The sequence below is a fragment of the Bos mutus genome, chromosome 13, assembly GCF_027580195.1.
Source record: "Bos mutus isolate GX-2022 chromosome 13, NWIPB_WYAK_1.1, whole genome shotgun sequence".
NCBI classification, from domain to species: domain Eukaryota; kingdom Metazoa; phylum Chordata; class Mammalia; order Artiodactyla; family Bovidae; genus Bos; species Bos mutus.
Window position 1 is genome coordinate 11,937,686 of NC_091629.1, and position 144,179 is coordinate 12,081,864.

Here is a 144,179-nt window from a genome sequence, read left to right on the forward strand (position 1 = left end):
TCAGTTATCAGGAAGCAAGTCTGTTTTAAATGGTCCGGTCACTGCGGAGTGCGGTGTCAGTATGGATGGAGGCATATTTAAAGATAGATCGCTTTTAAATTATTTTCTTAATTATAAATATCTCAACAATTCAAATTTTTGTGTTTTTTTCCCCTATAGTTTCACGAGCTAAACATGTGTACCAAAAGCATGAAAGTGGAAGTTCTTTAAACGAAAATAGTAACCACCACCTGGGTTAATCTCCAAAAAAAAAAAAAGACTGTCGAAACTTGAAAATATTTTGAACCCTTTCCTTCTCCTCCACCTCCATGTATTAAAGTCCGTGGAGCCAGTTACCTACCCTAAAATTAATCTTTAGAAGGAAAGTTTATTCATTCTTAAATTGACACCATGTAAAATATTTATCTTATTTTCCTCTCAACTTACTCCATCCAGCTTTAGAATGACCACTGTATATTTTACAATAGGACATTTTTTTTTAAGTATTAAGGTAAAATAAAATGAAGGTAATTTGACCAAGTAACAGCAGGATTATTGATGTGTGCTCTTCATTGTTCTGCCATTGACCATATTGCTCATCTTAAAATTTCTAGTGCTTATAGTTGAATTCTTCTTATCTTGTTAGAGTTCTTCACCAAATGGAAATACCTTTTTAGAAACAGGACTATAAAGAATTTATTATCACAGACATCATTGGCAATTACTTTTATTATAGATCACCCAGACTTGAAACATATCGACCCAGTGGTTTTAAAACATTGTCATGCAGCAGCTGCAACTTACATACTGGAGGCTGGAAAGCAAAGAGCTGACAGATCAACTCTAAGGTACAGGATTTATTTAAATATCCATTTGTTTTAAAATAGTGCCTTTATGATTCAAATTTCAGTTTTTAAAATGGAGACTAAACTTTGGCTTTTTTTTTTTTTTTTTAGCACTTATCTAGAAGACTGTAAATTTGACAGCGAGAGAATAGAATTGTTTTGGACGGAATATCAGGTTACTTAAATTTTAAAAACTTAACAATTACTATTTTTCTTCTACTCTGTTTGCAAAGACATGTTTTCTTTTTCTTTTTTTCCTACCAGAATAATAGGAATTCCCTAGAAATCCTACTGGGAAGGTAGGTACTGTATAAGGTGTCAAGCTGAGCCACTTTTCACTTGCAGGTATGAATGGAGAGTGCTGGTGTGAAACAAAACAGGACAAAAAACGGGGATCTAGACCAAAAGAAAAGGGGCCAAAGGGCAAGTGAAACAATTGAAGTTAAGCTAATGTTTTTAAAGATAAAGTTTATTGAGGTAATTTTTTAAATGCTCTTTTACTATTCAGGACTTGAAATAAAGTTTAACAGTGTTTTAATTTCAGAATGGATTAAAATTGTGTGTGTGTGGTGTAGAAGGTGGTAAAGAACAAATACTGAAAGTTTTTCTGTAGCTATTATGTACAAAATTATCATTATATCTTTCAGTATAGGCAGATCTCTCCCACATATAACTGATGTTTCTTGGCGTTTGGAATATCAGATAAAGGTAAAGTTTAACAAATGTTCTGTAGGGCAATTTAGGGAACTTTAAAAAAAAAAAGAGCTAAAGAATGAAATCTCTGTGTTGTGTTATTTTAGACCAATCAACTTGATAAGATGTACAGACCTGCATATTTGGTGACCTTAAATGTAGAGGTATTTATACAGAAGCCCTGTCTAAAAATTTATGTATAATAAAATTTTCAATTTCCTTGATTTAAATAAACAGCACTTTTTTCTTCCCTAGAACACTGACTCCCGATCCCACCCAGAGATTAGTTTTAGTTGCAACATGGAACAATTACAGGTACAGTATTAGGATCTGTGAATATGCCTATCTTCTTACAGATTTTTAATTGCGAATTATGCCCATGGAAAGTTCAAAAGAAAATTAACCATCTGTCAGTAGATAATGAAGGTTGGTTAAGGAATTATTGGGAAGGGGGCTTCAAAAGCAATATTTTAAAATAGGCTTTTGAAATTAAGATGTTAATAGAGAACTGGTCTGATTTGCTGTTCCCTTCAATTAAAACAAACTTGTAGTGTTGAGTGTAAATTCTATTTGTGATGTGTTTGAGCCAGTAAGACAAAGGAAAAGAAAGCTTGGCTTTGAAAAATGTTCTCTTTGCTTTCAGAAATTTAGTTAAACTTTCAAAACATGATTTTTAAACAGTGGTTTTAAATGACTTTTTATAAAGGGGCAAGTTACAAAAATTCTGAAACTGTTTATATTGCCTGTGTAAGTCACTGGGGAAATTCAAAATTACATTGATTAATGGAGATGACAACGAATTTATTTCTTAACACTTAAAAAAAGTGAAGAACATCTCTTGAAATTTTGATGAAATTGATTTTTTCCAAAGGAATCTCCTGCAGACTCGTTTTAATATAACCATTAATTGAACTTTAAACTTTCAAAAGATGTGAATATAGCATTATCCTTGTTAGGTAACTTGAGAAATTTAATTTTGGTAAACCCTGCATGTTCAGAAGATTTAGTTGGAAACTGTATTTCACATCTGAGGGCAAGCATTTTGAAGATGAGATATTTTAGAGGAAGACTTTACTTTGATAGTGGTTTGTCAAAGGTTTAAAATCTTGAATTTTAAATTGTTTAGAAAGTGTCTCCCGACTTTTTTCTTGCATCTTTCTCAAGCTTGGATACTTCTTTCTTGCGTTTTATCCTAAAAACGAGCTATGATATACATCTTTCAGGACTTAGTAGGAAAACTTAAAGATGCTTCGAAAAGCCTGGAAAGAGCAACTCAGTTGTAACTTGGGAAAGTTAACGATCTGCCCGGATCTAGAGGAAGACCAGGAACGTCTTGCCGTCCGCTGAACCATTTCTGCGAGCTGGGTGTCTTCCTTTTCAGAGCAGATTTTTTTCTTTTGGATTTCTGTCACTCATAAGTTTTGACACTTTTTTACACCTGTGGAAGAGTTAAGAGGGAATTTCTGCCTAAGTATTTGAATCTTTAGTATTATCCGTACATTTGATCCCATTTGATCTTTTCCACGTCTTCCAAAAGGAAGCAGACAGTATTACATTCTGAATAAATAAGTTGTTCCCACAAAAAGAGTGGTGAGAGTTTGTCTGGATTTGAGTTTGTTAATTATTACTTTGAAGACATAGACAGGATTGGCGTTAACTTTTAACGATCTCCTCTCCTCAAGATTAAAGTTAAACACACTGGAAAGGATGCCATCTCCGGGGTTGCTTGAAGACCCCAGCTTCGGGACGTGGGGAGCGGGCGCGGTCGCCCAGCGGCGGGAGCCAGTCCGTTCCGTTAACTGCGCCCGAGGGCTCGCCCGCTGCCCGACCCTCGCCCGCGGGGCTGCAGAGGCCTGGGAGGGCCGGCCCCGCGCGGAGCCCCTGCCCGGAGCGAGCGGCTGCCCGCGCGCGCCCCGCCTCGGCCACTGGCGGGCGGGAAAGGGGGCCGGCGCGGCCGCGGGAAGACTGGGGCGGGCGCTGTTGTTTCCGCGAGCCCAACTCGGGCGCAGGTTCCGCGACGCGGCGCCGGAGTCTGGGCCGCAGCCCGTGGGGCCGAGCGGGGGCTGTCGGCCGGCGGTCTCCTCGCGGACTTGTGTGCCGCGGGCGGAGACGGACCGCGGAGAGAAAGACATAACGGGGGCTGGGGTGGGCTGAGCTGCGTGCGGGGCCGGAGCGATGCCCGCGCCGAGAGCAGGGTGGCGCGTGTGGCGCTGTGGAGAAATGTCTCCGCAGCCGCGCCAGCGCCGCCGCCGCGCCGAGCGAGGAGGAGGAGGGGGCCGGGTCGCGCTGCTCCGAGGGGAGGGGGCGGCCGCGGGCCCGACTACACCGACACTAATTCCCAGGCCGCCCTTAAGGAATGAGGGGAGCACGTGACCCGGTGGGGGGGTGGCGGGGGGAGGGGGCGGGCGGACTCTGAGCCATTTTGGAGCCGGTGTCAGTTTCCACTCTGCCTTCAGCGGTGCATTTTTTTTTCCACCCTCCCCTCCCCCGTCCTCAGCCTTCCTCCCCTCCCCCCGCCTCTCCGCACGCACACACACGGCGCCCCCCACCCGCCCTCCTCCCCCCCAACGGCAACTATGAAATAATAATCGTAGTATTAAAGGCAGAGATCTGGGCGAGACAATGGGGATGTTGGCGAGGGAGCCCCGATCCGGATTAGAAACACCTCCCAGCCCCGCAGAATAATACCGATTGCGCCCCCTCCGCGCGCTCCCTCCCCCGAGTGCGGAGCGGGAGGAGGCGGCGGCGGCGGCCGAGGAGGAGGAGGAGGCCCAGGAGGAGGAGGCGTTGGAGGCCAAGGAGGAGGAGGAGGAGGCCGCGGAGGAGGAGGAGGCCGAGGCGGAGGAGGAGGAGGAGGAGGCCGGGCTCGGGAGGCAGCATGAGCCGAGCGCGGCGGCCGCCGCTCCTCTCGGCTGCGCTCGTTGCCCATTGACAGCGGCGTCTGCAGCTCGCTTCAAGATGGCCGCTTGGCTCACATTCATTTTCTGCTGAACGACTTTTAACTTTCATTGTCTTTTCCGCCCGCTTCGATCGCCTCTCGCCGGCTGCTTTTTCCGGGTACGTAGGAGGCGAGGCGCCTCCGGGACGGGGCCTGGGGGCGGCGGGGGCCGCGCGGGACTCAGGCCGGCCGCGGGTGGACGGGGAACGGCCCCCCCCCCGCGCCTCGCCCGCGCCGGCCGGGAGGGCGCTGACAGCGTGGGCGCCGAGCCCCGCGCCGCCGCCCGCCGCCGCCCGCCGGCCCCGCGCGCCGCCCGGCCCCGCGCGCCGCCCGCGCCCGCGAGCGCGCGCCCGCCGCCGCCCGCCGACTCCCGCGGCGCCGGGACCGACCCGCAGCCCGCGCCGCGCCGCCGCCGCCAGCCGGCCTCGGCGCCGCTCCAGCCGCCGCCCGCTCCAGCCCGGACGCGCCGCGCGCGGCCCCACGTTTTAGTTCCTTTCTCCCCCGAGCGCCCCTCTACACCCTCGCGACGCACATGGCCCCCGAGAAGAATACTTCTATTTGCAGCCTCTGCGGCTCTCCCGGCCACGGCGCCCTTTGTTGAGAGGTAGATTTTGATGAAACGGGGACGGGTGCCTGAAATCGGGAGCTGCTTGGGTCAAGTGGCTTCCCTCCTCTCCCGAAGAAAGGGCTTTGGAGGGGTTTAAACAGCCAGAGAACGCCCCCATTTTATAGGGACGGGTTGCTTGGGGGGCCGCGATCCCGCCAAGGTGGATGTTAGGCTGAAAGGAGCCCGAACAAAAATGTTATTAACTTAAGTTGGAGGGACACTTGGGTGAATTTAGATGGCTTGTAAGATGGCGGTTCCCAGTTGTTTCCAAGGTCTCCTGCGTTTGTGTTTAAAATGGTAAAGTTTTCAAGGTGTTATTTGTTGAGAGTCTCGGATAAGTTCTTCAAATATTACTTGGGAGGTGCTCAGTGGGAAGTGGGCATTTCAAATTTGGAGCTTTTTTTGGAGTGATGATGGTGAATGGACGTTAGTCTTGCAAGAGGTTTCCTCTCTTTTTCCTTTTTCTTTTTTTCCCCCGTCTCAGAGACTACAGTTTTTTTTTTTTCTTCTTCTTCTTTTTTCCACCTCTAGTATGGGATGCACTTAGAACCATGACTTAAGTCTACAACGTTTTATAGGTTTTACTAAATGTCAGCATAGGTCATGTGGTGAAGAGATGCTTTGGAGAAAGGAGCACTAAAAAGTTGATGGCATATGTTAATACAGTCTTTTGGGTTTGACAGCCATGTAGCACGATCTTTTTCCCAGAGATTTACAGTTAATAATTGGAAGTAAATAAGTATAGAGACTTTGATCATTCCCAATTGCAATAAAAGGATTTAGTGGGCTTAGTGGTCACGGTTCAGTATCTGAAATAGAAGCATGTATTAACCCCTTCCCAGAAAGTAGGCAAAATCCTGGGCATATTTATTCAAATCCAAATGTAGGTTGGTGATGCCTAGAATGTTATGTGTAGTTCAACTTATGTTTTATAGGAACCTTAACCCCCATGTTCTGGAAACATAAGCCACACTAAAGTCTAGAAACTTAAGGATGCCAATTATTAACAGCATATGCTAACTTAAGACTATATTAACATTTGAGTTTTATTTTAAGTAGAATTTCTTTGAGGTTGATTTTATGAGCAAATTTATAAATTTTTAAATAATTAAGTTCATTTCCATACATCTGCACCAAAGTGCAAGGGTGTTTGAAATAACCTACCTGTATAAACTTACGCCTAGTAACAGTATCTTTAAAGCCATTAAGCCACTGTGTATGCATGTGTGTGTTTGTATACACACACACACACGCTTCTGTAAGAAAATTGAGCATTTAGTTGTACTTAAGTATTAATGCTCTATCATTAAGTTCTTGGATGTGCATTCAGTGCCCCTAAAAGGTGAAATTCTCCCTAGGAGTCAAGTTAACCCCAGCTTTACCCATACTTGTATTGGGCTGGGAGCCTCAACTGGGGTTATGGAGTTCATTTGCATTTCTTAGACTGCAGTAGTCAAGCTGATTGTTAACATAAGAACTTGCTTCTGTTTTCCTTCATTTTGACATGACTGGTGTTAGGCCTCCAACTAAACTGACTGCCCCAACTAAGTATGTTATAATGACAAGTTTTAACTATTGAGTATTTTTCCATAGTATGTTTGGTGCCTTTTTGCTTGCTTAACTGGCAGTTTCTGTGGTGGAACCTAGAAGGTTTTCCTTTCTAAGGTGCAAGAGATTGTTTCTGAAACTCTTATCAAACATGTCAGATGTTTTGGAAGTCTTTATTAGGCTGCCAGTGCTTTCAAGTAGTATAAAAAGATAAAGAACTGATTCTTACACAAGTAACAAAGTGATACTTACTAGCACTATAAATGGTTATAGGATTGTGGCCAAAGTCTTCTGAATTGAAGTAAAGGAGTTGTGTGAATTAAGACTTAAGATGAATTTGAAAGGGTTTTGGTCAAGTACATGAGACTTCAATCTGATTGTTTTCTGTCTTAATATTTGTGTTTGTCTGGTGTTGGTTTTATATAGAGGAGAAATTAAGGCAGCTGTTTTTATTAATGCCCCTTCCTGAACTTCAGGATCCGGTGGTATTAGCATGATGTGCTTTCACATGGAGACAGAAGTATCACCTTGCTATCTATCTATCTAGGAAAGGTCCTGCTGTTTCACAAGGAGAGTTTTCTTTCAGAACCAAGAAGGCTTGTCTTTAATCACCAAGTACAATAGAATTAAATATTGCTACTCTTTAGGGACCCTGCTCCACCCACAACTCCTCTGTAACCCCACTTAGATTTATAGTAACAATATGTTGACAATATTCCTCTAAACAAATCTTCCAAAGATAACTGAGGAGTCACACATGACGTTTTCTGGTTGAAGTCACTGGTTGCCATTGTGGTCATTTTTCATAAAAGAGGCTTTGTTTTATTTTTACCATTCTCCTCCCCCCCCCCAGTACTCCAAAGCTTTTAGTTTCAGCCATTGAGCTGTGTTGATTAGTATTTCCCTCTTCTGCATTGAAATTCCCTGAGAATTAAAACCTCAGATGCATCTTCAAGTTTCACCAGTTCCTAGATTTCTATTCAAGGCAGCTTTGAGAATGTGCTTCAGAGAAATCTGGAAGCTTGGTCTTATTTCGGATTCTGAAATGAATGAAGTAGGAGTCAGAAATGCATTTTTCGAGCATGCTGCACGAAGTAATTGACTTCCCTTATTGTCCACTGGTGTATTGTTGCTGACAGTTCCCCCCGCCGCCCCCTCCCCCGTGACTTTTCTGTAATATATGATATCTGTTGGGAATGTCATTTCATTGTGTGGAGGTTTGCTTGGAGGTTAGGTTGAGAAAATGACATTTGTTTTTCTCCTGTGGATGCTCAGGGCTGACAAGGTGTTGATTTAGCGTTGGGAATGGGCTGGTCACACGGTTCTTTAACTTATTGTCACTATCGCCGATTCAAGTAGTTTTTCTTGTCTCCATCCAGCATAGTTCAGGTAAAACACAAGGCTTTGTACTCGCCTCCTCTGCGGTAAAACAGATTTCAGTTTTCAGCCTTTCCAAAACTTTGTATCGCTCATCTAATCTGCAGAAGAACTTCCTACTAGAGAAGAAAGCATTAAAGAGGTTCATTTCAATAAACATCTCTGCAATTTGAGCCCTTATAGTTTCGGGTTAAGTGCACAGTTGGCAATTCTCAAAAGATCCTTCGTGAAAATTTTGACCTAGTGATTGCTAACTGGAGAGACCGAGTCAAGATCTGAAAGAAGCTCTTCGCGCCGAGTCCACATGGAAACAGGCCCCCAAGAGTGTCCGAAATGGCCGAGAGTGCGGTTTGCATTTTCCTTTACGACTTCACGCTCCAGGGTCCCCCGGGCTGCCTACCGGGTCGCCCTGCTCGGGATCCTGCTCCCCACCGTCAAGGGGCCTCGTGGGGCCGCCCCACCCCCGCGCCGCGCGCCCGCACCCCACCCCGCCCCCGCGCCGGCCCCGCCCCCGCGCCGTGCCGGCCCCTCCCCCGTGCCCGCCGCCGCCGCCGCCGCCGCCCGGCAGCCCCGCACGCCCGCCGAAGCTCCGGGCTCGGCCGGGCTCCGCGCGCGGAGTTGCAGCGGTGGCCGGATGCCAAGTGTAAGTGTAAGTTGCTATGGAAACCCCGACAGAGGCAAGTTCCGAATCCGGAGCGAGACGGAGCCCCGGGCGCCGCCGGATCCGCCCCTCGCATCCCGGCCCCCGGGCGTCCGCGCGCTCAGGCCCCAGCCCGAGGCCGACTCGAGGTGCTTCTCCTGCGGCCCGAGCACCCAGCTCCGGAAATGCCAGGGATGCAGATAGAGCAGAATTTGCTTTCCCTTTGTATCACGTCAAAACGTGCCAGGTTCTGGTGGCTGGAACCGCCTAAAACAACCGGAACCCCTGGGAAGCGGGGGCATGCTCCTGGATTTTCGATCGAAGAGCCGTAAGGAAGTTTTACGATAAATTTGGAGTCCTGGAACAACCCCTCGCGGTTGGTAAATATCTGCGGGGAGTGTGTGGCGTCTGCAGCAGCCGTGGGGCTGCTGGGCTGGAGGACAAATGGAAGAAAGCGGCCCGAATACTCTCAGCTCCCAGCCCCCACCTCAGACCTTTTCTTCTCCCTCCTGGAATGACCTGAGGGACCAGATATTACTTTTTTGGGGTTCTTTTTCACCTTTTCAGTAGAATTGATCGAGGTCCGATCGGTGAATTCCTTATGTAGAAGATGTTGGGACAATCCTGCTGCAGTGTTAAAAATGCATTTTATGAACTCCTCCAACATATCAGAGCGTATGGTTCCTGGGAGTTGGAGATAATCTCAATTCTCTTTCTGTGAATTATAGCCAGTATTACTTTGTCTTGCAGGATCTTTTATCAAGCAGAAATGCATCGAACAACCAGAATCAAGATCACTGAGCTAAATCCCCACCTAATGTGTGTTCTTTGTGGAGGGTACTTCATTGATGCCACAACCATAATAGAATGTCTACATTCCTGTGAGTACCAAGTTTTAGACCTTTTTATGTTGTGCATATTTAACATCTTGTTCTGAAATTTGAAAACTCTAACAATTCTGGCTATCCTTCAGAATGTTGGTGCAAAGTGAAGAAGTTGTCTTCTTCTCTTGTATTTAGTGACTTTTTTGTTAATGCGTATAATAAAATACTATTGTGTAAGTATTCTCAGGCTATCAACTGAGTTTAATTATAAATACCTTTTGGCAATTACCATTTTGTTACTACTAGTTCCGTGTTTCTGACACTGATTTTATGGTTTAGCATCTAATTCCTGAACTGTAAAAAATTTGTGTTTTCACTTCTAGTCTGTAAAACGTGTATTGTGCGTTACCTGGAGACCAGCAAGTATTGTCCTATCTGTGATGTCCAAGTTCACAAAACCAGACCACTACTGAATATAAGGTAAGAAAATGTTTAAAAATCATTGTTTGTAATCTTTATTGGAATTGTAGTACTTAATAAATTATAAATCTATACATAAATATTCAATAAATTGTTGAATTTATTATTTCTTCACACAAAATTTACCCTTCAGTCTCCATCTGATATGAATGTTTTGTAGAGGGTAGCCCCCTTCATTTCTTGGCCATTTTAATGATGGCTAAACAGATTTTGAGTTTTTTTAACCATCTTTTAGAAATTGAATTAATTTTCCATTTTTGCATTGTTTTTGACCTTGTGACAGGCCAAGAGTGAATCTGTTTAAACTGCTTCCATTCTCTCTTCTTTGTTCTCTTTCATATTAGCTAATTTGGTCATTTGAAAAGCACACTTCTCTTGGTGAAATGTGAAGAATTTATTAGTGAATAAAATGAAATATTCTTCTAATTTAAGACAGTGCTACCACATAAAGAACTTTTATCCCCATAATTATGTTGATGTAGTTATAAACAGTGTCACAATCAAGTTAAATACTATAACACAAAGAAAACAAAGAATGTGTTGCAACGTATGAACATTATAGTTTTTGCTATATTGAAATTTTATTTTCTAATTTATTCTCTCAGGTCAGATAAAACTCTTCAAGATATTGTATACAAATTAGTTCCAGGGCTTTTCAAAAGTGAGTAACTTGCTTAAAAATAAACATTTTAAAAGTATTTACCAGTTTTACCTGCTACACCAAATATTTGTCTTTTTATTCTCTTTAGATGAAATGAAGAGAAGAAGGGATTTTTATGCCGCTCATCCTTCAGCTGATGGTAAACTCTTTGGAATGGGAAAGACATTTTATTTGGAGGGAGAACTTAATCAGTAATTTATTAAAACTAAGTTTAAAGTACAGTTCTTCTATGTATGTAATATTTCATTTAAATGTTTATTAAAAATTGAATTTTAAAATGTCTTTATAGCTGCCAATGGCTCTAATGAAGACAGAGGAGAAGTGGCTGATGAAGATAAGAGAATTATAACTGATGATGAGATAATAAGTTTATCCATTGAATTCTTTGACCAGAACAGGTAAATTCTTTAGGAAATATGTTTTATGCTAATATATTTATTAGATACATTGTTTGCTTAATAAATTATTTTGCTTTTTAGATTGGATCGGAAAATAAACAAGGACAAAGAGAAATCTAAGGAGGAGGTATGTTCAATGGACAAAAACACATTGTTTAGATTCTCGACTTTATGAGAGTGTATGTTCCCCTTTGGAATATTCTAGGATTGGATGATGCTATCAAATAGAAGAAAATCATCATATTTGATGTTTTAGAGTTGATCTATATCTGATAGTTAATAGATGGAATTTATATGATTATTCTTACAAAATATTTTCAGTAATATTTAATGTTTTGATATACTGAAGAAATCTCTTCATCTAGTGTTTATAATAATAGCACATTCAAAGTATAGTTGAGAACAGTCAAATCTCAGCTTTGGTGTTAGTACCTTTTATCATACTCAGACATCTATCTAATTGACTTAAAAAGAAAAACAAAGTTAGGAATTTAAAAAAACTAACTTTTCTTAAATATGCTTTTAGGTGAATGATAAAAGATATTTACGATGCCCAGCAGCAATGACTGTAATGCACCTAAGAAAGTTTCTCAGAAGTAAAATGGACATACCTAATACTTTCCAGGTATCTACTTTATGGTTTTCATGCATTTGATGTAAATGCTTTTTAAAAAAATTCAGTGACCTTTTTCTTTTTGCATTCTAAACCCAAAAAAGCAACATTTTTTTTTAACTTGGTACTTTATTTGAAAATAGCTCTTTAAATGTTTGGTATGGATCCTGTTTTATGCTATGAAAGCAAATCCCTTAATGATTTCAAGAAGTTTTTCCTCATTTGAGGTTCCAAGAGGGATTCTTGCTTTGCCCAAATGTTTGGAGAAAGTGTTTTTTAAAAGCATTTTTTTTTTTTTTTAATCATTTTTGGATTATATTTAGATGATCAGAAAATCTATATTCACCATAATTCTTTGTGATGCTTAATAATTGAAGTGTTGTTTATCAACAGATTGATGTCATGTATGAAGAGGAACCTTTAAAAGATTACTATACACTAATGGATATTGCCTACATTTATACCTGGAGAAGGGTAAGTAAGCATACCTCATGCTCATAGATTATTTTGGTAAGCTGTACTTAAAGATCTAAGACTGATTTGTTTCCCCCCCTCTTAACTTTGTAGAATGGCCCACTTCCTTTGAAATACAGAGTTCGACCTACTTGTAAAAGAATGAAGATCAGTCATCAGAGAGATGGACTGACTAACACTGGAGAACTGGAAAGTGACTCTGGGAGTGACAAGGCCAACAGCCCAGCAGGAGGCATCCCCTCCACCTCTTCCTGTTTGCCCAGTCCCAGCACTCCAGTCCAGTCTCCTCATCCTCAGTTTCCTCACATTTCCAGTACTATGAATGGAACCAGCAGCAGCCCCAGCGGTAACCACCAATCTTCCTTTGCCAATAGACCTCGAAAATCATCAGTAAATGGGTCGTCAGCAACTTCATCTGGTTGATACCTGAGACTGTTGAGGGAAAAAAAATTTTAAACCCTTGATTTATATAGATATCTTCATGCCATTTCAGCTTTATAGATGCTAATACATGTGACTATCGTCCAATTTGCTTTCTTTTGTAGTGAAGTTAAATTTGACTATAAAAGATGGACTAGATGTGATATTCATATGGACGTTAATGGAAAAGAAAGATCATTTCTCGAAAGAATTAGTTTCAGAGAAAGCAGGCAAGATGTTTTTCTGTGTTAGGACCGATGTGAAATGGTTTCTGTCACCATTGTTTGGATTTGAAAATCTTCTGCAGTGGATATAAACATTGGGCCGTAGTTTGTTAATCTCAACTAACGAAACCTCCATTACATCCTCCTTGATTGTTCTTGTTATTATGCTGTTTTGTGAACCTGTAGAAAACAAGTGCTTTTTATCTTGAAATTCAACAAATGGAAAGAATATGCATAGAATAATGCATTCTATGTAGCCATGTCACTGTGAATAACAATTTCTCGCATATTTAGCCATTTTGATTCCTGTTCGATTTTTTACTTCTTTGTTGCTACGCAAAACCGATCAAAGGAAAGTAACTTCAGTTTTACAATCTGTATGCCTAAAAGCGGGTACTACCGTTTATTTTACTGACTTGTTTAAATGATTCGCTTTTGTAAGAATCAGATGGCATTATGCTTGTTGTACAATGCCATATTGGTATATGACATAACAGGAAACAGTATTGTATGATATATTTATAAATACTATAAAGAAAATATTGTGTTTCATGCATTCAGAGATGGTTGTTAAAATTCTCCCAACTGGTTCGACCTTTGCAGATACCTATGTTTGAGCCTTATCAGCATAGAATATTTTTAACGTGGATATCTAACTTCTGTTCCATTGGAAGCAATTGGCATTATTGTCATATGGATTTTTCTCTAGTAATACCTTTAACTTTTAAAATTAATTGCTGCATTAAAGGAAAACTTTTCACTAAGGGATTTGGAAATGCTGTCGTCATTTCCTGTTGCTTACGATGGTAATTAATGTGTTTTTAAAATGCATATTGATCACTGTAATTCTAAGACCGATTTTGAAATAAGCCAGATTGCTGGAGAAAGAAAATTTTTATCTAAAATTATTTTAATATGTGGCATAGTGGAAATCTCAAATTTAAGAATTGCTTTTACAATTGTAAACAATGGAATTTACCCTCTCTGTAAAGTCTGGAAATAGAAGCAATTTATTGTGAGCTTCTACAGGTATTAGTTTTCAAATAGAGTGAGCATGTTGAATTTAAAATATGAATATGCGCCCCCCCAAATTTTCAGATTGTGTTTTGCTTTGGTCGGACTTGGTGTGTGTTCATCACCCATCAGTTATTTGTGAGGGTGTTTATTCTCGATGAATATTGTTTCATGTTTGTATGGGAAAATTGTAGCTAAACATTTCATTGTCCCCTGTCTGCAAAAGAAGCACAATTCTATTGCTCTGTCTTGCTTATAGTCATTAAATCATTACTTTTACATATATTGCTGTTACTTCTGCTTTCTTTAAAGATACAGTAAAGTTTTATGAAACCACAAAATACATATATTTTTATTTTGACCTAAATTTGTACAGTCCCATTGTAAGTGTTGTTTCTAATTATAGATGTAAATTTAAATTTCATTTGTAATTGGAAAAAATCCAATAAAAAAGATATTCATTTAGAAAATAGCTAAGGCTTTAATAAAAATTTGATATGAAAAGCACAATGTGCAGAAGTTTTGGAAACCCTGTTGTGGATTACACCAGGTAAAGGCTAAAGAACATCCATTGCTGTCTTAGTGATGTTGCTGAGAGTACATGCTTTGTTGTATAATTGCTTGAAAGCCCAATGGAAAGATGTATCTGTTTATTTACTTTATAATCTTTGAAGTAAAAGTTACTCATGTTTGCCAATTTTGGTGAAGTTAACTTATTTTTCTAGGCTTTTCTTCTCAAGTGTTTCATGATGTTATCTAAGACAAGAAAAAAAATTAATGAAAGTTTCAAGTGATGTTTTTACTTTGGATATGACCATGTATATAAAAAATGAAAAAATATTTTCAAAGTCTAAAAACTTCAAGTGCTAGTGGACTGTCATTTGACTTAACACAAAACCAAGTCGTAGGACCAAAACAGAACTCAAAGACTTTACGTCTCAACTTTTTATGGATTTATTTTTGAATTTACTTAGTAAAATATCAGATACTGCATTTATAGCTTACCTAACACTATTTTTCCATCCTTGAAACCATGTCCATTTATTTTGTTTAAAAGAGGAATTTTCCCCCAGTCAATGTGAAAATTGCTTGAGCTTTAAAGGCTATTTCAGCTAAAATTTGTCTTTAAATAAAACAGAAGAAAGGTTTCAATGTTTTTTATTCTTGGTAACCAGCCATTACACTTGACAATTAGGCTTTAAAACTTTTGCTAAACTACCACTTAAAATTTCAACCTTACAAAAACCCATAGCTGCTAACTTTGTAACTCTTAGTAGTCAATGCAAGAAACGGCTGTAAGTTTGGCTGAAAAGTATTCTGGGATTCTATACCACAAAGTTAGAGCTAAAAATATTCCACAGAAAACACCTAAATTGATTTCACAGATTTTAGCTTAAATGCAAAAAAAAAGAATGAGGCTGGTTCCTGTTGTGTAAATAGTGATCTATCTTGCTTTACACGTGCATACCCCTTTACAAGTACTTTTTTGCCTTTAAAATTGCCGGCCGTTAATTGCTTTGAGTTGAAAAAAAAAGTTGCCCTTCAGTTGACTTCACCTACCAACCCATAGTGCTTCGTTTCCATATTCGTATGTGCAAATGTTAGGACCTCTGGAGGTACAATGCAACCGGCAGAGTAAAACTATTAGGGCTCTTCCTTCATCCTTTCCTCTTATTCTTTTCCCAGTATTAGAGTTGCAGTTCACTTGTGGTCTTTTGGTACACTCACTGTATAGGCCTATGAAAAAGTTTTGGTATGAAAAATTAATAGGAACGTAAAAAGAACCCGTGTGAAATCCCATGAAATCTCCACTGGCCAAGGAGAAATGAAAATGTTTGGTTTTTTAAAAATAGCTTATGTTAACTAACCTTTAGAGGAGATAGGATTTTAATTTTAGAAACAATCTGCACATTGAATCTAGTCTCAGAATCCTGAGGTGAAGAAAGTGTTATTTTTGTCCATTTCTCTTTATACTTTAAAAGTTTTAAAAATACACCTTTTTCTTCTGGGTATTCCATTGCCCTGAAATGACAGTTGGAAATTCTGATTTAGTTTAGTGCTCCATGAAATGGAGGCTCCATGTTATTTTGAAATATAAGGATTGTTTCCTCCATACAATTTTACTCGCGTGTTATCCAAAACAAAAGGTCTTGATGAAATGACATTTTAAAGGGCCATTAAGAGAAAGAAAAAAAAAGTATATACCTTTAAGACTTGTAAGGTGTAAAGAGCACAGAACGCAGCTCCAAGGTAAGGCTCTTGGGTTAGATGAAGTCATTTCTTGAGGATGTTTCTTCAAGTACAAAATGAACAGTACAACAGGTGATTATTTCTAAGGTTGCTTTAAAAAAAATCCTGATTCATCCATAATAAATTAAACTGGGACCACAGAATTCAGATAGATGGGTCCTTTACAATGAAGAGAAAGTATCACATAATAGAACCTCCCAGTAGATCAGACGTGGGAAATACCCCGCGAAGCCTTTCCATCGCCTTAAAAATCTCAAGATCGCCCAGTTTTGATTATGAAAGTCTCCGAAAATGTTTACACAGTCGAGTGTTTCCTGTTTCCGCAGTTAATTTTTTTTAACGTTTTTTTCTTCTTTTGGTTCTTGAAACGGATTTCCTTTATTTGCACCAGTTTCTTTTTCTGAGTGTGCAATTTCTAGAGGTCTCACATGAAGACTTCACCACCAACTTTATGTCTTCATCAAGTCGACGACATCAAAAGTCATTTATCACTGGAAAGCCTATTCCAGGATCGTTGGGAGTTTTCTCAAGAAGTTCCAGAGCATGTGGAAAACTCAGGCGAAGTCTCATTTAACCCTCTAGAGGAATAGTAAGCACTCAATAAAACTTACAATGAACGAGTTAAATTACTTCCATTCTTCTGACTCTTGTCTTAAAATATTCTTTCCAGAGGCTATTAGAAGGGACTTCCCCAAAATAGCAACTGATGTTCCCTCAGATTCACCTACATTTCAATGTTTTAAAAAAGTTACTTCTTGCTCTGTTAGGTCGTCATAAACTCCAAACTTTAAAGTGAACCTCATTTCAAATTCGGTGCGGATTCGGCGCTCTCCAACCCTGTCCTTCTAAGTAAGCTGGAACCCAACTGACCCTCCGAAGGCTGCGGACCAGGGTATTCCCGAGACGCGTAGGGATGGGCGGAATGAGAAAATTACAGAGACGGATAAAGAGGTGACTGGAGTCGGCGATGTCGATCTAGGGGCTCCAGTCTTAGGTCTAAGTGCCCCCAAGAGTGGAAATATTCAAAGAAAGCCTAAGACAGGAGCGCACGGCGCGGCTTGGAACATAAAGCGGGGGCTAGGGTAATTAGGCTGGAAAGAGCAACTGTTTTAAAAAAGAAAGAAAAGGAAAGAAAAAAGGCTTCTTCTCTTCGGGTATCGGGTGGAAAGGGCACAGGACGCCCGCCTGGAGAAAATGACCTTCCTTCCCCGGTAAATGACCTGCCTTCCCAATTAGGGAGCATTCACCGAAAGGACGGGTTAAAGAGGAAACGACCCTTCTCCCCGCTTTATTTTTTAACTAGCAGCACTCCGAGGACTGCAAAGAGCTGCAGCCCAACCCTCCGCCTGGGATCACGCCGTGGGGTTCGGCCCGGCCCGGCTCGCGAGCCCAGGCCGCGGGGCACCGGGAGGCCATTTTGCGCGTGCGCCGCTCGCCTCGCGCCGCCCGCAGCTCGGCGGACTCCGCTCCCGCCAATTTTGAAAGCTAGATTCTCAGGCCCTAGCAGGCTGGGGAGGAGGGGAAACGAAGTCCTTTCTCCAAGTCCGGACCCCGTGGCGAGCTGCGGCGACAGCCGGGTGCGTGCGACCTCACAAAGCGGCCCCCGCCCGCCGAAGCTTTTCCACCGAGAGGGACACCGAGGCGCGGCAACTGGCCCCCTGTCCTATGTCCCCGGGAGGCGGCGGCTTCGCGTGCAAAGCCCTCAGAAGCGCATCCTTACGGGGGTCATTCCAGATCATCGTCTCGCTTTGCCCTTCTCCCTGTGGCTGCTTCAATCCCTATCCTCTTGCCCCTTCAATAACAAGATGTCCTTGGAGTTTGGGGTTTTGTTGGGGAAAAAATTGTAAGCCAAATTATTAATCAATATAAAACTGCCATCCTGGGGGTTCCTAAAGGCTGAGCTTCGTGGACTGGAAAGGCCGATGGGAGAGAGTCCTTAACCCTCTTAACAGGCTGAACTTGTCTAATAGGTGGAATGGACTCTAATACCCTGGGAAGGAAACTTGACCAGGTGATAGTGTCGAGGAAGTGAGTGGCCGCGCGACAGGAATGTCAAGATCTGGGTGAAGGACCACACTTCGGGACCCAAAGGCGACGCCTAGGTCTCCGGCCAGGGCAAAACTGGAAGGTCCGGCGGCCTGGAAACCCCGGCAGGGTAGAGGATCGAGCGGTCGGAGGTTGGGACGTCGCCTCTGACAGCCACCAGGACGCAGAGGTTTCCTGCAGAGTCCGCGCCTGCCTGATTCTCCGGGGGCAGAAACGCTTTTCTGGCCCAGGACTCCCACGTGCGCCCAAAAACCGGGAGAGAGAGGGACGGCTTGGTGAGAGGGGTACGGGTAACTGCAGAGAAGTGAAAGCGGCCTAAAATGGGCGACACCCGGCGAGTCCTCTTTATCGGCGCAGACTGCAGGGGCCGCCATTTGGTGGCGGATTTCGGTATTTCTGTAGCACGTTGTACTGAACTTCACAACTGGCTGGTCTACGTGGCACGGTGGTTTCGGAACCGCAGTTCTTAAAGATGCAAATTTCCTCTGCCCACCTCCCACCCCCCGCCAGTCTCCAGGGATCCCCTTCCCTCCCCTACCCCTGGTGGAGGGCACGGGGGCTCCGCGCTCCCTCGACCCGGGGCGGGGACCTTTCCTCCGGCTCCACTGGCCTCCACGAACGGCCAAGGGCTAGTGTGATGAGGGGTGGCGCCCAGCGTAGGACGAACGAGTGTTTTCCTCCCCGTTTTCCCGGAGATTGCGAGCCCGAGGCTTTCTCCCCCGAGGAGAATCTCATTTCCTTGGCGGGGCGGTGATGGGTATTGTCTTTTTGCAGGGACCGCATCCCAGCCCTGGGCTCTCCGCCTCACACCTCTCGGGAGCAAGGAAGAGAAAGGCGGGCCAGGCCTGGCGGGAAGAGACGCACCCGACGAGAGGCGGCTCCTCCCTAGGTGTCTGGTTAGTCTCTCGGACTCGCGATTCCAGCTCGGCCCAGCGCCCTCCGGAGACCCGGGGGAGGTAAACACCTCTCGGGAGTCTCAGGACGTCGGCGGGCGTCACCCTGGGTCACCCTTTCTTCGAGGGTCACCATGAAAAGCCCCCGAAGCGCGAGGTGCCTATCGAGTGGAGAACAAAGGGCCGAGGGGCGAGCGCGAGGCGAGTCCGCGCGCGGTTGCCCTTGGCTGGGCCCAGCTCGGAGGCGGGGGGCACCGGCTGTGCGGACTCCGAGCCCGGAAGGGAGGAGGCGGCAGCGCTGGGAAGTCCGCGGCCCCCGCCTACCCCGGCGGACTGGAAGAGCCCCCAGTCTTCGAGCCAGAGCTGCCATGTTGCATTCGCGGAGGACACCAGTGATTTGACGCTCCCGAGGCAGCGACACCCCCGACCCGAGAGCCCTTTGGGGGAGCCCTACGAGCGTCACAGCCCTAAGGGATGGCGGGGCGCGGGAGGGAACCCGATCCCGGCGGGCTGCGGAGCCGGCACGGCCGCGGCGCCGCCGCTTCCCCTCGCCACCTTCCTTCCAGGGGCTGCGGGGCTGCGCGCTCGGCAGAGGCTCGGTTGCCAGTAGCAACCACACGACGGCGATTTGCAGCCAAGGCTGCAGCCGCCGGTACAGCCGCCGCCGCCTCGTACATCTCGGTGTCTAGCATTCAGAACCCTGGGGGTTGCCCTCGCTGACATGTCTCGCCCCCGCCCCGGGGTCCTCATCCTCCAGGACCCTCAGCTCCGCTCGAAAGCAAGCTCCCCCGGCTCGGCCCTGCCCCCACGGCAGACAATAGACAAATAGGCTCGGAGCACACTGCAGCGCGGTGCTGAGCCGGCACCTGAGCCCCCGGGATCCTGGTGCTCGGCTTCGTCCCAGCCCCAGGTGCCCTTGTCTCCAACTTTAGCCGAAATTCTTTGTCAGTGGCCAGTCCATTAAGAAGCCTTTCTCGACATCAGCAGTAAGGATAGTGGTAAAGAAAGAAGTCAAGACAAGACGCCCACTCCCTTTTTAGTAACATCGACACAAAGAGCTTAGGGTTGTTTGGTCTTGGTAGCGATGGCTTCCCTCTGGGTTAGAGCCACAGTCAAACCGTACCGTCTTCCCTCTTCTTTGTCTACCACGAATATTTTGCATGAAATTCATAATATAACTTTCCAACATTACCTCCAGATACTTGTCTTTTACAGAAGTGGATGGAGCACTTTTTTTCTCCTTCATTTCATTTGATGAACCACACCAGCCTTGGTAATGAGGACTGAGTGGTCTGATGCTTAAAGAAAATAATTGACACTAACCCTAAGGAATCTTTCTGCCTTTTCTAATATCTGTGGCTCTGGGACATTGATTTAATTTTTTAAAGAACTCTTGTTAGTGTTTTAAAGACGTTTTTATTGAAGAAAAATCTTCAGAGTATCCAGCACAATCTCTTGATTAAGCTAGTAGGATAACCCAAGAAATAGGTGAGTTGCCAAAATTCATCGCTCTTACCAAATGTCCCAGTTTTAAAAAGTCATTAAGTTAGTGGAGTGTTCTTCCTAGATTGACATTTAATGTAAGTCACAGATGTGCTGAAATTAAGTTTAAAGCTCCTTGAGGAAAAGTACCTATCCTGTTTATCTTTGCATGCTCCAGGGTCCTTTTAACATAACAAATATTTACTGAATTTCCAGAGGATTCCTAAAGTTCAACAACCCTTATGAGAAATAAAACTTATTAACAGCTACTATAAAGCTTGGATATCTTTCATGGACTCAATGAAAAGGTGAACACTTTCCAATGAAAAGGTAAACATTTTCCAAGCTAGTGGTACTAATCAGATATCCTCACTCATGCATATTTTTTACTTAATTATATTTCAAATGTGGTGATTGTATTAAAAAATATCTGACAGATGTTTCCAGAATTCTAAGAGTGATAAGAACTTGTAACTTTGCTATTTTCCCACCAAAGGTGTCTGGAAATTGGTTAAATAGGCATAAGAGGATATTTTAAAGTGACTTTCATGCGGGACAGGCAAGGCATTAACTGTCTTCACAGTTCATCAGGAACTCTGAAGGGGCTAGTATTGGATACTGCAAATCTACTAAGACAATGCACACTGAAATAGCCTATTTAACTTAATCTTTAAAATGTACTGAAAATAGTTAATATGTCTTAATCATACCTAATGGTAAACTCAAATCAACATGTCTCCTAAAATGCCTCTTAGGTATGTTATCAGAGGTTCACCTTTAAGCTTCAGAAATGTCAAGTTCATGATATCAGACAGTTTACTTCAAAGAAGAAAGTTAACACTACTTGATTCCTAGAGGCAACATAATGACCTGTAGCTTGCCCAAACACCCCCACCACCACCTGAAAAATAGGAAAGCAAGGCTTTAGTGAAAAGTTCCTTTCTACGGTCTTTCAAGAAAGAAAAGCTCCAACAACTTGCTTTGGACCAAGTTAAAGAGCTTATCTCCCTTTTTCATTATGACTGTGTCTTTCAAAGAATTGAAGGATAAGATCAAAGTGCATTCATATTCATGTGAATTATTGCTATTGACTTGAATAATGATGGATTTCATTGTTTTATTTAAACTGAAACCAGAAATGCTGCTGCTTTTGAGTCTACACCCCCTAAGGCTGTAGAATTTCTTCTGAGGACTCAAAAGCCAAGCAATTAGGTCTGACAACCACGTCATTTCCATAATGTACTTCTGTACTGAGGACTTTTTATTGGAATTGGTTACATTTCTATAGAATCCTACCATGCAATTTTTGACTCCTCTTCAGCCTTCTGAATAAAACTCTTAAGTTCAATAAACACTCATCCAAAATACTTAAGTATAAATGGTACTGGGGAAATTGAGTGATGTTTAGAAAACATCTAGCTGTTCCTGAATCAGAAAATTAATGTTATCAGTAATTAACTCAGGAGAGTGCTTTCCCTTTGAACATGATTTATTACAGTTTGTTTTCTAGTGTAACTGAAGAAGTTAGAGTAAGCTTGGGAAAATGTGTTTTCCAGCTGTTTCTTTCTAAATATGCCTCATGACAGTTATCTTAAAATATTTTCATTTGGGTTCTCTTTAAACTATCCCATCATTTTCTAATGAGAAAGAGGCCACCAGATCCAAGGGACCCCACTCCCTTTTACCAAATAATCATTCTCCTTAAGTTAGTCACCAATTAAAATGATCACTTTGGAGAACACTTCTAAGGAAATTCATTAGAATAAAGTAAGTTTACAATAGAATAATACAGGCAACCTTTAAAATTGGCTTAAGGAAATGCTTTTTCATGAACTTTAATACACACAATTTGTATAGGCTCTCTAAACTTAAAGACAGACCTTAGTGCAACCAATTCTATTATATTATGATGATCTGCAATGGGTTCTGAGAATACCCTTTCCAAGAAAGAAAACTGATATCTTAATTGGTATCACTGTTAAATGTTTGCCATACAGTTAAAGCAAATGCATAAGCACCACTTTTTAAAAAATCAGTGTTTTTTTATCCAGTTGTGCTACAAGAAGTCTCCATCTTAATTTGTCTCCATTTGGTGTCCTTTGTATTGCAAAGCATTCTTTAAGGCAAAAGTGTCTTAGTAAATTTGATTCTTTGGAATTTGACCATAAATACACCGACATTACAGACTTTGTAAACTTCCAAGACCTTCACCCTTCACTTAAAATGATAGGTAATTATTATTATTTCACGGGGGTTGGGGGGGAGGGAATCACTTCTTGAATGAAAAGTGTTTCTTTACAATTCATTTCCTGTCCTACTAAGGGGAAAGGTATTAGCATTTTCTTTATATAGTCATTAATTTTTTCTTATGTTGTCTATGTAAGAACCTTTATTCTTCGCTTTAAAAATAAATATGAGGTAACACTGAACTAGGAGGTAAAGTAATTCAGCTTTAGCCATATTCAGGTGTTTCCTCTGAAATGTATATTTTTAAAAAAGACGGCAGGAGTTGCATAGCTTGCTTGGACTACGGAGGATGCAAATCATAGCGCAAGTATTTCCACTTAAAGAATGGGAAGCTGTGCCACTGAGACTTTCAAGTCTAGCCTACATTTTAGCGGAGCTACCTCTCGGCTCTGATAATCTGTGCGGGGAACCGAAGAACAGGATGGATAGACAAGCCTGTGCTATTTTTGCGAAAGCAAAAACCTTGAACACTTTCTCTTTGTACTTTTGCACTATTTCCTAGGAATCAGAGCATAGAGTTATTTTTCTGAGTAATCAATGAGCAAGAAATTTTGGCTTGGGATTTGATGTAGCGAAATGACGTCAAAAAAATTTTTAAAGGCTTGCACATGCGCAGTAAGACGCTTTTTTTTCCCCCCCCCTAAAGTAAGCTTTGAGCTCTTCACCCCGCCTTCGGGATTCGGCCCGCGCCGCGGGGTCTAGGAAGCTGGCCGATCTAAGGCGGTGTAGGATTCCCACACTCCACTCGGGGCAAAGAGAGTCGGATCCCCCCTCTCCAGCCAACCGGGCTCTCTTTCTTAAGTCCCGGCAAGAGAAAGTCAAGGGGAAGCAGGGCCGATCTGAGCGGCCGCCGGGAGCTTTTCTGGCTGCGCAGCGTTGCGGGACCTCGGCTCCGGGGTTCCAGCCTCCGCCCGCACCAGACTAGCCCCTGCGAGTTGGCCGCACCACTCCGGGGCCCACGGGTCAGCCGCGCCGTGGGGAGGCTCGAGCCGGGACCCCTCCGCGAAAGCCCGCGCAGCCTTGCGGTGCTTGCTGGATGCCTGGCCCGGGGAAGCAAAGCGAAAGGACTCGGGCCTTCATCTTGCAACCCGCCCCCAGCAGACGCCGGCGGCGGCATCTACGGCCCTTCTCTCTCTCGATCCCTCCGCAGGCCAGCGGCCTGAGGGGCCACGAGTCAGTCGGAACAGGGACCTGCCCGCTAGCTCGCCCCTGTAGGCCCCGCGGAAGGGGCGCCGCCGGTGCGGAGCCTGCGCGGCGTTTCCGCACTTGAGCCCTGGGGCCGCGCGCCCCCGCCCTTTCCACGCAACGGTTCTCCCGGCCCTGCCGCCCCCACACCCCCTTTTCGGCCCATCCCAGCAACCCACGGCAGGGGCCTCGTGGGTTTCTGATTCAGACAAACGGCCTGACCCCAACCGATTCACGCGCCTCCTCCCCGGTTTAGAATCGCGCGGAGTCCGCGGAAATGCCCGTTGTGGAGTTTGAGAAAGTTTGGCCTAAAGGAAAAGCCGAGGACATCTGTGGAGCATCGCCGTCATTTCTTCCCCTGGGCCCCCGACACCCCACTGTCCACACTGAACGCAGTCGCCTGGCAGGGCCAGCGCCGTCGAGCCGGGCACCCCGCGCCCATTGCGCGCGGACACCCGCCAGCGCCCAGCCGTGCGGCGTCGGTCCAGAACCTTCCCCGTGCGGCAGGCCTGACGGGACCGCACCTGAGGGATGCGTGAGCTGCGTCTCCTGGGTCTTGGCCCAGACGCGGGCTTGGTGAGGCTCCAGGGAGGTTTTTTTTTCCTTTGTGGCATCTTCCATCTTTTGTCTCTGGCGTCCTGTACTAATAAAAAGATGGAAAAGGAATAGTACCGACCTTGCTTGAGTGAGTCCAACACGACCAATATTTTAAAGGGGTGGGGGGTCTGGGGAATGCTGAGGAGTGGCCGACAGACATATAAGGAAAGGCGCCTAGAGGGTATCTGGTGGTGCCCGGCTTGGATACAGTCTTAAAGGAAAACCCACATAAGTCTTTAAAAAAAAGATATTCACATAACACACACGCACATCAAGCGGCAATGATTTGTCTTCTGTGCGGTGTCTCATTGCCTTTGAAAGTGTTATGCTGATTTCAGATATTAGAGTCATCAATTACATCACTGTGCTATATAGTGATTTTGGAGGTGAACTTATTCGTGTGTGGAATTTACCCCTAATGATGGTTTACTTTGGTAGTGGAAAAGCTGAGTTCAATCTCAGCATCCACTGAATTACTGGAAAAGGAAGCCATTACAGGCATATCTTTAGAACTTTGGGGCCAGCAAAATCTGTCAAAACATTTAAGCATTTTATTGGCCTTAATACAAAGAAACGTGAAAACTTTAAAGTTTAAAATATAAGGAGTTGCCTTTAAAAGGCTTGGAAAGCAAATGATAGGAAACAAGACACAAGCACAGCACCTGCATAGAAATGTTAATCTTCCCATCTTGGATGGAAGTGTCCGAGCCTCTTCTGCTTTTGCTGACCAACTTGATGGCACAACTGGTTGGTCTGCTGAAATCCAAATGTAAACTCCTAAGATTTTTTCTCAAAAGAGGAGTAGAGCAACATTTAAGATGTCATGTTTGCTTTCATCATTACAGATAATAAGAAAACTAACTTGGTTATGGGTATGTAATACCTTTATTTCTCATTCAAGTATGTATATATGGAGTTATTAATTTTAGATTTTATGTGGCAAAATGATTGTTGTGTTCTTATAACCTGAAAAATTACATGCAGTTGCCAAATGAATGCATATTAAGTACTGCCATTGTGTTTTTAATTTATGGTGTGTGGGGAAGGAGGAAAGAAGATTTCATATCTAAAAGTCAGCTAATTTTTCTTAAAAACAAGACACCTTTTATTAAAGTGATATTTTAGATATTCTCACCTCTTCCCCTATGTCACCCTAAATCCCTCTTCTTTGTTTCCAAAGCACTTACAGCACTGAGTGCAATTATAGTCCTTAAAACGGAGCAGGCTGCAGTATATGCTTGTTTAATGAATTAAACTTTCTTCAGATATCTTTATCTCCCACTAGATTTCATGTCCTAGAAGACAGGTACATTCTGTTATCTGTAGTGTGTAGCACACACTGATATTTAATGTTTTTGGCTTGGGAGAGAAATATATATATATACAGTTGATTTATCTAGAAGCAGTTTACAAAATGTGGATATTATATCAAATTAACATCTAATTAGTATATATAAAGTTTAACTTTTAAAATTCATCTAGAAACTGAAAAAAGAAAATGTTTGTTAAAATTAGTAAAATTTCTTCTAGGCATGTGTAGAATATATTCCCATGATAATGGGTTTTTCTGAATTCCCAAAGCAGATTTTTAAAGAGAAACAACAGGATTTTTAAACTGGCTTTAGAATGTTGTCTTTTTTGAATCTCATTTTCATAAAAAGAGAAACTACATGCAAAAATGATTTTGAAATTACATGTGATTAGCTTTATACAAAAGGGGTCAAAGTTTTCCACACAAATCTTTCATGGAAACATTTTTGCAAGTTAATTCAGATAATATGTTTCATTCTCAATCAAACATATAGTTTACTGTGTCAAGTACATTGTAGATCTGTATTTAAAGTCACCTGGTACTTTTAGAAGAATAATCTTAATAGCACCTTTTCTTTTTTAAAAATCGAAATATCCCTTTGAATAGTTTTCTTTCTCACTACTTAACTATTAGAGGTGTGTATGTCATCTTGGGGCATACAATTAACATTGTAAAACAATGGTATTTTAAAGTTAGTAAGTTCAAAAGTGGGTCAGAAATTATACTTCTGTCAGTAAAAGTAATCTTCCACTTTTGCCATATTTTACATTTGAATTACTAACAATTCTTTTCTGTTTTATGATTAATCTATGTTACATTTCTCCATTTAATTTTAAAGACTTCTAAAAAGAAAGCTAGAATAAAGAGCAATGTTCTACTTTAGTTTGTCCAATTTCAGATATAAAGTAAGAATTCTATATTGTGTTTTATCAGGAACAACACAGACACTGTTAAGGACAAATACTCAGAATCTATAGTTAAAAATAATTTATATTCCATTTAACTTAAGCTTTCAAACTTTGAGGTGTTCCATAAGTAGACTGTCATGTTTACAGGTTTAGACTTTTTTTTTTTTCACCATTGGGCTCTTACCTCAATGCTTTTAAAGTGGAAAATACACAGTAAAAACAATTACTAAAAATGGCAGCTGTAGTCGCTTAGGAGTTCGAATTGTTAAAGGACTGAAACCAAACATAGAACCTTTTAGTTTTAAGGATTTTTTTTTCATAATGCAACAAGGAACTGAAAATAAAATTACAATGAAGGTTTATTTGCCATTTTAATTATTTGTCCAATCTGTCCCCCTCCCATCTCTAAATTAGTACACACCAAAACTTTAATTTTAAAAGACCTGTTTCCTTAGGGAAACATGAGAATCACTGTTAGACTTGATATCTCAGGGTTAAGTAAAGGGATTGTGGGTATTACTGGCTTCTGAACTTCGAAGCAAAAGACATGCACCTGTTCTGGGGGTAGCAGGGATCCCACTGAACATACTTATTCTTCTTTCTGATTGCTGGTCCATCCCACAACTATTTGGGGCTTCAGAAAACACCAAGACTTCATCAGAGAGCTCAAGTCAGAGTGAGATTTCAAAGATTATTGTATAGGACTTATCCCAAATATGAGAACCAGCTAAATTTGCATGTTTCCTTCTATTAAAGAAGAGACATCAAGAGGTTTCCTGTCTTGGCACTACTCAGCAGCAGCTGTGACTATCCCCTTGACATCTGGCGAAATTGTAGTTTCTGATGGAGGAACATTTAAAGTTGACACCTGTCATTGAAACATTTGGTATACAGTTTTCAGACCAGCTAGAAACCGGTGATAGACTACCTAACTTTTGTTAAAAGAAACTGGGTAAGAAAGTTATGTCAGCTAAGAGAAGTCTGATTATGATAGTTTGAATCAAGACTTTCCAGGTAAAGATTCTCTCTCCTTTTCTTTTGGAAACGTCCTTCAGCAACAAATGAAGTCTACATTTAAAAGACAAAAAATGTTTTTGAAAAATCTCATAAAAATAAGGAAGCAGCAAAGTTGGTTGTAATTTGGAAAAGTCATGGAAGATAGGACGTTTATGATAGTTTTCTTGTCTGCTTTTCTCATTGAATCTTTAGGAGTGCTAATTAAATGCTTTTAATACATTATAGTTAGGTGTATGAACCGAGGTATCCTGACCCTCTAAGAATCCTCAAACCTGAAATGCCCAGTATATAAAAGCTGGACTAAAGGGGAAAATATTTGACTTGAAGACAGCACTGACAGTAATGTATTTATCAGATAATACAGTGTTATATGTGAGATTTCTCTCGACTGTCGAATCCCAGGAGACTCCATCGCGGCAGTTTGCTTGTCTCGCCGCACTAGGATCGAGTTTCCTTGGCGCGCGAGGCTCCCTCCCGCCCCGCTGCAGTCAAGTCTGGGTTCGGTTTGTGAAGTTTTCTGACCTCCTGGCGGACGCCTGTGCCCAGAAGGTGTGACCCTCGACGGCGCACGGCTCCCGCGGCGGCCGTCAGAGCTCCGCGAGTCCGGGGAGCCGCGCAGGCGGAGTACCCCACCTGAGGCCGCCGACCGCGACGGGCGCCCAGGCACCGCGCCGTGACGTCACGCTGGGGACTGCGGTTGCCGCGAGACGGCCGCGTTCCGGTTCCGGTCGGTTGCCCGGGAGACGCGGGTACACAGAGAGAGCCTCTGCCGTCGGAGGCCGAGCTGTAGCCGCGGTTGCCCGCTCCATAGACTCGCAGGCCCAGCTCTGTCGAGTCAGACACAGGAGTCGGTGACGCGCGCAGAGACGCGGGCGCCATGAGTCAGAGGCAGGTGCTGCAAGGTAGGCCCGGTCGCCCCGACGGGGGAGGAAGGACGGCGGAGCCCGCGGGCCTCGCGAGGCGCTCTCCAGCTTGTGTCTCTCCCCGCAGTGTTCGAGCAGTACCAGAAAGCCCGGACCCAGTTCGTCCAGATGGTGGCGGAACTGGCGACCAGACCCCAGAACATCGAGACGCTGCAGAACGCGGGTGAGCCCTCAGCCTGCACCCGCGTCGCTGCGCACCCCTGGCCTCGCCTCGCCCGTCGCGCGTCAACCGGGTCCTGCCTCCCTTGCAGCCCTGTCCTCTCCCCACATCTTCATTCCTGGTTGCCCCCAGGTCCTCCTCTCAGCCTCGCCCCTCGCCGCATATCCCCAGGCCCTTCGCCCAGTGTCCCCTGGCTTCGTCTCAAGTCCCCGTCTCCCCGCTCCCCTGCTGGCTGGGCTGTCAGGGAGCTGCGGGGTGGGGACGGAGGATGGCGTCCCTAAGTTCCCTCAATCCACCGCGGAGGCGGTACAAGTGTTCGGTCTCTTTCGCGGCTCTTCGCGGGTCAAGTTTCCAGATGGATATGAGAGGGGCCAGGCATTCCTATTTCCATCTTTGTCGCAACTAGGAAAGTATCAGATTGAAAGTCAAGACCGTACGAATTGCCTGGAAGTCATTTTATGTGAACGTGAACCTACCCTAATCAGCCCCATTCTTCCGGATGCCCTGCGTTTGATCACCTTAGACTTGACTTTCTCACACCAAAGGAATTCCAGAGCGGTTGATAACGTTATTTCTCGCTTTATGTTGGTGAAAGAGCAAAGATAGGCTTGAATATTTTTCCAAGAGATTCCAAGTAGGCAGAGACCTAGCTTTGAGAAATCTCTAGTGGTGCTCTTATTCCACGTCTTGATCCGAACTTATGTAGATTCTATAGGCAGAGGAAGAATGCGTGTGTTATGTGTGTGTGAAGTTCTCCTTACCTTTTCACATAATGGTGGTCCCTTCTCTCTCTCTCTCTCAATCCTCTGTGTCTGATTAAGGATGATTCCACCACCACCTGAAGGTAGCATTTTATTGCTGCTGTGTCATGAGAAACCTTCAATTTATGGGTTATGATCTTTAAAACTCATTTAAATTAACATGGAATTAGAAGAGAATTAACATATTTCCAGGGCAAGAATTTTAGACACACTGTTTACTCTGGGTTTCTTTGAGGGGAATTAGTACTATGCTAGGTGGAAATTTCTCTTGCCACTGGGAGGGATTCTGTGCTTACTCATTGCATGCTTTTATTGGGGGGTGGGAAGGAGTGTAGTTAGAATAGGGAAAGTGTATTTTATAACCACTTAAAAAAGCTATTAATTTTGAGGTAAGTGTACATTCACATGCAGTGGTAAGAAATAATACAGAGAACTCAGGTGCCTCAAAACTGTAGTGTGATCCGGGATATTGACATTGATAACAATCCATCAGGTTTGTTGTTGTTGTTGTTTAATTTTCCCTAGTTTTCCTTGTACTAGTGTGTGTATGTGTGTGTCTAGGTCTATATAATTTTATACTGTGTGTATCCATCACCATTATAGTCAGAGATTATCACCACAGAATCTCTTGTCATGCCTTTTTATAATCACACCTACCTCCCTCTTTTCCCTAACTTTGGGCAACCACTCATCCCTTCTCCATTTGAAATTTTCCCAAAGCTGATAAGCTTTTGTTCTACAGTTGTTTCACATGGATTCATTTCCTTTCTTCTGCATGTGTATATGTGTGCTTGTGTGCATGCACGTATATTCTCAAAGTATCCAGCACAGTGCTGGACATACAGTGTTTCATCTACACTGACTATGTTAACTTTATTAGAGCATGTTACATTTTTTGAATGCACTTTTTTGAGGGATTTTTTTCCTTCCAGTCCTACTCTTGCTATTTATGAATATTTGATTTTTTGGACAGTATGTATACAGCTAAACAAAAATGTGATTTCTTAAAAAGGGAAAATGACATTATTTTAGAAATTTGATAGCTGAAATATAGATTGTATAGATAACTACTGAATATCATGTTTAATGTAAGAGTGACAGATTATCTCTTCCCATAAGTATACACTATAGACTATATAATGGAATTTAATCAATACAAACAGGCTAAGTCATCATCAAAGTATAAGTGACTTAGATATGACATTCTTAAATAGCCACCTATTTCACTTACGGTCTGACTTAGAAAAGAATGGAACACAAAAGTAATATAGCTTAACAGTTTGAAATTATCTCTACTTGGTGAGAGCCTGAGATGGTTAATTTTATGTCAACTTGACTGGACCTTGAGATCTCCAGACAGTTGGCTAAACAGTATTTCTAGGAGTGACTAGGATGTCTAGGATGGAATGGTAAGATTTTTCTTTCCCCTGAGGAACTTATTTTAACATACTTCATGTTATGTAAATTCAACTTAAGCACCCCTTTAATAACTTTAAATAGAGACAGATATTGGATATTCCAATAGATTTATCCTTTGAATATTAAAAAACCCTGTAAGCTTTGTTATGAAAACTGCTTTTATTAGTCAATTAAACATTTAAGTGGTTTCCTTTTCAAAAATCACTATGGATTTAAGATGCGTCTGAATGAGCCACAGTATGTGTACATAAATTACATATTTTGATCAATTTTTTTCCAGTCAAGTGAATTCATTTTGGTAACATAAGATACTAGTACATTTTGTTCCTGACTTTGATATACTGTCTTTATATCTGGGAGAGTTTTGTTTTCTCACTTTTCTCCCTTAATAAACTGTTTAAATAAACATGTATCATGGGTCCAAAATAATGGGAAAAAAAGTTTCCATATAGACATCATGATAAATTAGTAGTTCACTTGTTAAGAATTTTTAAATCCATTGACTATGAAAGGAACCTTAAAGGTGAAAATTATCGATGAAGTTTTATTTCATTTAAAAAACTCTGATCTTTTTCATTGTATTTTTGATGTGTCAGTGAGAGAATTTGCTCTATTAATTATGTCCAAAGTAATTTTAAAACACAGTGTTGCAAGATATCTTCTTCAGAGTATTTAGACAAAAATAGGTTTGACTCACTAGAAAAACTGTGTACAGTGTGTCTATAACCTGGATTTTTTTCCTCATTGAGATTTTTCTTTCTAAATCAAAAGAACATACATGAAAACATTAAAAAACATAAAAAGGAAGAAATAGAAAACCTTAACAGACCCATCACAAGCACGGAAATTGAAACTGTAATCAAAAGTTTGTTATAAAATCTCATTATGCACCTTCAAACCCTATATGTCTGAGCCATTAAATCTTGCAGGTATTTAAAAATGAATTTGAATACTTCCCCTCTTTGAATAATTAGTAACACTTGACTGCAGTGCTAGAGATAATACATAGTAACTTGTACCAATTGTAGAATTTCAGCATTTGGAAGGGGTTGTTTAATTATAAAATATAAGAAAGATGTTTTATGGTATACTGGAGTGCCAGGCCACTCTTTGGTTGTTTAGAAGGTCTTTTAGAATAAGCTAATAAAAGCCCCAAGAACTTGATTTTTAAACTGCTTAGCTACATTAAATAAACTTTTTCTGAAACAGCTATTTATATAAGAAAAGTAGGGGTAAAGTTTAAAATAATACTTTGTAATATTTTGCTTATAACCTATACCCAGAAGGTAAACATGGCAAATCAAAAGTTATGCATATTTTCAAAAGAGTAGGAATAGAGAAGTTTGCCTAACACTTTAAATATGCACCTGTATGAAGTGAATTTACAAATTGAGGCAATTTATTTGGTTCATAATTCAAGAAAATAAATAATGCATGTTGACATAAAATGCTTTTAAATTACATGTGTTTGGCACGGGGTGAAAATCTTCAGATTAATGATCTAGCACTTCGGTTTCTATGAGAAGGAAAAGCCTGTAGCAAGCATTTATGATGTATTGAAAACACATCCTGGGAGGTACATGAAGCATGATTCTCCTACAAAAACTACTTTTCTAAAGGATTTTAGAACCAAAAAAATAATTAGTAAAGCAACTTCAAAAAACTTAATGAGTTATGCTCTTTAAATTTGATGTTTTTCCAATATAAAAGGAGTCTTATAGTTCTGAATGTATGATAATTACAGCACCTTTTTTTTAGTGACGGGGAGTGTTTTTCTTTTTTTAAGGATAGAGTTTTTTTTTTTAAGGATAGTGATAGAGGTTTTTTCTTTTTTCTTTTTACATATACGTAAGTGGAAAATATTCCAGGAAACTATAAAAATTCTGAACTTGTATGCACCTAGTATGTCCTATAAACAAGATTTTTCAGAGTTTTATTGTGTGTCCCAAATCATTGTTCCTGTGTGGACATTTCCTGTTTTGATATCTAAGCATTGGTACATAAGTAGAAAATACTACAACCAGGACTAGGATTTCACTGTTTTCCTAAGAAAAGCTGGATGATTAAAAAAAAAAAAAAATCCAAGCGGTACATGAACCTGAAAGAGTAGGTTCTTGAAATGGCAAATTGTGTGGGTTAAATTTTAATGTCACAGATTAAATGGCTTTGAAAAGTTATTTCAGTGTTTTCTAAAAACACTTTGCATTTGAATGTTTTTTCAAGGCCTTTGCTCTTCAGACTTTTCCTACACTTTTTTGCCCAGTTAATTCCTACTCATTCTTTATAGCTGTTTTTAGATGTTGATTCCTCAGGGAGATCTTCCTCGAGCCCTTCCAGTGAGTTGTCTCTTAAGTTTCCCTGATTGTAGCATTTCTCTTTCATAGTCCTTATCACAATTGTAATAGTTTAATTTCCCCTTTCTCTACTAACTGTAAGTTCTGTGCTTAACATAATGCTTAGCATAGAGCAGATATTCAACATGTTTAAAGAGGATGAAGGAAGGAGTAATTATTTTTCTAAGTGTTTTCATATCTCTTAGATTAGATTCTTATAACAGCTCAGGTGAATAGAGTAGGTATCGTCTTCACTGTGGTTAAATCTCAAAGAAGGCTGGATAATTGCCATCATCTCTAAGTGAGTTAGTTGCTGAACTGGGACTAGGACCTGTTTCTGTATTGTTAGCTGACTTTGTGCTCTTCCTGTGTTACCTGAGGTATCAGGAAACCATTCATACATGTTCTAAGAGTTTCGAATAAACCTCAGTGTTTTTTTTTGGCTGAGCCACGTGGCTTGTGGGATCTTAATTCCCAGACCAGGGACTGAATCCCGGTCGTCAGCAGTGACTGTGTGGAGGGCCGCCGGGGAATTTCCACTCAGGGTTAACTTTTAAAATACGTCATCTGTTCAGGCCTTTGGGTACCAGTGACTGTCCAGTAATTGTGTGTAATGGCTTTTGAGGTCTCCTCGAGGACCACTGTGGGACCTTGAGTGGAGGCCCACATGCCAAAGACTAACTTTAATTGATAAATACCCGGAGATTTGAGGAAATGGAAGTTGTATTTAGCACTTAAACTGGCCTCGGAGTTCTAGAAGACCTTTTGGCTTCCTCTTAACTTCTAAGGAAAGCCTTTTCAAACCAGAGGCTCTTTCAAATTACCCAGAGAAAGTGTCTAATCCCCTGGAAGTTGAGACCCAAGAGAGAGTACTTGAGAGAGTCGTTGGACTGACACCCGCTATCGTCAAGAAGAGCAGCTGGGAGACCTCGCCCAGAGAGGCCAGCTGCCCTCTGACTGACCGCCTGCCCTCCTGGACTTTTTGAGAACATGTGAAGTAAAGCTCGGTGAAGAAGGAGGCCCTTGATATTTGTTGGTTGATTGATGTGAGCAAATACTTAGCACTTTCTTTTGTTCTTTATTTAGTCATACTTTGTGTGAAGGACTTTTCTTCCACGTTCACGGGGAGCAGAACTTTGGGATTTCTGTTAAGTAGATGTACTGGTCCTAGAAGAAATCCAGGGCCGTACCTTGAGAAAAAAATTGTCCTTGCTTTGTAGTTGGCCTATCTGAACACAAGTCAGACTTACCTAATTTTCAAAGTGAAATATTGGTTTTGCCAGACACCCCAGACTAATAAGGGCGGCTCAACTTAGAATTTAGTTTTTAATCAAGTTCTGTTAAAAATCTAGGTGAAAACTAGTGGTATTTATGCTTGAGTATGTGTGCCTGTGTCTCCAAAGGAAATGATCTCTGTTCACTTTTCTATATAGTCTAAGTTCTATCTCACTGTCGATTTAGAATCACTATTTAATTGTGTACAAATGCTAGATTATATTAGCTTTCCATGGAACTGTCTTTGTAGATTTAGTCTAATAATATTCCCTCTTTTTTTTTGAGGGCTTGTTTAAAAATAGCTGCTTAGACTTTCCCATGACTTTTAAAATCTATCATTGAAGACATTGTGCATTTTGCTGTTATTTTTAAAATATAAAATTGTATTATTTTAAAAGATTTTTTTGATATGGACCATTTTTAAAGTCTTTATTGAATTTATTACAATGTTGTTTCTGTTTTATGTTTTTTGGCCCCGAGGCGGGTGGGATCTTAGCTTCCAAGCCAGGGATCGAACCTCCATGACCTGCAGTGGACAGTGAAATCTTGACAGACTAGACCACCAGGGAAGTCCCCAAGTTATACTCTTTTATTCAATCAATCTTTTACTATTTATCTAAATATTATGTTTCAAGCTAGGCCTATGATTTCAGGAAAAAAATTGTTCCTGCTTCCTTTTATTTCACAGAATGGTTCTCTTTTTACTTTTGCTGCCATAAAACTCAAGTTTTATGCCCAGAGTTCAGTTGTAGAAACTATTACCTAAACTATATTTCTGATTTAAAAAAACAAAACACCCAGCCCCCCTCTCCATTCCATCGCTGTTAATTATTATCTTTGTATCCATATCTTTTAGAGTGAACTATCTCAAAACAATGTAGGCAGAGTATGAGTAAAACCAAAAATTTCACCTGAAGATAGATTTTTAAAAATTAATTAATTTATTTTAATTACAATATTGTGGTGGTTTTTGCCATACATTGACAAGAATCAGCCGCAGGTATACATGTGAAGATAGATTTTTGAACTGATTGCCTTTCAAAAGTTTCCTTTTCAGATATTTCCAATGAAACCTCTGGGAGCAGGCAGTCCTTTTAGCAGTGTCTTCTCTTTTCTCTGTACTAGCCTCATTCCAACATTCCAGTCTTCTCCAGGCAGATGGGTGTAGTAGGTATATATGTAAAAGAGAAAACAACAGACTCATTATTCGCTCAGAAGAATTGAAAGCAGGGACTCAAAGGGATACCTGAACATCAATGTTTACAGCAGCATTATTCACAAACCCGAAAGTGGAAACAACCCAAGTGTTCATTAACACATGAATAGACAAACAAAATGCATGTACACACAATGGAATATTGTTGTTGTTTAGTCACTAAGTTGTTTCCTACTCTTTTACAACCCCATGGACTGTAGTCCACCAGGCTCCTTCTATCCATGGGATTTCCAAGGCAATAATACTGAAGTGGGTTGCCATTTCCTTCTCCAGGGGATCTTCCTGATCCAGAGATCGAACCTGCGTTGATAAGGAGGCAGGCAGATTTTTTTTTTCTCCTGTTTTTTTGTTTTTTGCTAGGCAGATTTCTTTACCACTATTATTCAATCTTAAAAAGTAATGAAATTGTGATATATGCTACAATATGGACAAACCTTAAAAACATTTTGCTAAGTGAAAGAAGCCAGACAAAAAAGGACAATATTGTATGATTCCATTTATATGAAGTATCTATAATAGGCAAAATCATGGATACAGAAAATAGAGTAGAAACTACCACAGGCTGAGTGGCGGATATGGGGAGTTATGATTTAATTGGTATACAGTGTCTGTTAGGAAGGATGAATAGGTTCTGGAAATGATAGTGGTGATTGTGGCACAACATTACAGCTGTACTTAATGCCACTGAATTGTGCACTTAAAGTGGTTAAAATTTAGGTATATTTTACTACAACTTAAAAAAAAAAAAAAAAAAAAGATAAGTCACCAAGGCAGCCAGAAATCTTTACTGTGACTTCAGTGAACCCAAAGGCCTGGTTTGCAGAGACTTGCTTTCAATAAAACAAAGTTGAGCTGTTAAATATCTTTATAAAGCACCTGAAATTGAAGTAATATGTATAGAAATTATACGCATGTAATATGAGACTGAGTTATTTCTTTTGTCTTTAGAAACATTTGACCTTTTTCCCCCTGGCTTATATATCCAATTGGCCTGCAAAATTCAAGTGATAGGCCTATGTTGTATTAAAAGGAATTAAGGGAAAGGTTGGTTGAGGCTATTCTATAATTTCTTCCAATACTTTTTTGAGAGCATGAGCTGCCTTTACTCATCTGTGAGGTCCCTATTTCTTGCCACTTGGTAAGCCTTGATCTGTTTTTTGAATGAATAATTGTGGGCAGGATTCATGGGGTTTTTATTTTTGTAAAACTAGATAACAATGTAAGTATTATTAATAGAAGCAGTGTCTCCAGTATGGCACTGGAACAAGAAACACAGAAAAGAAACTTAAAGCTATAAAGTTGGGGATGGGGAAGATTGTAAAGATTTAGCCTATAGGTTAAATTTCATAAACATTTTCACACCATTTAATGAATTTATATAGGGAAGACAAAATTGTCTTATAGATATCAGAGTATAATATATAAATTACTTTTACTATTAGATATAATATTAGGTAGTACTTGTTGGTTCCTTCAGTGGAGACCCCGGTGAGTTCATTAGCTGCTCACTGAGGACATTGTCTTATTAGATATTATAGCAGTTATTCAGACTGCTATAACCTATGGACTCTATATTTTCATGCATTCGCTCACCAAGGATCAATCACCATGGATTCCTAATGGACAGACAGGTAAGGAAATTTCTTTTTTATGTTATATATGCTCCTCTCTTTCCTCCTCCCCTCACTCCCTCCCTCCCTTCCTTCTTTCCTCAGTTCCTCTTGCAGCATTATCTGTATTTTTAGGACAAACCTGAAATTAGAATAACAAAGTATGCTTAGCCTGTGTAGGAGATAAAAACATGTTCCTGGGGATTGAAGACTATGAAGCACTAAGAGGCAATTCAAGGACTAGAAATTCGGGCAATACTTTCTTTAGTAAAAATGACCTCATTCAGATATTTTAAATGGAAACTTTAGCTTTTACAAATTTTTCAAAATTCTCATTGTCTGAACAAGGGCATATGACAGAGCATCTGCATGAAAGCCTAACTTTGATATTGAATATAAGAATAGAAACAAAAGGAATCATGTCATTTTATTGACCTGATTTTTGCTGGGCCAAATGAAGTAGAAAAAGGGAGGAGAAAATATATAAAGCAGCAAAATTCCTTTGAGTATGTGGACAAGTGAAATACATTTTTTGGGGTAGAACATCTTATTGCTAAAACGGCAAACTGAAGATATCCAACACTGGGAGACTTGTGGTATACTAGCTAAATATAGTAACTAATAATAAATAATAATGTAATTGTGCTTATTGTGCTTAGTCACTCAGCCATGTACAACTCTTTGTGATCCCCATGGACTGTAGCCCGCCAGGCTTCTCTGTCCATGGGGGTTTTCCAGGCAAGAATATGGGAGTGGGTTGCCATGCCCTCCTCCAGGGGATCTCCCCAATCCGGGGGTTGAACCAGGGTCTCATGCAATTGCAGACGGATACTTTTCCAGCTGAGCTACCTGGGAAGCATAAGAAGTATAAACTCAGATAGATGAATTCTGGTTCAACCCCCGGATTGGGAAGATACCACTTCATACCTACTAGGATGGATTATTCTAAAAAAAATAAAATGCAACCATTGGTGAGGATGGGGAGAAATTTAAACCCTTGTACTTTGCTGGTGGGAGTTTAAAATGATGTAGCGTCAGTGTAGTGGAAAGTGGTTTAACGGTTCCTAGATACTGGTGATGATTACACACCATTATAAATGTGTTTCATGCCACTGAATTATACACCAGAAAATGCTTAAAATGTTATGTATATTTTACCACTGTTAAAAAACTTGAATCAAGTAATAAGCAACCACAAAGAAGAGATCAACAAATGGTTGGTTTTAGATCCAGCTTTCTAGAAGGAATCATGTTCACATTTGGTAGTCATTCTAATACCTTATTTTGCACATTGAACTGTTTGTTGTGAGATACTTCAGAAATTATCTCCGTAAAAAGTGTAGAGAATAATATAAGAAACACTTATGCACATGGACATGCTGAATTGTTTAACAGGAGCTGTGGCCTAGGCCTGAGAAGGCGGGCTGTGTGCCTGCAAAGTTAACCAGCCCAGTCAGGATGCAAACTCGCAGCAGTGGCCTTCTGTAAAACGATCTAACCAAGTCAAATTAGACAGAAAAAGGATCACTGAAGAAAACTGGGAACCGAGAAAAGCCAGAGGTCACATCATTAAATGTTTCTGTGATAAGCATCCTTATTCTCTGTTTATGTTATTTGATAGTACTGTTTATCTTATTTTGGTCTAATTCTAAATGTTGTTGTGTTTTCCTTTTATTTCTATTTCACGTGTTTCTGGATATAACATTACAAAAGAATACTGGTAATATGTATCTGCTTTTATAGGTCAGAGTAATATTTTTTAACAAAAGATGTAATAACGTGCAAGTTGAACAGCCCACTGTAAATGAAGTTTAAAAGTCAAGGGGCCCTTTGTTCTAGTTTGAACTCTGTTATCACCTTTTTTCGTAGTATTAGACTAAAACACCTCTATTAAGGGGTTGTCTGCAAGATGGCACAGTGGTAAAGAATTTGCCTGCCCATTCTAAAGAAGATCGCCTGGAGTAGGAAATGGCAACCCACTCTGGTATTCTTGGCTGGAAAATTCCATGGACCAAGGAACCTGGAGGTCTACAGTCCATGGGGTCACAAAGAGTTGGACACAACTGAGCACACAGCACAGCAGAGTTAATATAGAGTTGGAATATTGAATAAAATGATCTAAATGAAATAATTTACCCCACCTCCTCAATTTTCCATATTATTTCCATCCAGTTTTACGTATTTAGTAAGTATGAATAAAGAATGTCTGAATTTCTAACCTTGCTTCTGCATTTTAGCTGTGTGATTTCCCTAATTTTTCTCAGCCTTCATTTCCACATCTGTAAAATAGACATGATAATAGGACCTACTTCATAGGTTTGTTATGAGAATTCAGTGAATTGATATAGAAAATAAGTTCTTAACACAAAATAATATATAAGCTATTTTTATTATTGTGCTGTGATGATGGTATTCCTACTATGTATTCAACCCTAGAATGAATATTAATGAGAGCTAGTAATGTGACATACTTCCTTATCTTAAAGAATTTATTTATTCGGAGACAGTGTCAGAAATCTGAATTTACAGCCCTTTATGAATGGGAAGCCCTAGTCGAATGGCCCTTCTAGCTCACCTGGCCTTGAAATAGAGCCTCATAAAATTTCTGTAATAGACTCTAAGTTGGTTGGAATCAGAGGAAAAAAACACCAGAAGACTTGAGAGGAAAGAACTGAACTGAGCCCTGAAAGAGATAGGGTTTGCAAAGGCTGTTGTGGGGGGCAGGGGGTGGGGTGGGGCACGTGGGGTTGAGCGGGGAGGAACACAGCTTCTTCCCTCCACTCCCCACCCCCATAACCCTGCTAGGAAGGCTTTCTACTGTGTGCTTTATAGTCTCTCTCTGCATTCCTCGTGACGTCACACAGCTAGAGTTTGCCAAATCAGGGATTTAAACTCTGGTTCTCCAAAGCTGTTCTTAGTTCCATGCTAGGCTGCTGCTTTGATAATTGCAGGTTATATTATTCTATACCTTGTCCAGCTGGCTGCTGCTTCATATCGTATTAGGTTTTAGTGGATGGTTTTTGTTTGCTTGTTTTTAATGATATTTCCCTTCGCATTTTCCTATCTGCATATATGCTGAATGGTATGTTTGCTTTTTAATTTAAAATTTGCTGATTTCTTATTTCTTGTAACTTAGGCGTAATGGCTTTGCTGAGGCCTCTTCTTCTGGATGTAGTCCCAACAATTCAACAGACTGCTGCTTTGGCTCTGGGGAGACTGGCTAATTATAATGATGACCTGGCAGAAGCAGTCGTGAAGGGTGATATTCTTCCACAGCTTGTTTATTCATTGGCAGAACAGAATGTAAGAATTTTTTAAAACCAAAGTTACATGATTTTTTGTTTTGGATTTTTAAAAAATTGATAGTTTGGGTACAATTGCAAGTGTGTAGGCATAGAATTATTAGGATATTAATACAACCTTCGGTTCTTTGAACTACACATAATAATACCTTGAGGGTGTTTTACTTTGGGGCTAATAGATAGCTTTTCTGCATTACTGTTAGTATAGGAGAAAACATATTAAAGTTTTTAATGGAATTATACACACAGCAGTACTTCTATATATGGTCTTATTCAAGTTATAGGATCAGTCTTCGAAAGATGTATGGCACCCTGGGCAAATGAGTTACATACAGTAGTGTTGTGTTATTCGCTCAGTCCGACTCTTCTTGACCTCGTGGACTGTAGCCTGCCAGGCTTCTCTGTCCATGGGATTCTCCAGGCAAGAATACTGGAGTGGGTTGCCATTTCCTCCTCTAGAGGATCTTCCCCACCCAGGGATCGAACCCAGGTGTCCTGGGTTGCAGGCAGGTTCTTTACCGTCTGAATCTAGTTAATGGGCAGTGGAAGAGAGAGCTTGGAAGCAAGGAGGAAGAGAAGCATTTGAAAGCAAGGAGAATGCATGTAAGAGAAGGTTTGACAAAGCGTTTTTTGCCAAGCATGCAAGCATGTCAAGCCTTTTAAAGGTCATCTAAGAGTGCTTCCATTTTTTCTCCCATCCTGTCTGATTCCCTTTCTGTTCCTAACAATAGTTAAGGATCTTCCTCTAGGTAGGGTCTTTGCCTGTTTGTTCCATCCTGCTGATTTATCATAACCTAGGGATGTATCTTTCTTGACATGTCTTTAAGATTAAATTATCTTTCTTACACATGTATAACCAGAGGACAAACAATTAAATTAAAACATGGGCAAAAGACTCACAGACATTTATCCAAAGAAAATGTACTAAGAGCTAAGATGAAAAAATACTCAATGGCATTAGTCATTAGGAGATGAAAATCAAAACTGTGAAGAGCCAGCCATTCTACCTACCAGGATGGCCATAACAAATAAAAGAAAGAAAAAAAAGGAAAATAGCAAGTGTTATTGAAGATGTGGAGAAGTTGTGTACAGTGGCACAGCTGCTATGGAAAACAATTTGGCAGTTCCTTAGTAAGTTAAACATAATTACTATATGACCCAGCAGTTCTCCTGGTTATATTTCCAAAGGAATTGAAAACAGGTGTTCAAGCAAAACTTGAATGCAAACGTTCATAGCAGCATTATTTGCAATAGCCAAAAGAATGACTAGATAAAGTAAATGTTATATATCCATACAATGGAGTATTATCAGTTCTAAAAAGGGATGAAGTACTGGTACATTCTACAACATGGATGAACCTTGAAAAAGTTATATTAAGAGGAAGAAGCCAGACAAGGCTACATATTGTATGATTCCATTTATTTATATGAAGTATCCAGAAAATGCATATCCACAGAGATGGACACAGATTAATGATTACCAGGAGCTGGGGGAAGAGGGGAGTGAGAAGTGGCTACTTAATGTAGAGGATTTCTTGTTGGAGGAATGAAAATATTCTGGAACTAGATAGGTATGGTTGCACAACATTGTGAATGCACTAAATGTCACTGAATTGTACACTTTAAAGTGGCCAAATTTTTTTAACGAAATAAAATTCTAATTGCTTTAAAATGTGCCTTTTTTTTTTTTTTTAAAGATTGGAGAGTCATTTGCTAATGACTTTTATCTCTAGGAGGAGTTAAAGAAATTGTATTTTTCTTGTAGGCATTCTTTCTATCATCAAATGCTTGGACTCTTAGCTGCTTCTCTGAGGGCAAGGTCTGTGTTTGATATCTCACATAGAAGGTTCTCTGAGGTTTTCTAAGTGTGAATGAGTGCCCATTAGTTAAAGCAACAGGGCACACGTGAGGAGAAAGTGAGACTGGGAAGCATCTTCACAGGCTTCTGTCTCCTTCCCCTTCCAGGCCTTTAACCCATTTCTCATGTGAGATTTAATCTCTTCTCTATGCGTACAAAGTCCTCTGGTTTGGTTTTTCCTTCCTTTTCCCTCCAGGTTTACTTTCGTTCCTTCCTTGCATCCTTTCTTCTTTCTCTTCCCTTTTCTTTTCTGGCAGTTCTTTTGGTGAGGCATTCCAGGAGAGAAGAGAGTTATGGATTTGGAGAAGCAGAAGTTAAGAGGAAGAGGGAGTGAGAGTATGAATTCTAGGCACTGTTAGTTAATGCTAAATGGTGCTCAGTAAAGTGTGAATTTGAAAATTCTGCAATATACATTCAAATCAGCTTATGGTAATGACAAGAAATGTATCACTATTATTTTTCCACAATCATGAGAAAATAATCTATGGAAAGCTACTTTAAAACTCTTCTAATTTTTGTAATGATTTAGTAGATATTTGGTTATGGACTTGTAAAATTAGACTTTGTAACAAATATTTTAATGTCTATGTTGACATTTAAGAAACTAAAGAAATATATCAAATCAAAACATTGTTACTAACAGTAGATTCCTTATCTTTTCAACATATCCTAATTTTTAAAATATATTCTGTTAAAATATACCTTTTGTATTTTCTCTCACATAATTTTTTATTGATTTTTAATATTTTAGCCTATGTAAATAGAATGCTTTCAGAACAGTTGCTGTAGTCACCTTAGTTGCTTTTTTTGTATACACTGTGAAGAAATAGAAACTTTATCTGATGATTGCTAAGTGCACCTCAGAGCATAGCTGTTATTTCAGGATAACACGGGACACCAGAAAGGTTAGTTGAGGTCACGCTTAGAGACTGAGGGCAAGTAAAGGAAATGAGTTTGTCAGGTGACAGTTTGGTTGCACGTGCTAACAATCTAGGAGTTCCCACAGGACAAACAGTACCTTTCACTGTAATGCACAAACATAAACTCCCATTATTTTATGAATCTGTAGGAAATACAATGCTTACATTTTATTTTATGCAGTTTCCAAATGCATGTTTCAGAGTAAAACATTTGAAATGAAGTTAAAGATGTACACCGTTTCAGTTCAGTTAATGAACAAAAGCAATGGGGAAGCCTCAAAAACTCAAAATGATTTTGCAGGATGTTTTTCATCTTTTGTATTTAAAAACTGCTGAGCTTTTTTTTTTTAAAATATCAGTGTCATTTTTTTATGTTTGTTTTGGTCTATTTTAACTTTTAGCTTGATTCATACTGAGTTTTATCTCTTTATGCTTGTAGCGTTTTTACAAGAAAGCAGCTGCCTTTGTGTTACGAGCGGTTGGTAAACATTCTCCCCAGCTAGCTCAGGCAATAGTTGATTGTGGAGCGCTGGACACACTGGTGATTTGCTTGGAAGATTTTGATCCTGGAGTCAAAGAGGCTGCAGCCTGGGCACTTGGCTATATTGCAAGACATAATGCAGGTAATGGCCCTTATTATAAAATAGGATTATTAAAGTTTACATTAATTAGGTAAACCTGGTTTTGCTTACTAGTAAACCATAGATAAGAGGTCTTAATGTTGTATCTATACATTATGGGAGATAAGTTTTGAATGAAGGCCAAATTGTTTGGATCACAAATTCAAAAAAAAAAAAAAAAAAAAACAAAAGCCTATACATGTCAGTCTTTATCTTAGTTAGCAAAAGAGACATTTGAAGACAGAGTGGGAAGAAGGGGGACATGGGGAGAATGAGATATTGATTGATTCAAAGACGTTAGTAAATTGGTTCTATTACAAAATTATTAGAGTTTGTTACTCCCCAGGGGACATTGGGTCTTAACTCTCACTTATGGTAGGGTGTTCCAGGGTAGCCAAGAGCCATGTTTTATGAGTGAATAATGTTGAAAAGATGTGGGCATGGTAGCTTTCTAGAATATATTTGTATTCAGCCCAAGATTGGCAGGAAGAAGGAGAAAGAGAAGGAGCACCTTTTCTTACAAACTGAGCTCAGTGAGGCCATCAAGAAGGGACCTGGGCCTCTTGTGTGAAGGTTGTGCCGATACACTTGATTGCTAAAAAGTACACAGTGAACAAAATTGCCCCCACCACTTTACAGAAGTTGCTAAATAATATGCAAATAACACAATAAGAGAATAACAGTTTTAAACATGTTAAAATGAAAACTTTGCTAGTAGTCAAAGAACTGCATAATAAAACGTCAGTGAAAGTAAAGCAGAAAAAAAACCAAGTGGTTAAGAGCACTGTGGCCTTAGCTAGAATCTGAGTTTGAGTCCAAGTTCCAGTCTTTAGTTGCTGTGTGACCTTGAACATAGCTTTTAAACTGTCTGAAACTTAACTTCCTCATCTGTAAGAAAGGTTGTACTACTTCCACATTTGTTGTGAGATTGATGAGATAGGCCAGTACATGGTAAATATTCAATACATTTAATATTATTAAAACTGAAGATTTGAGAGGGCACAATGATGTTTCTATTGACAAAGGCACTAGAAATTGTATGAATTTGTAAATGTAAATTCATATCATGCAAATCTAAGCCATAAAAGAGTTTATGGTTACTGTAGAAAGCCTACTTTGAGAATTCATCCTAAGGATAAAATCCCACAGAATGAAGAAGCTGCATTTATGCAAATGTTATTGTAGTGTTATTTGTAACATCAAAACCCCTCAAATATTTGGTAGAAATTTAGGGGTTAAATTATAGAAGTTTACTTAATGGAATCTCATTCAACAGTTATGAATCCTGCATGATAACATGAAAAAGTGATTATAATGTGAAAAATTAGAAAATTATATATTACAATTATGTGTACGTATGAAAGTCACTCAGTCGTGTCTGCACAGTCCATGGAATTCTCCAGGCCAGGATACTGGAGTGACTAGCCTTTCCCTTCTCCAGAGGATCTTCCCACCCCAGGAATCAAAGCCAGGTCTCCTGCCTTGCAGACAGATTCTTTACCAGCTGAGCCATAATGATATAAAAATAAAATCTTTTGTGGATATAAATTACAAGTGAGTACATGTTTGTGTTACTAGGGTTATAGAATGAATATTTTAAATTCATTTTCTAGATTTTTCAATGTGCATGCATGTATAAAATAATGACTACTGTTTATTGAGTAATTACTATGTGCCTGGCTCTGTGCAGTATGCATCAGGATATTATCTCATTTTGGCTGCAGATACACTTAGGGCAGGTATTACTCTCCCTGTTAAACAGAGGAAGAGAGTGGAATGTAGACGATGCCTGAAGTTACGTTAATGGTTGAGCCAAAATTGGAATCTAAATCTGTCTGACTCCAAAGCCATATGTCAACCCCGTACCATACAGTTTGACTGCGTACTTCTTGAAAGAGTATTGAAGAAGAAATTCGAAACAGAAACAGGAAGTGGCTGTCCCATAGTTATGTTTAATTTGGTTTTTAAATGATGACACTACTGGAGACAATAAAATGATGTAAAAATAAATCAAGAGAGAAAACTATTTGTCGTGCTTAGAATGATTCAGAATTGGTACAATAAAATTATTTCCTTAATATCTGAATTTTGGTTTTCCAAGTAGGTTCACCTTAGGACTATTGCTTAATACATGTTGATTGAGAAAACTAAGGCAGTGTTTTAAATTAGAAGCTGGTTATCATGGGGAAACTACATGAGTATATTTAGTCTTTTTTTTTTTTTTAATGTCAGAGGACTTTATAGATCGTAACATGAGTATTTTAAAGGGTGATACGAAAGAACTTTGAGGACAACTGTGCAGATACTCTGTCAGGCGGGTGCCCATAGATAACCTTTCCATATCTCCCTTTTGTTGAATCTGAGGGTAAATGATTATAGTTTATAAATAGGCTCTGTCTAAGGGATTCCGTTCCAATTTCTTGCTATAATCTGGCTCCCACATGGAATTCCCAGTGTAATTTCAATATTTCACAGTCATTAGGGGCTTGGGACCCAGAAGCTCCCAGAAGGGATTACTGAATAGATTTCTCACAAGGAAAGGGAATTGTTATCTAGTAAGCAGTAAGTCATAATTCACATCCTGAATATCAGTGAAAAGAGAAGATTTACCTTCATATGACCTGATTTCTTTCTTGATGATCTCCTAAAAATGGAATATATTGAGATGGAAGGGATTCATTCAGTGTTTTCTTCTGGGAACTAGTGGTAAATTGTTTGATTAGGTAGTTTAAGAAATATAAACCTTAGAGGAGATACAAAAGAAATGACCTTTAAGGGCAATAGAAGGAAAACGTTTTGCGTGTAGGAAACAAAAATAAAGTAAACACACAATTACTAGAAGAGGAAAGTCAGTGGGCATCATCTGATGTTTCCTTATTTGAAAAATACAATTTCTAGAAGCTACTTGTACATATAGATTTTAAGGCATTGTACAGATAACCAGAGGAAATTGGAGGCTAACCATCAGAAATGGTGGTCGTAGACTCTATCATGGAAATTAATGAGACGATTTGCAACTCTGAGCAAATTGTCTCAGTAAATTTCCATGATAGAGTCACCAGTTACTGAACACACTTGATAATACACATCTCTTTGAAGATAAATAAACTACCTCTTTCTGTTTTGGGTTCCTTAAGAAAGGCTCAGACTGATTGTCGGTCCTCCTCTATCGTGCTACAGTCTCCCCCTCAGCAGAATTATTCTGGCTGCATATTTACCTAACTAGTGTCCAGTCTCATTATTTTCAAGCACTAGTCTTGTTTTTGGAACTACAAGGGGTGAGGCCAGAGGAACGGTGGGCTCTGCTGCCTTAGTGCTCCCACCGGGAGGGCCCAGGCCTTCCCTCCCTCCCCACTCTGCCTGGCAGCCTGGCTCTAGCCTTGCACCTGTGGGTGACACAGAAGCTCCGTGGAGACCTGGGTGGAGTGTGTGGCAGCCGTCACAGCACTAGGGGACTGAGGTGGGGGCAGTGGCCTGGTGGCAGCCTGAGGAAGAAAAAGCCATGTAGGTGTTTTGGAGGAATGCTGTTCCATGTTTGGCCTAAAAAGAAATAAATTTTAAGTGTTTGGTTAGGAGCTTTAGCTAAAAACACTGTTTCTTGTAAACTTTGTTTCCTATAAACCTTTGCTGTCTCTCAGTAAACCTTAGCAAGTTCTCAGTCCTGGCAAAGTGGAATAGGTTGGATTAAGTGTCCTAAAACATTTTAATTATTAACACAATCACCCTATTACAGATGAGGAAACTGAAATAGAGAGGTTAAAGGATTTATTCTGGTCAGACGGCAGTTTATGGCAGAGCTGTTTGGCCATTACTCAGAAGCCTTCAGAGATTCTTCCTTTTTATAATGTGAGAAAGGCAAGTGTATGAAAGCTCATCACTCTTCTTCTTAAGCTCCTTGCAGTATCTGCAAGTCTCGCCAGATACTTCTGTTCTTAATTCCCGATGACTGGTTCCACATGTGTGACTATGCTGTCTCCCAGGGACCTGATTTATCTCCTTAGGACCTAAATCAAAAGAGAGACGTCCCTCCCTGCTTGGTAGTGGTCAGGAGAGGGGATGGCTGCAGCCCCAGATGAGCAGTGCTTAGCGGGCTCAGCTGATTAGGATTCCACAGAAACAGCGAGTAGACTGTGTCTTGTTCACCAAGTAGATAATGTAAGGGAGGAATCCAGACAGAGCTGGCTAGCCTGATTCTTTTCTGTGTCATTTAGGACGATGAAACGATAAAAAGAAAAAATAATTCAGAATTTTTGCATATATTCTTCTTGTGCCACTCAAACCACCCATATATAAATACCAGTAGTCTACATTGTGTGGAACAGGCTTAGGTTGCAGTAATTAATTTAAAAAAATCTACATGTTAGTGACAAATATCTGAGATAATTAGGAATTCTGTACTGTAGGTCTTAGAGTAAGGAAGGAGGGGGAGCAGGGGACAAGAGGATGGTAATTCTGTGTTAAAAGCCTTAAAGACTTCAGTGATACCTGTAGATAATAAGTTGGTTTCTGTGCCATCTTTTTATAACTTATTTTATCTTAGAGGGGTTGAGGAACACATAAGCTTAGAGGAAAATGATGTATATGAGATTATATGTATTATATATTATACCAATTTTGATCCTAACATTTATTTCTACCAATACTTTTCTCCTTATTTAGGTGTTGGTAAAAAAAGATGAAAGTGAAAATAAATGTCTCTTCTATGTTCTTTGGACATAGGCACCAAATGTGTTAACGTAACATTTAAAAAAATTATTTATTTATTATTTACTTCATTTTTGGCTATGCTGGGTCTTTATTGTAGCACGGCTTTCCCCTAGTTGTGGAGAGCAGAAGTATTCTCTAGCTGCAGTGTGTGGGTGTTTCATTGTGGTGGTTTCTCTTGTTGTGGAGCACAAGCTTCAGCAGTTGCAGCTCCTAGACTCCAGAGCACAGGCTCAGTAGTTGTGATGCACAAGCTTAGTTGCTTGGCAGCATGTGGGATCTTCCTGTACCAGTGATTGAACCCGTGTCTCCTGCTTTGGCAAGTGGATTCTTCACCATTGAGCCAATAGGGAAGCCCTAAAATAACATTTTTAATTGTAACTTTTACTCAGTGGTTATCTAATTTGTTAGTCTTTTTTAGGGTTAGTTTGTATGCTGGTAAAAACTTATAGGTGTGTATTTTTATTTCTTGTGATTTTTAAAGTACAGACTTTTGATTAATAAAATCTTCTAAGCTTTCTTTGCATTTTTTTGGAATTCAGAACTTGGAACAATAAAATATAATTCTGTAATCTCAGATCCCCAAGTCACTGAGAACTACAACTTTATATATAAAGCTAGCAAGCAGTTTCTTTATCTCCATCATCATCATCATTGTAATTATCAAAAAGTGTTTGAGGCATTTATGTGTATGTTACCATGTCTTTTGTTACTGTACAAGGTCAAATAAGTTGGCTAACATCTCACCTCTAAGACTTTATGATCTAAGATGGAAGAATTGATACAGTGAGCATAGAGGTCATCCAAAGAGCTGACCAAATATGGAACAAAAAGGTACAATATTATCTTAATATGAATAATATATTGGGTGATTTTACTTTGGCTCAAGTGAAAGACAAATTGTGAGTTATGTTTTTGTACTGTGGTAGAAAGGGGAATCTTTACTTTGTTTTTACAAACTTTGTTATATCCAGATAACCTCTGAACTCTGTTGGGCATAGATATAAAAGGAAAAAGTGACATTGATAGTGATAAACACACACACCTACAATCAATTAATCTTTGACAAAGGAGGCAAGAATATACAATGAGAAAAAGTCTCTTCAGCAAGTGGTGTTAGGAAAGTTGGACAGCCACATATAAATCAGTGAAGTTAGAATATACCCTCTCAGCGTACACAAAAATAAACTCAAAATGGCTTAAAGACAAACATTAAGACATGACACCATGAAACTCCTAGAAGAGATCATAGGCAAACATGCTCTGATATAAATTGCACCAATGTTTTCTTCACTCAGTCTCCCGAGGCAATAGAAATAAAAGCAAAAACAAACAAATGGGACCTAATCAAACTTACAAGCTTTCGCACAGCAAAGGAAACCACAGACCAAATGAAAAGACAACTTATAGAATGGAAGAAAATATTTGCAAACAATGTGACTCACAAGGGCTTAATTTCCAAAACAAACAGCTCATGTACAACTATAACTCAACAACAACAAAAACAACCAATCAAAACATGGGCAGAAGACCTCAATGTCTTATTTCTCCGCAGAAGAAATACAAATGTCTAATAGGCACATAAAAAGATGCTCAATATCACTAATTTTTAGAGAAATGCAAGTCAAAATGACAATGAGGTACTACCTCACATGAGTCAGAATGGCGATTATCAAAAAGTCACAAATAACAAAATGCTTGAGAGGGTATGGAGAAGAGGGAACCCTCCTATACTGCTGGTGTGAATGTAAGTTGGTACAGCCACTATGGGAAACAGCATGGAGGTTCCTCAGAAAGCTAAAAATAGAGTTGCTGAATGATCCCACAGTTCCCTTCCTGGACGTATATCCAGACAGAACTCTAATTCAGAATGATTCGTGTACCCCTACATTCAGAGCAGCATTATTCACAATAGCCAAGACACGGAAGCAAATGTCCATTGACAGATGAATTGATAAAGAAGATGTAGTACATGTATGGAATACGACTCAGCCATCAAAATGAATGAAATGCCATTTGCAATAACATGGATGGACCTAGAGATTATTAAGTGAAGTAAGTTAGAAAAAGAAAGACAAATACCATAGGATATCACTTATATGTGAAATCTAAAATATGACACAAATGAAACTCTTAGATCATAGGCAAAACACCTGTCTATGAAATAGATAAATTTACCTATCTATGGAATAGAAATAGATTCAGGGACAAAGAGAACAGACTTATGGTTGCTAAGAGGGAGAAGGTTGGGAAAGGGATGGAGTGGGAATTTGGGGTTAGCAGATGTAAGCTAATATATATGGAATGGATAAACAAGTGCCTGGTAATTAGGAAAACTTTAGGCATGACTGGAACAACGTTCATATGTGAATCTACTTTTTCAACTGTAAACTTTTTAGAATCTAAATACTGGAGATTGAGCATTTCCAATAAAAATTTAGCAGCTAAATTGAGACACGCTGTAAGTGCAAAATATACACTGGATATCCAAGACTTGATGTGAAGAAAAGAGTGTAAAGTATCTCATTAAAACTTTTAAATACTGATTACGTGTTGAAATTATAGTATTTTAGATATATTGTGTTAAACAATTTGATTATTTAAAACTTAGTTTACATTTATTTTTAAATTAGAGGATAACTGCTTTACATGGAGAAGGCAATGGCACCCCACTCCAGTAGTCTTGCCTGGGAAATCCCATGGACGGAGGAGCCTGGTAGGCTTCAGTCCATGGGGTCTCGAAGAGTCAGACACAACTGAGCGACTTCACTTTCACTTTTCACTTTCATGCATTGGAAAAGGAAATGGCAACCCACTCCAGTGTTCTTGCCTGGAGAATCCCAGGGATGGCAGAGCCTGGTGGGCTGCCATCTATGGGGTCGCACAGAGTCGGACATGACTGAAGTGACTTAGCAGCAGCAGCTTTACAATGTCTTATTAGTTTCTGCTGTACAACAATGTGAATCAGCTATAAGTATACTTATATGCAGGCTTCCCAGGTGTGTCAGTGGTAAATCTGCCTGCCAATGCAGGAGATGCAGATTTGATCCCTGGATCAGGAAGATCCCCTGGAAAAGGAAATATCAACCCACTCCAGTGTTCTTGCCTGGGAAATCCCATGGACAGAGAAGCCTGGTCGGCTACACTCCATGGGGTCACAAAGAGTTGGATAGGACTTAGCAACTATACAACAAAAACAATGCATATATCCCCTACCTCTTGAGTCTCCCTCCCATCACCCCCCATCCCACCCCGCTAGGTCATCACAGACACCAAGCTGAGCTTCCTGTGCTACACAGCAGCTTCCCACTAGCTATCTGTTTCACACACGATGGTGTATATATGTCATTGCTACACTCTTGATTAGTCCCATGCTCTCCTTCCCCACCCCCGCCCATGTCCACAAATCTGTTCTGTACATCTGTGTCTCTATCCCATGATTAAAATTAATCTCACCTATTTCTTTTTACTTTTTAAGTGTGGCTACTAGAAAATTTTAAATATGTGGCTCATGTTCCCATTCTGACAGTACTGACTTAGAATTCCTGTGCTGTGCTCTGTGTTTTTTCGTTAAAAGGCAATGAAGTGGTGATGCTGTGGCCTCAAAAAGTCACTTAATATGCTTAAATTAATCAGTATAGCTGAATGGTGATATGTAGTAAGTTAAGGAATATGGAACTAAATGTACTATTTGGGGAGAAATAAATAATGAGTCAACTTCAAGCAACCACTTACTAATGTAAGGGCTGAAATATACTTTATAAGTGGCCAAACTATCAGACTTGCACATTGTCAGTGGGGCCCTGTATTGATAATCCCCTTTGGAAAACAGTATTGCAGTGCTTATTACCTTGACCTATATGAGATTACCTATATTTGATTGGTCTTGACTTAACAAAAACAGCAGTTTCTTGTGGCTTAATCCAAAAATACCAAGAACCTCTGAAGCAGGGCAGCTAAAGCCTGTGCTCTGGGACAACCTAGAGGGATAGGGTGGGAAGGGAGGTGGGAGGGGGCATTCAGGATTGGGGGAACACATGTATACCTATGGCCTGCTCACATAGGTACACATGTATACCTACACCTATTTGCCTGTTATGTATGGCAAAAACCATCACAATATTGTATAATAATTATCTTCCAATTAAAATAAAGAAATTAATTTTAAAAAGCCACCATTCTTCTCAGGACCACCACCTCAGAGCCTCTGTCTTAAGTAAATACACACATGCATGCACACACATATGAATGTGTATGTTTGTCTAATGTGTGGAATATGTACGTATGAATATAGGACCCATGGTAGCTAGACTCCAAGAATCCCCTCAAATATCCCACATCCTGGCATTCTCACCCTGGTACAGTCCCTCCCATATCACACCAGGAATGATCTGTGTTACCACTAGACTGCAGCAGAAACAATGGTCTGCCACTTCTGAGCATGGGTGACCAGCTTTACAAGCCTTTACGATGATTCTGTTTTGGGGGTCTCTCATCACTTGCTTGGAAGGAAGCCACTGCTATGACATAAGGACCCTCAGATAGACCATGGAAAGGCCTGTGTTGTGAGGTCTTTGACAGCCAGCAAGAAATGGAGCTTTCTAGAACGATGTGAGTGAGCTTGGAAGCAGATCCTCCCCCAATTGTGCCTTCAGAGATGACTACAGCCCCCACAGACAGTGTAGTAGCAATTTCACGAGAAATTCCAAGCCTGAACCACCCAGCTAGACTGCTCATGGATTTCTGACCCACAGAAAGTGTGAGAGAGAAAATGATGCTTTAAGTCACTGAGTTTGGATCAGTTGGTATGTAGCAATGGTTAAATGGGCTTTCCTGGTGGCTCAGAGGTTAAAGCGTCTGCCTCCAATGTGGGAGACCCAGGTTCGATCCCTGGGTCAGGAAGATCCCCTGGAGAAGGAAATGGTAATCCGCTCCAGTATTCTTGGCTGGAGAATCCCATGGACAGAGGAGCCTGGCAGGCTACATAATCTTAAAGCACTGTACTTAATAATGCAAAGCCCCAAACCCACAAAACAATTAAGTGTCCCAAGTTGGGAGGATGGTTAAGTAAACTATAGCATATTTGCTCAGTGGCATATTATGCAATTATTAACACTGTTGGGGCAGCTCGTCCTCAGGAATAAAAGTGGACAGTGGAGGCCCAAGGGTAACTTCAAGGAACCACTCAGGAGGAGTCACACCAAGAACTGCTGACCAGGGAGCCCTCGTATGAAAACGTCCTGTACACTTTCTAACCATTCAGTATTTCGTTTCTGTCTCCTCTCTCTTTTGTGTGTTCTCATAGAGAATTCCACTAGGGCACAGCTGATCCTTTACTGTTTAGCCTCCTCTGTTAGCCTGAAGCTCCTAGGGGCCTGAAGCAATAACAAATGCCAATGAAGTTTGAAGGTTCAAAGTTTAATAAAATCTTTTTAAACATCTTAAAATCCATGTAAGATTGTTTTGTTTTTGCAGATTGTAGGTAGAGTGAAACTACAATTGTGGTTGCAATATTATATAAAGCAAGTGGAAATGTATTTTTTATTTGGGTGTTTTTTTGGGGGCGGGGGGGCTGTGCCACATGGCATGTGGAATTTTAGTTCCCTGACCAGGGATTGAATCCACATCCCCTATGTTGGAAACAAGGAATCTTAAACTTAACCTGGATTGCCAGGGAAGCCCCTAAAGCAAGTGGAAATGAATGGGAACATTTCTAGATACAAAAAGCATATTTTGTAAAAAGCTGATTCCAAGTAATTTATTGTTTCATCCCAAGAGCCCTCCAGACCCTCTCTGTAGGTCTGGCTTCTTCCATTCAGCCTAGTCTCAGCTGTTGAGTAGTTATAACTATGAAACTGAAAGTCACTAAAATTGGGGTTTTAAAAATTGCTTTATATCTTATGCTACTTATTATCTTCCAAGGCCATACCAGTCTTTGTTTTTTCCCACCTTCTTTTTTCTCTCATCTCCACTTTTTGACTTTTCCTTTCCATATTTTGAAGCTGTTTTTTTTTTATGCTTGAGCCTTGTATAAGTGTGCCATCTTTCCAGCTGATTGTAATTTCTTACTAAGGCCCCATTAACTCCAGATCAATGGCTTATTTGACTCACTTGACTTTTTAAAGGAGCTAGAATTATTTAACCTTCAAAGCATATGTATGTATTTATGTATGGATGGATGTACGTTAACCTTTAATCTCTCAAACACTCAACCCATGTGTAAGGGTTAGATGGATGGTTCTGAAGATTGGGTGGAGAGAAATGGTATGGAAATGATGAGTAGGAAAAATGGCATTTGTGAGGGTGGGGGATAAATAAAAATCATAGATTAGATTTTTTTCATAATAATATGCAAATTCCTTCCACTTTTTCACATCCCACCTGCAATTGGAGATGTCAGTTTCTCAACTCAATTATAGCTCTAGTTAACTGTTAACTACACTCTTAACTACAGGAGAATGTTGCCTCTCTCAGATGTATTGGTATAGAATAAAGGTGGTCTACTGGAGAAGGGAATGGCAAACCACTTCAGTATTCTTGCCTTGAGAACCCCATGAACAGTATGAAAAGGCAAAATGATAGGATACTGAAAGAGGAACTCCCCAGGTCAGTAGGTGCCCAATATGCTACTGGAGATCAGTGGAGAAATAACTCCAGAAAGAATGAAGGGATGGAGCCAAAGCAAAAAGAATACCCAGTTGTGGATGTGACTGGTGATAGAAGCAAGGTCCGATGCTATAAAGAGCAATATTGCATAGGAACCTGGAATGTCAGGTCCACGAATCAAGGCATATTGAAAGTGGTCAAACAAGAGATGGCAAGAGTGAATGTCGACATTCTAGGAATCAGCGAACTGAAATGGACTGGAATGGGTGAATTTAACTCAGATGACCATTATATCTACTACTGTGGGCAGGAATCCCTCAGAAGAAATGGAGTGGCCATCATGGTCAACAAAAGAGTCTGAAATGCAGTACTTGGATGCAATTTCAAAAACGAAAGAATGATCTCTGTTCGTTTCCAAGGCAAACCATTCAATATCACAGTAATCCAAGTCTATGCCCCAACCAGTAATGCTGAAGAAGAGAAAGTTGAACGGTTCTATGAAGACCTACAAGATCTTTTAGAACTAACACCCAAAAAAGATGTCCTTTTCATTATAGGGGACTGGAATGCAAAAGTAGGAAGTCAAGAAACACCTGGAGTGACAGGCAAATTTGGCCTTGGAATACGGAATGAAGCAGGGCAAAGACTAATAGAGTTTTGCCAAGAAAATGCACTGGTCATAACAAACACCCTCTTCCAACAACACAAGAGAAGACTCTATACATGAACATCACCAGATGGTCAACACCGAAATCAGATTGATTATATTCTTTGCAGCCAAAGATGGAGAAGCTCTATACAGTCAGCAAAAACAAGACCAGGAGCTGACTGTGGCTCAGACCATGAACTCCTTATTGCCAAATTCAGACTTAAATTGAAGAAAGTAGAGAAAACCACTAGACCATTCAGGTATGACCTAAATCAAATCCCTTATGATTATACAGTGGAAGTGAGAAATAGATTTAAGGGACTAGATCTGATGGATTGCCTGATGAACTATGGAATGAGGTTCGTGACATTGTAAAGGAGATGGGGATCAAAACCATCCCCATGGAAAAGAAATGCAAAAAAGCAAAATGTCTGTCTGGGGAGGCCTTACAAATAGCTGTGAAAAGAAGAGAAGCGAAAAGCAAAGGAGAAAAGGAAAGATATAAACATCTGAATGCAGAGTTCCAAAGAATAGCAAGAAGAGATAAGAAAGCCTTTCTCAGCAATCAATGCAAAGAAATAGAGGAAAACAACAGAATGGGAAAGACTAGGGATCTCTTCAAGAAAATCAGAGATACCAAAGGAACATTTCATGCAAAGATTGGCTTGATAAAGGAAAGAAATGGTATGGACCTAACAGAAGCAGAAGATATTAAGAAGAGATGGCAAGAATACACAGAATTGTACAAAAAAGATCTTCACGACCCAGATAATCACGATGGTGTGATTACTGACCTAGAGCCAGACATCCTAGAATGTGAAGTCAAGTGGGCCTTAGAAAGCATCACTACGAACAAAGCTAGTGGAGGTGATGGAATTCCAGTTGAGCTATTTCTAATCCTGAAAGATGATGCTGTGAAAGTGCTGCATTCAATATGCCAGCAAATTTGGAAAACTCAGCAGTGGCCACAGGACTGGAAAAGGTCAGTTTTCATTCCAATCCCTAAGAAAGGCAATGCCAAAGAATGCTCAAACTACAACACAATTGCACTCATCTTACACGCTAGTAAAGTAATGCTCAAAATTCTCCAAGCCAGGCTCAGCAATATGTGAACCGTGAACTTCCTGATGTTCAAGCTGGTTTTAGAAAAGGCAGAGGAACCAGAGATCAAATTGCAAACACCCGCTGGATCATGGAAAAAGCAAGAGAGTTCCAGAAAAACATCTATTTCTGCTTTATTGACTATGCCAAAGCCTTTGACTGTGTGGATCTCAATAAACTGTGGAAAATTCTGAAAGAGATGGGAATACCAGAACACGTGATCTGCCTATTGAGAAATCTGTATGCAGGTCAGGAAGCAACAGTTAGAACTGGACATGGAACAACAGACTGGTTCCAAAGAGGAAAAGGAGTTCGTCAAGGTTGTATATTGTCACCCTGCTTATTGAACTTCTATGCAGAGTACATCATGAGAAACGCTGGAGTGGAAGAAGCACAAGCTGGAATCAAGATTGCCAGGAGAAATATCAATAACCTCAGATATGCAGATGACACCACCCTTATGGCAGAAAGTGAAGAGGAACTCAAAAGCCTCTTGATGAAAGTGAAAGTGGAGAGTGAAAAAGTTGGCTTAAAGCTCAACATTCAGAAAACAAAGATCATGGCATCCGGTCCCAGCACTTCATGGGAAATAGATGGGGAAACAGTGTCAAACTTTATTTTTCTGGGCCCCAAAATCACTTCAGATGGTGACTGCAGCCATGAAATTAAAAAAGCGCTTACTCCTTGGAAGGAAAGTTATGACCAACCTAGACAGCATATTCAAAAGCAGAGACATTACTTTGCCAGCAAAGGTCCGTCTAGTCAAAGCTATGGTTTTTCCTGTGGTCATGTATGGATGTGAGAGTTGGACTGTGAAGAAGGCTGAGCACCGAAGAATTGATGCTTTTGAACTGTGGTGTTGGAGAAGACTCTTGAGAGTCCCTTGGACTGCAAGAAGATCCAACCAGTCCATTCTGAAGGAGATCAGCCCTGGGATTTCTTTGGAAGGAATGATGCTGAAGCTGAAACTCCAGTACTTTGGCCACCTCATGTGAAGTGTTGACTCATTGGAAAAGACTCTGATGCTGGGAGGGATTGGGGGCAGGAGGAGAAGGGGACGACAGAGGATGAGATGGCTGGATGGCATCACTGACTCCATGGACGTGAGTCTGAGTGAACTCTGGGAGTTGGTGATGGACAGGGAGGCCTGGCGTGCTGTGATTCATGGGGTCGCAAAGAGTCGGACACGACTGAGCGACTGATCTGATCTCTGATCTGAAAGGTTTCTTGCTAGCTGGCTTCCATGTCTGCCTCCTCCTATTCACATCCCTGTGTAATCTGCTTCCATGTTGCACCAAAGATATATAGCCGAAGTGATGGTATGTGCCTTCTGAGGTTAGATTATGAAAGACTACAGCTTTTGTCTTGGGTTCTCTCCTGTGGATCTCTCACTCTGGGGGAAGCCTCATCATGAGCAGCCTATGGAAAGACCCAGAAACAGGGAGGAACTGATGCCTTCTTCCAACATTCCCATGGCTGTGCTGGGAAAAGATGCTGTAGAGCCAGTCAAGCCTGCGATACCTGCAGCCTTAGCTAATGGCTTAATTGCAGCCTCATGAGAGGTCACTTCCGGAACCTCTAGCTGAGGTTCTCTCCCAGATTCCTGAACCTCCAGCTGAGGTTCTCTCCCAGATTCCTATATTCTTATTATAGAAACAATAAGACTATACATGTTTCCTGTTTTAAGCAGCTGAGTTTGGTGTGATGTTACATAGCAGTAGGTAACAACCCATTGTAAACAGTGGATTAGACCAAAAACTAGACAAATTCTTCTACTTTGGAAGTGACATTTCTAAAGTCAAACTGGAGTATGCTGTGCTGTGCTTAGTTACTCAGTCATGTCTGACTCTTTGTGACGCCATGGATTATAGCCCATCAGGTTCCTCTATTGGAGTGGGTTGCCATGCCCTCCTTCAGTGGATCTTCCCAACCCAGGGATTGAACCCAGGGCTCCTACACTGCAGTCATTCTTTACAGTCTGAGCCACCAATGGTCAGCATATAACTAACTTTGGTGATTGCAACTCCGTATTTGTTTTGACTGTGATTTCACCAAATCATGAAAAACTTGGTTGAATGGCTTGATAATGTAAGATTAACATCATAAGTTGTAGCCAAATCTTAAATCTTTTTTTAACCTGCTTTACTTCAAACAGGTTTTGAAGTAATACAGTTATGTATTTTACAGCCAGATGCAAAACCAGCCTATCTTTAAACCGATAAATAGGGCAAACTAAATGCAAAGAAATAATGATTCATAATTTTATTTTTAATGAAGCAAATACTGTAAAACATAACTTTTTGTTGGGTTTAAAAACAATGAGTTACAAGCAGTGTTTGGAAAAATATATAAAGTTAAAAGAAATTAGAGTCCCTGAGGTATTTGAGTTGCCTAATTACTTTTGAATTAGTGTGCTAAATATATATACATATTTTTTCCTTTCTTTTTTCTTTTTGGAGAACCTCTTCATTTTGAGTCCTTTTTGTGAGTTCTCATGATGGATCACTTAATTTTGCTCAAATTCTTCCCTCCTACATTGCCATTGTGAGCAGGAAAATTAGCTGAGTATCGTAATATATGTTTAGATTAATCCTTTTTTTACAGGCCAGTTTTTAGGTTTTTGTCAGTCTCTTGGAATTCACCTCTGAATTTTCTTATATAACCACAATAGTGGTTCTTCCTTTATGACTCCACAACATGTCTTCAAGAATCAAAAGTAGAGAGAACTACACCTTTTTCACATCCAGAAAGTCCCCACAGCTCATTTCAGAAGGTTTAAGATTTAAGCCTAAGATTGTAAAATGACGAACATATTTTATTTGGCCTGCACTGTGTTGTTTTAGGGGGCTTCCCAGGTGGCACTAGTGGTAAAGAACCCATCTGCCAATGCAGGAGACATAAGAGAAGTGGGTTCGATCCCTGGGTCAGGAAGATCTCCTGGGGCAGGGCACAACAACCCACTCCAGTATTCTTGCCTGGAGAATCCCATGGATAGAGGAGCCTGGCGGGGTATAGTCCATGGAGATCACAAAAGAGTCAGACACAACTGAAGTGACTTAGCACGCACACATGCATGTTGTCTTACACAGTGTTTTTTTGTTTTGTTTTTTAAAGTTTCCAAAACTTAAAAACAAAGCAATCAGATGTCTGGCATCTCTGGAAAAATCCAAGGATCTGACAGTGGTTAGGTCTGCATTCCCACGCGGCAGCGCTGGGCTGAAGAAACTGAGTAGATGGTGCTCCTTGTATCTGGTGCATATGTTTTTCCAGTTTACTGTGCTCCCCACTCAGTTATTGTTCCTCTGGCTTCACTTATTTTAGTTACTTGCCTGGGCCCTGTCTTTACCACTGCTGATCTAACCAAACCATGAGCTGTAACAGTTAAGAGGGGTTAAGGCCATGGTGGTTGTTTAGTTGTGTCCAGCTCTTTTGTGACCCCGTGGACTGTAGCCTACCAGACTCCTGCTATCCATGGGCTTTCTCAGGTAAGAATACTGGAGTGGGTTGCCATTTCCTTCTCCAGGGGATCTTCCCAACTCAAGGATTGAACCTGCAGCTCCTGCCTTGGCGGGCGAATTCTTTACCACTGAGCCACCAGAGAAGCCCTAAGGCCATGATGAGCACTATTAAAGCAAAATCACTTTTGCCTGATGCACCTGGTTTCACCTGTACCTATTATACACTGATGGACTTTCCTGTTTGTGTTGTTCCTGTCTAGTCCGCATAAAGTCATTTATAATAGTTGATTCATCCAGCTTTAGATACTAGTAATTTTATGAATGTTGTTGATCTCAAATGTCCCCCCTTTTATCTGTGTCTCTTTTTGTTTAAAAAATTAAATCTAAAGTCATACTGAGCTTGACAAAGTTCCATGGAGATGGCTGCCTCATTTCCTTCACTCAGCAATGAGGTGTTGAGGAGGCCGGAGAGAACTAGTTATTCCTTGGCTGGAAATAGCTGACCATCAGATTTGAGGACTGTATATCAGTTGTCTACATGCATGCAATCAATGGCTTTAATTATTATTTATGAATAAGGAAGGTGCTATTGGATAGCTTTATTTCCACTGACAATTTGAAGCCTAAAAAATTGTTAAAAATGGATAACACTTAGCATTTAAAAAATGTAGTATTTTAACTGTAACAAAGGCATGAATTAAGACAAGAAGGAAAGTGTGAAAAAGCGAATAGTATTTCTAGAATATATTTGTAATTTTTCAAAGAAAAATTATGCATTCTTTCCTAATTTGTTTAAAGGAGATATATATTCCCACCATTTTTAAGAATAAGAAACTTTCTTCCATATTGAGAAGTAAGCTAAAGTATTTATATTTATTTTTCCTTTATAATAATAATGTTAGTATAGTTAGCCCCAGCAGTAGCTATGTGTATAGTCAAAGACATGTTCATATTTCTTTTATTTTTAAAAAATAATTACATTGAAGAAAATTTGGCAAATAGAGAAGAAAATATATCACCAATAGTGCCCTATGCTATGCTATGCTACATCACTCCAGTCATGTCCGACTCTGTGTGACCCCAGAGACGGCAGCCCACCAGGCTACCCCGTCCCTGGGACTCTCCAGGCAAGAACACTGGAGTGGGTTGCCATTTCCTTCTCCAATGCATGAAAGTGAAAAGAGAAAGTGAAGTTGCTCAGTCGTGTCCGACTCCTAGCGACCCCATGGACTGCAGCCCACCACGCTCCTCCATCCATGGGATTTTCCGGGCAAGTGTACTGGAGTGGGGAATAGTGCTATAAACCCCACTTAAATCCTATTAACGTGTTGGTATAACAGAAAACCTTTTTTCTCTGATTTTTTTTTTTTTTGGCATAACTACTTCTAATCTTGCTGGTTACCTAACAGTATATGATTATGTCACATGTTCTTGCATAAAAGAAGATACAGTTGTTAAAAATTCACTTTTTGAAGATTCATTTAAAATTTACAAGGAGGTTAAGATATTTTCCCACACTGAAGATAAATTTCTTGGCTTGTTTTTTCCCCTGGTTAAAACTTTTATGAACGTCTGTACATATCAATCTTTGATTTCCAAAGTGTAATAATTAAACAACCCAAACTCATTTCCAAATTAGAGTTAAAATGAATTCTGTGAGATTTCTCCTATGGGGAGTAACTTTAAAAAATGTATTTATTTATGTGGTTGTGTTGAGTCTTAGTTGCTGCAAGCAGAATCTTTTAGTTGCAGCTTGTGGGATTGAGTTCCCCGACCAGGGACTGAACCCGGTCCCCTGGGTTGGGAGCACAGAGTCTTAGCTACCGGACCACCAGGGAAGTCCTCTATGGATATTAACTTTTAAGTATACTAGATTTTTTTTGAGGGTTTTGGTTTTTTGAGGGTTTTGGTTATTCCTGCCTTTTTTTTTTTAAGAGTAGAAAAGTATAGGGAAGAAGAAAAGGGGAGATGGAAGGAAAATGGGAAGCACTGCCTGAAATTGCACCGTGTACATTTCCCCAAACACTCCACGTATTGACTCCCAGCCCCACTCTGCACTGCGGTCTGTTCACACACTCACCTTTAGCAAAGTCCACCAGGACAGAGCAATGTTTTACTTTATTTGACTTCCCCAAGATCTAACTAACCCAGTTTCTGGCACACAGGAAGCACGTAATGAACACGAAATGACCAGAAAAGAGAGCAAAATATGTGCATACACCAAGCCTGAGAGGGCAGAATCATATCAGTATGGCTGGGGCTGTAAGTCAGACTATCAACCACACGTGGCTTAAGCCTGAGGATGTTTTTCATTTCACATGATACAAAATTCAGAGTCAGGGCCATTCCAAGGTTGGTTATGCAGCTGAACAGTGTCACGGGGGACCCAGATGTTTCTTATTTTTGTACTCAGCCATCCTCAGCATATTGGCGATTTCTCCTATTACAGTTGCAAGATGGATGTAGGAGTTCCCAGATGTCATTTGCAGGCAGATGTGCCCATGTCCAGCACAGATGAGGTGGTGTTTCCTCCTGTGTATCTCTGTTTATTACAGAGGAAAATTTCTCACAGATGCTTCCAGCTGACTTCTACCCAGGTCCCATTTGCCAGGATTGGTTCACAAGCCCATGCCCTGACTGACAAGAAGCCAACTGCGACTGGTACAGAAATACCAGAGGAAGCAATGGTACGGAAGAGAAGAAAGATACACCACAGGAAAAAAGAGCGGTAGAGGCAGGATGAAATAGTTAGCCTGTGGTTTGTGTAACATATTGGATTGGCCAAAAGGTTCATTTGGGTTTTTCCATAACATCCATAATATCCATAATATCTTATGGAAAAACCTGAATGAACATTTTGGCCAACCCAGTAGTATGGCTTGCGTTATTTAGGCCTATTATAATGTAGTGTATGTATGTACTCTTACCTGTATATACATCTTGTACCCAGTATATGTATGAAGGTGGTTGAACAATATTGTTTATTAATAACAGTGTGTGCCATCTAAGAGCAGAGCCAGGTTTTGAAGGACCATGTAAACTGGAGAGAGAAAGTATATGAAACTCAAGTACAGCATTGATTGCTAGGCCCCATCCAGGTCCCTAGAAGCTTCATTCCTTTCAGGCAAGCCTTTCTTTGGTACCCTACTCATCCTTCCCCTCATTTAGCATTACTATTTCAGAAAGAATGGAAAGCAGCTTTAGATGGAAATGGGTAACAAGCCAGAAAAACTGGGGTTTCTTTCATAACAGAGTTCAGGGAAAGGAGGATAACAGAACTCAATTATTCAAGGAAAGAATACAATGTATGGGAGTTACAACCGTAACATTTGTTTTAAAGAACTTTGTTTTCATTAATAGTACTTTTAATTGTTCACTGCATATTCTTTACTCTTAGAAACAGTGTGAAAGTGAAAATACATACATAGATGAAGTAATCCTTATGCTTTCTCAAAATAAAATATTCAGCCTAGTAGAGTTGACCTTGAACAATGTGGGAGTTAGAGGTGCTGACCCTCCCTGGAGTGGAAAATCTGAGTATAATTTACAGTCAGCCCTCATATTATCACTTCCTGCATGTCTGAGATCCTGAATCCAATCAACCACTGATGGTGCAGTACCGCAGAGTTTATCATTGAAAAAGCCCGCCTACACGTGGACCCACGTGGATCAAATCCAGCGTTGTTCAAGGGTCACCTGGATATATAGATTCCAGGCACCCTTGAATATGACTATATAAATTTGATGTTACCATACAACAGGGAGGTCTGGCATGCTGCAGTCCATGGGGTCACATAGAGTCAGACACAGTGGGGCGACTGAACAACAGCAACAACCATACCACACCTGTATAATTTGAATTGAATTAAATTAACATGCTAATTATTAAAGTAGAATATAAAAATTATATCTGGAAATTGCATGATATCACACCCTTATGTTTTCTTCCCTTTTCCCTTGGGAAGAAAGAGTGATCACCTGCTTTACCTGCTATATTGTTGGTCTTCAGGGAATGGCAGTAGAATCTCAGAGCGGTTTCTGAGGAATGTCTTCTATTGATTTGAGGTGGATATTCCAGTCAGTTGCTGCTGTTGTCTTTTTTTTTTTAATTAAAAAATTATTTTTTATTTTTACTTTTTGGGCATACTGTGCAGCATGTGGGATCTTATTTCCCTGAACAGGGATTGAACTCATGCTCCCTGTAGTAAAAGCAGAGTCTTAACTACTGGACCACCAAGACAGTCCCCTTCCCACCTTTTTTTAAAAAACATATTCCTCTTATCTGCCTCTGGTTCTTGAGATTACATATTAACTTCCCATTGTATTTCATATTTCACACTGGATTTTTTAATTGAAACATATTTGCTAATCAGCATAATGTTAATTTTAGAAGCGTATCATTTGCGCCAGCGTTGAATGAGTCTGGCACATAATAACCTTCCATTGATACTTGTTTAATGAAAGAATGAATGAATCATTTATACAATATGGGACTTCTCAGATAATTATAATAATTGAAGGAAAACAAGTGTTGGACACTAACCTTCATTTTCTAACATTATTTCCTTTTAGAAAATGTGATATTACCAGTTGTTTGAAAAATTAAAGACTCTTCTTTAAAGACTGATATGCTGAATTGATAATTTGGCTATTGACATAAATTGTCCAGGAGTGGAATTGCTGGGTCATATGATAGTTCTGTTTTTAGTTTTTTGAGTCCTCTCCATACTGTTCTCCATAGTGGCTGTACCAATTTACATTCTGCTGTGTGGTGACCTAAATGGGAAAGAAATCTAAAAAAGATTATGATATTATATATCATATACATATAGTCATATATGTATATGATTTACTTTGCTGTACAGCAGAAACTAATGCAACATTGTAAAACAACTATACTCCCAATACAAATTTTTTTAAATAACAGAAAAGATATAAATTGTCAAGCTGCTACACATCTGAGAAAATGAGAACATAATTTGAAAGGAAGAGGTTGTATAAATGGGTGTATGTGATTCAGTAAGAGAGGCCATGAACACGAGAGTAGGATCTGTAACTATGCAGTGTATTTTATGCTTCTGAAAAGACATTTTTTACACATATATGGGTCTGCCTGTTTACCTTACATTCTCTGTAATTTAAAAACTGTGTTATTTTTTTATAGCTGTTATTCTTGGACACACAAATCAACATGTATATTTGAAAGATATTATTTCTGACATATCAAATGCTTATGATTAATTTCTTTAATGTTAAATTTTATATATTAAATCCTGTTGTTTGGTTGTAGTTCTCATTTTTTAAAATGTTTTTGTATGTACAACAAAAATGCACCTTTTGTGTACAAAGTTTTAAAAAATCTTTTAAAATATGATAAGATGAAAGGAATTAAAAAATCGACATTATTGGCACGAGATTCATGTTAATGTTTACTCATGTAAATAGAACAAAATACTGCCTAATTAGTGTGGTTGGTAAATTTTTGGTACTTTAATTTTCTCTGTTATTGTAAACCATGCATAAAATGCTTGCCTATTGAGAAGTGCAGAATTGTCAGAGCTTAAACAGCTGACATCTGCTTACTCTCTTAAAAAAAAAAAAAAAAAAAGAATAACAAGCCATTTCAGCCTAATCTACCTCAAATGTGTTCATGTAAATGGAGGTCCATCTATTGACCTGTATTCTTTTCAGCTCGCGATTGGCCCACATGGTTCATGAAACCAGGAAGGCTGATTTGAAATGCAGATGTCGAGACAGTGAAGTACACCCTCCCCTTTTCGCTTTGCTGTATCTGTCAGGGTGAAAAGTGGCTTGTACAAGGGTCAGTCACCCATACTCACTTAATTACTTTTCTTGGACCCACAGAGCTGTCACAAGCTGTGGTGGATGCGGGAGCTGTTCCTCTCTTAGTGCTCTGTATCCAGGAGCCAGAAATTGCTTTGAAAAGGATTGCTGTTTCAGCCCTCAGTGATATTGCAAAGCATTCTCCAGAGTTAGCACAGACAGTGGTGGATGCAGGAGTGATTGCTCACTTAGCCCAGATGATCCTGAACCCTGATGCTAAACTGAAGGTATTTAAAAATAAAGTTGAGAAACAAACAAACCAGGATTCTGATAATCTAAGAAAATGGAAACGATATGTGTGCAGATGGTTAGTATACATTTTTAGATATTAGTAAATTATCATGCAAAACAGGTCTGGGTATATTATGTATTTGGGTCCTTTCGTATGTGGAAACAATGCTGTAAGGATTAGACAATCAAGATGTGACTGGGGAAAAGTACATGCAATGCTGAAAACTAGAAGTAACATCAGAATCAGTAATTAAAGTAAGGAATCATGTCACGATTAAACCTCAGGGTTAGAAGGGACCTAAAGGTTTTCTAGCCCACTATTATATTTATGTTTCCTATGAAAATGGTCATATTAGTCTTTTGAGCTTTCTTAAATTTAATTTTCAGTTAATAGTCACCAATTATACTTTTATATTATAATAGTTATGTTCTATAAGATTTTAAGATTGTCAATGTTAATTAGACAATGTAAAATTCTTTAAAACTGTAACAGCCACCTGCCCAAAGTTCTGCTTGATCATGTTTGTATTACATTACTGTACTTATCATAAACTAATGATTTAAGTAGTGCATAATTAAGAAATAATATTCACCCAAAGGTCATATTCTTTGACCAGCCTCAATAAGTAAATATTTAAATAGTCAATAGTGTGAACTAAGATGTTCAACTTGGAAATTAGGAAATTTAAGAAATTGAGTATTTAGGTATAAGAGTAGGAGGTGAATACTTCAAGACTCTTAGGTTATGTTGAATTTGTGTTTATTTCTTCCTCTTTATAAAGGAATTTGAATGTGATACAAAGCTGTTTAAATTACATCTGAACTCCACAGTGGACCCTGTGTAATGTTTGGGTTTGGTTTTTGTTGAACAGCGTCAGGTCCTTTCAGCTCTCAGTCAGATCGCGAAACATTCTGTGGATCTGGCAGAAATGGTGGTCGAAGCAGAGATTTTTCCAGTGGTACTTACCTGTCTGAAGGACAAAGATGAATACGTGAAGAAAAACGCTTCTACTTTAATTAGAGAGATTGCAAAACATACACCCGAGGTAAAACAAGGGGAAAAGAAATCAGCTTCGAAATACAACCACATGCTGTTAGTTTAAGTTATTAAGCAGAACATCAATTTGTTGACAGGGCCCCGGGTGGTGTCACGTGTTGTGAGGGGTTTCTCACCCTTAGCACAGTGGTCGTTTTGGCCGAGATGACCCTTGTCGTGGGGGGGGCTGTCTGTATACTGTAGAGTGAATGTTCAGCAGCATCTCCGGCCTCTGCCCACTAGATGCTAGCAGCGCCCCTCCCCTAAGTTGTGACAATAAAAAATGTCCCCATGTATTACCAACTGTCTCCAAGGGGACGAAAGTGCCCCTACTTGAGAACCACTGGGTTGTAGCAATGGAATTTGAGTCTGAAATCTCAGTTTTTAATCATTAATCATTGTCTGCTTTCCACTTCTAAGTTGTAGGGACCGTGGACCTTTGTTGTCCTGTCACTCTAGGTCATCTGGGCGTAGTGAGAGACACTGCCCCTCCAGGATGGGAGAGATCACCAACTTCCTGCTCAGCCACTCACACATGGTGGTTCCTGCTCTGGGTTCTTAGATGGGAAAAGAATAGAGACGAAGTGAACTTGGGTAGATTAATCTGCTTCATACTCACGCATTGTGTGGAGGGGGCAGGGAGCGGTTTCAGCAGTTAGCTAGTTATGAACTAGCCCTAGGTTTAGTGTTTATGTGAGGCACTTTGACATCTATTACGATAAGGATAAAAGTCATGTAAGAAAAATTGAACAGCAGAGAGGCTCACAGTGAGCATATTCTGTAATTAGAAATAGCAGGATTGTTATCCTTGTGTATTTCTTTGATAAATATAATACTTTCGAATGATATTTCAGATTTTGTTGTTTAGTCCCTAAGTTGTGTCCGACTCTTTTGTGACCCCATGGACTGTAGCCTGCCAGGATCCTCTGTGCATGGGATTTCCCAGGCAAAAATACTGGAGTGGGTTGCCATTTCCTTTTTCAGGGAATTTTCCTGACCCAGGGATTGAACCTGAGTCCCCTGCCTTGGCAGGTGCATTCTTTACCACTGAACCACCGTTTTTTAGGTCTGAAATTTTAAAATTTGGCAATGCTAATGTAATATTATCAGACATCCTGGAATGTGAAGTCAAGTGGGTCTTAGGAAGCATCACTACAAACAAAGCTAGTGGAGGTGATGGAATTCCAGTTGAGCTATTTCAAATCCTAAAAGATGATGCTGTGAAAGTGCTGCACTCAATATGCCAGCAAGTTTGGAAAACTCAGCAGTGGCCATAGGACTGGAAGAGGTCAGTTTTCATTCCAATCCCAAAGAATGTTCAAACTACAGCACAATTGCACTCATCTCACACGCTGGTAAAGTAATGCTTAAAATTCTCCAAGCAGGCTTCAGCAATATGTGAACCGTGAACTTCCAGTTGTTCAAGCTGGAAAAGCTTAGAAAAGGCAGAGGAATCAGAGATCAAATTGCCAACATCTGCTGGATCATCGAAAAAGCAAGGGAGTTCCAGAAAAACATCTATTTCTGCTTTATTGACTATGCCAAAGCCTTTGACTGTGTGGATCACGATAAACTGTGGAAAATTCAAAGAGATGGGAATACCAGACCACCTGACCTGCCTCTTGAGAAACCTGTATGCAGGTCAAGAAGCAACAGTTAGAACTGGACATGGAACAACAGACTGGTTCCAAATAGGAAAATGAGTACATCAAGGCTGTATATTGTCACCCTGTTTATTTAACTTATATGCAGAGTTCATCATGAGAAACACTGGGCTGGAGGAAGCACAAGCTGGAAACAAGATTGCCAGGAGAAATATCAATAACCTGAGATATGCAGATGACACCACCCTTATGGCAGAAAATGAAGAAGAACTAAAGAGCCTCTTGATGAAAGTGAAAGAGGAGAGTGAAAAAGTTAGCTTAAAGCTCAACATTCAATAAACTAAGGTCATGGCATCTGGTCCCATCACTTCATGGTAAATAGATGGGGAAACAGTGGAAACAGTGGCTGACTTTATTTTTCTGGTTTCCAAAATCACTTCAGATGGTGATTGCAGCCATGAAATTAAAAGACGCTTACTCCTTGGAAGGAAAGTTATGACCAACCTAGATAGCATATTGAAAAGCAGAGACATCACCTTGTCAACAAAGATCCGTCTAGTCAAAGCTATGGTTTTTCCAGTGGCTATGTATGGATATGAGAGTTGGACTATAAAGAAAGCTGAGCACCGAAGAATTGATGCCTTTGAACTGTGGTGTTGGAGAAGACTCTTGAGAGTCCCTTGGACTGCAAGGAGATCCAACCAGTCCATCCTAAAGGAGATCAGTCCTGGGTGTTCATTGGAAGAACTGATGTTAAAGCTGAAACTCCAGTACTTTGGCCACCTCATGCAAAGAGCTGACTCATTGGAAAAGACTCTGATGCTGGGAAAGATTGAGGGCAGGAGGAGAAGGGGACGACAGAGGATGAGATGGTTGGATGGCATCACCGACTCAACGGACATGGGTTTGGGTGAACTCCAGGAGTTGGTAATAGACAGGGAGGCCTGGCGTACTGTGGTTCGTGGGTCGCAAAGAGTCGGACATGACAGCGACTGAACTGAACTGAACATAATATTCAAAGGTCATCTTATACTGGACTTCCCTCATGGTCCAGTGATTGAGAATCCCCCTTGCAATACAGGGGACACAGGTTCGTTCCCTGGTGGGGAAACCGAGATCCCACATGCTGTGGGGCCTGCATGCTGCAATGAAGACCGAGCACAGTCAACTCATACTGCTAATAATAAAACCAAAATATCCTCTACAAAATATTTTAAAAAATAATAATAAAGATCATCTCATACTTTAGGGCCGTGATAATGTAACTCTCCCTCTTTTCTCTTAGCTTTCTCAGCTGATAGTGAACGCTGGGGGAGTTGCTGCTGTGATCGACTGCATCGGGTCCTGCAAAGGGAACATAAGGCTGCCAGGCATCATGCTGCTTGGCTATGTGGCAGCTCATTCTGAGAACCTGGCAATGGCAGTCATCATTTCCAAGGTTTGCCCTTGTTTCCTTTCCCCCTGATTTTGCAGCAAGATCCTCTAAGACAGTCCACAGATTAATATTCTCCCACAGAATGTACAATATAACTGATCAGAGACAAAGAATTACCAGCTTTTTTCCAGGCTTACTAGTAAGTTTGCCAGAGCAATGCTTAAAGTAAGGTTGACTTGGCAGGAAGTTTGAAGTTTTACCCAGTGTTTAATATTAATAAAATGTCAGCACCTCTGAGTGTTAGTATTATCTGTATCTAAGTGATGTGTATTTTGTATCTTGAAGGATTGGCTTTACAAATATGTAAAGCATACTTTGATTAAAGACAACTAACATACCCAATGGTCATTTGTATCATCTTGTACGGATGGCTCTCTCTCCTTTAGCTTCCAGGAGCTAATTTCTCTTCTTAGATGTGGGCAATTCAGAGTGCATGGGCACATGTCGGATAGCAGTGTTTCTGTTTGCTTGCTCGAGGGATTTGGCCTTATCTCAGTTTACAACTCTGTATTAACCCACCAGATTGAGTAACCCTGGCTCATAGTAGGTGCTCAAAAAATATTTGTTGAATGAGTAAATATTGATCTCCTGAAGCATGCTTCAAAGGCTGTGTGCTCCCAGTGTCTCTGGCAGCCCTCTAGGGTGCAGGTTTCTTATCAGCATGGAAAACCTGCTGCTGTATGTTAAACAGAATTGTGGATTTTTTTTTTATCCTTTGCTAATCCTCAGAATAAAAAGGAGCCTCAGATCTTTATTTTCTACCTATTCCTTGATAATACTTTACTTCACTCCCTCTTTATCCTGAGCTTTTCCTTTTGTTCTTCTATTACCAAAGACTCTGATAGTGACTAGGGCAGTAGTGCTGCTTCCTGAAGGGTCACGGTGGGGGTATTATTGGAATTCTTGATTCTTGGTTCTTGTGTGGATTGTCAGAAAGTCCACACATAGGAAGGACGAGGAAAGAAGCCGCGATTACTTTTGCTTCCTGTGTTTCTTCCCCAGACTATCCAGGAGGTGCTCCCCCTCTTTGGTCTGGGGCTGCTGGCCTCTCACACCTGGTTATCTTTCATTTAATTGAAGATCAAGGTGGGGGCAGCAGCAGTTTGAGGCCGATCACTCAGCACTGCATTATTCTTTCTGGTTCTGTGTAGTACTGTCAGGACTGACAATACCTCCCATCTAAATAATACTTTCTAATGTTCAAAGCACTGTCATGCTTCTTGTCTCATTTGCTGTTCATAACAGCCATGGCTATTAAGTCATCGTTTTGGGGACTGTCTTCTTTTCCTCCTGCTTCTTCATTCTTGGTATGTCTCAGATGTATGGACTTTCTAGAAAATTGCCTCATTCTGAAGATAGAAAAGATTCTGACCTTTTTTTTTTTAATATATATGGGCTGACACACATTTTTAGTTGTAAGAAAGAAGTCAAAGAAGTAATATGGCAGATCTCTTCTGGAAATTGGTCTTAAAAGCCAAATTTAGGGACTTCCATGGTGGTCCAGTGTTTAACACTCCTTGTTTCCAGTGCATAGGGATTTGGATTTGATCCCTGGTCAAGGAACTAGGATCCCACGTGCTGAGTAGTGTGGCCAAAAAATTAAAAAAAAAAAATTTAAAAGTGGAGGGAAAAAAACTATAGATGATCATTTGGCCTTTGCTTGTGGGAGGATGACCATGTGATAGTGGCTTTTGTGGTACTGAATTTAAGGTGATAATTTAGTATCAGCATTAGATAATTTAGTTTAGTCTCAAGTTAAAAAGTTATACCCATACAGAATGAATTATAATTTGATTTGGTTATTTGACTCTTCTTTGGGTATATAAGCTGTGATGCATTTGAGGCCCTTTAGTTAATTCTCTTTTATTTAGCTACAATTGAAGTTTGAAGTACAAAATACAAGCACATGCCATCAGTGTAGTAAAAGTGCTCATCCCTTCTTTGACATTCAGTCAGATTAAATTGGGCAAAACTATTGTGTAAATGTTGACCAAAAGTAATGGAAATTTACTATTTCAGGAAAGATTTTAGTGAATATATTTCACCTAAAATTTACTTAAATGGGATTCTTGCTCATATTATTCATTTGATTTTGGGTCCATAGTAGGTATTTTGTTTTTGGATCTCTTGGTGAAAAGTTAATTTTTAAAAAGATTCTAAATTAACTTTTTTAGTTTAGAAGGAAAGCAAATGATTTTAAACTCCTGTGCATTTTTAATTTGTCACAGTGGTATCTGGCTTTGCCTAAATGCTAGCCTGTGGCATCTGTTTTTTGGTTAAATGCCTCTGTTTGGGGAGCAAATGCTAGTAGAGATACTTAGTTTAGTTGGGTTGTTACAGATAATTAAGGTAAATTAGTTCTAGTCGTTTTATTGACTTGAAAAATGACGGCCCCTGTGAAGTGCTCATTTATTGAACAGTTTAAAGGAAAAAAAGGATCAAGACCGAAATGATTCTTCTAATGCCTGAGAGACATGGAAGACCCTTTAATCCTGCTCTGGGTTCGTAACTCTCGCTCTTTTGATCCACACTGCAGGGTGTGCCCCAGTTGTCCCTCTGCTTGTCAGAAGAACCAGAAGACCATATTAAGGCTGCTGCCGCCTGGGCCTTGGGACACATTGGGAGACACACTCCTGAGCACGCACGGGCCGTCGCTGTCACAAACACTCTGCCTGTCCTGCTCTCTTTGTACATGTCAACCGAGAGTTCTGAGGATCTTCAAGTGAAAGTAAGTGCTTAATTCTTCATCGTTTTAATGAAGGTTTGTTAGATTTTTAATTCATAATATGTAATTTAAAATGTTTTAATTTTTATTGTGGACAACATCTTTTTTTTTTTTTTTGTACGCTTGATTGATTGATTTTTGTCTGTGCTGGTCTTTGCTGCTGCTCTCAGACTTTGTTTAGTTGCTGTGAGCGGAGGCTAGCCTAGTTGTGGTGTGTGGGCTCTAGGGCCCTTGGGCTTCAGTAATTGAAGCTGATGGGCTCACTAGTTGTGCATGGGCTTAGTTGTTCCAAGATATATGTTATCTTTCTGGACCAGGGATGGAACCTGTGTCTCCTGCACCGCAGGGCAGTTTCTTAACCACTGACTGGACCACCAGGGAAGTCCAACAATATCATTTTTCTGAGTCAAGAAATAAGTTTATCAGAAGAATTGAGGTGACTCTTTGAAAACGAATTACCCTTGTCTCTAAAAATCAATGATAAATTTTAAAGGAAGTTCTCTAGGGTACAAAGTTTTTTGTAAAATGAATGTCTGATTGTTGCCACTTACATTTCTATTGACTTTTCTTATGGAATAGGAGTTAAATAATAGGACTTTGGAGGTGAAATTGGCCAGAGAGAACTTTAGTCCATTTTAAATTAAAAATTGAGCCTAAAAAAATTTAAAAGGAATGCCTCTCCAAAGGCATTCCTGAAGCATGAGTGACGAGTGACCTCTCCTAACTCCAAGTCTGTCTGATCTTTTAGTTATGTCTTATATTTGTTCCTTGAAAGGAAAATGACCATAAGATTCCCAAAATTAAACATTTAAAAATCTTGTATTAAAAAAATGAAGATTTCTGAAAAAAATATTACTAACTACTAAAATGGTTCATTAAACACTAATATAAAGCAGGATGGGTTCTAAAAATAATCTTAGAATTTCAAAGGAAGAAAAATGTTTCCCAACATACTCCCTATTAGGAAAACATCTAACTTCTTGAAAGCAGCTCTCAGGATTAACTTGGGTTGAGGGAAATACACAGGAAAGACAATAATTCAAGATAAAATGAACAGTAAGTTAAATTGTAACTTAAATTTGAAGGAAAACAATAAAGTAACAAATAGGAAAACACATTTTACAACAACTTTAGACAGTATAATGGGACAGAAAATCTATTTGAACTGCACAGTTTGAGGGACTCTGAAAGCTATCAAGTGAGTCATTTATTTATAAATTTTATAAAAGTAAATTTATGTTGATTTGATTATGTTTACATGTTTTTTCTCTACAAACTCATTGAGGGAAGTTGATTTCTAAGATTAAGATTAAGATTTCTAAGATTTCCATTTTTATAAGACTTTCTAGATTAAAGCAATGATTTAATAGATTTCTATTACTTGTCTCTAATGTTGAGTCTATTCCTTGGCAAAGCATGGTAGATGGTAAAATTGATAATGTGCTAAGGTCTTTTCCTGTGTAACAATTCTGTGATTCTTTGACTTTCTGGTGAGAAAACACAAATCCATTTCCAGTTTTGAGTTGTCTAAATACAGATGATTTACATATGTGTAATTTTAACCTATGTATGTCTTTCTCTTTTTACGTCAAAATTCTTTAACCCATTATCATCATTGTCTTTCTTCCTCCCTCCCTCTCCCCCTTCCCTACTTCCTCCTCTTTCCTTCTCCCTCCTCCTCACTTCTCATCCTCCCCACCCTTACCTCTAGTGATCCAGGGAAATAAAAGAATACATCAGCTACAGCATGAATAATTAATAGCAGAGTAGATAGTAATTATAGTTTGAGAAACCCTTGCAAATAGTCTCTTAGGGAGCGCTATATACTATTTACATGCTACCAAGTTTATATAACTTGATTTTTGATTAACATTATGATGCTATATTGTATAAATATCATCGGAGTAAAAATGGTTGATTACTTTTTGAAGTCAGATAATTTTTATTGTATATTAGTTTAACAAAGGTGGTTTTGTTAAAACATTAAGGTTTACTAATAGAAGTTTCCTTCTACCTTTATTTGATACAATATTTATTTTCAGGAAATACAGTAGGTATTAAATTAAAAGTGATTTATCAATCATTATCCTGTCATCAATCTTTCCAAGGCTTTAAATCCATACAAATGTTTTCTTATTGTAGGGACTTAATCATTCTGTTGTTTTTTTTTCTTCTCCAAGGTCTCTTGGATTCTATCAGTTGTTTTAAAGGCTTTAGAGTAAAAGTCCAAACCCTTTGATTTGACAGTATCTCAAAAGGGAAAAGTATCCAAGCACTTTAGGAACTGTCTCATGGTGTTTCTCATTTGTTATTCTGTAGCAGCTTTCAAATTACAAGGCCATGTTGAAGTTACTTTTGTCCCAAAGACATGTAAGCTTTTGTAAGCATTCTCTAATTGGTTCTGATCCAGGAGAGCCCAGGAGGCAGCCCCTTGGAATTTCTTGCACATTTTCACATGGTCTTACTATCTGCCTGTACCTATGTAATTTCAAATGCCTTATGAAAGTGAAAAAAATATGTATCTTTTATATAATCATCTTACCCATATATACTTTGAAAATATTCAGGTAGTTGCATTTTTATTTGTTTTGATTCAGAGGTATTAGATGGAATTAGTTTGGTATTTGAATGGTTACAAAGCTATTCAAATAGTTATAAGACTATTTCTAACATAATTATTTAAATATTACATTCTTACTGTCTTGGTTGTTCCCCTTTGTTTTTTGCAGCTTTATTGAAATATAACTCATATTCCATATAATTTACCCATTTTAAACTATATAATTCAATGGTTTAGTGAAGATTCACAGGTGCTACCATCGCCACAGTCTAATTTTAGAACTTTTTATTTTCCCATTAGCTGTCACTCCATGTCCTCCCTGTCTAGCCCTAGGCAACCATTATTTTACTATCTGTCTTTGAGGATTTGCCTCTTCTGGACATTTCATTTAAACAGAACCATACAATATATGTTGCCCTTTGTGCCTGGCTTCTTTCGCTAAGTGTAAGTTTCAAGGTTCATCCATGTTGTAACATATATCAATATTTTGTTCCTTTTAATTACCAAATAATATTCATTGTATTGATATACCACATTTTGCTTTTCTATTCACTGCTTGGACCTTGGGTTGTTTCTACTCCTTGACCATCATGAACAATGCCACTATGAACATAACTGTACAGTTTTAGTATGGATGTATGTTTTCATTTCTCTTGGGTATATACCTAGGAATAGACTTGTGAGGTCATATGATAACTCTTTTTAACATTTTGAGGAACTGTCAAACTGTTTTCCAATGTAGTTATACCATTTTGATTCCCAGCAGCAATGTATGAGGGTTCTAATTTTCAACATCATTGCCATCTCTCGTTACTGTCTTTATTTTTAATTGTAGCCATCCTAGTGGGTATGAATTCATATCTCATTGTGGTTTTGATTTGCATTTCCCTGATGGCTAAAGATGCTGAAATTTTTTTTCTTGTGCTTACTGGCCATTTGTATATCTTCTTTGGAGAAATGTCTAATCAGACCTTTGGCCCATTTTTAAATTGGGCTATTTATGTTTTTATTATTGAGAATTTAAGGATTCTTTACATCTTATGGAGGAGTCCTTATCAGATGTATGACTTACAAATATTTTTTCCTATTTGGTGGGTTGTCTTATCATTTTATTGATAGTATTGTTTACAACAAGTCTGTAAAAAATTTTAATGAGATTCAGTTTATCTTTTTTTTTTTTTGTTTTTTCACACCTGTGCTTTTGGAGCTATATGTGAGAAGACTTTTCCTAGCACAGAGTCAAGAAGATTTACTCCTGTATAACCCCCTCATTTAAATAACTATAGCTCTTTGGTCAGAATACTTTCAGAATAAAATTAACTTTTGAATAAAGAAGCATTTTTCATTTTAAGCAGTTTTCAAGGAAGATCATTCATTTTCAACAATGAAACAACAGTGAATGATTTTTTTGTTACTCCTTTCATTTTCTGTGAAAAACAAAGCGGCATCAAGTGTTTGTCTCGAATTGACAATTTTGTTTTGCTAATTACTATTCTTATGTGTATTGTTAATAGGAAAAAAGGGTAGTATTGCTAATCACTTATTGTGGTTTCTACAAGAGCTTTGATCAGTGTGGCTACAGTCAGCTTTTAGAAATGACAGAAAAATTAATGAATGTAGAATTGTAGATGCTACACTAGTTTGTAGGAAAACCAGGCTCAAACCCAAGTTGTCCTACACAGACAGTCCATGATTCCTTCCCTCACATCATCATGTAATATTATATATGTCTAAAGATAGACACTAACTACTAAATGCTGTGACATTTAGCAAAATTCATAATCTCTTATTCATTATTTTGAAGTAACACCTGACTTGATTTTCTGACCCAGGTAAAGAAAAGGATTTGTTGACCCCACATAATTTCTGTACAATTCACAGAATAAAATTATAGGAACAATTTTATTTCACTCACAGCCACAAGTCACCAAATACAAGTCATATTTTCTAAAGGCTTATACATTTTAAACCCAACATATAACATGATCTTGTATGTAGAAAATCCTAAGGAATACACACACACACATTCACTAATACTAGAAGTAGTAAGAGTTCAACAGAATCACTGGGTGGAAGAGAAATATGTAAAAACCAACTGTATTTCTGTATTCTAGTAGTGAGTAATTCAAATATGAAAGTAAGAAAATAGTTTCATTTATAATAGCATCACAAGAATAAAATATTTAGGAATAAATTTAACAAAAGAAGTATAAGACTTGTACACTGTAAACTGTAAAACATTGCTGAAAAAATTAAAGAAGATCTGAATAAATGAAGAGACATTCCATGTTCACAGATCGGAAGGTTTGATATTGTTAAAATGGCAATTCAATACTGTTAAAAATGATCTATATTTTCAATACAATCCCTTTCAAAATCCCAGATGTCTTTTTTCCTCAAAAAACTTGAGAAGCTGATCCTGAGATTCATATAGAAATGCAAAGGACTTGAACTTGCCAAAACAGTCTTGAGAAAGAAAGACTTAACACTGCCCAGTTTCAAAACTTACTATAAAGCTACACAAACAAGGTGCTTACAGAAAGACTATATAGATATCAATGTAGTAATCAAATAAAAAATCTGAAATGGACCCTTTTATCGTCAACTGACTTTCCCAAAGGTGCCAAGGCAATTTAATGTTAAAAGATAGTCTTGTCAGCAAATGGTACTAGGACAATTATTATATCTTCAGACAAAAATATTAATTTGGATCCTTATCTCGTACCATACACTAGAATTAACTAAAAATGAATAATACTGATAGATATAAATGTAAGAATTAAGATTATAAACCTCTTAGAAGAAAACATAGGAGTAAGTCTTTTTAGCCTTGGAATAGGCATTGATTCCTTAAAAATGACACTTAAAGCACAAGTAATAAAAGAAAACACTGATAAATTGGATTTCATCAAAATGAAAAACTTGTATGCCCCAGAAGACATTACTGAAAAAATGAAAAGACAAGCCACAGACTGAAAAATTACTCGCAAATCATATATTCAAGCAAGGACTTGTATTCAAAGTATATAAAGAGCTCTTACAACTCAATAATAAGAAGATACATAACCTCACTAAGCAATGGGCAAAAATGAATAGACATTTCACTGACAAAGGACCAATCAGCACATAGAAAGATTCTCAACATCATTAGTCACTAGAGAAACACAAATCAAAACCATAATGAGATATTACTTCACACCCACAAGAATGGCTATAATTAATAAGACAGAAAATAACAAGTGTTGATCTTTCTTTGGAGAATTGAACCTTCCTACACTACTGGTGACCCACTCCAGTATTCTTGCCTGGAGAATCCCAGGGACAGAGGAGCCTAGTGGGCTGCCGTCTATGGGGTTGCACAGAGTCAGACATGACTGAAGCAACTTAGCAGCAGCAGCAGCAGCAGCAGCAGCACACTACTGGTGAGAATGTAAAATGTTGCAGTCATGTTGAAAAAGAGTTTGGTAGTTTCTCAAAATATTAAACATAAATTTACCATTATCACCCAATAACTCTACTCTTCAGTATTTTCCCAAGTGAAAAAATTTGCATGTGAATCTTCATAGCAGCATTATTCATATTAGCCCAAAGTGGAATTAACCCAAATGTCCATCAACTGGTGAATGGATAAGCAAAATGTGATAAATCCCTGTAATGGAATACTATTTGACAATGAAAGGAGTGAAGTACTAATATGTGCTATAACATGGATGAACCTCAGAAACATTATACTTAGCAAGGGAGGCCAGAACCAAAAGTTAACATATTATGATTTCATTTATATGGATGGTCCACAAAAGTAAAATTTATAGAGACAGGAAGTAGATTAGTAATTGTCTGGGATTGGTAGGATAAGTGGAGGAGGAAATATGGAATAACTATAAATGGGCGTGGGGTTTTTTGGGATGATGAAAATGTTCTAAAATTAGATTGTGGTGATGGTTGCCCAACTCTGTAAATTTACTAAAAATCCATTGAACCGTGCACTTAAAATGAGTGAATTTATGGTATGTAAATTATATCTCAATAGTGTTGTTAAATAATCTTAAGCCCAGATATTGACAAGTAAACAAAATCTTAACTAATAGACTAATATTTGTTTCATGCTGGATGATTCAACTGATTATTATTAATGATATACATCCTGATATAGAAGTTTATAGTCAAAAATCAAGTATATTTCTTGATCAAGGATAGTAAAGCTCAGCGGATTCCTACTGTCATTAGATTCTTGATGAATAACTTGACAGTCTGTCACCAACTTGTAACTGTTAGGATTGGGGTAGGGCTGTCTGGTACAGTGAATGTGATCTCCACTAGCACATTAGTAGACTTTGTCACCAACAGCTGTTAAGTTCATCATAAAGCTCTTCATTTTCTTTTCAAACTCCAGATCACAAGACGTGACTTTTTGTCACGCTTTCATTAATTACTTACTTTGGTATGTATTTTGTTTGCTTTGTATTTCAATAGAGTAAAAAAGCCATAAAGAATATCTTACAAAAATGCACCTATTTACCAGCTCTTGAACCATTTCTGTATGATGCTCCTCCCAATATTCTGAAGCACGTGGTTGGACAATTCAGTAAGGTAAGACATGCTCTCTTAGCCTGGAAGTGGGGAAAGAGAATTAAAACGAGGTATTAACTTGCATTGTTTTGTTGGGTCAGTGTTTTCTTCTGTAAGATGGGGGCAGGGTTTTACTATTTGATTTTACTGATCATATCGACAGGGAGGGTAATATAGGTTAATAAAATTCACACATAACTAATTCACACTTTTTTCTTCATCATGCTTCCTCACAGCCTCAGTACTGTCTTTTTTATGTTCTTGGAGAATAGAAGAGTCAACATGTGAAAACCTCATAACCCTTTGGTAGTTTTCCTGGTGACTCTTAGTCTCACTCAGCTGGAAACAACTGCAAAGATCCCCACAGTATTTTTTGTGAAATCCATGTATTTAACCGGAGATGCTTCCAGACAGTCATTTGGAATGTATTGGCTTATTTGGTAACCACTCTTTAACCAGCATGGCTGTCATGTTTCTTAGCTCACTGCAGACTCAAGATAGTAAGGTGGAAAGGTCAAGCTGCTGGATGGGGTTCAGCCAGAGGAACTGACTCCTGACAGCTGAGGCCAAGAGAGAGTGTGTGTGCTCCCACAGCCGTGGATGGCCAGGAGGGGGACCCTAAGTCATCAAGAAGTGGTCAGGTTGTGTTCAGGTTGGATTTAGGAAAATAGGGTCTTTGAAATTAGTATCTCGGTGTGGCTGTGAGCTCAGGCTCTGGAGCTGGGTTGCCTGGGTTTCTACTAGCAGCAATACCTTTAACGACATCTTGACCTCTCTAAATCTTAGTGTAATTACCCATAGACTGGGGCTAATAAGAGAACCTATTTTATAGGGTCATGTAAAGATTAATGAGTTGTTATATGTATAGAGTTTAGCCTAATCCCAGGCACTCAAAAAAAAAAAAACACCCACAAAACCCCAAAAAGTTGTTTTTGAGAAATAAAACATAAAAGTGCTAAAGGCTGATTTTAAAAAATTAATAAAAATGAATGGGGGCCAAATTCACTTGAAGCATCAGTTATAAGGCTGTATAAAGGAGGTACTACTGTTATGTACTATGTTTCTACAAATAATAAACAAAAACTGTATGTTGTTAAAATGTTTAAGCTAGGCCCTACAGCTGAATAGGTCTAGTTTTAGGTATTCCTCTGAAAAATCATACTGTCTTTGAGTCATTTCTGTGATCTCCAACATCTTGCTGCCCCTTAAGCACCATAGTCACTGTATGGTAGAAGGTTTTATGTTGCTAAAGCCCCATCAGGATATAGCTCTGTGTATCAAACACCTGTGCTCTGTCTTCTTCCTTCTAAGAAAATAATGAGACTTCCCTGTGGTCCAGTGGCTAAGACTCTGTGCTCCCAGTGCAGGGGGCCCAGGTTTAATACGTGGTTGGGGAATTAGATCCCGTATGATGCGTCAAAGATCCCACGTGTTGCAACTAAGACCTGGCGCAGTCAAATAAATACATTAAAAAAAAAAAAGAAAATAATCAACCTTTGTTTTCTGGATGCTAAGTAAGAAAGCAACCAGTTAATTTGATCAGCTAAGAGGGAGGAAGGTGTAAGGGGACGAGTGGATCATCTACAGACAGTCATCACCTCTTGTGAGTAGCTGACATTATTTCTGAAAGTTTCATTTCATTAGACAATTAGACATTAGACATTAGACATCCTAATCTTTTAGGCTACCAGGAGTGAGATATTCTAGTTTTATTGAACTTGCTGTGAAAACGAACACTAGCCTGAACTGAGTTCAAAATAAGTCACTTTTAAAGTAAGTCAGTGGGATTTGTGGAAGTTAGCTAAGATAAACACAATACCACATACCACATACTCTTATGAATGTGCCTTTAGGAATATTTGCTTCAGGTAGAATTTTACCTTTTCCTTAATCTAAGGATCCAGAGCACTAGAAAAGAGAGAGGAAAGCAAGGCAGAAGATAAAAAGATATTAATTTAAAAGATAGGAGGTAATAAAAACTCTCCAGGCCAAACAAAATATTTAAAGCCTATCGGCATTTCTGTTTTTTAGAAACATGCACACTTAGTGTCATCTTTTATTGTCCAGTTGATGTGTATTATCATTCTAATAGCAAAATCCCTTTGTAGTTTTAGTTTTGTTAAATGCCTACATGTTAAGCATTAAGGGATAGACAAAAATAGTTAACACCAAGTTCTTTTTCAAGGAACTTTATAATTGAGCTGGGGGACTGGATGAAACAATCATAAAACACTTCAGTGTGCTAGACTTCATAATAAACTTTAAAAAATTTTATTTTTTAATAGCTTATGGGATCTTAGTTTCCTGATCAGGGATGGAACCTGTGCCCTCTGCAGTGGAAGTGTGGAGTCTTAGTAACCCCTGGACCACCAGGGAAGTCCCTGATAGTTAAACTGTTATGTGGCAAGTGCACTGAATGGGGTCTAACAGAATGCTTTGAGAGAAGAAATGTACCCAGCTCAGCCTGGGAAAGAGAGTAGGGGTGTCCCAGAGAAAGTTTCTTAAAGGAAGTTACCCCCAAGTAATGGGAGAAGTGTGTGGAGGGCAGAAGGGATTTCGAAGAGGAGGAAGCAGCATAGGCAAAGCAAAAAATGCTTCAGATGCACCCTTTGAGGTCATTGAAACACAATTTAGTGTAGAGGTTGGTATGGAAGGACTTCGGAGAGGTATTTAGGACCTGAGTCACAGAAGAGCCCCTGAGCTTGCCTTTAACTTTGGAGAGACCTTGAATGGCTATAAGCGAAGGACGGCCCCTGTAGTATATCATACCTATATGGTTGGATCTCTATTACCTTTGCTTCTGTTCATTGGCTTTATTCCATCTCCACAGCATACCAAGTTGATACATTTCCAAAAAGGCTGCATTTTTCTTGCAATCGTTTGCAGATTTAGGCTCATTATGTTCCAGGTATATTAGACATAAATTCTCTTTTTCATTTCCTCATATATTATTGCTTTTCAAGAGTAAAACTCCAGCTTGGGAAAGAAAAGCTGACACTTTTATGTGCTTCACTTTTCAAGGTGCTGCCACATGATAGCAAAGCTCGACGACTTTTTGTAACAAGTGGTGGACTTAAAAAGGTGCAAGAGATAAAAGCAGAACCTGGATCTCTCCTTCAGGAATATATCAACAGCATTAACAACTGTTACCCAGAAGAAATAGTAAGGTAGGAAAAATGGACTTTGGGAAGGTCAATGTTATTCTGTTTTTCTCTTCTCAAATTGAGATTTTTATATCCACTATGTGAAAATGTGGACTTTGAAATAGCACAGACGACCAAAATATACTTCTGCTTCTCCCTCAATCTTTTTTATCCTTCAAATTAAATGATGTTCTGATTGACACATACTTTTCCAAATGAAACTGAAATGTCATTTGAGACATTTCTGTACTAATTTAATATGTGCTTTACTAAAGAGTACCCCAAAACAGAGTTCAAAGTAAATTATCAACTGTTAATAGAAAGTGTTTGATTTTCATAGTTCCCTGCATATTGTTTCTCTGCCTTAAGCTCACATTCATATCAAAGAGACTATTATTACAAATTACAAATTACTGCTATTACAGATAGAAAGGAGATGTTGATGGAATACTCAGTTCAGTTCAGTCGCTCAGTCATGTCCTACTCTTTGCGACCCCATGGACTACAGGACGCCAGGCTTCTCTGTCCATCACCAATTTCCGGAGCTTGCTCAAACTCATGTCCATCGAGTTGGTGATGCCATCCAACCATCCTCTGTCGTCCCCTTCTCCTCCTTCCTTCAATCTTTCCCAGCATCAGGGTCTTTTCCAATGAGTCAGTTCTTTGCATCAGGTGGCCAAAGTATTGGAGTTTCAGCTTCAACATCAGTCCTTCCAATGAATATTCAGGATTGATTTCCTTAGGATTGACTGGTTTTATCTCCTTGCAGTCCAAGGGACTCTCAAGAGTCTTCTCCAACACCACAGTTCAAAAGCATCAATTCTTCAGCGTTCAGTTTTCTTTATGGTCCAACTCTCACATCCATACATGACTACTGGAAAAACCATAGCTTTGACTAGACGGACCTTTGTCAGCAAAATGATGTCTCTGCTTTTTAATATGCTGTCTAGGTTGGTCATAGCTTTTCTTCCAAGGAGCAAGCACCTTTTTAATTTCATGGCTGCAGTCACCATCTGCAGTGATTTTGGAGCCCAAGAAAATAAAGTCTGTCACTGTTTCCATTGTCTCCCCATCTATTTCCCATGAAGTGATGGGACCGGATGCCATGATCTTCATTTTTTGAATGTTGAGTTTTAAGCCAGCTTTATCACTCTCCTCTTTCACTTTTATCAAGAGGCTCTTTAGTTCCTCTTTGCCTTCTGCTATAAGGGTGGTGTCCTCTGCATGTCTGAGGTTATTGATATTTCTCTCAGCAGTCTTGATTCCAGCTTGTGCTTCATCCAACCTGGCATTTCACATGATGTACTCTGCATATAAGTTAAATAAGCAAGGTGACAGTATACAGCCTTGACGTACTCCTTTCCCAATTTGGAACCAGTCCATTGTTCTATGTCTGGTTCTAACTGTTGCTTCTTGACCTGCATACAGATTTCTCAGGAGGCAAGTAAGGTGGTTTGGTATTCTCATCTGTTAATTTTCCACAGTTTGTTGTGATCCACACAGTCAAAGGCTTTGGTGTAGCCAATAAAGCAGAAGTAGATGTTTTTCTACTCAGCCATAAAAAAAGAATGCAGTATTGCTGTTTGCAGCAACATGGATGCAACTAGAGATTATCATAATAAGTGAAGTAAATCAGAAAGACAAATACTATATGATATCACTTATATGTGGAATCTAAAATATGTCACAAATGAACCTATCTATAAAACAGGAATAGACTCACATACATAGAGTACAGACTTGGGTTGCCAAGGGTGAGGAAAGACTGTAAGGTGGAATTAGCAGACATAAACTATTATATAGGATGTTTAAACAACAAGGTCCTACTGTATAGCACAGGGAAGTATATTCAGTGTCCTTTGGCAAACCATAATGGAAAAGAATATAAGAAGAATGTCTATATGTGTATAACTGAGTCACTTTGCTGTATAGCAGAGATTTGCACAACACTGTAAATCAACTATATCAATAAAAGAATAGAAAGTGATATTGAATGGCAAAAAGAAAGTTACTATCTGTATCTGAAAAAAATAATATTTATGAAATGCAGGTTCTTCATAGTAATGTAGCAGGAAGCTATTTTCAAGATTAATTTTTAATTTATTTTTAAAATTGGTGTATAGTTGCTTTACAATATTGTGTTAGTTTCTGCTATACAACAAAGTGAAACAGCTGTATGTATACACATAGCCCCTCCCTCTTGAGCCTCCCTCTCACCGCCCTAGGTCATAACAAAGCACCGAGTTGAGCTCCCTGTGCTGTACAGCAACTTCCAACTGGCTATATCCTGTGCATACAGTAGTGTGTAGACAGTAGTCGGTGCTACTCTCAGCTCATCCCACCCTTGTCTTCCCCCACCGTGTTTCTGTGTCTGCATCTCCATTCCCGTCCTGCAAATAGGTTCATCAGTGCCATTTTTCTAGATTCCATATATATGTGTTAATATTTGTTTTTCTCTCTCTGACTTACTTCACTGCATGTGACAGACTCTAGGTTCATCCACATGATGACAGATGGCCCAATTTCATTCCTTTTTATGGCTGAGTAATATTCCATTACTTATATATACCACATCGTCTTTATCCATTCATCTGTTGATGGACATCTAGGTTGCTTCCATGTCCTGGCTATTGTAAATAGTGCTGCAGTGAACCCTGGGATGCATGTGTCTTTTGAATTATGGTATTCTCAGGGTATGCTCAGGAGTGGGATTGCTAGGTCATAAGGTAGTTCTATTTTTAGTTTTTTAAGGAACCTCTATACAGTTTTCCATAGTGACTGTACCAATTACATTCCCATCAACAGTGTAGGAGTATTCCATTTTCTCCACACAATCTCCAGCATTTAGTAATCAATATAAAAATTATTAACGAGCTATTTGACATTTTTTAAACTAAGTTCTGGAAATCTGGTGGGCATTTTGTCACTTCCAATACATCTCAATTTAGATATTAAATTTCATTGGAAATACATGATCTGTATTTAGATTACATAAAGTTTACAGTTGAAATGCAAGTTGTTCCAAACACACTTAAATTTTTTTCCAACAACTGAGTTGAATATCATTTATTAATATTTTTAATTAAAATTTAATATAAAAGTCAGTTCCTCAGTCATATTTCTAGGGCTCGAGAGCCACCCTAGCTAGTGGCTACCATGTGAAACAGCATGATTTTTAAAGTTTTGGTTTTTCTAAATCCACGCTTTACCATTTCTATAAAAAGTATTTACCTTGTATCTAATGCATTTATAAGACCTAGGAAGGTGAGGCCTGCTTTAAAATTTGTGACTAACTCATAGAGAAACTTCCTTGGTGTAGGAATACTTGGAAGAGACTCACTGGGGGCAGTTTTTCTCAAGGGTAGGAGGCCTTTTGGGACTTCCCAAGTGCTCAGTGGGAAAGAATCTGCCTGCCAATGCAGGAAACACAAGAGATGTAGATTCAATTCCTGGGTTGGGAAGATGCCATGGAGAAGGAAATGGCAACCCACTCCCATATTGCTGAGATAATCCCATAGACAGAGGTCCATGGTGTTGCAGAGTTGGACACAAGTGAGCAACTGAGCACTCACATAAGCCTTTGGTGGAGAAATATTCTTTAATGTAGCTCTTTATGTATGCATGTATGTACATGTTTATCCGTGACTGCTTGTAAGCACGCTGTTGAGAAAACACAGCTCTTCTATCCACAGTAACTTGACAAAATGTGGAAGAAATTAATGTAACATAAATTATGAGTTTTTAAGTCAAGCACGTGAGGAGAAATAAAGATAATTAACAAAGGATAAAGTAAGTCTTGAACATTAGGTTTTATCTGGAGAAAACACCTTAGGAGGTTTAATTATTCCAAGTGTTTTAGAAAATTTTAAATTACATTTGCTAGTTTTTTTTATCCATTTATTGTATCATATATTTATTGTTGTGATCCACATAGTCAAAGACTTTGGTGTAGTCAATAAAGCAGAAGTAGATGCTTTTCTGGAATTCTCTTTTTCAATGATCCAACGGATGTTGATCTCTGGTTGACCAGTTTGATCTCTGGTCCCTCTGCCTTTTCTAAATCCAGCTTGAACATCTGGAAGTTCTTGGTTCATGTACCATTGAAGCCTGGCTTGGAGAATTTTGAGCATTACTTTGCTGGCATGTGAGATGAGTGCAATTGTGCGGTAGTTTGAACATTCTTTGGCATTTCCTTTCTTTGGGATTGGAATAAGAACTGACCTTTTCCAGTCCTGTGGCCACTGCTGAGTCTTCCAAATTTGCTGGCATACTGAGTGCAGCACTTTCACAGCAGCATCTTTCAGGATTTGAAATAGCTCAACTGGAATTCCATCACCCTCACTAGCTTTGTTCGTAGTGATGCTTCCTAAGGCCCTCACTTGACTTCACATTCCAGGATATCTGGCTCCAGGTGAGTGATCACACCATTGTGGTTATCTGGGTCATTAAGATCTTTTTTGTACGGTTCTTTTGTGTATTCTTGCCACCTCTTCTTAATTATCTTCTGGTTCTAATAGGTCCATATCGTTTCTGTCCTTTATTAGGCCCATCTTTGCATGAAATGTTTGTTCCCTTGGTATCTCTAGTTTTTTTCAAGAGATCTCTAGTCTTTCCCATTCTGTTGTTTTCCTCTATTTCTTTGCATTGATCACTTACAAAGGCTTTCATGTCTTTCCTTGCTATGCTTTGGAACTCTGCATTCAGATGGTTATATCTTTCCTTTTCTCCTTTGCCTTTAGCTTGTCTTCTTTTCCCAGCTATTTGTAAGCCCTGCTCAGACAACCATTTTGCCTTTTTGCATTTCTTTTTCTTGGGGATGTTTTGATCACTGCCTCCTGTACAATGTCATGAACCTCTGTACATAGTTCTTCAGGCACTCTGTCTATCAGATCTAATCCCTTGAATCTATTTGTCACTTCCATTGTATAGTCATAAGGGATTTGATTTAGGTCATACCTGAATGGTCTAGTGGTTTTCCCTACTTTCTTCAATTTAAGTCTGAATTTGGCAATAAGGAGTTTATGATCTGAGCCACAGTCAGCTCCCAGTTTGTTTTTGCTGACTGTATAGAGCTTCTTCGTCTTTGGCTGCAAAGAATATAATCAATCTGATTTCAGTGTTGACCATCTGGTGTTGTTCATGGGTAGAGTCATCTCTCATGTTGTTGGAAGAGGGTGTTTCATATGACCAGCATGTTCTCTTGGCAAAACTCCATTAGCCTTTGCCCTGCTTCATTTTGTACTCCAAGGACAAACTTGCCTGTTACTCAAAGTGTTTCTTGACCTACTACTTTTGTATTCAAGTTTCCTATGATGAAAAGGACATCTTTTTTGGTGTTAGTTCTAGAAGCTCTTGTAGGTCATCATAGAACTGTTCAACTTCAGCTTCTTGGCATTAGTGGTTGGAGCATAGACTTGAATTACTGTGATATTGAATGGTTTGCCTTGGAAAGGAACAGAGATCATTCTGTCATTTTGGAGATTGCTCTTAAGTACTGCATTTTGGACTCTTTTGTTGACTATGAGGGCTACTTCATTTCATCTAAGGGTTTCTTGCCTGCGGTAGTAGACATAAGGGTCATCTGAATTAAATTCACCCATTCTGGTCCATTTTAGTTCACTGTTTCCTAAAACAGCCATCTCCTGTTTGACCACTTCCAATTTACCTTGATTCGTGGACCTAACTTTCCAGTTTCTATGCAGTATTGTTCCTTACAGCATCGAACTTTACTTCCACCACCAGTCACATCCACAACTGGATATTGTTTTCGCTTTGGCTCCATCTCTTCTTTCTGGAGTTATTTCACCACTCTTCTCCAGTAGCATATTGGGTACCTACGGACCTGGGGAGTTCATCTTTTTCAATGTCATATCTTTTTGCCTTTTCATACTGTTGATGGGGTTCTCAAGACAAGAATAGTGAAGTGCTTTGCCATTCCCTTCTCTAGTAGACTGTGTTTTGTCAGAACTCTATCTTGGGTGACCCTACATGGCATGGCTCATAGTTTCATTGAGTTAGACAAGGCTGTGATCCATGTGCCTCCTGAGAAATCTGTATGCAGGTCAAAGAGCAACAGTTAGAGCTGTACATAGAACAACCAACTGATTTCAAATTGGGAAAGGAGTACATCAAGGGTGTACATTGTCACCCTACTTATTTACTTTATAGAGTACATCATGTGAAATGCTGGGCTGTATGAAGCACAAGTTGGAATCAAGACTGCTGAGAGAAATATCAATAACCTCAGACATGCAGATGACACCACCCTTATAGCAGAAGGCAAAGAGGAACTAAAGAGCCTCTTGATAAAAGTGAAAGAGGAGAGTGATAAAGCTGGCTTAAAACTCAACATTCAAAAAATGAAGATCATGGCATCCGGTCCCATCACTTCATGGGAAATAGATGGGGAGACAATGGAAACAGTGACAGACTTTATTTTCTTGGGCTCCAAAATCACTGCAGATGGTGACTGCAGACATGAAATTAAAAGGGGTTTTCTCCTTGGAAGAAAAGCTATGACCAGCCTAGATAGTATATTAAAAAGCAGAGACATCACTTTGCTGACAAAGGTCCATCTAGTCAAAGCTATGGTTTTTCCAGTAGTCATGTATGGATGTGAGAGTTGGACCATAAAGAAAACTGAACACTGAAGAATTGATGCTTTTGAACTGTGGTGTTGGAGAAGACTCTTGAGAGTCCCTTGGACTGCAAGAAGGTGAAACCAGTCATCCATAAGGAAATCAATCTGAATATTCTTTGGAAGGACTGATGCTGAAGCTCCAATACTTTGGCTACTTTGAAAGTACCCTTTCTTTGCCATTGCACTGATACTCCTTAAATGTTTTGCTGTGTTTCTGGTACAGTCTTGTGAGCTGGTGTTCTCTTCCTTGATTGTTTCTAACCTCATACACAAAGCATTTCTGTAATATAATTGGTTGGTGTAGTAGAGATTTCATTCAGAGAATTATTTTAGATAAATATCTTCATTGAATCTTTTGTGCCTACTGTGCTAAATCTTTTCACAAAGATCTAATAGAAAATTTTCTTTTTCAGGTATTATTCCCCTGGATATTCAGAAACACTTCTGCAGAGAGTGGACAGCTATCAACCACTTACTAACTGAGCAAAGTTACATTTTTATGCTCGAATTGATAGCAAAGTATTTGTGAATGATATTTGTTAAAGCTCTTTCTAAGTATTTGAGCTAAATACATACTAATTTAGTCAATGTGAAATACTTTTGGATAATATTTTCTAAATTTATGTAACACTCTAAAAAACTAGTGGTTTGAATGTATGAGGAACTAGTCACTATCCTTTGCATAGGATCTGATGGAAAGGCAAATTTAAAAAACACAATAAAGGGTCTTCACAAATTTGTTATTGTTCCATTAAAGACCACAACATGCACACACTTCTAACTAGATATAGACGAAAGATAGTGTTCAGAAACTCTTAATTAATTTGCCAGTTCCTCATGGGCACAGGCAAGGAAGACTGGCCTTGGAAAGTCTAGGGATATCCAAAGGAAGTAGTTGCAAGAGGACACAGATGACAAAGTGCAAGGCATTTGAAAGATGCTGATGCTGGTTACACAAATGCATTATCTGAACACATGAACTCTATGGGTAACCTGGCAGGTTTTCCTAAGAATTTAGGAAGTTTCCTCTTCCTCCTAAGTTTTCTACCTCTTATCTTACTCTTCCCTAAACTGTTCCTTACCTTTCCTGGGGCTGGACAGGGTAGAAGTCAACATTAAGCATTATACTATTGCAGACATCCCTCTCCTGTTCATTGAAAGGTTTCTTCTTAGTCTAGGCCTCCTATTGAAGCAAGCAAGTCAAGGGGGTCCTCAGTGTTCCCTTGTCCTAGTTTCACAGTCCCAAGTTTCAAAAGTCAGATTTTCAGGGATTTAAGGAAAAACTTGAAAAGGATACCATTCGACTCAGACTTTACATGCATTTTCACAAATGGAGCTGAAAGGAAGATAAGAGGGAGTTGTGATAAAATTTTAATTAAAAAAAGCATTAGTATTAAATGCTGGGCTGGAAGAAACACAAGCTGGAATCAAGATTGCTGGGAGAAATATAATAACCTCAGATATGCAGATGACACCACCCTTATGGCTGAAAGTGAAGAAGACTTAATGGCCTCTTGATGAAAGTGAAAGAGGAGAGTGAAAAAGTTGGCTTAAAGCTCAACATTCAGAAAACTAAGATCATGGCATCTGGTCCCATCACTTCATGGGAAATAGATGGGGAAACAGTGGAAACAGTGTCAGACTTTATTTTTGTGGGCTCCAAAATCACTGCAGATGGTGATTGGAGCCATGAAATTAAAAGATGCTTACTCCTTAGAAGGGAAGTTATGACCAACCTAGATAGCATATTCAAAAGCAGAGACATTACTTTGCCAACAAAGGTTCGTCTAGTCAAGGCTATGGTTTTTCCAGTGGTCGTATATGGATGTGAGAGTTGGACTGTGAAGAAAGCTGAGCACCGAAGAATTGATGCTTTTGAACTATGGTGTTGGAGAAGACTCTTGAGAGTCCCTTGGACTGCAAGGAGATCCAACCAGTCCATTCTAAAGGAGACCAGTCCTGGGTGTTCATTGGAAGGACTGATGCTGAGGCTGAAACCCTAATACTTTGGCCACCTCATGCGAAGAGTTGACTCATTAGAAAAGACCCTGATGCTGGAAGGGATTGGGGGCAGGAGGAGAAGGGGACAACAGAGGATGAGATGGCTGGATGGCATCACTGACTCGATGGAAATGAGTTTGATTGAACTCCGGGAGTTGGTGATGGACAGGGAGGCCTGGCGTGCAGCAGTCCATGGGGATGCAAAGAGTTGGACACAACTGAGCAACTGAACTGAACTGATTGTGCTTTTTATTTTTCCTGTGTGATGTTTCTAACCTTGGGGAATATATGATTGGATTCAGGAGTCTTGGTTAGTTGGCATGTGTGTGTCTTTTTCTTTTTTTAATGGGACATTCCTGATAGTGATCTACCCTGGAGGCCTGAAGAGGAAGTAAGTGATAACCAGAGAGCCCCTTGGACATAGTTTCCAATCAGGTTAGCCTTCAGGTTTCCTAACTGGACTCTTTTTTTTTTCCCCTCTCAAACCTATCCATTTATTTTTGATATTTTCTAGATTAATCTTTGTCATCATTTTCTAATAATATGTAGCTTTGTTGTATCTTTTAAAATTTCATCAAACCCAAGATAATCCCATTTCTTTTTGCCTTGTATCAGTCTAGCAAATGTTATGGGAATGGTGAATTTCTCATTATGTATTTCTTGCTATTATAGTTTATGTTTGAAAAATTTCACTTCTTACATCATTTCATACTTACCAAATAGTTTTAAACTAAGGAAAATAAAACATTTAATGGAGTTTGAATGGGTGCTTCAAGGTAATCATATGCAATTTGGAAAACGTATGCTATGAAATGTTTCTTGGCTTAAAGCAAAATGAAGCTTTCTATATTCTTTGAAAAGTCTATTAAGAGATTAAAAAAATTTTTTTTTCTATTTATACTAGAGGGGAAATAGCATTTGTCCTCTATTCTTTGTTATTTTCACCCCTGGTTTGAATTTTGTCAATTCCAATCCTCTGGCCTTAGCAAACCCTGTCTTACTATTTCCCCTCCCTGGCCCTTGAAGTTTATTTGAAATTCAGCTGTCCTTAGGATATCTCATTTAACTTAGATGAACAGCAATTTATTTTTAGGACTTTGGGAACAGAGTGGTTGAATCTTACTATTGTTTGAACTTTATTCATTCAGTCACCTGTTGCAGAAATAGGTGCATACGTATCAGTGATGCCTGGAAGGAGATTAACGTTTGGGTTCTAGTCAGGTCTGTCAATTAGTAAGACTGATAATACTTGTTCAGCTGACTCATAAGATGCTTATGAAGATAGCTTGCATTGATGCATAAAACAATTTTGTCAACTATTTCATTCTGTACAAACCAATATGTGATTTATGGACAATCTGACAGTCAATGAGTATACTTTTTGGCCAGCAATTGGGCACACCAGGCCCCACACTCTTAGATAAGTGGAGTTTATACCAGATGATTTATGATAAAGAAAAACTAAATTTCCTGCCCTCATGGAGTTTTCTAAGATAAACACATTTGCCCAGACACAGGGAGTAAAATAGATAGAAGACACTGAACACCAAACAGGCATATTTCATGCAGCATGTAAAAACAAATGACAACCTCATATTTACAACAGGAGGCTGATCTGTTTTTCTAACCTTTCCTCTCAAACTATCCCCTTAAATACAGGATTAAAGATTTGCTTTTTCTAAACTTGATTTGAGGTCCTGCTTCACATAAACTCTGATCTTAAATTCCTGGGTAAGGCCATCTCCAATTCAAGATGTCAAGTTTAGAAACTAACCTTGAAAGAATGAAGGATTTTTCTGTTGTGTTTTCAGATCTCCAACCCTTTCCTTAAATTCATAAACCCTGACCTTAAATTCCTGGGTAAGGCCAACTCCAGTCTAAGATGTCAAATTTAGAAACTGACCTTGAAAGCATGAAAGATTTGTTGTGTTTTTCAGTCATCTAACTTTGATTAAGTTAGGTGCTAGCAAATGGTGAGGTTTGCGTATACTGTGTTTTATTTTGCTACAAAATTCACTGTGTAGAAAAAGCAGATTTGTAGCTCTTCTGTTTCAGAGATTAAAAGGATTAAATGACCGTCTTAATTATAACTATTGCATTTACCCATTGGTTAAGGCACTTTGTATTTTTTTTAGAATCAAACTGGCTTTTAGTTTATTATTTTTTTAATTGTATAGTTGATTTGTGATGTTATAATAGCTTCAGGTGTACAACAGTGATTCAATAATTCTATAGTTTATACTGCATTTAAAGTTATTATAAAATACTAGCTGTATTCCCTGTGCTGTTTAATGTATCCTTTTATACATAGTAATTTGTGCCTCTTAATTCCCTACCCCTAACTTGCCCTTCCCCCTTTCCCTCTTCCCACTGGTAACCACTGTATCTGTGTCTGTTTTATTTTATTCATTTCTGTATTTTTTTATATTCCACATACAAGTGAGATCATGCAGTATTTGTCTTTGTCTGACTTAGTTCATGTAGCATAATTCCCTCCCAAATCCATCCATGTTGTTAGGTCAACTATTAGTTTCTTTTACCTTGTTTTGTCACTGACAACTGTAAGGAGAGAAGAGGAGGAATTTGGACCATTAATTTGCAGCATGTCTTACTGACAGTTAAATACAGTGGTTTGTTCTGTTTTCTGAAGGTTATTTAATTAAATTCATGACCTAGGAAGCTAACTATCCCCACATCTAAAATAATTGCTTCTCTGTTGGTGAGATGTAAAGCCAGGATTGATTTTCTCCTGGCTGATAGCTCTCCTTTCTGAGTCATGAATGTCATCTCCACTCTCCTCCCCACATAATTTGATCTCTGTATTTGATCACTATTTAGTATACACTTCACTAAACAGATGTCTGAGTAATTAAAATCCCACATGGGCGCACTCATCAGTGAGCTACATCTATTTAACAGTCAGCCTAGAAACTTCTCACCCTCGGCTCTTCTCTCACCCTGGTGTCATCTGTCACTGGCCTTTAGCAGGCTTTAAATATTAGAGTTCAAACCTGGCTATGTTTGTTTTCCTGTATTCATAGAATCTCTCCTTTCATTCTCAGCTTGCATTTTCCCCACAAGTCCCTGATCTCTTTCTCCTTCAACTCACCTGGAATTTATGTCCAGTTTTCTACCAGCATTCAAATTCTCATTGGATGAATCATCCTATATTTCGTTCATGCCAGCACCAGGAAAAAAAAAAAAATCAGGACCATGGATTAAGAGTGCTTTTTTTCCCCTGTGGCATAGCCAAATATTTCAGTCTGAACAATCCCCCCATTTTTTTTTTTTTTTTTTTACACTATTTGAGATCAAATCCTGGAAACCTGTTTGGTGGCTACAGGTCACTGAAGGATGTTGATGGCCAAGAATTATAGAAGGAAAGAATGTGGGTTTGGAGCAGAAAAGGGAAGCTAGGAAGGACTTACTAACATGAAATTTACTCACTTTTGAGAGAGGATTTAGATAGAACTTTATTGATGAAAATGTTTATACTTAGGCTGTATTCTTATGATAAAGCTTACAATACTGATATAACACTACATACAACTTGAGGTCAATGCTGTAATTTACAGAGGTAAAGGAATTCTCTTTGCAGTTGATGATGCACATTGATTTTAGGAAAATTTTGAAATGAGTATAGAATATATATTTTCTGATACCTATCATTTGAGACTTGAACAAAATCAGATAAATGAGTGGGCAACAGTCATATGGCAAAATAATTCTTTATTTTCCTACTTTAAAATAGAATTCCAGTGCATTTAACATGGATCATTTTTATAGACATAAGTTTATCAGAACATGGGTGACTTGTGAGGTTCCCTTGTATTCACGACACTGGGGAATTTTTAAGGTGATCAAAAAACAAGCAACAGGTTCAGAGGTTAATTAATACAATTTTAGTTCTATGAGAGCAAATTCTGAAAGTACTTGTATAAACCTTATTACCATGATTGTATTTTAAAACTACGTGAAAATCCTATTTTGCTTGGAGCTTCTTGTTGGTTGTTTGGACGTAACTCCTAGCCTTGCTGTCTAAACTGACAAAGGCCAGGTAAATAAACAGAGACATAAATTAATAACAGGATTCTTGGACAAATAGTGACATGGACCAGGAGCTAGTATTTCAGGAAAGTAAACGAGTTCAACATGATGAGAATGCTTGTGGGCGTGATTTCTTTCACCATTTATCATCCAGCATCACTGTAGGCCTGATGGCTCCTGAACGAGAACAATTTTCATTCTTCCAGTGCTCAGGGTAATCTCCCCTTGCCTGTTCCCCAGCTCCCTTCCCCTCCATGCAGCGTGTGTTTCATCTATTTAAAGTTCAGGGCACTTTTTTCTCTTATCCAAGCTTTGTAAGTCTTGTTTCCCCTCCAGTCATTCCTTACCACATGTCCATCCATGTTCTGCTGTCAGCTTTTTTCAGATCATTTAAAAAAAAAAAGGAAAAGATGACTGAACTCGAGTAACCAATTTCTGGCTTTCCACTGCCTTAGTGTAAATCAGGGAGAATCTTTCCTGACCTTCTTACCATGTTGTGAGGGTCAGATGTGCTCTGTGGATACAAGAGCTTTATACATGGTTACTTGTGGCCAAGGGGCTTGGGCTCCAGCCCCACCTGCCTGACTGAGATCCAGTTTCAACCACTCCCTTGCTGTGTGAGCTTTAACAAGCTGCTTACCTTTTCTGTGCCTCAGTTTCCTAAGTGGAAAATGGAAATCATAAAAGTACTTAAGTCCTGGGGTTGTTTGCTGATGGTTACATGAAACAATTCATGCGTATTATGAAGTCAGTACACGCTCAAAACAGTCCCTGTTTTTTGAGCCCCCACCAGGTGTTAGCACAAGTGCAGACATCTGTGAACTTCCTCCCAGCCTCCCCTCTTCATTGGGGCCTCTGGGACCTGTCCTCGTTCAGGCACTGCCGAAAGCTGGGCTGTATCCCTTGGGTGTGGTCTGTGAGCTAAAGATGGGGCAGAATGTAAGAATCCTGGCTAAGCACACACCTTTGTGGATTGACAGGCCTCTGTTTCTCTAAATTGTGTTCACTGGGCAGAGCTTCTCCTCTAATGACATGTTTATGTTGATACTTTAATTTGCTGCCTTTACGTACTTAAAGCCACAGAGATACATCTTTCCTAACCTGGCAAATGGGGATAGTAAGAATATCTACTCCTGGGTTTGCAATGAGAGATGTCAAGTGAACCCCTTAGGAGGAGACAGGGAAGCACAGTATTCTAGGGTTTGCTTTTGAAAAAGAACTGGAAAAAAAAATCATCATGTAATCCAAATATCATCACTTTGTACACATGAAGTAAGGTGGAAACAGAACATATCAAAAGTAAAATCTTGCATTCTAAAAATGGGACAAATGATTCTTCCAAATGAACTCTCTTCTTCAAAGTGGTTTCCTCTGAATTCATAAGACATAACCCATAATACAAGGACACTGTTTTTGCCCCAAATGTGTTGGGATTTCTTCTTTGAAAAGGCTTTTAAGAACCCTGGTGCAAATACTAACTCTACATTTTATGACAAATATCTTTCTACTTCTCAACTTTTTATTTATTATTTTTGACATGTTGTTGTTCAGTCACTAAGTCATGCCTGACTCTTTGTGACCCCATGGACCCCATGGGCTGCAGCACACCAGGCTCCTCTGTCCTCCATTGTCTCAGAGTTTGCTCAAATTCATGTTCATTTAGTGATACTATCTAACCATCTCATCCAAAAATGTCCCTCTCATTTTTGACATACAGATGTTCTAAATGTTTATGCAGATACATCTATGTATCTTCCATTATTTTGCATTTTTTCCCACTCAAAATTTCTTATTTAAGGGACTTATTTATATTTTCTTTTAATATCTCATGTTTGCCTCTTTAATCCACTTGGGATGTATTTCAGTAAATTGTATGAAGTGAGCATCCAATGGACTAAACTATTGGCCAGTTTTGAATAATCTGTGTCCTCCTCATTGGTGATGCTTCATTTATGGACATATTAAATTTTCTTTCAGGATTTTTTCTGAAACATTCATCTATTTGTCAAGCTTTTCTCAGTCGTTCAAAATCACTGTAATTACTTTGGCTTTATAATTTGCATTAACATCTGGTACAGTGAATCTCCTATTATTATTCTGTCTTTTCAAAAGTATTCTGGCTATGATTCTGTTTTTTCTTCCAAACAGCAATTTTTTTTTTCATTAAAAAATAATTTTACTGGAATTTGGTTAAAGTCACAAATAAAGGAATAGATATATTTACCTAGAAGCATATCAGATTTCTCAATCTATTTACATCTTTTGCTTTCATGCTTGTTTCTTTCTTTCTTTGCATCAATCCCTTCCAGGTGTTGCCAACATACTTATATGTTAATAGAATCTTTTAAAAATATATATTTCCCAACAGGTTATTACTGGATCTGGAAAGGTTACTGGTCTTTAATAGTCATTTAAAATAGCTTTTTAATCATGTCTCTTGAGTTTTCTAGGCAAAACATCTGCAAATAAAGGTAAATTTTCTTCTGCCTTCAATATTTTACCTGTTATTTGTTTCTTGTCAGAATTATTTCAGCATAATTTTAAAGGATAGAGTTGATAGTGAGCATCTTTATACCTGATTTTAAGGAGAATGCCTCTCCTGTCATATCACTGGATATGGAAATTTAAAAAAACACCCCAAAGAAGATTGAATTGTAAAAAGAACTCTCATTGCCTATTACCTAGCTTCAACAATTATCAGTATTTTGGCAAACATTTAAGATTATAAATTAATCCAGACTTTTTAGATGCTAATTTGGAAATATCTATTCAGAAATGGATCCAGCAATTACATTGCTAGGCATTAATCCTAGTACACCAGTAGCAATAGGCAAAGATACACAAGGATGCTAATGTAACTGTATAGAATTGCAGAAAACTAGAAAATATTTCCCAATAGGTGAATAAAAAATAATGGCACATTCATATATTTAAACTGTTCTATTATTCATGTATATTCAAATAATAAACTATGAAAAATTTTGCACACCTATGTGCTGATATGGGAGGATGTCCAAGATACCGTATACAATGAAAAAAATCAAGTGCTGAATAATCTGCATAGTATTCTATTAATATTTTTTTTGAAAAGGCAGTAGTCACATACTTAAAAAACTTTTTTTTTTTGGCTATCTTGTGCAGCATGTGGGATCTTAGTTCCCTAACCAGGGATCAAACTCGCTTCCCCTGTATTGAAAGCTCTGAGGCTTAACCACTGGACCAGCAGGGAAGTCTTAGTCATATTCTTTTATGTGCATGGGAAATTTCTGCAAAGATATGTAAGAAACAGTTAGTGGAGGTTATGTCTGAGAAGAACAAGGAGTGATGATGGGAGGCTGAGGAATTACTATACAGTTTCTCCTCTTCCTTACAGTTTGACTGTGACTGTCCTACCATTAGCATTATTATTTTTATGTTTAGTCCCTAAGTTGCGGCTGACTTTTTTGCTACCCCATGGACTAGCCTGCCAGGTTCCTCTGTCCATGAAATATTCCAGGCAAGAATACTGGAGTTGGTTGCCATTTCCTTCTCCAGGGGATCTTCCAAACCCAGGGATTGAACCTGCATCTCCTGCATTGGCAGGCGGGTCCTTTACCACTGAGCCACCTGAGAAGCCCCATTATTTTTATAAAACCTTATTAAAGATACGATGTTGGCTATTGGTTTAATATTTACTGAGATTTTTAAAAATTTAGTTGTTTTAATGAGGTGTAGGTGTTAGATTTTTATCATCTATTGAGATAAGGTTTTGTCTTGTATGGCCTAAATGTATGATTTGTTATTTCAAATATTTTCCTATTATTAAAATATTCTGGCATTTCTAGGATAAAATCTTCCTGATCTTATTAAAAATTACTTGTTTCATTGAAAATAACTTGCTGATATTTCTGGGGGGAATTCTGGCATTTGATTTCTTATGTGAGTTTATATTTTTGACTATTCTTTTTGTACTCTTGATAGGTTTTATAGTTATATTTGCTTCATAAAATGAATTACATTTTTATATATTTATATATTCAGAAAGGGAATTATATCTTTCAAAATTTGCAAGAATTTGCTTATAAAATCTCTAAGATGAGCCTTTTTTGACTTCTCTGGTTTTGATCTACTTAGTTTTTCTAACTTATTGATAAAATTTGGGTGACATATATTTTTTCTGAAAAAAAAAAAAATAATTGGAATATAGCTAACTATATACATAGCATTCTCAGATAATTAAAAAAAAAACCTCAAACTTCTCTGTATCTATTGTCTCCTTTCCCCTTTATAATTTTATTTATATTTTCTTTCTTTATTTAGAGTTGCCAGATATTTCTCTACTTTCTTCCTATTTTTTCCAAATATTTACTTTTGGAATTGATCAATAATTGTGGCTTGTTTTCTCATTCATTAATTTCTGCTTCAATCTTTCCTTAATTCTTTTCTCAGAGTTTAATTTTTAAAAAAGTATTACTTCATTTATTTTTATTATTTCACATTCATTGTTCTCCTGCTAATCAATGTTCCTAAACTTGGTCTGGTTTCAAATGACTGTGGGGTATTTCTAAAAATTAAATACACTCTCAAAAGAGAAAGATTTGCTATTCCTGATGATGTCGTTTAAAAGAATGTGATTCAGTGTCTTATAGAACTCTAAAGAATTCTAAAAATGTTTAGTGACAAGTGCAGCAAGCTTATGACCTATTCTGAGAGGGCCAAGATCTATAAAACCTATACATTTGCTAGAATGTCTGCCTTCATGTACTTGAAAAGAATCAAGGGCTAGGAGTTAAAGGAAAGTCTCACATTTGCCTAATGGGATGCCCTCTAATATCACGTCTATAAGTCAAGATATTTCAAAATGCTTTTTCTTTATGTGAAAATGCATTTAAATACATTTTGAACACAGCCTGGCTTCATGATTGCTTGTGATTGAAATTAACCCTAGGTAAAACATTGTTCAAAGGCAAAGATGAAAAATTGTTCATTTGATAGGATGACAAAGTTTTCCCTGCAAAAATCAATGATGCAGATAAGAGAGAACATGTTTTTAAAAATAATTTTTACATGCTATGAAACACCGGATTATACACAATAAAAATGTCTTTAGTAAAAAAAAAAAAATTGCTGATAGTAAGGTAGATTTGCAGGTGTGACCTTTGCCAACATATGTAGATTATCATCAGATCCACATGTTTGTAGAATTATGTAACAGTGTTTAAGTGGCCAGGAAAGGGAGGATTTTGTGGTCAAGAAAGTGGAAATGTCCTATTTAACATATGACCCTGGCCAGTCTCATCTCAAATTACTGTTGCTCAAGTTACAGATGGTTAGCAAGCCAAGTGGGAGGGAAGAGAAAGGGCTGACAAACCTACAGTTAACAGGAGGCCACAAAGCCAGTGGCTGTTATCATTAAAAATACAAACTTACTCAAGTCTACCATATTTAAAGTAGCAAAGAAAAAAACTGTCTTGCACTGCATTCTGGACCAGAAGACGTTGCTATAAATGGGTTTAACATATCCTTCCCTAATAATTAGGTTTTAGGAAAGATAGAACATAGTTTTATGAATGAACTGAAAAAACATATAATTAGACCACCCTTCCCAGCTGACAGCTTTATGATCATGATTGAAAAGCAGTTTTTTCCTTTTGCACTTATTTGCATCTCAGGTTTTTTAAGCTTCCAAATGTTTAAAACATACAAGTGCCTGTGCTCTAGGAATTTACTCTTGAGAGAAAACACCATTAAGTGGAAAAAAAAATTTATCTCTACTAACACAAAAGCAAGTATACATAAATTTATGTATTTAGTATTGGTTTCAACCGATTACCTTGTAAAGCAGTTCAGGGCTAACAGAGTACATCAGAGTCAAAAATAATCCTAATGTTGTTTGCTATTATGGCTGTGAAAATTTTAGTCAAGTACAGACTGAAAGCCCAAAGGATGCTAAAGGATTATCTAGAAAGCAGAGCCTCAAGCCAAGTTTAAGTGCTAAGATTTTATTAGGAGGTACGACCCCTGGGCTGCAAGGGTGAGGGGAAAGGCAATGAAAAGCAATGCTTCGCTAAGCTGAAAACAACTTGAGGAGAAAGTACAGCTTCCAGACAGCCACACTGGGACCTGCTGCCTATGGAGAAAACAGGAGAGGTACTTATTTCTTGCTCTCTGCCCTCTGTTGTAAGTTTGTCTCACAGGGCTCCAACGCCGCACTTTTCTGGGTATGTCCCTGACTCTCCAGGCTATTGGCAGAGACAAGAATAGGCTGAACCTCTGTTTTTCACCCGAGTCTGGGACTGGTGGGAGGAGCCAGGGCCCCTCTGCACTAAGCTAGAGGCTAAGATGAGAGACGGGGTGCAACTGAGCAGACCGGGGAGGTGCACAAGCTGGGTCTGGCACAGCGCATCCTTCTAGGACCTGAGCTATTTATTCCTAGTGCTGGTGTTCACTGATTCTTAGGGGAGGAAGAGCCACTCAATTCAGAGATCGCACAGATAGCGCCTCGATTGTGTAAATGTAATTATCTTTCATCAAACTGTCTCAAGTTCCTCACTACGCTTACCCATTGCTTTAACTCTTCCCCTCCCAAGAGTTTTTGAGGTGTAATTTGAATCGGATTCTTTACGGTCTGAGCTACTAGGGAAGCCCAAGAATACTGGAGTGGGTAGCCTATCCCTCCTCCAGGACATCTTCCCGACCCCAAAATGGAACGGGGGTCTCCTGAATCGCAGGCGGATTCTTTACCAGCTGAGCTACCAGGGAAGCCCAATTTGAATATTAAAAAATCCACCCATTTGAAGACTACAAAGCCTTAGATTTTGGCAACTGCACACATCCTGTAACATCCAGTCTATCAAGGCGTGGAATCGTGCCATCGCCCCCAAAGTTCCCTCCTGCTCCCCTGCCTCCCATCCTCTCGCCTCTTTCATCCCTCCCCAGGCAACGGCTTTCCCCACCAGTTTTGCTTCTTCTAGAATTTCAGATAAACGCAATCGGACAGACTAAGGTCTTTTGGGTTTACCCCCCTACCCCCACCTGTACCAAGCAATTATTATTATTATTTTTTAGATCCATCCTTGTTGCTGCCCGTATTGATAACTGGGTGCATTTTTACGCTTCGCTGTTTTGGAGAACTTCCTCTCTGTGCTAAACGTCCGGCACTTTACCTGCATTCGCCGTTTGGAACCCTCACAACTACCCTGCTTTACAGCAGAATAACCCGAGGCTAGGGGCGCCCGGCTGGGGAGCCCGGGGAGGAGGCGCGGGGTAGACACCGGCTAGTCAGATTATTACGCTTGCCCCGGTCGGGAGCCCGATCTGCGGCACCTGCGGCTGGAGAGGGGAACGGTGGGTCTGGCCGTATACAGCCGCGGACCAGACCAACGCCCCGGGACGGAGGCCTTGCCGGGCCGCCCGCGAGGCCGGAGCCATGGAGGGTACTCCATCCTACCGTAGCCGGGCCGCCGGCCTCCAGAGCTGCCTGCTCTGGCTACGAGTAGAGGCGGGGCCGCGGTCTGGGGGCGCGCAAGGGCGCGGAGGAGCCGCATTTCCGCGGACGCGTCACGTTGCTGGGCGCTTCACCACGTTGCTGGGCGCTTCACCACGTTGCTGGGCGCTTCACCACGCGCCGTTTCCCTCCGCGCGGACGGCGCTACTTCCCGAGGGGCCCGAGGACCCCAGTCGTCGGTAAGGGGAGCGTGCAATTGGCTGCGGCGGCGTTGTCGCTGCAGAGGAACTAGCGAGAAGAGTGGTGCCAAGTCGCTTTCACCTCCTCCGCGGCCGCCTCTTTACGGTAGTCCGCGGAGGCCTGATTTGATGGACCCGGTGGAAACAAAGATGCCGGTGCTGTGCCCTCCGGCTAGGCGCGGCCTGGTCGCAGTTATTGTGGGGCTGCCTGACGGGAAGCAGCGGCTCTATTTTTCTTCTGCCGAACTTGGTGCTTCGTGGCTGCGGAGGGACTGACGAGGAGCCTTTGTCTGCGGGAGAATAGCTGTGGCGAAGTGGCTCTTCCTGAATGGCCACCGGTCCGCTCTCCGCGGGCTTCGCTGGCGATTTTTTCCGTGTCATTTAAACCCGGGAAAATCTGCTTTTCCTCTTCTGACATTTTCATTCTATTTGGAGTCTTGGCTGAGTCGTAGACGGCTACCCTCTATCTCCTTTAGCGAATCCGAAATTTGAGGGGCCGAGTTCTCTTCGGACCTTAGCACATCTTTTCCTCCCTCAGAAAGTTGAATTGGAAAACCGTGGAGGTGGGCGAGGCTCACACAGACTCAGCCCTGAGATTTGTTTTGCTGAGTCCACGCTGATGCCTCAGACGCAGGCATGAGGAGGGGGTTTAAAGTTATTTGGGGACCCCATTATTCTATGACTTCTTAGTGGATATCCAGAGAAACTGCCCGATCAGAGAAGGTGGAGGCTGTCAAACCTCAGAAAGGGGTTTCCAGTCCGCTGCGAAGGCGTCTGTTGTTTGGTTACACGACCACCTCGGTGACAAAAGAGGGGAGGAGGGTGTTTTTTGAGAGCACTGCTGATCTCCTGTTCCCTTCGTAGCATTTCTTACTACCTGCTAGATGTTGCATATTTTATATATTTATTGTTTGACTTCTCTTCCCCGACTTGATCTAACCCTGGGTGAGCAGGGGGTTTGTTCACTGTAGTTGCCTGGAGCCTAGCACAGGGCCTGGTGAAGTACTGGGGGCTTCGTAAGTATTTACTGACTCAGTGAATGAAAAACACATGGCAAATTCTTTAAAGGAATCGTGAGAGAAGCACAAAACCGAGAGAAGCACAAAACCGAAAGCCATGTGACACCGGGAAATTGATCTCAAACCCGCTCTTTTGATTTCAGAGCAGTGATTGGTAAGGAATGGCCAAGAGACAGTGATACTCCACATTTTGTAAAGGAAAATAGTGAAAAGAATGAGCTTTACGTATAGGGTGCTCTCCACTAATCACTAATCACTCTAGGGATTAATTCTCTGAGGTGAACCCACCAAAAATCTTTGAAGAAAATTGAAACCCTTTTTCAATAGTCCTATGTGCCTCTCAGACACGTGCTCAACCCCATCTGAGGATTTAGGCGGCTTGTCTGATGAGCAAGACATGGGTCTTTGGGACATTCAGAACACAAGACGGACACCAATGCGTCACAGAAATACTTTTCTGTGCTGGACCCTTTGTATCATGTATCATGTTTGAGACACATCTAGGGAGTGTTTCACATGAAAATTAGTTTGCTAAATTCTACCTGAAAGCTCTTTCATAAAGGACCCCAGGGGATGCTGATTCATAAATGATGGATTAATTTTGAAGGAAGTGAAAGTGGGGTGCTTTGAGAGTGAACAGCCAGCTTCTCTAAAGAATTACCCTTGTAACACCTCCATTTCTTTGAAACTTTTGGTTAGGAAACAGCCACACTTTGGCCAGGAAAGTTTATAATACCTGTCAAAGGTTGAAAAGTCTTTCACAAAAAATAAGTTTAAGATTTTATATATTAATTTCTCAACTAATCAGTAATCATCTCATTCTGGTATGCAGAACTGGAGGTATCATGTAAGATCATGCAACAAATATACTGTATTTATTGACATTATTCCTTGTTCTAGGTGTTGCAGATAAAGCAGTGAAAAAAAAATTCCTCTATTTTATATTGTTCTACTTCCAGACCCCTTCCATCTTTTCACTACCTGTTTTTTTCTTATTTTCACCGTTCATCTGCCATCTACTTTACCATATTTCTTTGTTCTGCCCCTCACTTCATCCAAAATATGAACATACAAAAATACATGATGAAATCCATTTAAAAAATCAAGTCCTTTTAAAAACATAGCTTTTTACCAAAAAGAATCCATTTCTAAAATGTTCGTTTATGGCTATAATTTTTTCAAGTTTAAAAATGATTTTGCTGTTTCCTTCATTTCACTGTTGTATAAGTGAAGATAATTACTGTTCAGTCAGCTTTCACCCTTCCATGAGAATGTTTCCTTCACCCAGACTTTGCCTAACGATACCAATCTTACAAGAAAACACAATGAAATATTTTGTGGAGAATAGGATGCATGTGTGCTCAGTCATGTCTGACTCTTTGGACTGTAGCCCTCCAGGCTCCTCTGTCCATGGGATTCTCCAGGCAAGAATACTTCAGTGAATTGCTGTTCTAGGAGTTGCTGTTCAAACCTGTATCCCTGTATCTCCTGCCTCCTGCATTGGCAGGCATATTCTTTACCACTATGCCACTGTACCAATATTAAATTTTTTAAAGTAGAGGTGTTCCTTTTCCAGATTTTTAAAAAAGGAATAAACTGAATGTTGGCTTAGAGATTCGGAAGAGAAATGTACAACAAGATTCTAGTGCACAGCACAGTAGCAGAAGGAATTTTCTTAGTTGTACTACCTAGTCTTTCACCATTTTCCTCTAAATTTTTTCCCTTTCATTCAGTCCAAAATTGCTCACTGGCCCAAATGTTCCCTGAAGGTTATGGCTTAACTACAGTACTTCCCTTTCCCCATTTAAATATGTTACGTTTCAAACTTGCTTACACATTCTTCTGAACAATCCCTATATTCCTGCTAATTCCCTTCAGCCTGAACTGAGGAAGCAGACAGCCTCTTTGTCCGCCCTCCCCTCCCCTCCTCCAGCCCTACTCCCAACCCCCAATTGCTCAAACCTAGGGGTTAGAGCTGAATTACCCAACATGCTAGTGATTCTCAACCTTGGTTGGCATATTAGAATCACCCGGGAGACTTTTAAAAAAAATACTGATTTCATGGGCCTACCCCTGACCAATGAATGACCTTAGAATCTGTGGATTTAGAGTTCCAGCATTGGTATTTTATTAAAGCTCTCAGGAGATTCTAATGAAGGGTAGTTTGAGAAACAGTGCAGTGGGCAGCTCAAGTATCTGTTTAGGGCAATGATTCTCAAACTTCAGTGCTTCAGAATCCCTGAAAGGGCTTGTTAAAACACAGATTGCTAGGTTCTAGCAATCAGAGGTTCTGATTCAGTAAATTAGGGGTGGGGCCAGAGAATTAGTATTTCTGACAAGTTCTCAGAGGATGGTGCTGCTGCTGGTTTAGGATTACACTTTGGGAACCACTGTCTTAGGACACCTGGATAAATGGACACCAAGAAAAAAAAGAGGGGCGGGGGTGGGCGGGGAACCCAGAAAGATTCATATTTCAAACAAAGCTTCTAAGTAACTCTCTGGTGCAAATCAGAAACTTTTTGAGCTTCCTTACCTTTGCCAACAAAGGTCTGTCTAGTCAAGGCTATAGTTTTTCCAGTAGTCATGTATGGATGTGAGAATTGGACTATAAAGGAAGCTGACCACCAAAGAATTGATGCTTTTGAACTGTGGTGTTGGAGAAGACTTGAGAGTCCCTTGGACTACCAGGAGATCCAACCAGTCCATCCTAAAGGAGATTAGTCCTGGGTGTTCATTGGAAGGACTGATGTTGAAGCTGAAACTCCAGTACTTTGGCCACCTCATGCGAAGAGCTGACTCACTTGAAAAGACCCTGATACTGGGAAAGATTGAAGGCAGAAAGAGAAGGGGACAACAGAGGATGAGATGGTTGGATATCATCACCGACTCAATGGACATGAGTTTGGGTAGGCTCCGGGAGTTGGTGATGGACAGGGAGGCCTGGAGTGCTGCAGTCCTTGGGGTCGCAAAGAGTCAGACACGACTGAGCAACTGAACTGAACCTTTATTTTATGGCTAGTTTGATTCTTGATTTAGACTTGTGTTTAGGGAGATGGGACTCCCATAATTCTTTTACTGCTAAAGGTGACTTTTAAAAGTCTTAAGCCCTATGGTTAAGTATCCCACAAGCCAATGCATCTCTTCATGTAAACTGCAGCTTTCACCTTTCTGTGAGAATGTTCCCTTCACTAGATTTTCCCTAACCATAACGGGTCATAGTAGCCCACCATAGAATATTTATGGAGAGTAGCAAAGTAAAATATTAATACACACATATTGCTCACATCTCCCAACAAAAAGCTCTAAGGCAGAAATAGTGCTTATCTTGTCTTCCAGGTGATGGGTGAATGTATCTTGCATGTTGAACCCTGTGACAGAGAACTTGACCCATGGAGGGCATACAAATAAGATTGCAAGAAGACCTGTCAGAGTTATGGAAATGAAAGGTACTTTTGCTCTTGAATAACTTTTCCATATGTTTTTGCAGTTTATCTTTTCCCTAGCAGCACATGAGATTTTCTACTTTATATGTAGAAAATCAGGTGCAGGAAGCTTTCAAACTTGCCCAGAGCCATACAGCTCACTAGGTCTGAAGTGAGAGCTGTTGGCTCCCAAACTCTGCCTCCTTTTCTGTAGAATATGCTATAATTCAAATGCCGGACCACTGGATCTGAAGGGAAAGAGGGAAAGAATTTGAACTTTTTTTTAATCCTGTAGAAGTGAAATCTAAGAAAAACACCCTACATTTTTCAAGTCCATGTAAGTAACAGGGTTAATGTGTGGTTAGATGCAATTTATGATACCTTAGGGAAGAACAATCTGAAAAGGGAGTAAGCCACAACACGGATAGACCTTGAGGGCAATATATTAAATGAAATAAGTTAGAAAGACAAATACCATATGATTTCACTTATAATTTGGAATTTTTAAAAAACAAATAAACAAAAACCAAGCTCATGGAGAGAACAAACTGATGGTTGCGATAGGTGAAGGATGGGGCTTGTAAGAAATGGGTTAAGGGGATCAAAGGTACTAACTTCCAGTTATAAAATAATTTGTCAGGGGATGTAATGTACAGCATGGTGACTGTAGTTAATAGTACTATATTATGTATTTATTAGATGCTAAAGAGTAAGTCTTAGAAATTCTCATCAAAGGAAAAAAATTCTGTAACTGGGTGGTGATGGATGTCAACTAGACTTACTGTGGTGATCATTCTACAATATATAGATATAGAATCTACAATATATAGATTCTATACAATATATAGAATCATTCTACAATATATACAAATATAGGATCACTTTAATTAACACTTGAAACTAATGTTGCATGCCAAATATACCACAGTTAAAAAAAAAAAGAAAAGGGAATAAGAGAGTAGAAGAGATTTAAGGTAAAACACTTATATAGTTAGCTAATAGTCTTGGCCTGAAGGAAATCCAGTTGGACTTTAAAAGAAAACAAGCAGAAGACTCACCTTTTCAGTTAACTACTGCTGTGTTATAAGCCACCTCCAAATTTTGTACCTTAAACAGACTGTTTTATTATCTCATGATTCTTTGGGTTAGGAATTCAGGCAGGGCTCACTGAGGATGCCTCTTTGTTCCATGTCGTCTTGACGGGGGTGCCTCAGCTGGACGACCCAAAGTGACCTCATCCACTTCCGGGCCTTGGTGCTGTCAGCTGGGTGAGGCACCTTTGTTCCCCTCCAAGTGTTCTCTCTTTCCATGTGGTCACACATCATTCAGTTATCTAGCATTTTTAGATGGTGGCTGTCTTCCAAGGAGTAAAAGGGATTACGTACCATCAGTTTCACTGTATTCTGCTGGTCAAAGCAAGTCCAAGGGCCAGCATGGAGTCAAAGGATTGGAAAATAGATTTCACTCTTTTTGTAAAAATAATTTTATTTATTTTTGGCTGTGCTAGGTGTTCGTCACTGCGCCAGTGTTTCTCTAGTTATGGAAAGCGGAGGTTGCTCTCTAATTGCAGTGCTCGAGCTTCTCATTGTGGTGACTTCTCTTGTTGCAGAGCACAGGCTCTAGGGCATTCAGGCTTCAGTAGTTGCGGCATGTAGGCTCTAGAGCACAGGCTTGGTAGTTGTGACCCTCAGGCTTACTTGCCCTGCGGCATGTGGGATCCTCCCAGACCAAGGATTGAGCTCATGTCTCCTGCATTGGCAGGTGGATTCCTTACCACTGAACCACCAGGTAAGCCCTAGATTTCACTCTTGATGGGAGAATGGTACAAGCACATTGCAAAGGGGATATGGTTCTGCTTTTTTAAAGAAGCCAGATACAAAAGAGTATATTTTGTGTGATTCTATTTATGTGAATTTCTGGAAAAGGTAAACTCATCTAGGGGGTGGAAAAAAGCATATCATTGGCAAAAAATATGAGCAAACTTTGGGGGATAATAGAAATATTCTGTACCTTGATTGTGGTGGTATATGGGCTTCCCAGGTAGCTCAGGGTTAAAGAATCCGCCTGCCAATGCAGGAGACATGGGTTGGAGCCCTGGGTAAGGAAGATTCCCTGGAAGAGAAAATGGCATCCCACTCCAGTATTCTTGCCTGGAGAATTCCATGGACAGAGGAGCCTGGTGGGCTACAGTCCATGGGGTCCCAAAAGAGTCGGACATGACTTAGTGACTAGAACAACAGTATACACAGGGAACATTTGTCAAAATGTATGCATTTTATTATAACTATGAGGTATATCCAAAAAAAGTAGAATATAGGAGGAACTGTGGAACCATCTTCAGAAATAATCTGCTGTACATAAAGGCTTCGATCTGAACCTTTGAAGATCATCTGGTCCGGTGTCTTTACAGACAAAGAAAGGCCCAGAAAGAGAAACTTTCTGTATCTTTTCTGCCAAAGGATACTCTGTTAGTGATAAAACCGGGATTGCAATCCAGGCTTCTGACCACAGTCTTCCTCTGAGAAGATTGGGGAAAAGGATGCCCCAAGCCTGGGTTTCACTGACTCACTTAGATGTAAGCATGTCTGGGAGTGAAGGATGGACTATGAGAGCTGTCAGTGTCCCTTTGCATTCTAGAATTTTCCAGGGACCTCCAGTGCTCAGATTTCTGTGCTCTGTTTCTAGTTCTGAGGGACTGTAGACAAGTTCCTGTAACTCCTCTGTTAAGTCAGTGCCTGTAGAAAGGTTAATGGGGCAATATTTATACCTAGATTCGAACACCGTGTGTAAAAAAATAAGAGAAGAGCAGCTATGCCACGTCGCTTTTGTCTACGGTGCTGTCTCTGAGTTTCCTACAAGGGTGCTGGTGGGAAAGAGTAAAGAGGGATGTGGAACTAGAGAAGTAGCATTATTCACTTAGGTTTTACTAAAATTAATAAATCTACCTTTCAGGCTCATAAGAGTTATTGCTAGCTTTCATGAAGTGCTCCATAGACTAAGATAAGGTTGAAATAGTGAAAAATAGTGTTTCCACTCATAGTAACATGCAAATGTTAGGACATATGTAGGGAATTTGAAAAAATGAGTACAGCTCATTCTCTACCTTTAATATACTATCCTCAGAAAAAAATGATTTCAAACCTCATCCAAAGTGTCTCAGACATTTGTCAGATGTATCCAACTCCTCTGGATGCCAAAGAACCTTTTAAAAATTATCTACAAGAGACGACAGAACACTTTGGGCTGAAATTATTTGTAGCCGATACATCAGAGAGTAACACCATGCTGATCTTGAGCAATTACCTAGAGAATTACAGACTTGAACTGTGGAGGGTATCTGAACTTTTTGCTAACACTAAGTCTCTTTTGAAATCAGTTACCATAGCATTAAACATGAGTAATTCAGCAAGGAAACCTTTTTAAAGAGAGAACATCACTCTGATAGATTCCTGAAGCTTGGAGTTTTCTTCATTTTAGTTTTAGGTTATTGTCATTTCCCCATTTTTCTATTACTGTATAATAAGAATTATTATATAGTAAGCATCTTATTAAGTGAGGGGATGCTAATTTGCATCTTGAACTTGTGGTTTCTGTCTCAAAGCTGCTGTTTGGGAGGAGCCTGTTATTTCACAAACTTGAAGGCCAGTTTCAGTATAACTCCACTGGCCTAACACTAATGCCAGGTGGGAAGTGATGCATTTATGGAAATAATTCAAGCCAAAGAAATCTGCTCTTGTTTGGATTACCCCAGCTGGGCAGTGCTCTGCTCCTGAATGGATTCCTCTTGAATTAATTTGGGTTAAAGAGGGCAGAGCAGTATGGGATGTAAGGAAATCAGCCCTGAGCTCTCTTGGAGTCTAACCTTGCAATCTCACAAAACTTAGCTTGGTCTAAGCCAGACAGACATTCCCAGCTAAAGATCTTTTTAAAAGTTATACTTTCACTCCATGGCTGCCATGTTTTGAAATATCTGGATTACCCAACATGTAGTGTTATTCATAAACTTTTACCCTGGTCCACACACATTTTTCCCTAGGTAGTGCTAGTAGTAAAGAACCTGCCTGCCAACGCAGGAGATGTAAGAGACGTGGGTTCAGTCCCTGGGTTGGGAAGATCTCCTGGTGGAGGGCATGGCAACTAACTCCAGTATCCTTGCCTGGAGAATCCCATGGACAGAGGAGCCTGGTGGACTACAGTCCAGGTTGCGAAGAGCTGGACAATTGAGTGACTAACACTACTACTACTACTATGCGCATTTTGGTAAGGACTTTTTCATAGCACTGGGAATGGTGTACAGATCATCAGTACTACCTTAAGAGCTCAGGAACCCAGCATGATAGGAAACTCATGAGGAAGGTGAGCCAAGACTTCTGGGTTTTCTATATCCCTGCCAACCTGGCTTCTACTTCCCTCCATCACCGCTGTTCCTCTGGAATCAATGGTTGTTTTAATCGCCTCCTATTCAGTGCCATTGGTGAGAGAGATTCTCACCCTAGAGTTACGGGGATGGCCAGACACACAACCCCTGACTCTGGGCAGATGAGATTGACAGCAGTTTATTGGTCATCTACACTCACAGCCATGGGGAGGAGGACACCACACACAGGGCCTCATAAAGGTTGCACCTGGGGATGGATAAACAACCAGGAGCTGTGCATAGGGTGGGGAGCAGGCTTTTTTGTAGTATCAAGAGGGCAAAGTGCCCTCTGATTTCCCTGAGAGGATGTGACTAGCTTATTTGAATTCTGAGGGCTGGGAGTTAGGGAACTGAAATCCACTGTTTAGGGATTAGCAACTGGTCCAGTTAATGAGGTATGTTGGGCTGGGGGACCTTGTCTTTTGGAGCAGAGTAGGGAAGGGAACTTGTGGTTAGCCATTAGAGGTCTCCCAATTTTTCCCTAGATGTCAAGACATACCTGATACTGGGCCTTAGTTTCAGAGCTCAGTGCCACAATAGCCATATAGGATATTATATCTAGACCACCATCTACAGTGCCCTCTTATAACTGGGCCAGGGGGTGGTGGTGGGTGGGGAGAGGTGGAGTGACACAAAGGATGCAGACCAAGCTTTTCTAGTTAATCCTTTCAGGTAGTCACATTGTAAATGCTCACTGAATATCTTTATGTGCCAGCACTCCAGGCCCTAAGGCTTAAAGGTGAATGGAACACAGTCCTATTTTGGAAAAGTCAAATGGAGGAGAAACAGAGGACTTCAACAAATGGTCATAACAGAGTGACAGAAGTAGGAGCCAAGATGTGTACATGTGCTGTGAGAGCACAATGATGAGGGCATGTCATCCAGGGATGAGGGCCAGTGAGCTGGCTTTGAAGGATGAGTAGGAGTTTGCCAGTTGGAGAAGGGAGAGATGGGAGCATCGTAGCAGAGGGACCAGCATGACCAAAGGAGTAAATGATCATGGCATGTTAAAAATAAGTGATAAATAGTCCAGCAGTTGGGGGTGAAGGGGATGTTGTTAGTGATTAGAGTGGTATTGACACAGTCTCAGAGGGGCAGCCTGGGAGAAACCAGGAGCATTGTACCTAGAGGGCTGCCCTAGCTTTCTGCTTCTCTCATATTCCTTCCCCCACATTTCCCTCCAGTCCTCTTTCTCCTGCAGACATCTTCTCATATTGCAGAATCAGATTCTGCCTTTATTGCGAGCCAGGGCAGATAGGAGCAAGATGAGAGGAGATGAGAGGAATGTGCCGAGGGGACCAGAATTAACTGTACTTCCTGACCATTTCACCAAAGGCTGCCTCTGAATACACGTGTAAAATATTGTGCCAGTCTCAGCATGTCAAAGGTCCCAGGCACAGGCCAGGCCAGCTGGGTGCTGCCCAAGCTTTGTCATGAGTGCTCAGATCTCCTGAGCTCTCTCTCCTTCTGCTGCTTTTGGAATCTTTTCCATGTTCTGCTCCTGCTCTCCGTGGCTGCGATGACCAATTCTGTAAAAGACTCCTCTAGAGAATAATTTTCCCAGAGCAGAAATAGGGGAGAGGTAGTTCAAGGTATTTTTATCCAGGTCAGGAGCTCTGCTGTCAGCAGTCCTACCTTAGCAGATAGATCTCTGAGCTGTGTTTATTTCCTTATACAATTTTCTGCTGTCAGATGTGCTGCTATCTTGGATTGGAAATTGCCTTCCCTTTATTTCTCTCTATGTTCTCATCTGGAAAACTCCTACTCATCTTTCAAAACCTAGTTCAAAAGTCACCACCTTAAGCCTCTCTTGGGCAAGCCAGTTGCTTCCTTCTGACATTGCCTTAGCAGCTCTTTTATATTTTTTTTAAACACTGAACACATTGATTATAATTCTGTTTGCATACATTTTCTTCACTCATCTAAATTCCTGAGGCATCTTTGTTTCCATAGCAACCATCAGTAACAGACACATAGTAGGTATTCAGAAAAGCTTAATAAAAGAGCAGGAAAGCCAAAGAAAACTTTTTAAAAATCACACATGTGGCTCAAGCTTCCAACTACTAATTTACAGAAAATAGAGAAGAAATTTTCTTTTCCTGCCATCCCAGGAAATATCAGCAAAATCCTGAGAGAGGAAACCCATTAGGACAAACATCCTAGTTTCTTGGAAAATAAATTACAAGGGGGAAAAAAAGTTGGAGGAGGACTGGTAATTTAAGAGAGACTTAGAAGACCCATCAAACAATTGCAAAGCATGGACTTGACTTGGATCTTGATTTTTTAAAAAATTTAGATTATGACATGTATGAGACCTTGGAAATTTGAACATAGGACATTTGATGACTTTAAGGCCTTATTGTTAATCATTTTAGACGTGGTAATTGTGTTATGTTTACTTTGAAAAGAAAGTAATCATTATTTTTAAGAGATGAGTCCTGAAATGTTTATAAGTGAAAGTATATATCTGGAATTCACTTCAAAATAATATGGGAGGGAGGAAGTGGATGACAGTGTAAATGAGGTAGGTTTGGCCATGGGGTTGACGGTTGTTGGGGCTGAGTGATAAGTGGGCACAGAAAGAATCATCCTCTAGATATTTTTATGTATATCTGAAATTGCTACTGCAGTGTTTAAAAGCAACAAAAAGTCTTTTAAAAGCTTGAATGTTTTGCATTTACACTTTGCAGTACAATAATTATTTTAAAAAATATATTTGTTTGGCTGCAAACAGGTCATAGTTGCAGCATGCAGGATCCTCAATCTTTGTTGTGGCATGCAGGTTCTTTTAGTTGCAGCATATGGAATCTAGTTCCCTGAGTAGAGATTGAACGTGGGCCCCCTGCATTGGGAGTGTGGAGTCTTAGCCATGGGACCACCAGGGAAGTCCGTACAATCGCTATTCTAAACAACAGAATTGAAATGATTACTCCTCACCTCAATGTGAAAAAAATTTTCTTTAATGTATGCATGTATGTTTTGTTACGTGTTTATGCCAGAATATTTTCCAAAGGAACATCTTTATTAAAAAAAAATAAGTAAAGGCAATTAGAAAATAGGGGGCTTATATTTGGAAATTCACTTTCTTTTTTCTAAAATTTATTTTATTCAAGTATAGTTGATTTACAATCTTATGTTAATTTCTGCTGTACACCAAAGTGATTTACATACATACATATATGTGTATTTACATATGTATATACTTAATGTACATACACATATACATTCTTTTTCATATTCTTTTTCATTATGGTTTATCACAGAATAATGAATATAGTTCCCTGTGTTATACACAAGACCTTGTTTATCCATTCTATATATAATGGTTTGCATCTACTAATCCCCAAACTCCCAGTCTATCACTCTTCCACATGCCCTTGTCCTTAGCAACCACAAGTCTCGATGTCTGTGAGTCTGTTTTGTAGATAAGTTCATTTGTGTGGTATATTAGATTCCACATATAAGTGATATTGTATGGTTCTTGTCTCTTTCTTTCTGAATTTCTTCACTTAGATAATCTCTAGGTGATGCTGCAAATGGCATTATTCCATTCTTTTTTATGACTGAGTAATATTCCATCATATATGTACCACATCTTCTTTATCCATGCACCTGCTGATGGACGTTTAGGTTGTTTCCTTGTCTTGGCTATTATGAATAGTGCTGCTATGAACAGAGTGCTATATGTATCTTTTTGGATTATAGTTTTGTCTGAACATATGCCCAGGAGTAGGATTGCCGGATCATCTGGTAATTCTATTTTCCATTTTCTGAGGAACCTCCATACTGTTTTCCATAGTGGCTGTACCAATTTACATTCCCACCAACTGTGTAGGAGGATTCCCTTTAAAAATTCACTTTCTTAGTCAATTTTTAGGAACACATCTGTTTTTTCCATATGTATAGTTGAATCGTTTTGCCTTTTCATACTGTTCATGGGGTTCTCAAGGCAAGAATACTGAAATGATTTGCATTCCCTTCTCCAGTGGACCATGTTTTGTCAGAACTCTCCAGCATGACCATCTATCTTGGGTGGTGCTACATGTCATGGCTCATAGTTTCATTGAGTTAGATAAGGCTGTGATCCATGTGATCAGTTTGTTTAGCTTTCTGTGCTGTGGTTTTCATTCTGTCCTCCCTCTGATGGATAAGGATAAGAGGCTTGTGGAAGCTTCCTGATGGGAGGGACTGGCTGTGGGGGAATCTGGGTCTTGCTCTGTTGGGTGGGACCATGCTCAGTAATCTTTAATCCAATTTGCTGTTGATGGGTGGGGCAGTGTTTCCTCCCTGTAGTTTGGCCTAAGGCCAAAAGGATTTATGCCAGCATGCTGTAGCTCCCAGGACTGTTGTATTCAGTGCCCTTGACTGTTGTATTCAGTGCCCTTGACTGCGCAGCAGGCCACTGTTGACCCATGCCTCCGCTGGAGACTCCTGGACACTCACAGTCAACTCTGGCTCAGTTGCTTATGGGGTCATTGTTCCTTTCTCCTGGGTCCTGGTGGACACAAGGTTTTGTTTGTTCCCTCCAAGAGTCTATTTCCCCAGTCCTGTGGAAGTTCTGTAATCAAATCCCACTGGTCTTCAAAGTCAAATTCCCTGGGGGTTCTTAGTCCCTCTGCCAGATCCCCAGGTTGGGGAATCTGTGGTGGGCCCTAGAACTTTTGCAACAGTGCGAGAATTTCTTTGGTATAATTGTTTTCCAGTTTGTGGGTCGTCTGCTTGGTGACTCTGTGGTGGGGCTTCTCCAAGAGGTGACCTTCTCCAAGAGGACTTGTGCCACACACTGAGCCTCCCAAGTCTGCTTCACTGACTACACTAAAGCCTTTGACTGTGTGGATCACAACAAACTGTGGAAAATTCTGAAAGAGATGGGAATACCAGACCACCTTACCTGCTCCTTGAGAAATTTGTATGCAGGTCAAGAAGCAACAGTTAGAACTGGACATGGAACCACAGACTGGTTCCAAATTGGGAAAGGAGTACGTCAAGGCTGTATATTGTCACCTTGCTTATTTAACTTATATGCAGAGTACATCATGCAAAATTCCAGACTGGATGATGCACAAGCTGGAATCAAGATTGCAGGGAGAAATATCAATAACCTCAGATATGCAGATGATACCACCCTTATAGCAGAAAGCAAAGAGGAACTAAAGAGCCTCTTGATGAAGGTAAAAGAGGAGAGTGAAAAAGCTGGCTTAAAACTCAGTATTCCAAAAATGAAGATCATGGCATCTGGTTCCATTACTTCATGGCAAATAGATGGGGAAACAATGGAAACAGTGACAGATTTTATTTTTGGGGGCTCCAAAATCACTGCAGATGGTGACTGCAGCCATGAAATTAAAAGGCGCTTGCTCCTTGGAAGAAAAGCTATGACCAACCTAGACAGCATATTAAAAAGCAAAGATATCATTTTGCTGACAAAGGTCTGTCTAGTCAAAGCTATGGTTTTTCTAGCAGTCACGTTTGGATGTGAGAGTTGGAGTATAAGGAAAGCTGGGTGCCAAAGAATTGATGCTTTTGAACTGTGGTGTTGGAGAAGACTCTTGAGAGTCCCTTGGATAGGGAGGAGATCAAACCAGTCCATCCTAAAGGAAATCAGTCCTGAATATTCATTGGAAGGACTGGTAGTGAAGCTGAAACTCCACTACTTTGGCCACCTGATGCAAAGAACTGAGTCATTGGAAAAGACCCTGATGCTGGGAAAGATTGAAGGCAGGAGGAGAAGGGAATGGCAGAGGATTAGAAGGTTGGATGGCATCACCGACTTGATGAACATGAGTATGAGCAAGCTCCAGGAGTTGGTGATGGACAGGGAGGCCTGGCGTGCTGCAGTCCATGGGGTTGCAAAGAGTCAGACATGACTGAGCAATTGAACTGATAGTTGAATCTACAACTACTAAACTTTAGTATTTTATTGATAGTATTTATTGCCAGTTGCAGACAGTTCTCAGGTGCAAAGCAAATTTAGAAAAACAGTTTCTAAGCATAATTACCAACAGCATTAGCAATAAGTAGATTTTAAAGTTTGTTCACTTCCACAAAGTCCAAAGTTCTATGAGTTTCCAAGAGTGCTTATCGGTGTGAATAAACAAGGTGTGGTAATGCTCACATGGGCAGTTTTTGAAAGAAAGAAAACTTCATTGAATTAGTTTACACAATATTGGTTACTTAGAACATTCTATTACCTGTATCTTCAACATAATATTGTCTTCAATGTTTTTATATGATAAATATCTTATGAAACTTAAATATTACATATCAAAACTTGGACTTTTGGGGTCAGATTTGCTCAAAGTAATCTGTGAATATAGGCTATTTTCCTGCCTGGTCTATAACTCTCACCCTGCAAATTACCAACACTTAGTCAGTTGGTCCTTGGAACTAATGATTGCCATTAAATGTGTGTTTAGTTAACATGGCAATGATACATGTGAAAGTTCAATTTTTAAATTAATTGAAAAATATTCTGCAGTTTTAAACATATCTTGAGATTTTTAAGGTGTGTGCAAGTATTGCTCTATGATTGAGAAGTTTATTGAGTGTCTGCTATGCCATCTAACATGCTTGGTTGCTTTTCCAATGTTGTTTCATTTAATCCTCCCAGTGTGCAATAAAGAAGGGTTACTGTTTCCACCTTGCTCATTGGGAAAGTAAGGCTCAGAGAAGATAAAAGGCTTGTCCAAGGTCACACAGCCTGTAAGCAGTAGGGGAAGACAAGTGTTGGTTACCCTGGTTTTACTCTTCTGCCCTTGTATCCTGTTTAATTATTTTCTCCTCATGGTTGTGAGCCCCTCAAGAGCAGTCTTTCAGGTCTTTGGGGCCTTCATGGTTCCTTAATCCAAGTGAATATTAATAAACGAAAGTGAAATTTGCTCAGTCGTGTCCAACTCTTTGCGACCCCACGGACTACAGTCCACCAGGCTCCTCTATCCAAGGGATTCTCCAAGCAAGAATACTGGAGTGGGTAGCCATACCCTTCTCCAGGGGATCTTCCTAACCCAGGAATGGAACCCAGGACTCCCGCATTGCAGGTAGATTCTTTACTGACTCAGCCACCAGGGAATCCCCATATTAATAAATATTTGTTAGATAATTTCAGCAGGTCATCCAAGTGTCAACATCCAGCTGTAACCACCTTAGGCCAGGAGCTGGGCTTCTTGGCCAGTATTTTCCAAGCTTACCTTTGGGACTATGTAGAATTATACAGTAGGGCTTCCCTGTGGCTTAAATGGTAAAGAATCTGCCTGCAGTGCAGGAGACCTGGGTTCGATTCCTGGGTTGAGAAGATCCCCTGGAGAAGGGCATGGCTACCCACTCCAGTAATCTTGCCCAGCGAATCCCTTGGATAGAGGAGCCTGATGGGCTGCAGTCCATGGGGTCGCAAAGAGTTGGACATGACTGAGCAACTAACATTTCACTTCATGATTATACAATAACCACTTAAGAAAAGTGTTTGAGAATACATCTGGAAACTTAAACTATATAGAGAAGAAGTGGGAAAAATAATGATGTCGAAGAATAGGATCAAGGTTGAGAAAAATTGAGGTTCAAATTTGGAAAATGACAAATCAACCAGAAAGGTTGATGCTGTTTGGTCTTTACTCTATAGTCTTACTTTAGAAGAAGAAGAGAAATTAACAAACTATGGAAGAAAATTCCTAGAACACTGGGATCAAGTCAATACACCTGATGGTTCTGGAAGACAGAATTTTCAGAGATAAAAATACAATAGGTCACTCCTTGAACTCCCTTCCTCAGCCCATAGGTCTATCTGCCTGACTTGCCTTGGCCAAGAAGGAGTATTTCCCTGATGTGGCTTTATCTGTGGTACCAGTGCAGCCTCATCAGAGTTGAGACACTTGACTCAAACTGATGAGTGCTTTGACAAGTGTGATGATTAATTTTATGTGTCAACTTTACTTGCCATGGGGTGCCCAGATATTTGGTTAAAGATTATTCTGGGTATGTCTGTGAAGGTGTTTCTGGATGGGATTGGCATTTGAATTAGTAGACTGAGTAAACAGATGGCCCTTCCAGTATGAGGGGGCCTCATCCTCCATTGAAGGCTGACTAGAACACAAAGGTGGAGGGAGTGGAGAGAACTTTCTCTCTATTTGCTTGTCTTTGAGCTGGGACATTGGTCTTCTGATTTGGACTTGGACTCAGTCTGAAACTATACCATGGTCTCTCCTGGTTGTCCAGCTTGCAGACTGCACACCTTCAGGCATTTTAACCTCTATAATTGCATGAGCCAGTTAGTTACAATAAATCTGTCTCTTTTTCTCTATCTCTCTTTGGATAAATACAGCAAGTGAGATGTTAAATAATAACATCTCACTAATAGCTAATAATAGCTAATAGCTAATAATATTATCTACTATTTGTCTAGTGGGGGCCATATAAACATTTTACACAAGTTATCTCATGTAATCCTTACAGAACCAAATGAAGGAACTAAGGTTCAGGGAGTTGTGATTTTGCAGCTAGAAGTTTTGAACTCCAGAGCCAAGCACTGTTCTCAGAGGTGTGATGCAGGATGGTCAGCAGTGTCATGAAATCTGTGTTTAACGAGCTCTTGTGGCAAAAGTCTGTAAGCATTTAGAGTTCCTGGAGACCTGGGTTCAATCCCTGGGTTGAGAAGATCCCCTGGAGCTACCCACTCCAGTATTCTGGCCTGGAGAATTCCATGGACTGTATAGTCCATGGGGTCGCAAAGAGTCGGACACAACTGAGTGACTTTCACTTTCAAAGTTCCTGGGAAGCTGTGCCCTAGAAAGATGTAAAGAAAACTGTGAAGGTGACTGACAGACCCAGAAATGGGGGCCTTGTCCAAGACCCCCTAGGAGCCCTTAAGCTGAAACTCAGTATTTAACGTTCAGAGTACAAAGCTCAAAAGTAAACTAAGGTGGAGTCTTCATTTTCAAGAAAGGAGCAAACTGAGTAGATGAAGCTATTAGAAAATTTGCCTCACTGTTTCTAGCACCTGCTCCTCTGTATCTGGACTTCTTGCCTCAGTTCCTCCCTGACCTGTTTGCTGTGCCCAGAGTCATGCTTCCAAAGCATCAAGGTTACCATGGGCTCTTTGAGGGCCAGTTCTGGGGTTTTAATGAGACTGCAATCTGGGAGGTGCTCAGCAAATATCTGTGGATTGTTCCAGGAATCAGAGCATGCTAAGTGAGAATTAAGGCCACCTTCATTGTCTTCTCTTTTTCCCTTCACCATGGAATGTGTGGGGACAGGGTCTGCTGTCATGCTCTGCGGCCCCTTTCTCACCCCTGCTGCAGATGGACAGACCCGGCCTGGTATGAAGGCACACTTAGCTTTCCTCAATATCATATTTCATAAGGTTCTTTATTTTTTTCAAAAAACGTCCAATGGGAGAATGGCTAAAATGAAAAAGGTATATGGGCTTCCCCAATGGCTCAGAGAGTAAAGAAACTGCCTGCAGTGCAGGAGACACAGGAGATGTGGGTTCGATCTCTGGGTTGGGAAGATTCCCTGGAGGAGGAAATGGCCACCCACTACAGTGTTCTTGCCTGAAGAATCCCATGGACAAAGGAGCCTGGCAGACTACAGTCCAAAAAGTTGCAAAGAGTTGGACATGACTGAATGACTGAGCATGTGCACACACACACACACACACACACACACACACACATATAATATCAAGGATTGGTGAGGATGTGGGACAACTGGAATGATCATACTCTGCTGGTGAGAGTGTAAACTAGTACAACCACTTTGGAAAACAGAAAGTATCTAGTAAAGCTAAACACACATATACTCTCTACTCTGCTGCTGCTGCTAAGTCGCTTCAGTCGTGTCCGACTCTGTGCGACCCCATAGACGGCAGGCCACCAGGCTCCCCCGTCCCTGGGATTCTCCAGGCAAGAACATTGGAGTGGGTTGCCATTTCCTTCTCCAATGCAGGAAAGTGAAAAGTGAAAGTGAAGTCACTCAGTCATGTCCGACTCCCAGAGACCCCACGGACTGCAGCCTACCAGGCTCCTCCGTCCAGGGGATTTTCCAGGCAAGAGTACTGGAGTGGGGTGCCATTGCCTTCTCCACTCTCTACTCTAAGGCCTAACAATTCAATTCCTAGATGTGTAGCCCAATAGAAGGCTGTATACAAGTACTAGAATCCTCATGGCAGCACTACTCACAGTAGCCTCAAACTGGAAACAAAGTGTCAATCTCTAGTAGAATGGCTGAGTAAATCATGGTGTATTTATAAAAGGGGATACTACACAGCCATGACAGGAACAAACTACAGTTACGTGCAACTGTATGTGTGAATCTCTCATGTTAGATAAAAGCCAGGTGCAAGAGAATCCACACTCTATGATCCCATTTCTAAAACAGTAAGGTGTTTATATTAAAATACGAAAACATTTTCTAAAGATAAACTAGTCTGTGGCCTTATAAATCAGGATCATAGTTATGTGGTGTGTGGGGGAGGGTACTGGGCATGGGGGGCAGGGTTCTTGGGTGCTGGTCACATTCTGCTTCTTGATAAAGTTACTCATTACACAGGTTTATACACTTGGTGAAAATTCATCAGGCTGTGCACTTACGATTGGTCCACTTTTCTGTATGTAGGTAATATATCAGTTCAGTTCAGTCGCTCAGTCCGATTTACAAAAAAAAAAAAAAAAAATGTATAGTGAATTCTTTGAAACTTCTCTACTAAAAGAAGTCTTTTAAATCATGGGTTTACTCTGACATTGTTTCTTCACAAGAAGTGAACTAAATTCTGAACTCTTGTAGCATTTATCATGTACAAATATCATCATGGTTTACGTGTTACTAGAAAAATGTTCTGTAAAATAATAGTTTTCTATTTAGGAAGAAGCACATTTGCTAGTACTTTTATAGGAATCATTTAATGAGAAGCACATGAGTTTCATCTAGCTTGAAACTGCTTTTACATCATCTGCTTCCATAGAATAAAACTGCTGCTGCTCAGTCACTTCAGTTGTGTCTGACTCTGTGCGACCCCATAGATGGCAGCCCGCCAGGCTCCACCATCCCTGGGATTCTCCAGGCAAGAACACTGGAGTGGGTTGCCATTTCCTTCTCCAATGCATGAAAGTGAAAAGTGAAAGTGAAGTCGCTCAGTCATGTCTGACTCTTAGTGACCCCATGGACTGCAGCCTACCAGGCTCCTCCATCCATGGGATTTTCCAGGCAAGAGTACTGGAGTGGGGTGCCATTGCCTTCTCCTGAATAAAACTGACTGCCACTTTATTATGGAGCAGTAAATAAGCCAATTTCCGAGGGTCAATAGCTGATAATTCCTAACTCATCACCTTGCTAACAAAATAAAACACAGGAAATCAAAAAACTCCTTGCATAGAGTGAAATTATAATATAAAACTTCTGAAAATCCCCAGTACACTGATATCAAAAGTGCTCCCTGACACTATGGGCCTAGGGAAGCAAATACATATTTTGACATTCATTTCAGTGTAAGATACCTCACAGGGACTCAAAGAAAGCTGTGACTACAATGTGGTATAGATTCAGTAATGCTTTATTTATTTATTATTATTTTTTAAAATATGCCTGTATTTACTTATTTGGCTGCACTGAGTCTTAATTGTGGCATCTGAGATCTTTAGTTGCAGCATGGGAACTCTTACTTGCAGCATGTGTGATTTAGTTACCTGACCAGGGATCGAACCTGGGCCTTCTACACTAGGCGTGCAGAGTCTTAGCCACTGGACCACCAGGGAAGTCCCTCAGTAATGCTTTCAATTTGTACTCTGACAATATTCTGTTGCATGTGATTAAAATCGACACAATAAGTGTTAAGTGAAAAACAACCAAATGCTGCAGTAATTTAAAACAAAACAAAAACAGAGATAGCTCTCAAATCCAGCTCATCAAAATGCTCTTCCTTTCCTGAAATTTGAAGCCAAATGTGTTTTCAGAAGCTAATTTATTTTTCCCAGATCTTGCACTCACATGCCTCTCCTTGGATACTTTGTTGAGTAAAGAAGTCCCCCTTAATCTCAAGATCCCAAACCAATATTTCAGGAGTATCTTTTAAAGCCCTGTGTTTTCAGAAGTATCCTAGCATGTTCCTTCTTGTTCAGGGCCTCATATAATAGTAACAGTAGTAGTGGTGGCAGTAATGACAACAACAACAACAGTAACAGCTAACATTTATATAGTGATTTGTGTGTACTGTGAACATGTTTTAGTCAGTTAGGGCTGCTGTAACAGAAGACCATAGTGTGGGTGGCTTAAGCCAGAAGCATTTATTTCTCACAGTTCTGGAGTCTTGGAAGTCCAATATCAAGGTCTAGGGAGATGCCATTTCCTAGTGTGCAGATGGCTGGCTTCTTGTATCCTCATACGTAGGGGAGCAGAGAGAGACAAAGCAAACTCTCTTATAATACCCCCTTCTAATATCATCACATTAGAGGTTAGAACCCCAGCATATGAATTCTAGGGGAGCTGCAAATGTTTAGTCCATAACAGAAACTGTTATAGGTGTTTTCTATATATTAAACCATTTAATCCTGCCAACAACTCAGTAAGGCAACTATTAAACTATCATCCTTGTCACTCCATTTTGGAGGGAAAAAAATGAGGCACAGAAAGGGGAAGGGTTTTTTTTTTTTTAATATTTATTTATTTTGCGGCGCCATGTCTTAGTTGCAGCACATAGAATCGTCAGTTTTCGTTGTGGTGTGTGGGTTCTATAGTTGCCGCATGTGGGATCTAGTTCCCTGACCAGGGATCAAATCCAGGCCCCCTGCATTGGGAACGTGAAGTCTTAGCTGCTGGACCATCAGGGAAATCCCACTGGAGAGGATTTGCAGGAGAAGGCAATGGCACCCCACTCCAGTACTCTTGCCTGGAAAATCCCATGGATAGAGGAGCCTGGTGGGCTGCAGTCCATGGGGTCACTAAGAGTCGGACGCGACTGAGCGACTTCACTTTCACTTTTCACTTTCATGCATTGGAGAAGGAAATGGCAACCCACTCCAGTGTTCTTGCCTGGAGAATCCCAGGGACGGGGGAGCCTGGTGGGCTGCCGTCTATGGGGTCACACAGAGTCAGACGCAACTGAAGTGACTTAGCAGCAGCAGCAGCAGCATGTAGCTAGTAGGGAAAGGGGTCAGGATTCTGGCTCTGGGCAGTGATTCTCAATCTTGACTGCACAGTGGATTTGCCTAGAGACCTTTTTAAACTCTCACGCCTGGGTCTCAGCTGCAATGCCCACGTGCCATGTCCAGCCCCAATTCCAGATTCTAATTTAATTGGTCAGGGAATTAAATATATGTATATTCTTTGGGCAGTTCTAGTGAGTGGCCATGGTTGGGCCTCCAGTCCCTTAGCATCCTTCTATGTAGCCCACAAGAAGCTCTTGAACAGTGTATCTCAGTTCCTGTGGTTTTCCCCACTAGGCACCAACTGGTTAAAGTCAGTGGAAGAACAAGTCTTGTGAATGAAATGATGACAGCACATGGGCATCAGCCAGCCAAAGGTTTTAGGAAAGTGCCTTAGGACTTAGTTTATTCATCTGCAAAGCAAAGGGTTTGACTTGAATAATTTCCTGCTTCCTTCCAGTCCTATGAGTCTATGAATGAAATCAATATATTAAACACTTGATTATCCATGAGTGAATGATCCACAGAAAGTGTTTAATCTGAGGACTAGCTTCCTTCAGTCAGCCTCCTTATCAATTGGTGTACGCCCAGGAATGCACATCAATTTGATTTTTGGCCTAAGCAGAACATAATGAGGGAGGAAAGAATCATGTGTGTTTGCATGTGTGTACATGTGAAAATCATTCAAAAGATAAATTAAATGATTTGGAGGGATTATCTGCTGTTTTGGATTATCCACATCACTGCCCCCTCCAAGAGCGTTGATAATTGAAAGTTGCCTGTAGACTGATTGCTGACAGCTGAAGGATCCATATTGCCAAGGAAGCTATGGCGGGAAGCCAAGTAGCAACCTGATTAATTATCCTTTTATTTGTGATGTCCCAGTTCTCCGTCCTCTTCCCTCACCAGGGTGGTATCTAGTTTCAGGAGCTTGTAAGAGAACAGTAACCCCCTCCAAATGAAAAGCCCGTCTTTCCTGAGGCAGAAAGCTCTATAGAGAGATTTCTCATCCTTCCTCAGGTCCTTTGCTCACTGCCCTGCTTCTGACTCTACCTAAGAGTCATTAAATCAGGGAGGCTGGGTCCATTCATACTGGCTTTCCACATGGAAGCTTTCAGCAAAATGCTCTCTGTTCTTCAATCTGATGCATGCGAGGTTGCCCAAAATAGTATGACAGAGGTTTCCAAGATAAGAACAAACTGCCATGGCTAAGAGGCTAAACCTTATCTCCAGTGGTTCTATGCTGACTGGGCTTAAAGGAGTGATGATCCTCAGTGTTTCAGTTTGGAGTGGCATCTAGAATTCTGACAGTCTTTTCTAAAACCAGTTTTAAATGGCTGACTTTCACAAGGGCATTAAATAGGCATTGATGGCAGGAAGGTGTAGTTTCTGGTCTGTAACACCTGCAGGAATGGCCTGGCAACAGTGAAGAACCCACATGCATTTCTCCTTGGCTTGGGCTAACATCAGGGCCAATGGATGCTTTGTACCATGGCAATTTGTGGATTCCAAAGACTTTCCCTGACTATGACTCAGTCAGTGGCCTCAGCACAGAGTCCCCACCAGTGAGAGGCCACATTCTGATTTCTACAAGGTGTGCCTGCCAGGAGCCAGTCCTGTGCTGGTCTGTGGGAGTTTTCCAGTGCTAGCCCTCTTGGGCTGGCCTTGGATGGGTCACCTTAACTCTGGGAAACAAGCCCTGGAAAGAGGGAGGTTCTACTCAGCACCAGAGCCTTTCCTGGCTGGCTTTCCGTGTGATGGAGTCAGGTATCTGTGCCATCTGAGGCTCAGTGGTGGTGATTATTCCACTGAGGACCAGTCTGATTTTGCAGAGATTTCAAACAAATCTTTTAAGAGTAAGGTCCTATCCTGGGGGCAGCTGGAGGGGGACAGATTTCCTCTTAGAATGTGGGCTTTGAAGTGGACTCTGCCAGCTCTCTTGCTCTGAGCTTTTCATGAACACAGTTGTAAATCGATTTGTGAACTTGTCCTAATGGGCTGGAAAACACAGCTTTCCTGTGTGGGGTGGCTCAGTGAAGCATCTATTTTAAAACCCGTGGAGGCTGACACAAAGCTCCCTTCCAATGAGATCATTTCAGACAATCCTTGAGGTCAATAAAAAAGAGTTGAGTCTGTTTCTGTTAGTAAAATAGACAAGTTCTCAGATACTTGGACACTGATTTAGGCATAGATTTGTGCTTAAACCACATAAACAGATTACTCTGGTATCTAAGCCATATAGATAACTTGATTTCACTATCTATACTTGTCTATGGATGTAATTTATTAGCTTGTCTTAATGCCTTTCTTCCAAAGAATAACTTATTTAGCTTTTAGAGAACACATTGATTTTTAAAATAATAATATAGTTTTATAAAATAACTTTAGCTTAGTCTAAAATTGTTTGCTTCTTTGCACATTCCATAGATTTACTGGGATAAATTGATATTCTTTTTATCTGTTCACTAAATTACTTTATGACTTTACCTATTGCCCTAAGAATATTTGCTGATAAATATGGAGACCTATTACATTGTTCTAGCCATCAAAGGAATGTAAACTAAAACTTGAAGATAATGATTTCCCCCCATCAAAGAGTCATAGTAGCAAAGGAACTAATATTGCCACATATTGCCAGTGTGACATCTAGGAATGTATGCTGACACAGAATTACTTTTAAATAGGAGGAAAAGTTTTAGGTACAAAACTTAGCACTACTCTACTTTATAATAATAAAAAAAGGTTAAAAATAATCTAACTATTTGAATTAAAGGGGAATAATGGAATGACTGGCTCTAATGGATGGTATCACTGACTCAGTGGACATGGGTTTGAGCAAACTCTGGGAGATGAAGGACAGGGAAGCCTGGTATGCTGCAGTCCATGGGGTCACACAGAGTTGGACAAGACTGAGCAACTGAACAGCAACAAAATTGCAATGAAAAGTGGCTGTAATAAAGAACATTAAAAATGTTTATGGAGACTTCCCTGATGGTCTAGTGGCCAAGACTCCATGCTCCCAATGTGGCAGGGGTGGGAAGGGCAGTGTTCGATCCCTGGTCAGGGAACTGGATTCCACATATTGCAGCTAGGAGTTTGCATGCCACAACTGAAAATCCTACACGCCACAGCTAAAAGATCCCACACGCAACTGAGACCTGGAGCAGCTGCATAAGTAAATAAATGAAAGTGTAGTTAGTCTCTCAGTTGTGTCCAACTCGTTGCAACCCCATGGACTATAGCCCGCCAGGCTCCTCTATCCATGGAATTTTCCAGGCAAGAATACTGGAGTGGGTTGCCATTCCCATCTTCAGGAGATCTTCCCAACCCAGAGATCAAACCCAGGTCTCTACATTACAGATAAATTCTTTACTGTCTGTCTGAGCTACGGGGTTGGCACCTAGGTAAATAAATAAATAAATATTTTTAACAAAGAAAATATTTATGATATACAGGTAAGTGAAAAAGCAAGCAATAACACAGTATAGACAATGGCAATTATGTTTTTTTTTTTTTAAAGCCAAAAACTATATATAATATGTATTTCTGGAAACAACTTCCACCTTCTTCTTTCAGTGGTTGTTCAGGGCCATCAGAAAAGCCCTGAAATTTAGGGCAGTTTCCAACTGGGCCCAGCCTGGCCTCTGCCCCTACATTGCTCTGCTTCTATCATCCCAGTCTGCCCTCTCGTGCATCCTGCCTCCAGGCCTTTGCATGTGCTATTCTCCTGCTCAGAAAATGCTTCTCTTTTCCCCATGTCAGTGCACCCCCCAGTCCTCCTTGATAAGTGTTTTCTGTGCTATATGTTCATCTTTTAAGGTCTTGCCTTCTGTTCTAATTTCTCCTGTGCTTTTCATGTTTTGCATGTTCATCCAGGTACTTAAGAAGAGGAAAGCTCTTAGGAAGTATATGATTGTTGTATTTACTAAACATGTGTATGTATTGAAATATATTTCATGAGCAAACCTAAATGTGACAGATAGCCAGATCTTTTTTTTTAAATTGGAGTATAGTTGATTTTCAATTTTGTGTTAGCTTCAGGTGTACAGCAAAGTGATTCAGCTATACATATGCATCTGTCCATTCTTTTTCAGATTCTTTCCCCTTATAGGTTATTATAGATTATTTAGTAGATTTCCTTGTGCTATATAGTAGGTCTTTGTTGGTTATCTACTTTATATATAGTAATGGGTATATGTTGATCCCTTGGAGAAGGCAATGGCACCCCACTCCAGTATTCTTGCCTGGAAAATCCCATGGACAGAGGAGCCTGGCAGGCTGCAGTCCATGGGGTCGCTAAGAGTCGGACACGACTGAGCAACTTCACTTTCACTTTTCACTTTCATGCATTGGAGAAGGAAATGGCAACCCACTCCAGTGTTCTTGCCTGGAGAATCCCAGGGATGGGGGAGCCTGGTGGGTTGCCATCTATGGGGTTGCTAAGAGTCGGACACGACTGAAGCGACTTAGAAGTAGCAGTAGCAGTTGATCCCAACTTCTAATTTATCCCTTCTCCCCCAACCTTTCCCCTTTGGTAACCTTCAGTTTGTGTTCTACGTGAGTCTGTTTCTGTTTTGCAAATAAGTTCATTCATATCATTTTTTTTTAGATTCCACATATAAATGATAAATGATACTTTTCTTTCTCTGTCTGACTTACTTCACTTAGTATGATAATCTCTAGTTCTACTCATGTTGCTGCAAATGGCTTATTTTATTCTTTTTATGGCTGAATGGGGCTTCCCTGGTGGCTCAGATCCCGTGCAAAAGGGCATGGCAACTCACTCCAGTATTCTTGTCTAGAGAATTCCATGGACAGAGGAGCCTGACAGGCTACAGTCTATGGAGTTGCAAAGAGTTGGACACAACTGAGTGACTAACAGACAGACAGACACACACACACACACACATTCACAGCTGAGTAATGTTCCATTGTATGTATGTACCACATCTTCTTTATGCCTCTGTCGAGGGACATTTAGGTTGCTTCCATGTCTTAGCTATTATGAATAGTGCTGCTGTGGACATAGGGGTACATGTATACATATATATATATATTACAATTAATTTATTTTATTTTTGGTTTTGCTGGATCTTTGTTGCAGCGCCTGGCTTTCTCTGGTTGCAGCGAGCGGGTGCGGGGTAGTAGCAGGAGTGGGGAGGCTATACTCTAGTTGCGATGCACCAGCTTCTCTTGTTCCGGAGCATGGACTCAGTAGTTGTGGCGCTCAGGCTCTAGACACATGGCCTTTAGTAGTTGTGGCGCATGGGTTTGGTTGCTTTACAGGGTTCCCTGGTGGCTCAGACAGTAAAGAATCCGCCTGTAATTCGGGAGACCTGGGTTCGATTCCTGGGTTGGGAAGATCACCTGGAGGAGGACATGGCAACCCACTCCAGTATTCTTGCCTGGAGAATCCCAATGGACAGAGGACCTGGTGGACTATGGTCCATGGGGTCGCAGTCAGACACGACTGAGCGACTAAACACACAGCACACAGTGGCATGTGGAATCTTCCCGGACAAGGGATTGAACCCATGTCCCCTGTATTGGGAGGCAGATTCCTACCCATTGTACCACCAGGAAAGTCTGCATGTATCCTTCTGAATTATTATTTTCTCTGGTATGTGCCCAGGAGTGGGACTGCAGGATCATGTGGTAGCTGTTTTCAGATAGCCAGAGTTCTTGCTTCAGGTCCCAGGGAAACTTGCAGTTAGTGCTTGGTCATCCAGCCAAAAGTGGAATAAAGTTAGGTTTGAAAAGTCTTAACTCATATTGCATGATAAATTCACATTTGTGACTTAGATGCAAGGTCACTGACCTTGATAGTTGCAGAACCAGCGACCATGGGACAGAAGGGACTGGGAAGTGGTGCAGCTGCCTCTAGAGCCCACTCTTGGGATCTCACCTGGGTCTCCCAAGCTCAGCCCTGAGCTTGGTACTCAGTATTTATCCCGAATGGCCCCTGGTTCATGTTGATCAGACAAGTTCAAGGTTGGTGGGAAGCAAAATATAGCAAGTATCTACTGTAATTCAAGGTAACACATAATAAAAATAAAATGCCAGGGCAGGATGTGAGATAGCGACTATAGAACATCCCTCAATATTCTTTCTGACAACACTTTACATCAAATACACTTAAAATAACCAGTGTACTCAATGTTATTTGGTATTGCTAACGAGAGCTGAAATTGAATCTTAATGTGGTTCATGAGTATATTCAGCAGTTTCTTAAAATGCTTCATATAATCACAGTGCTTTATTGTTGAAATTACCAGGTTTTGTGATACAAATATATCAGATTCATGATTAAAACACTGTTGTCTATTAATGCCACCTCAGCATTTTCCCAAGTAGACACTTAAAATCCTACACGCTTTCAAAGATGAATGAACTTGTCTTTTAGGAGAGATCCCTCCCTATACATCCTTTATTTATTAATATGACCAATCCAAAGAATAAAGTACTAGGAGAATGAGCGATAATGAGGTCTAAGAGCACAAAATTAAAAATAGCCATCACCTTGCCCCAACAGTGAAATAGTTCCTCCAGACTACTCACCTCTTCCATGGTTTGACCATGGTATTAATTCTAAGGCTTATCAAACAATTTGATCAGAGTCATCATAGAAAAAATATGAATCTGTAAGGAAAGAAAGTTTTTTTAACTGAAGGTTCTATTGTGGTCAGAATAGCTTATCCTATGCCCTCCTCTATGGTTTAGGGAGGGATGAGGAGTCTGGTCCCTACCTGCTCCCCACAGGGTTCTGGGGCAGGAGAGTATTTCCTCACATGTGCCATCACTAGCCAGGCACAGGGAAGTCGACTGGCAGGCAAGAGCGAGGCAGGAGGGACCTGGGTTTGGTGGGCAGTGAAACAGAGCGGGGGAATATTCATCCAGATGTCTCTGCCTTCCACCATCTCGCTGGTCAGACATCTAAAAAGGACTTTGGGGTTTGTTGCTCTCGGAGGGCAGCAGTGCATCTCCCCCCAGGATGCTAAGCACGGGTACCCTGGGGCCTCCAGCCTAAAATAAACTAGCTTTTTGGGATTCAGGCAAACCAGGCATTGTCCTTAAAGACTCATAATATTCTCATGTTCTTATATAACCTGTTTTACTCCCTCTGGTGTAATTTTCATGAAAATCAGTAAAATAAAATTGACTACAGCAGAGGCATCCAACCTCTTATCACCAAATACTTTTTAATATCCCCAATCACAGAAGAAAGAAGCAATCATCAATTGGTTTTCCACTTTTGAAGTTCAGAGCACCTGATCAGCAGGCAGAACAAATATTATCCTTGATTGCTGATGGTGTTCCAGCCAAATGCCATGGCTCATGGCATTTTAATCAGGCATGGGGTTCTTACAGCAGGCCCATGTTGAAGACTGTTGGACTTGGGGGAGTATTTTTTAAAAGTCTGAGCACTCCTTTCAGTGTCATGAAGACTCTTGACAAGCTGGGGCCTGTTGCATTGGTGGGGAGCAGAGAGCCTGGAGCAGATGTATCCACTGTTGGGGCCATGGTGGAGCCAGAGGGTGGGGGGCTCCCACAACACTGAGCAGGTCTGTTTCCAGGTCAGGCGGGGCTCTCCAAGAGCAAGTTAGGTGCTCTGGGGACACAGAAGTTCAACAACAACAACATAGATATTTTGAATGCTTTTCAAAAAGCTTTTTTAAGAAAAAGAATAAGAAGAAGGAAAGAAAGAAAAAATATATAAGGAGAGAATATATAATCAGCTGTGCCCTTCAGACCACTGGTGACAGATACATGTGAAAAGAACGGAAGGACCATTTCCACAGGGGAAATCAGCCTTGCTGAGCAGATGCCATGTGCCAGGCACTCTGCTGGGTGCTTTATGGGGCTGGGTTTTTCCAATAACATAGTGTGGGCCATGCAAATCATTTTCTTCCTATCCCCCGGACTGATGGCCGAATGCCTGCATGAAGAGGACTGTCGTCTGAACAACAGCTACAGCAATAGCGGCTATAGCAACGTGGACAGAAACAGGTCATGTTTACTGAGAGCCTGATCAGGATCAGGCACAGGATTAGCATTTTACATGGAACGATTAGTTTAGCCCTGAGGAAATCCCAGTTACAGAGGCACTATTATGATCATCCCCATTTTACAGCTGGAAAAACTGAGGCTCAGTGGCCCTCTTGTGGACTACAGTGGGCTTGCCCTAGACCACGAAGAGAGAGAGAAGGGTGTCTGGGGCCCAAATTCCAAGTCTGTCTGGCATCAGAACCCTTGCTTATAAAAATTACAGTGGATGATATGTGGCCAGTCGCTCAATCATGTCAAACTCTTTGCTACTCCATGGACTGTAGCCTTCCAGGCTCATATGTTCGTGGGATTCCCCAGGCAAGAATACTGGAGTGGGTTGCCATTTCCTCCGCAAGGGGATCTTCCCCACCCAGGGATCAAACCTGAGTCTCCTGCATCTCCAGCATTGGCAGCGGATTCTTTACCATGGAGCCACCTGGGAATCCCTACAGTGGATGATAGGAAGGGATTAAAATGAAGAACTATTTCACTGAAATTTCCAAAGAACACAGAGAGCAAAAAAGGCAATGTCATCAGTCATGAAGGGGGAGGCAAACTTAACACAGAGCTTCAGGAAGTGGACTCACTTGTGGACTGAGCCGGCCCTGCAGCTCCCAGCCATGCACGCCAGCTATGCACCACAGCTGCCATGAAGGCAGAAGAGAAGGAAAATTCTACAACTGACATGGCAACCTAGAGAGGCAACTCACATTCTCCCCAACAGTCCCTCCCCAACCCTGAAGTCTGGAAAACATTTGGGGGGATTCAAGGGATCTGAGGAAATGGCAACCCACTCCAGTGTTCTTGCCTGGAGAATCCCAGGGACGGGGGGCCTGGTGGGCTGTCATCTCTGGGGTCGCACAGAGTCGGACACGACTGAATCGACTTAGCAGCAGCAGCAGCAGCAGGGATCTGAGGGGAAGACTGGGTCCCTGCTGAGCAAATGATACTGTGTCTGGAGAAATAGGAGGTTTAGACTGTTGATTGGACACTATTTTTACTCCCAAACTGGTGGGTCTGGGATGTAAGTCCTACATTTGCAGTGCGTGAATAGTCTGTTTAGACGATGGGTCTTATATCTTTTTCACACCTCTGTAGGTATTTTGTGAGTTGGAGTTCAAACTTCTTTTGTGCAAAGGCTTCCTCTTCTTTGTACAAGATTTTGCAAAGTGTTGCATGAATTTCAGAGTTTTGTCTGTTTTCCATGATGATGGCAAACATGACTAGGAGACAGTGATCTTCTTCACAAAGTTCTTTAATTCCAGATGACCCTCTCCTCAACAAATCCTTGATATATTTTTCCTAGAAATGAGGGAGGTGTTCCACTGCTTTTTTTAAATAATTGGGTTGAGTGTGTTCACAGTGTGTTAGTTCCTTTGTCTAATACTGACACATCTTAGATTTAGATGTGAGCCTATATAGACCATTATTTGCCATTTGACTGCCCGGCCATCAAGCAGATTACTTTATGATCTGATTGGATTGTTATAGACTTAACCTAAGTCACAAGGAGACCACAAGATGATGGCTCTCAACAGGCTCTCATGTCACTTCTCTAGGACTTAAAGTGGATCCCTGTTGCCCTTTGGATTCACTGGAGACTCTGGTCCACATTCTCCCTCCTGCAGGCTCCCTGCTGTGTGTGCTGCATTTCAGGGCTCAGCCTGTCTCTGCTCAGGGGTCTCTGCCCCATAAGGAGCTCTCAGAAGAATGTGCCTCCCTCCCCATAGCCAGCATTCTGTGGTAACTAAATGAAGACATGCTCAATCAATTTATAATTAACACACCATTCAAAGGCCTGACAAGCATCATGCATTCTGAAAACCAAAGACAGGATTGGGAAGGACCATTTTCAAGAGTGAAAAGAAAAAAAAAAAAAGCTTTGAATGAAGACTGTACTTGTCAGCATTTCTACCTGAAATAATACTAATAATTAAAAAACAGAGAACAGAAGCAGCCTCTTGAAAAACAGCCTGTTCAAAACCATGGAGCAATATTAAAATACACACCAGCACAGACGTTCCATCACTTTAAAAATGTTTTGAATCCCTGATGCCAAGCAGGATGTGGGAGGTTTCTTGCAGCCAGCACCAAGTGTTGGGAAAACATGAAAAAAACAAAAACCAAATCCTCCATGTTGACTCAGCCAAAATAAACATTTCATTACTTCTATAACAAAGATAATTTCTTGATTGTTAATAGATGAAATTCTAGGTAACTAGCTTTCCAGGTTGTACAATGTAGGCAATTTTCAGAGATGCAGCATAATGGCATGGATGACAAAGTATTGGATTTGATTGGGTGGAGGGGGATTGAAGGAGAAAGACAGCACTGTGAGTTAGTGTGAGAGGCCCTAGCAGGGAATTTGATGGATGATTGAATTCAAAGACTAGTGTGCCATGTATTAGGTGCTTATTAACACCCAGGAACTTAAACTAATTGTTAAAAAGGTGAGGAAACTGTCTCCAAGGAACATGCTAGAAATCTCAGTCTGGTTTGTAGAATTTTTAAGACAGAAAGAAAGGGATTTGAAAAGAAGGAGAGAGGGGAAGAAGAAGAGAAGGGGGAAAAAGCAATGATTTAAGTGGCTTTATAATTCTCTCCATTCTCATGAGTGGCAATCATTCATATATTCTTCAGGGCTTTTCTTCATATTTTGAGTTATTTCATTCTCATCACAACCTTGAGGGAACCACAGTGAGGAAATGTACACACAGAGGTAATACAACTTGCCCACGGTTTCTTGCAAACAGATTGAGAGGTGGGGACCTTAGCCAATCTCTCCAAGGAGCAAAGCTGAGATGGCCTGTTTTGTGTCATGGAATGAACCCTCCTGCTGTTTACCTGGGGTCCCTCTGTCCTCATGTGGCTGTTCAGGTCACACATGGAATGTCACAGAGAAAGTCTTCTGAGGGCAGGGCCATGGACTTAATGATGTCCACAGATCCTGGCCATCTGATGGTTTCCTTGTGACTCTAAAAGTGCACAGTGGGCCTCTGTGGAAAGAGTCCCACCTGTAGGAAGCTGGGATTGGGCTTTGTTTCTTATTGACCCAGTTGCACATGTTGGAAAAGGGCATAAAGGGAAGAAACTGATAGTCTGTCTGTTTTCTTAGGAAGAACTTATTGCTTGTCAACTGGCAGCCCTCACCTGAACTATCTCCCTGGTGGCTCAGATGGTAAAGCATCTGCCTACAATGCGGGAGGCCTGGATTCAATCCCTGAGTTGGGAAGATCCCCTGGAGAAGGAAATGGCAACCCACTCCAGTACTCTTGCCTGGAAAAACCCATGGACAGAGGAGCCTGGTAGGCTACAGTCCATGGGGTCGAGAAGAATCAGACACGACTGAGCGACTTCACTTTCACCTGAACTACTTCACGTAAAATCCAGTTGACAGATTGAGAATTTAGGTGACTTCATCTAAGAGTCTGCACCAGGGGCTCCTCATCATCTAATTTTCTGGACTTACAACTCAGTTGACATTTTTTTCCTCAATCCCTTATGGTAGGTGGGAGATGGAGGCTCTTTGAAGGTATGGGGGTGGCTGGGAGGGGTCTTTGGAATGGCTTTTTCTCTCCAATACTCAGATCATCCCCTGGAGAAAGCCTGCTGCCATTTTGACTCTATAATCATTTAATGTGATGAAGAGTTGCCGTAGCAACATGATTCCTGCATTAGGTTGACATAAATTCATGCTTGCCTAGTTTGAAAAGAAAAATTGAACATTCAGTCTCCACCAGAGAATTTATACATAAGAGCAGATAGTAGCTACTGACTTGATTATTTAAAAACATTTAGTGTTGGTTTGAACATATACAGAAGTAGAGGTAAGTGTAATGAAGCTTTACATGTCTATTGCCATCTTTCATAGCCATTAACATATGGCCAACCTTGTTTCCCTTCTATCCTCCTTCCTTCTCCAGCTGTAACCCACTGTCTTATTTTTTAAGCAAATCCCAGCTATCATATCATTTCATCCACTAACATCTCAGTTTGAATCTCTAAGAGGCAAGGACCCTATTTTTTTTTTTTTTTGACCACACCGTGAGACATGCTAGATCTTAGCTCCTTGACTAGGAGTTGAACCAGACCTGCCTGCAGTGGAAGTGAGGATTCTTAACTGTGGGACCACCAGGATTCTCACGTGAATAATAATAAGTAAATAATTCTCACATGAATAATAAGTAAAAGATAAAAATAAAGGAAATTTAGAACACAAATTCTGCCTTTCTCCCAAATCAAATGGTTTAAATTGCATCTATTCCCTTTTATTAACATCTCTACTTCAGACACTGTTTTTATTTTGGCTTAAAATATAATAGCACTATGTAGCAGGCAATGTTCCAAGTCCTTTACATGAATGATCTCATTTAATCCTCACAGTAACCCTGTGAGGTAGATATTAATAATATCCCATTTTGAAGATGAGGAAAAAGAGGCACAGAGAGGTTAGTAACTTGGCTAATAGCAAATACTTGGAATATGTAAATGAGCAAATACTCATTTTTAATTCAAAGAATGCATATTTAGCTTACAGTTTGTAGCTTGTCCGGTGCCTGCTTTCCTGTACTTTGCACTCCCATACCTTCTCTTAAGACTTGACATTAAAATCTTATTGAGTATTGGGATTAACTTATACACACCACTGTATATGAAGTAGATGGCTGGTAAGGACCTACAGTATAGCACAGGCAACTCTACTCAACATTCTATAATGGCCTACATGGGAAAAGAACCTGAAAAAGAGTGGATTATATGTATATATATGTAACTGATTCTGGACATGAATTTGATCATACTCTGGTGGGCTCTAGTCCATCCAGCCACAAAGAATCAGACACGACTGAGTGTGTGCGCATGCACGTGCGTGCACACACATACACACGTACCCGGAGATAGTGGAGGATAGAGGAGCCTGGCCTACTACAGTGCATGTGGTCGCAAAGGGTCGGACTCAACTTAGCCACTGAACAACAACAGTGCTGATTCACTTTGCTGTATACCTGAAGCTAACACAACAATGTAAATCAACTATACTCCAGTTAAAAAAAAAAAGAAAAGAACCTAGCAGAAACAGATTGCTGTGAGTTTAGACTCATCCTGAAGATGACTACCTATCTTTATCCCCACGAGGTATATTTTCAACTGTGACATATATTCTGTTGAATCCTGAGCAGTATCCTCCAGTGGAGACTCTTGAAAGGCTTGATCCCTGAGAAGCAGAGCAGTGAGGCAGGCACCATGCTGGGTGTTGTCACTCAGCCACTTATTGGGTGTGCTCCAGAGGGCCAGGGCGAGTTGCTGACCTCAGCTCCTGGCACGTCAAAACCGTCCCACCTTGTATTGCCACTGTCCCCTTCCTACTATTCTATTTTCTCAGAGACTTCTTGAGGCCAGTAATTAATCTGCCATAAGGTGATTTGGCTATTTGTTCTTTTTCTGTGTCTGAGTACCAAAGCTTGCACATAGTTAAGTACTCAGTAAATAGATTTTTTCAGGTATTATGATTCTCTGAGTTCTTTTAATATTTCCCTCAAATCAAGCAAATAGTGACATATCTGGCAGTACCTGAAATTCAGAATAAATAAAGTTAGCCGCATAATTCAGAGAAAATACAGATTTTTAAATCAAATGGAAAGATGTTCCTATCTGATTTTCCTCTATGTCTGCCCACATTGACATTATTCAATACACAGTTTTCCAGTGCCTTTGTAGACATAGTCTTTGGAGTATCTTGGGGAAAAACTAGCAGTATGTTATCTGAAGTTTAACAACTACTATTTTAAGGTTTAAGATTCTTAAGTTGAATTGCCACTACTCATAGTTATTTTAGGTTTCTAAGAAACAGGCAGGTATACGGAACAAGAACTGAAAAGGTACAATTAAAATCAATAGTAATAGAAAGTACAGGCATGTCCAAATTATCCCCAAATACTTTCCTCACGCTTAATAATTCAGTAAAACAACCATCCAAACTTTCTGAGACTGTTCTGGTTTTAAATATTTGCCCTATTTCTCTCATGTGTTTCTACCAGATCAGATGCCAGGCTTTGGTTTAAAAAATATAATTACTGTATATAGTGGACTAATACCAATACTAAAGTTGTGCATTGACTTGGCACTTCCCCTTCTCATGCAAGCTTGTGCTTCTGTCTGTATTTTATTCCAGGTGACAGCAAATCCTGAAAGTGTCTCATGTGATGTTGCTGGGATTATACTGAAAATGATTTTTTAAAAAATGTAATTGTGTAGCTTATATAGTTCAAGCTGTTTCCTAAGAAGTAGAAATAATCCTAGGCAAGCAATTGTGTGAAAAATAAGAAGTCTGATAATTTGCTCTACTCTTTTTGCTTGGTATAAAACCAGGAAGCAATTTAACATTTAGTATATATGATACCCATCACCTAGTTTCTGCATTTTTGTTGAGAAAGATCCTATAAATGATATTCTTTTTAAATTTATTTTTTCAATTTATTTTATTGAAGTATAGTTGATTTACAGTGTGTTGATTTCTGCTGTACAACAAAGTGATTTTAGTTATACCCATATATATTTTTTTCTAATGTTCTTTTCCATTATGGTTTATCGTAGGATACTGGATATAGTTCTCTATGCTATACAGTAGGACTTTGTTGTTTATCCATTCCATATATAATAGCTTACATCTGCTAACCCAACTTCCCACTCATCCTTCCCCAGCCCCCTCCCCCTGGCAACCACAAGTCTGCTCTCTGTGTCTGTGAGTCTATTTTTGTTTCATAGATAGGTTCATTTGTGTCATATTTTAGATTCTGCATATGAGCGCTATCATATGGCATTTGTCTTTCTCTTTCTGACTTACTTCACTTAGTATGATAATCTCTAGTTTCATCTGTGTTGCTGCAAATGGCATAATTTCTATTTTTCAATGACTGAATAGTATTCCATTGTATATATTGAATATAAACCACATCTTCTTTATCCATTCATCTGTTGATGGACATTTAGGCTGCTTCCATTTTTGTGGCTATTGTGAGTAGTGCTGCTGTGAACATAGGGGGTGCATGTATCTCTTTGAATTATAGTTTTCTCTGCATATATACCCAGGAGTTGGATTGAAGGATCATATGGCAATTCTATTTTTAGTTTTTTCCGTACTGGCTGCACCAATTTGCATTCCCACCAGCAGCGTAGGAGGATTCCCTTTTCTCCACACACTTTCAGCATTTGTTATTTGTAAACTTTTTGATGATGGCTATTCTGACTGGTATGAGATGGTACCTCACTGTAGTTTTGATTGGCATGTAAATAGTATTCATGATACTGAGTGGTGTGTGTGTGTGTACACAACTCATTATTAAAGAATCTGAAATTCCAGCCCAGAGTGACTTCTTTGCTTAATTTGATGTGACTCACTTTGACCTGTCAAAAATGGGATAATATATGCATCTTCATACATTATCATGCTTAGGAAATAACAGACATGTATCTAGGCAGTGATTCAGTATTCAACAAATATTTATTTGTTATATATTTACTCTTCTGCCTCATGGATGTTATGCCCGATTCCGGCACCCTTTACTTCCTAGCCTCACACCCCTCAGTTTACTCTGGAGTTCTTTTTTAACTCAAGGACAATAACCAGGCAACACAAGATTTGTATACTGAGTTTACAAGAAAAGTTGGGAGCTGCAGAAGACACAGTGTCAGTCTCATGTGAGAAGGAGGGGAAGCTTGTCTGCTGCACCCTCACAGACGCTGCATGATGCATTGCTGCCAAAGAGTTTGAGGACAGAATGCTTGAACTTAAGAATCACACTGCTCCTGGACCCTGCGCCCAGAGTGCTGTCCTGAGCCCTTCTCACACTGGAGAGGCCCTGGCCTCTGATGCAGAGTGGTAGTCCTCCCACCAGGCCCAGCCTCTCACTGGCCTTGTTCCCAGACGTCTTCCCTCCTAGGCGTGAGCTGGCAGGGATGTTGGCCATACGTCCTTATTGCCAAATGCCAACTTTAACAAAATTGTTAATTGTGCTTTCTTTTGAAGCAGAGTTGTGGTGTGTCAGTTTCAGAGCTCAGAGAAGCAGCATTTATACTTGTGTTTAACCAAAGCTCCCAGGGCCGCAGCGAGTCACTGACACGAACACTGGCTTCACTTTCCAGTCTGCAGAGTTCAGCCTTCAGGCCTTTGTCAGAGACGGTGAGAGAGTGGAGGGAAAAGTCAACTAAACCAAAAGTCAGAGAGCATGGTCTTCATCTAACAGGGAAAAAGGCTTTTGTTGCTGTTGCCATGAGAGCTCGGGAGAAGCGTGGAGCATGGTCTCAATTTACCTAAGAAATGATGCCTAAAACTTTATATCTGTTTTTATTGTTGTAAAAGTAAAGTCCCTGTAATCAGTGAGGCCATTCCTTCTAGTATCATTTATTTTAAATGCAGCCACAATTCTATGAACAATAAACAGCAAATCCTAAGATGGCCTGTTGGAAGAAACCAGACTTTGAGAAGTAAATAACCCAAGAGATACCAACTTAGTCTAAATAAAATGTGGCCCCAAGTTAGTTAAGTGGGTCATCCATAATAAATAGCTAAACTTATTGAGACGTTCTATGTTGCAGGTATTTGTGCTAAGGCTATGGATGGATTATCTGGTTGAATCTTCATAATAAGTAAGAAAAGCACTAATGTTATATCCAATATTTAGAGAAAGAAACTAAGGCTTGGAGGTATGACCTTGCCCGCTAGGAAACAGTAAAGCCTGCCAGGACTCAGCTTTCCCCTCCCACTCTGATGCCCAAGCTCTCACCTGCCATGTCACATCATCTCTGTTCTAGGCTATGGGTTCCGTCTCCCTCAACACCCACCCTAATCAGGCCATCTGAGTCAGCGAGAGTGATTTCTTTGTTCACAGGTATTAGAACTTCGTACTTTGGCTCTTAATGTTCTAGAATAAGCAAAGAAACTGGCAGGAGTGAAATGTGTTTACTGTAATCCATTTTCACAATTCTTAAAACTCCTTGAGACATTTTATAATAAACATCTTATGCTAAATGAGGGAACTAACTATAATTCTGCACATACTTTGTTTTAGGATTGGAAAATGTGTTCAATTTAGTTATAAAGTGATGTTCTACAGAGTGAATGCTATTTTCCTATAGATGAAAACTGTAAGTCTACTTTTTACAGGAAATTTCCCTGACCTAAGAGGGTTAAGATTATAGGGATGACCATATAGGACACTCTAGAACACCTGGAAATCATGCTTTCATTATGCTTCCAAGTCAGGTATCAGCCAGGTATCCATCTGTAGACTGGACATCTCCAAGTTCATGTCTCCTGGACACCTCAAATTTTTGTACCCGAGATCAGACAAGACATCTTCCTCCTCAAACCTGCTCTTTCTCTGGAGTTACCCTCAATCCACAGCTCTACCATCCATCCAGTCCCCCAAATGGAAAACTGGGGTCTTCCTTTCCCCTCTGCTCTCCCTCACTCCCCATATCCAACTGATGGCCAGGCTTTGTTTCTTCTTCCTCTGGAGCCTCATCCCTTCTCTCCATCCTTCTCAGCTCAACATTCCTTATTACTCACCTGGATCAATGTGATATTTTTCCTCAATACCTACATTAGGTATCTTCCCTGGGCCTTCCTCCCTGTGCCCCTCTGTCTGGGCTCGGGTAAGCTCATTCTCTACTTGTGCCCCCCTCTATCATGGCACTCATCCTGTCTGCTAATTGCATGTTTACTTTAGTATCTTGCCCCAGTGAACTGTAAGCTTCTTGAGGGTGGGGACTGTATCTGTTTATGGATAGTCAGCTCCAAACAGAGCTGACACATGGTCATTACCCCTTAAACTGTTGAGAAAGTGGAGGAGACTTTGCAGGTGTCCTTTCTTCAGTGTTCCTGGGGGAATCGTGTCGGGATTGCTGTGTGATCACACAGCTTATCCACTTGGGGCTTGGGGAAGGCATGACAGGAGTTATATTTCCTTTTCATTTGTATCTCTTTTGTGATAATGAAAAAGAACACAGCAAAATCAACAGAATTTAGGACAATCAATATTATAGGCCAGAAATAAGAGCTTGTT

General features: G+C 40.2%; 3 protein-coding genes and 1 non-coding gene across 7 annotated transcripts in view; all 4 read left to right on the forward strand.

Annotated features, from left to right (window-relative positions):
- The window catches only part of COMMD3 (COMM domain containing 3), a 3,892-nt gene extending 790 nt beyond the window's left edge, over window positions 1-3,102 (forward strand). The window contains exons 2-8 of the mRNA XM_005901647.3: window positions 716-827; window positions 936-999; window positions 1,089-1,123; window positions 1,472-1,532; window positions 1,625-1,681; window positions 1,773-1,832; window positions 2,741-3,102. Of these exons, the coding sequence (XP_005901709.1) occupies window positions 716-827; window positions 936-999; window positions 1,089-1,123; window positions 1,472-1,532; window positions 1,625-1,681; window positions 1,773-1,832; window positions 2,741-2,800 (449 nt within the window). The 3' untranslated portion in view covers window positions 2,801-3,102. The remainder of the gene's footprint in view (window positions 1-715; window positions 828-935; window positions 1,000-1,088; window positions 1,124-1,471; window positions 1,533-1,624; window positions 1,682-1,772; window positions 1,833-2,740) is intronic.
- A 1,277-nt stretch (window positions 3,103-4,379) lies between these two features.
- Window positions 4,380-14,447, forward strand: BMI1 (BMI1 proto-oncogene, polycomb ring finger). Of its 4 annotated transcripts, none has more exons than XM_005901646.3 (10): window positions 4,380-4,574; window positions 9,378-9,508; window positions 9,835-9,931; window positions 10,537-10,592; window positions 10,681-10,731; window positions 10,882-10,990; window positions 11,072-11,117; window positions 11,517-11,615; window positions 11,997-12,077; window positions 12,171-14,447. In XM_005901646.3, the coding sequence occupies exons 2-10, from the start codon at window positions 9,397-9,399 to the stop codon at window positions 12,498-12,500; spliced, it is 981 nt and encodes a 326-aa protein (XP_005901708.1). In that variant the 5' UTR covers window positions 4,380-4,574; window positions 9,378-9,396; the 3' UTR covers window positions 12,501-14,447. The 4 variants fall into 4 exon arrangements, with proteins under 4 accessions (XP_005901708.1, XP_070237093.1, XP_070237095.1 ...); XM_070380992.1 differs by lacking the exon at window positions 4,380-4,574 and adding an exon at window positions 4,873-5,059; XM_070380994.1 differs by lacking the exon at window positions 4,380-4,574 and adding an exon at window positions 8,504-8,636.
- A 13,965-nt stretch (window positions 14,448-28,412) lies between these two features.
- On the forward strand, window positions 28,413-100,372 carry SPAG6 (sperm associated antigen 6). The gene is made up of 11 exons (XM_005901643.3): window positions 28,413-28,574; window positions 28,663-28,758; window positions 40,506-40,672; window positions 43,889-44,072; window positions 66,453-66,658; window positions 67,535-67,708; window positions 70,588-70,740; window positions 73,274-73,465; window positions 80,496-80,612; window positions 83,613-83,758; window positions 90,788-100,372. The coding sequence occupies exons 1-11, from the start codon at window positions 28,550-28,552 to the stop codon at window positions 90,855-90,857; spliced, it is 1,530 nt and encodes a 509-aa protein (XP_005901705.1). The 5' UTR covers window positions 28,413-28,549; the 3' UTR covers window positions 90,858-100,372.
- Window positions 53,604-53,676, forward strand: TRNAW-CCA (transfer RNA tryptophan (anticodon CCA)). Its single transcript has one exon. It is a non-coding gene; the product is annotated as a tRNA-Trp (tRNA).
- Window positions 100,373-144,179: the final 43,807 nt, after the last annotated feature.

Excerpts from the sequence above, each read along its gene's own strand:
- SPAG6 (XM_005901643.3), top strand. The coding sequence starts at position 28,550 with ATGAGTCAGAGGCAGGTGCTGCAAG. Across the intron at positions 28,575-28,662 it reads TCAGAGGCAGGTGCTGCAAG|TGTTCGAGCAGTACCAGAAA; the intron begins GTAGGCCCGGTC and ends CTCTCCCCGCAG. Across the intron at positions 44,073-66,452 it reads TATTGCAAGACATAATGCAG|AGCTGTCACAAGCTGTGGTG; the intron begins GTAATGGCCCTT and ends TTGGACCCACAG.
- BMI1 (XM_005901646.3), top strand. The coding sequence starts at position 9,397 with ATGCATCGAACAACCAGAATCAAGATCACTGAGCTAAATCCCCACCTA. Across the intron at positions 10,991-11,071 it reads GAATTCTTTGACCAGAACAG|ATTGGATCGGAAAATAAACA; the intron begins GTAAATTCTTTA and ends TTTGCTTTTTAG. Across the intron at positions 11,118-11,516 it reads AAGAGAAATCTAAGGAGGAG|GTGAATGATAAAAGATATTT; the intron begins GTATGTTCAATG and ends ATATGCTTTTAG.